We start from the raw sequence: 144,179 nt of genomic DNA, 5'->3' as shown, positions 1-144,179 counted from the left end.
TACTATCACTTCAGTCACTTGCCCTGCCTTATTACCCAAGAAAAGATCATGTTTTGTGCCTTCTCTAGTAGGAACATTTACATATTGATAAAGAAAATTTTCTTAAACACATTTAACAAATTCATTACCATCCAAACCTTTAACACTATAGTAGTCCCAGTTAATGTTTGGAAAATTACTATTACAACCTTATTATTCTTAGATATATCTGAGATCTCGCTACATATTTGTAACTCAATTTCCATCTGACTATTGGGGATCTATATTACCATCACATCAAGGTGATCATTCCTTTTTTATTTCTAATTTCAACTCCTATATTTTCACTAGATAATTTTTCAAAAATATCTTATCTAGTGTAGAAAACAGAGTGTGGTGGTGGAGGGTTGCCTTTCAGACTGGAGGTTTGTGACCAGTGCTGTGTCACAAGGATCAGTGCTGGGTTCAGTGCTTTTCGTAATTTATATAAATGATTTGGATGCAAGCATAAGGGGTATAGTTAGTAAGTTTGCAGATGACACCAAAATTGTAGGTGTAATGGTCAGCAAAGAAGGTTGCCTCAGGTGACAACAGGGTCTTGATCAGATGGGCCAATGGACTGACGAGTAGCTGATGGAGTTTAATTTAGATAAATGTGAGGTACTGTATTTTTGAAAGGCAAATCAGAGCAAGAATTATTCACTTGATGGTAAGGTCCTGGGGAGTGTTGCTGGACAAAGACACCTTGGAGTGCAGGTTCATAGTTCCTTGAAAGTGTAGTCACAGGTCGATAGGATAGTGAAGAAGGCATATGAAATACTTTCCTTTATTGGTCAGAGCATTGGGTATAGGAGTTGGGAGGTCATGTGGCTGTACAGGACATTGGTTAGGCCACTTTTGGAATATTGTGTGCAGTTCCGTTCTCCCTCCTATCGGAAGGACATTGTGAAACTTGAAAGGATTCAGAAAAGATTTACAGGGATGTTGCCAGGGTTGGAGGGTTTGAGCTATACGGAGAGACTGAATAGGCTTGGGCTGTTTTCCCTGGAGCGTCAGTGACTGATGGGTGATCTTTATAGAGGTTTATAAAATCATGAGAGGCATGGATAGGATAAATAGAAAAAAATCTTTTCCCTGGAGTGGCGGAGTCCAGAACTAGGTTTAGAATGAGAGGGGAAAAATTTAAAAGGGACCTAAGAGGCAACTTTTTCACACAGGTGGTGGTGGATGTATTGAATGAGCTGATGGGAAGTGATGGAGGCTGGTACAATTACAAAATTTAAAAAGCATGTGGTTGGGTATATGAATAGGAAGGGTTTAGAGGGATATGGGCCAAATGCTGGCAAATGGGACTAGATTGGGTTAGGATATCTGGTTGGCATGGATCAATTGAATTGAAGGGTCTGTTTCTGTACAGTACATCTCTATGATTCTAATTGAATTAAAAAATGACTGCTCTTCAAGTGGTCCAGCAGACAGCTTTCAATCTTCCTATTAAAAAAGATCTCATTCCAGAGTCATTTACATGTAGGTCTCTCCAAAAGTTCTGTAAACATAACTCCATTTAAAATAAACTCTCCTCCATGATTTAAAAAAAAGTCTTTAGCAATGTTAAAAATAATCTCTCCTTTTACACATATAATTTAGAGGAAAATAAACCGAGCCATCCATGTGTAGGCCTCCCCAAAAGGTCTGTTAACAGAACTCCGTTTGAAAAAAAAGTGTATTATTTTTGCTTTTTGACTATAAATGAATCAAAAATAAATCAAATTAAAAATCTAACACTGTTGAAATGTAATAACTGTAAGTAATCTAGAAGTAAGCCTGCAAACTCAGGAGCAGCTGCAAGATCCATGCCATTCTCAGTCCACCATTTTGGACAGGCAGCACCAAATCAGCAAACTCAGTAATCCAAAGACAAAACTTAATTCAGAAGCCATTAAGGATCACCAGGGCTAGAATGTGGGGTAGGAAAATGGTGAAAAGCTAAACCAAGAAATCACAGAGGTCCTAATGAAGGTGACTCTGTATGTAACAACAGAAGACTCCAGGAGACAGCTGGAGAACCCAATGGAAACCAGTACAAAGATAATAAAGAGAAAGAAAGGGAGTGTAAAAACAAGTTTCACCTCTAATGAACATCACTGTCATCAACATTAGGCTCTATAAGGCACAGCTGGAAGGAACAGTGAAAGAGACAGAAAATAAATTTTGACTGGAGTATGTGTTTGGGAAATCCTGAAAAGTTGTTAAATCTGAAAACGAGCACATTTAAAGAATTATGAAAGAGTCCAGTAGAAAATGGCAAGCCAAAAGAAACTAAAGATTTTAAAGGACTGGGCATTGTTAATTAAGCCACGATTTCAGTGGAAAGATTTATAAAAGCTTCATCCATGCATCCAAAGAACTTTATTTCACAAATGTGTAGAAGAAAATGTTTTACTCTGAAATGTGAAAAAAATGTCCATTTTATCCAGGAAGACGTAGCAAAACTTCATCTTGGCTAAAGGAATAACCACAGAAGAAACAGGTAGCTATCATTTCTATCTTGGAAATGTTGTGAAATCCTCTTATATGGTACAATGGTACAATAACAGCCAGTAATATAACTTAGATTTAATGAATTCAATACATAATGGTAGAAATACAGAGTTAAAAGGACTGGCAAATAGAGGAATAAACACAACATTGCTGTGATACAAGTCTAGAAAGCTCTCCAGTCATTCAATTTAAAATAGCATTGGTGAATACAAACTTAAAGAATAGATTTAAAACCACAATGAAATCAGAGGTCTAAAGTGCATTTATAGTTTTTAGATTGATCAGTTTATGGAGAACAAATGGAAGATGACACCATATTTCCTATGGATTCAAGATTGGAGTTCATGATGGCAATGGCTCTTAAAATGCAACACTAATTTGCAAACGTAGGACACAAGACAAAACAAGAGAAAGATATTATATGCAAAGAGCTTAATATGGTCGAGAATCTCTTTTAGGAAAGGTAACCAAGGCTTTCATGAGGGAAATAGGAGATCATGATGAACTGGGTTTCACAGAGACTGTTTACGTTTTTGAGTATCCTGTTACATTTAAACTTGATACCAATGCCAGGACACTATCCCATCAGACCAGTTGCCATGGCTAAAAAAACAAGCTACAACCTACAAAGGTGAGACTACATGGCACAGGTGAAATACCTATCATAAGTATAGGAATGCTACAAATCAGAATGCAACACAAGGAAAATAAGGCAGGTGAAAATGTTTACATCGTGCACAATCAATATCCTCATTTGAGTCTGCATGCATGTCGTTATTTCAGCTGTCCGAGGAGCATTGAAGGAGTTTGATTTCCTGCAGAGAATAACTGATCCAAACAAACAGTTATTGACCAGATAGTCAAGGAGAAGCGAGAAGAAGATTTCACTCGGCTTCCTAGATTCATGACAGAACTCAAAACAGAATCTATCAAGATTTCCTACCATGGGGTAAAAGGAAGAGTTGATACAGCTGATAAGAAATGGTGGCCAGCAAAAAATTAGATTACCCGTGTTTGACAAAAAGAATAAAATGACCAAGACTATGCTACCATTTGCCAGCATTGTGTTGATGGATGGCCAAACCAAAAATCCAGCAAGTTAGCTGAAAACATGTACTTCAAACACAAACAGCATTTCACAATGGCTGATGAGTTACTAGTATGTGATGAAAGACGTTCATTTGGAAAGCTATATTGAAAAGGGTATACCAATAATGTTTGGACATCGCCAAGTGTACAAACAGGACTTGTCAGTGTAGTGGGTAGAGATTTTAAGCAATCGAAGATTTCATAACTGATAGCAAAGTCTTTAGATTAGATTAGATTACTTACAGTGTGGAAACAGGCCCTTCGGCCCAACAGGTCCACACCGCCCCACCGAAGCGTAACCCACCCATACCCCCTACATTTACCCTTTACCTAACACTACGGGCAATTTAGCATGGCCAATTCACCTGACCTGCACATCTTTGGACTGTGGGAGGAAACCGGAGCACCCGGAGGAAACCCACGCAGACATGGGGAGAACGTGCAAACTCCACACAGTCAGTCGCCTGAGGCGGGAATTGAACCCAGGTCTCTGGAGCTGTGAGGCAGCAGTGCTAACCACTGTGCCACCGTGCCGCCCACTTTAATTATACAATATTGTCAAGTCTGGAAACACCCCAGTATTCTGAAGTGGAGCAGAAGGTAAAACTCAGCAAAATGTGTGAGGAAAAACAAATACAGAAAATGAGAATGAGTGTCAGAACCATTCAGAATATTTCACTGATTATCTTCAGACTACAGACCAGTCAATGCCAATGCTGAGTGAGCAACAGTATTTCACTAACACAACTAAGAAAAAGTTTACTTGGCCACAATGTGTGACTGAAGATGTCCAATTTAGTCAATAGATTGAGGGGGATATAACTTAATGGGAGCCAGAATAATGTTCATAGACTCAGAACACATTCAAAAATAAACTACCTGGTCTAAGCTTTCAAGATCCTACTAAAAGGGGAGGGGTGGGGTTCCTTTCACAGTACAAATATGATGGCCTAAGCTGGAAATTTAGGATACTGTAAGGAGGAAAGTATTTCAATAAAAAAAGCTGTCTTCCAGGAAGGAAATTCAGGAGATTGAGTCCTCCAGACAAGGTAATGGGTCAACACCAACGTCTACAAAGAATGAAATCCCTAGTGAAGGGTTTTAAAAATTCTCCTGTGGAGAAATGATTAAAGATCAGAAGCAGAGTCTACAGTGTCTAAGCAAGAGGCCTGCTATTCGTCGGAAATCTGAAGAGAGTGCATTCTGAGAAAAGGGTTAAGTGTACACACCGCTGAGTGAGTCTTGTCTGTACATTTGGCAACATCCGAGTAATACTGGCATATCCTTTTCAATAAATCTTCCTAAAGGGAGGTCTTTCATCATATACTAGCAATTCATTAGTGAATTGCTTTTTGTGCTTAAAGTATGTGTTCTCAGCAAACACATTGCCTGCATTTGTAAAGATAGAAACTTCAGAAAAATTGGGTGCTGGTGAATATATGGTTTTAATAGATACATGAGTTAACCATGAGAGAGAGGTTTGAAAGAGTTATTTCATAAGGTAATGGTTCTGAATGGTTTAATATTAATGTTACAATTGCACTACCTCATTCTACAATGTCACACACAATCTGGGTAGAGATGAAAAGTTCTGTTCTAACTTGCAAAGTCTAATAAATCTGTGCCCACATGTTTTGGAAATTGGGCTAGTATTAAATATCTCCTTTGGTCACCAGTTTATTCATTCTGTTAAGGATCTTAAGCAACTAAACAAGATCATCTATTTAACATTGTAAACACCCTCCTACATTTAAACTTGCTTTATAGCCCAGCTGTACAATTCTGTTTTTTCAACATTTGTATTCTATGTAAGCCAGGATGTTGTCGCTGTAGTAGGGTACCCAGAGTTGTATATAATGCTCAATAAGAAGGAAAATTAGTTCTTTGTACACTAATCTACATATCATGTACTGTTTTACCTCTTAAGCTATACTTTGTGTACTTCAGTTTAGTTTTTAATGAATGCACAAAGTGCTGATGGTTTAAAGCAATTTTCCATTGAAATACCAGTGCCTCCCCCACATCTCTTTCAGTGTAATGGCATGAATAGTGTCTTCACACTGTATTAATTAGAGTATTGTGTTGTTTGAAATGTTGGTTTTTTTAATGAAGTGTTAACTATGACCCTATCTGCCAATGCCAATTGGGATGTGAAATATCCCAAGAAATTCTAACAATTAATCCTAATTTAAATATCACTAAAACAGATTAGTTTGTGATTTATTTTTATGCTGTTTTGGAATTCTGCTGGTCACAAATTGTCTCCCATATTGCATAGCAACAGTAGATACATTTTAAGGTTATGCAACATATGTGATGCATTTTGAGAGCTCTGTCAGTGTGGGCGAAGTGCTACTAAATGTGAATAGAATTTATACCTCCTTAGCCAAAAAAAGGTTAAAGCTGTGTTTGCAGTATTAGTCAGTAGATATGACTGTTATATGCTGAATTACCATTTATACTTGTCTGTGGGTTAGTTAGTTCAGTTGGCTTGCTGGCTGGTTTGCAATGCTGTTAATATCAATAGTGCAGATTCGGTTCTTCTTACCAGAGATCACCATAAAAGCTCCACCTTCTCAACTTTACCCCTCATCTGAGGCATAGTGACCCTCCAATTAAATGGGGTGGCACGGTGACTCATTGGTTAGCACTGTTCCCTCACAGTGCCAAGGAACTGTTCGATTCCTGCCTCGGGTGACTGTCTGTGTGGAGTTTGCACATTCTCCCCATGTCTGCGTAGGTTTCCGGATGCTCCGGGTTCCTCCCACAATCCAAAGATATGCAGGTCAGGTGAATTGGCCATGCTAAATGGCCCATAGTGTTGGGTGCAATAGTCAGGGGTAAATATAGGGTCTGGGAGGGTTGCTCTTCAGATGGTCAGTGTGGACTTGTTGGGCCAAAGGGCCTGTTTCCGTACTGTAGGGAATCTAACCTAATCTAAACTCACCATGAGTTGTCTCTCTCTCATTGCCCACAGTGACTTTCACTTCATGCTTGTGTAAACGTCAATGTGATGGAAAAGTCTATGCCTGACTTTTAATCTAAAAAATAAATTTTCATGTGGAAATCAATCCAACGTTTTCACAGAGAAGGACTGTTAAGTGAATATGATAGTGATTGAGAAAGTAGAATCAGGGAGGTAGATACAGTTCTCTACAGTTGTAACTGGAAGCTCTGGTCATGTTATCCACTCGGTGCCAGTATTAGGGATATCTCAGAATGGAGAAGAAGTTGGGTTGAGGTGGAAGGATCTAATTGTCATGTTCCACCTGGAAACCAGCAGAAGTAGATATTCTCCTGAGTAAGTTTGAGGAGTTAGAATCCAAATTAAAACTCAGAACATCAAAGATAATCAAGTCTGGATTGTTACCTAAAACACAACTAATTGGGTCAAGCAGATTAGCGAGTGAAATTTATGGCTTAAATGTTGGCATCGGAAGATTTTGACTCATGAGACATTAACACCATTACTCAAGACAGAAGTAGTACAGATGAGCCTACTTAAACCAGGCTAGGGCTGGTATTATGGCCAATTTTATAACAAGAACTTTATTTGGGAGATTAACTTTTATTCACTGGAAGCAAAATTGTTTCCTCTTTAATTTGGCAGTTCTGTTCTTCCTAAACTGTTATGCTTTACGTTTGAAAATTTTAAAGGGTCATTTACATATTATACTTTGTTTAAATATGCCCAGTCAAGAAGCCCTGGTATAAATTTGACAGGTAAAAAGGTTAGGAGAAAGTGAGGACTGCAGATGCTGGAGATCAGAGTTGAGAGTGTGGTGCTAGAAAAGCACAGCAGGTCAGGCAGCATCCGAGGGGCAGGTGAATCGACGTCTTGGGCATAAGCCCTTAATGAGGAATGAGGCTTGTAGGCCAGGGGGCTGAGAGATAAATGGGAGGGGGTGGGGCTGGGGGCCAAGGTAGCTGAGAATGTAATAGGTAGATGAAAATGGGGGAGAAGGTAATGGGTCGGAGAGGAGGGTGGAGCAGGTAGATGGGAAAAATGATGGACAGGTCAAGAGGGCAATGCCAACTTGGAAGCTTGGGACTGGGATAGGGTGGGGAGAGGGGCAATGAGGAAACTGGTGAAATCTACATTGATCATGTGTGGTTGCAGGGTCCCAGAGTGGAAGATGAGGCGTTCTTCCTCTAGACGTCAGGTGGTTAGGGATTCACTTAACAGTCCTTCTCTGTGAAAATAATATCAAATGTTTTATTGAATATAAAAAATTCTAAAACAATTCTGCATGTTCTTTGTGGAGTGGGAGGGGGAGTTGAAGTGTTCAGCCATGGGGAAATGGGATTGGTTGGTGCAGGTGTCCCAGAGATGTTCTCTGAAACAATCTGCAAGTTGACGTCCTGTTTCCCTGCTGCACAGGAGACCACATTGGATGCAATGGATACAGTAGATGACATTTGTGGAAGTACAGGTAAATTTCTGTCGGATGTGGAAGGATCCTTTGGCACCTTGGATGGAGGTGAGGGGGGAAGTGTGGGTGAAGGTTTTGCACTTGTTGCAGTAGCGGGGGAAGGTGCTGGGAGTAGGCTAGTGGGGGGTGTAGATCTGACAAGGGAGTCGTGGATGGAATGGTCTCTCCGAAACACTGATAGGGGTGAAGAGGGAACTATATCCCCAGTGATGGGGTCTGTTTGTAGGTGGCGGAAGTGGCAGAGGACGATTTGATGTATATAGAGGTTGGTGGGGTGGAAGGTGAGGACCGGGAGGTTCTGTCCTTGTTGCATTGGGAGGGGTAGGGTTCAAGGGCAGAGCTGTGGGAAATGGAAGAGATGGGCTGGAAGGTGCAGGAAATGGAGAAGAAAAGGTTAGAAAATAATATCAAATGTTTTATTGAATATAAAAAATTCTAAAACAAAAGACTTAGCAAACTAAAAAAGTAAACAAAAGGTTATACTTATCAAAGATACAGAACTGTTGTTAAGCTGGATGGCCAATCAGACAGTCTTTTTGTCCCCAGGGTCAAAATACATGCATACTCACAGGAAACTTGAAGCTCAATGTCTGAGTTAACTGTTCTGAGATCAACCACCATGCAGAAGACCTGAGATTGAGTCTGTTCCCAAAAACTGGGTTGAACTGGCCAAGACAGGGATTCCCCACAATTGTATATAAGATCAATGAGTACTCGAGAAAATGGTTCTCTGAACATTTTCATATCTAATTTTGTAGTTAACCAGCTCCCCCATTAAAAATTATTCTAACAATCTAATTTGTTAAGAATGTGATTTAATTGATTCTGTCCACGTGCACATATTGTCTTAAACATGAAGACAATGGAGTTCTCTAGTGTGTTTACCTTCCCTTAACAGGGATAGACCTCATTTCATTAGTGCACTGATGGTGTGGATGATACGGTTCTGGAAACATTTTGTTTCTCTCGCATTCCTGCAGCCTGCTTTTTGCAGCACAAGCATGTTTAATTAGAAATGAAAATAAATAATTACATTTTAAAGAAGAAAGTATATTTGAAGAACTAATATAAGAAATCTATGTTAACCACTGATTATTAATTACTTATTCTTCAATCATAACATACTTGACTGCTCCTACAATCATCTGCTGCTGATTGGTGGCTACTTTATTATATTAGTGATGCTGAATATTAAACTCGCTTTCTAAACCAATTACCTCTTATTTCTGCCCCAGTCGGCCAGGCGTTCAAATGCAGAGCTCTTAATTTTTTTCCAATATTCCATGTTCGTCTTAATCAATGATGCACAATTACTGTTACACTTGTCATAAAGCTAGTCTTCCTTTTCCTGAAAGCTGTTTCTTTTCTCAAAGATACTATGTCCTTGGTTTTTTTTTCAGAAGGGTCGTAAACCACTCAGGCTCCGAACTGACTGTTTTGGTACAGAGATGAAAGGTCTTTTTGCTTATATGTAAACAGATGAGACTTTAGGCCAAAGCTTATGTTTTAGAAGTGACCTGTATAATGAAAGGTGAGTGGTCAGGCCTAGAAACTGGGGTCTTGGTTGAGTCAGTTCAGCAGTAGGCTGCGTGGAAATAGGCTGCTAGACTCTCTGTCCTTCTGCCCTTCTAACTTCGACCTGTAAGCCTTTGTTTCATTTTTACCCTGTTTTTAACAGGGTTTGTTTATTGGGACTTTATGTATTTTTGGAACAGCATAATTAAGTCTAGTTTGGATAGACTGAGTTCTGTGGGTATTCTATATTATGTTCTTTGTGTTTCATTCCATAATTTTGTGAATAACTTACTCTGGGTAATTTTCACGGTACACTTAGCAAAACAAATTGCAAAGTTACGGTTTGAGCTGCCTGTTTAAGGATGTTTTGAGTGGTCTAGCCTAGTCCATTACACACACACTTTCTCTCAGTTTGTCTTTACTCATATTGCTACACTTTTCTATTCCCTTTGATTTCAAAATCTCCCTTCACCCAAATTTTGAGCTAGCCTCTGTTAGTTTAAAGTCCCTTCCATAGGCACTTAAATTTAAAGTAAGTGTGTAAGCATGTAGAGAACTGACTCAGGTTGATTGGATAAATAGTTTCAATGTTATGGCAGTAAATAAACAGTGGGAAACATTTTTTAAAAACAATTACATAAGAACTGGGAGCTGGAATAGGCCATCTGGCTCTTCGATCCTGCTCTGCCTTTCAAAAAGATCATTGCTGATCTTTTCGTGGCCTCAGCTCCACCTGCCCTCTCACTATAATCCTTAATTCCTTTACTGTTCAAAAAATTATTTATCTTCGCTTTAAAAACATTTACTGAGGAAGCCTCATTCACTTCACTGGCAGGGAATTCCATAGATTCACAACCCGCTGGTTGAAGAACTTCTTTCTTAATTCAGTTCTAAATCTGATCCCCCTAATTTTGAGAGTATGCCCTCTTGCCCGAGTTTCACCAACCAGTGGAAACATCCTCTCTACTTCTATCTTATCTATTCCCTTCATAATTTTATATGTTTCTATAAGATCCCCCCATTCTATTCCATCTCTCCTCATTAGCCAACCCCCTCAATGCCGGAATCAACCTAGTGAACCTCCTCTGCTCCCGTTCTAGTGCCTGTACACCCTATCTCAAGGAATGAGATCAAAACTGCACACAGTACTCCAGGTGTGGCCTCACCAGCACCCTATACAGCTGAAACATAACCTCTTTGCTTATAAACTCAATCTGTTAGCAATGAAGGACAAATTTATATCTGCCTTCTTAATTACCTGTTGCACCTGCAGACCAACCTTCTGTGATCATGTACAAGGATACCCAGGTCCCTCTGCACAGCAGCATGCTGCAATTTCTTACCATTTAAATAATAGTCCTTTTTACTGTTATTCCTACCGAAATGGATGACTTCACATTTATTAACATTGTACTCCATCTGCCAGACCTTTGTCCGCTCACTTAAACTTTCTATGTCCCTTTGCAAAGTTTCACAGTCCTCTGCACACTTTGCTCCACCGCTCATCTTCGTGTCACCCACAAACTTTGATACACTACACATGATCCCTAACTGCAAATCATCTATGTAAATTGTGAGTAATTGCAGTCCCAACACTGATCCCTGAGGCACATCACTAGTCACTGATTGCCAACCAGAAAAGCACTCATTTATTCCCTCTCTTTTCATCCTGTTGGTTAACCGATCCTCTATCCATGCTAATACATTACACGTAATATATTGCATCTTTATCTTATCAGTCTTTTGTGTGGCACCTTGTCGAATGCCTTTTGGAAATCTAGATATACCATATCTACTGGTCCCCATTGTCCAACGTGTTCATAATGTCTTCATAGAATTCCAAAAGCTTAGTTAAGCATGACCTGCCCTTCATGAACCATGCTGCATCTGCCCGATGGACAATTTCTATCTCGGTGCCTTGCTGTTCCTTCCTTGATGATAGTCCCAAGCATTTTCCCCACTACAGAAATGAAGCTAACTAATCTATAATTCCCCATCTTTTGTCTACCTCCCTTATTAATCAATGGTATCACTTTTGCTGTTTTTCAATCTACTGGAACTGCACCAGAGTCCAGTGAAATTTGGTAAATTACCACAAGTACATTTGCTATTTCTCCCACCGATTATTTTAGTACCCTGGAATGCATTCCATCAGGACCAGGAGACTTGTCTATCCTTAATTCCATTAGCTTGCCCAACACTACCTCTTTTGTGATAATAATTGTTTCCAGGTTTTCACCTATCTTCGTCTCTGTCAAATTACTGGCATGTTATTCATATCCTCCACTGTGAATGCCTATTCAATGCCTCAGCCATTTCCTCATATCCCATTACTAAACCCCATTCTCATCCTCGAAAGGACCAATGTTTACTTCAACCACTCTGTTGCATATATTTATAGAAACTTTTGCTATCTGTCTTTAGATTCTGAGTGAGGTTTTTTCTCAATTTATCTTACTTATATTTATAGCTCTTTTTGTGGCTTTCTGTTGACCTTTGAAGTTTTCCCAAACTTTGAGTTCCCTGTTGATCTTGGCCACTTTGTATGCATTCTCTTTCAATTTGATAGCCTCCCTTATTTCCTGACATCCATGGCAGATCACTCCTTTTCCTACCGTCCTTCCTTTTCACTGGTATATGCTTCTGCTGAGCATTTTGAAAAATTGCTTTGAAAGTCTTCCACTGTTCGTCAACTGTCCCACCATAAAGTCTTTGTTTCCAGTCTACTTTCGCCAACACCTCCCTCATCCTATTGTAGTCTCCCTTGTTTAAGCACAGGGCCCTGGTATTTGATTTTATCTTCACACTTTCCATTTGTATTCTAAATTCAACCATATTGTGATTGCTCCTTCCAAGAGGATCCCTAATGATGACATCATTAATTATTCCTGTCTCATAACACAGGACCAGATCTAGGATAGCTTGTTCCCTCATTGGGTCCATTACATACCGTTCAAGAGATCTATCGCTGATACATTCAATGAGCTCCACCTTAAGGCTACCCTGACCGACCTGTTTCGACCAATCGACATGTAGATTAAAATTCCCTCATGATAATTGCTATACCATTTTTATAGGCATTAGATATTTCTTTGTTTATTGCCTGCCCCAATGTGATATTATTATTTGGTGACCAATAGACTACACATATCAGTGACTTTTTCTTCTTAGAATTTCTCATTTCCACCCAAATGGATTCAACCTTGTTCTCCATAGAACCGATATCATCTCACCACTGCCTTGATGACATCCTTAATATCAGAGTGACACCATCTCCCTTACCTCCCTGTCTGTACTTCCGAATAGTCTGATACCCCTGGATATTTAACTCCCAGTCGTGACTACCCTGCAACTATGTCTCCACAATGGCTACCAAATCATATTCAGTTGTGATGATTTGTGCTGTTAACTCATCTACCTTGTTACATATGCTATGGGCATTCTGCTAAAGTGATAAAGAGCTAGTTTTTTGTACTCGCTTTATGAATTCCAACATCTCAAATAAGAACATCTCCTTGGTTATCCTTTTTTTTTCTACTTAGAGTCATAGAGATGTACGGTACAGAAACAGATGCTTCAGTCCAACTCATCCATGCCGACCAGATATCACAACCCAATCTAGTCCCACCTGCCAGCACTTGGCCCATATCCCTCCAAACCCTTCCTATTCATATACCCATCCAAATGCCTTTTAAATGTTGCAATGGTACTAGCCTCCACCACTTCCTCTAGCAGCTCATTCCATACACAAACCACCCTCTGCGTGAAAATGTTGCCTCTTAGGTCTTTATTATACCTTTCCCCTCTCACCCACAACCTATGCCCTCTAGTCTGGACTCACCCACACCATGGAAAAAAAACTTTGTCTATTTATCCTATCCATGCCCTCATGATTTTGTAAACGTCTATAAGGTCACATCTCAGCCTCCAACGCTCCATGGAAACCAGCCCTAGCCTATTCAACCTCTCCATGGAGCTCAAATCCTCCAATCCTGGCAACATCCTTGTAAATCGTTTCTGAACCCTTTCAAGTTTCACAACATCTTTCCGATAGGAAGGAGACCAGAATTGCACGCAATATTCCAACAAGTGGCCTAATCAATGTCCTGTACAGCCGCAGCATAACCTCCTAACTCTTGTACTCAATTCTCTGAACAATAAAGGAAAGCATACCAAACGCCTTATTCACTATCATATCTACCTGCAACTCCACTTTCAAGGAACTATGCACCTGCACTCCAAGGTCTCTTTGTTCAGCTACACTCCTAAGGACCTTACCATTAAGTGGTATAAGTCCTGCTAAGATTTGCTTTTCCAAAATGCAGCACCTCACATTTATCTAAATTAAACTCCATCTGCCATTTCTCAGCCCATTGGCCCATCTGATCAAGACCCTGTTTTAATCTGAGGTAACCTTCTTCGCTGTCCACTACACCTCCAATTTTGGTGTCATCTGTAAACTTACTAACTTTCCCTCTTATGAATTAAACCCTCCAGCACACGTGCCAACCAGCTGCTTTCCCTTTTATTTACCACCACGATACTTGTCGGTTTCCCCTTCCCTTTCCCCAGACTCACCAGTTTAAAGTCCTAGTGATGACCCTATTAATCCTTTTCGCTATAACACTGGTTTCAGATCGGTTCAGGTGCAGACTGTCGAATCAGTACAGATCCCTCCTGTTCCAAAACTGATGCCAATTCCCCATGAAATGGAACCCTTCTTTCCCACACCACTCCCTTAGCTACTTGTTTACTTCCCTAATATTCTTATCCTAAAGCCAATTTGCACGTGGCTCGGGTAGTAATCCGGAGATTATAACCCTTGAGGATCTGTTCCTTAATTTCGTTCCTCATGCTTGATAATCCTCAAACAGGTCCTCCTTCCCAGCCTTTCTTATGTTGCTGGTCCCAATGTGGACTACAACTGGATCCTCACCCCCCCCCCCCCCCAATATCCTTTCAAGCCAGTCAGAGATGTCCTGCATGTTGGCATCGGGCAGTCAACATACCACGATTCAGCTTACAAAGGATACTATCTATCTCCTTAATTATAGAGTGCCCTACAACTACTACTAGTCTTTTTGCTTCCCCTCTAGAATGGCGTCCTGCACCATGGTGCCATGATCAACTGGCTCATCCTGCCTGCAACCTTTTTCCTCATCCACACAGGGAGCAAGTACCTCATACCTGTTGAACAAAGTCAAGAGCTGAGGCTCCTCTGTTCCTGAACTAAGGATCCCCCTAACTGCCTCACTTGCAGTCACACCCTGCTGTCCCTGATTAGATTAGATTTCCTACAGTGTGGAAACACGCCCTTCGGCCCAACAAGTCCACACTGACCCTCTGAAGAGGGACCCACCCCCCCGACCTAACAACTATGGACGATTTAGCATAGTCAATTCACCTGGTCTGCACATCTTTGGAAATTGGGAGGAAACCGGAGCACCCGAAGGAAACCCACGTAGACACGGGGATATTCCACAGATTCACTAGTCTCTGGCTGAAGAGACTCCACCTCATCTCAGTTCGAAAGGATCGTCCCTTCACTGTAAGGCTGGACCCTGGGATCCTAGGCTCTGCTATCAGTGGAAACACCTTGGATTATTCCAAATGCAGTCTAACCTAAGTCTTATATAGCCTCAGGAATACATCCCTGCTGTTGGATTCCAGCCATCTTGAAATTAAAGCTAACATTGCATTTCCCTTCTTAACTGCCAATTCAGCTTGCATATTAACCTAAAAGAATCTTGAACTGGAACTTCCAAATCTCTGCATGCATCGAATTTCCAAAGCTTTCCTTTGTAGAAAATAGCCTATACCTTTATTTTTCCTACCAAAGTCCATTACCTCGCACTTTCCAATATCATATTCCATGATCACTGATTGAATTTGAAGTACTTAATCTACCAAGTGTGACCGCTTCCTGAAACAAAGCTTCCAGGTACTTCTCCCCATCCCAGATATGCTGCAGTGTTTGAAGCCCAGATTCCAGATCATCAATTTTGAGCCGGAGTTCCTCCAGAAACCAATATTTGCTGCAGATGTAGTCACTGCAGCTCACAATGGGATCAGCCAGCTCCCACATCATACAGCTACAGCACTTCACCTGCTCAGCCATATTTACTTGGTTACTCCCATAATTTATATAAAATTATGAGTTAATTAATTTCCAATGCATCTCTGCGATGTACCGTTTCAAACTTAGTGCAGATTTCCTACCAGCCAATCAGGTCACAGTTTCCCTGTGACATCACTTCAGTATTTTATGCAGCTACAATTACCCTGAGTTTTACACTCACTCCATGAAGCTGTTCCACCTTCAGACCGCTCCCTGAGCTCAGTGAATTTTATACTCACTGTGCTTCTGCTGGTCCACCTTTCGAATGCTCCCCACAGACTAGGCTGTGCTCTCCGAGCTCAGTGAGTTTTATACTCAATCCGTGGTGCTGCTGTTCTGCCTTCTGACTGCTCAAAATGTTGAACAAAATGATCCATTAAAAAACAAAAACTCAGTAGGAAAGGCAAATCCTTGGCACCTCAGGAAATGAAGGACATTATTACATTAAAGGAAGAGGCTCATCATGTTGCAAAGAACAGCAGCAAGTTCAATGGTGAGATTGTTTTAGAAAGCAACAGAATGTTGGTAAAAAGAGAGAAAAAGGAGAGAAGTAGGCAGGAATGTGGCAACATTTTGTAAAAATATTTACAAATCTATAATTAGTAAGCGTTGGTCCCTTAGGAATTAAGATAATAAGAAATAGAAGGGGCAGTGGGCCATCTGGCACCTTGGGCCAGCTCCAGCATACAAAGGATCATGGTTGATCCACCATTCCTCATGTTCACTTTTCTGCCTTTTCCACGTAATACTTGATTCCCCTACTGATCAAGAATCTATCTATCTCAGTCTTAAATATAAGGACTCTGAAAGTCCTTGTCACAGAAGCTGTGGGACAAAGATTCTCAAACCCCTAAGAGAATTCCTTCTCAACTCAGACTTAAGGCCAGTTTAAAACTGAGACTATACCCTCTGATCCTAGACTCTCCCATAAGGAATATCATCCTCTCATCGTTTGCTCTGCCAAGCCCCTTAAAAATCTTATATGTTTCAATGAGATCACCTCTCATTCTCCTAAACTCCAGTGAGTAGAGTCTCAACCTGTTTAGCCTTTGCTCATGGAACAATCCTTTCATACCAGGGATCATCCTAGTGAGCCTTCTGTGAACTGCCTCCAGTGAAACAATATCTTTCCTTAAATAAGGGGACCAAAACTATTCTCAGTACTCCAGATGAGGTCTCACCGGTACCTTGAACAGTTGCAGTACGATTTTCTTTCTTCCCTGTATTCTTTAGAAAAATAGACAAGATAAATTCGGGAATAAAGAATCAACAATCATTGAACAAATACTCATGACTATCTTGTAGCAAACACAAGTTTCATGCCATCCAAGTTGCTTCATTGAAATGAAGCTAAATAACATCAGAAAATCTATTGGAGAAAGTTGAGGATCTGAAACCAAACAAATCCCAAGTACCTGACACCCAACATCATTCAAAATGCTTCAAAGCAGAATTGCAGGGGACCCAAGTTGGCAGCAATTTGAGCAGATCGGCCTTGCTGAGCTCTGCACCCCGGCCCAACAGGAGTTATATTTTTACCTCCCACCCTTACCTTTTCTTCGGAGAAAATTGATGTTAAACAGTTGTGAAACTGTTTAAATTAATTTGTGGTGGAGCCTTGATTGTCCAAAAAAATTGGGCAGGGAGTATTTTGTTTGGAGGATTGGCCATTCGGGTGGCTGGAAACAAGCGATAATCTGAGTGCCGGTTGTTCAAGCACTTCCTAATTATCCAGCAATGCACGCCATAATGCCAATTAATCAAGAGCTGCTGGTTATTGCATATCTCTCGATTATCCTACAATGCACACCATAATGCAGGTTAACTGGTAGCTGAATGCTGGATTGCCTGGTACCATTTTTGCAGGGCCTTGAGATCTTGTTCGGATGGTCTTGAATGGTTGATGTTCGGATAGTTGAGGCTCTACTGTAAATTCTTTTTGAGCGAGCAAGGATGACAAAAGGAAAGCGTACAGCCAAACTCCAACACACTGGACACTCTCCGAAGGCATCAGGCGGGATTGCAACTGCAGATGCAGCTGCAGCTGCCTTGGCAGCCAAGAAAGAAGTACCTGTGCAGCAGAACGTTGCTGAAGAACTCATGGTGATCTGAGGGATGATCAAGGAGGTGATGGAAGACAATCGTACTCGGCTGGAGCAGATTTCAGTCATGCTATAAAAACATGAGAAGGAGTTGGAAGGGCTCAGGAAGCAAGTTGAAGAGGTCGAGCAGTGGACAGTGGCATTGGAGACCGAGGTCGCATCCTCGGCAGGGCAGATGCAGACCCTCGAGAAACAGGTCCAGCCTTGACTGCATGGGTTGATGATCTGGAAAATTGAGGTAGAAAGAGAAATATCCAGGTCGTTGGGCTGCTAGAGAGAGTGGAAGGTGGGCAGCTAGCAAGAACTTTTTGAAGACTGGCTGCCACGGTTTCTTGGCTGGTGCTGAGGCGAACCAGCTGAAGGTGGGCAGATCTGGTCTGGATCAGTGCCCCTGCCCAGCTCTGATGCAATTTCAAAGCTACAGGGACAAGCAGAGAGTCCTGGAATCTTCTAGAAGAATGGGGAAAGATCCACAAGCCTTGACTTGTCAGGGAACTAAGATAATGTTTTCCAGGACTTTTCTGCGGCGGTGATCCATAAAAGGAAATCGTTTGAGGTCAAGTGAAAATTGGGGTACCTTTGTATTCAATATTCACTGAGATACCCACTGGTGCCTCGTATTATCACAAGGAGACAGTGTGGTCATTTGACTCCTTGGAATAAGTGAAAAATTTCTTGGACACTTTAAAATAATTCAGATGGATTTATAGACACGGACAATAATGCTTGTTTTTTTTTCTCTCTTGCTAGGTTTCTTGTAACGTTAACCCTTTTTGTAAAGAAGCTGCTGTTGGTGTGTGTTTTGTTTTCTCTGATTAGGATTGGTGTTGATATATAGTTGGGCGTGGGCGGAGTGCTCACTGTTTTGTCTGTTTCCTTCTTTTGCTTGGGTCTGGAGTGCAGCTCGAGCTGGATGGGGGAATGGAGATGTGTATGGGAGGTGTAAACTCCCTCTAAAGGCAGGGATAGAGACCTCCACTAAATGCCTTTTGAGTTTTGTAGTTAGTTTAGTTTTTTGATTTTTCATAAATATACTCCACGAGTCATCTTTTGTGTATGCTCAGCGTACTGTAAGTCGAATTCTTCCTTTCCGCAAGTCAAAAGTGGTTGTAAAGGATCATGGCTAGCAGTGTTCTTAAATGGTGCACCTGGAATATTAGAGGGATCCATTCACCTCGAGCCTCAAAAAGGAGAGGGTGGATGTTGCCCTGTTACAGGAGACTCCCCTTAATGACAAGGAAAACTTGAAGTTACAGCATGGTGGGTTTTATCGGGTGTTTTTCTCATCCTTTAACACTAAAAGCAGGGGTGTGACCATACTCGTCCGGAAGAATCTTCCGTTTAATTTAATAGATTGTGTTAAAGATGAATATGGCCGGTTTGTTATCCTTAAGGCCATAATACAGGGTAAGGAATATGGTATTTTGAATGTCTATTGCCCTCCGGTCCAACCCCTTAAATTTTTCACTGATGCACTATCTAAGCTGATGGCCTTTGCATTGTGACATATTATTAAAGGAGGGGGGATCCTGTGCTGGATAGAATGTCCAAAAGCTTTCTCCACAATCTAAACAGTTGCGTGATCTCTGTGTGGAACTGGAGTTGGTAGTTTGGAGATGTTTCCACCCTTTGGGCAGGGACTTTACATTCTTTTCCAATCCTCATAAGTTTGACTTTTTTTCCTTAACTCCCACGCCTCTTCTAGATTCGGTGGTATCTTGTTCAATTGGGAATATTGCCATCTGTGATCACGCAGCAGTATATTTAGTGGTCGAGATTAAGGGTAATGCAATGAGCTCACGGTACTGGCGAATGGATCCCTTCATCCTCAAGGATAGCAAGTTTGTTGCGTACTTTTCTCGGGAATTTGAGGCATTTTTGGCCACCAATTCGGGTACAGCAAGTAATTCATCCATTCTTTGGGAGACTCCTAAGGCCTATGCTAGAGGGATAATTATCTCATACTTGGCCAGTCAGAAGCGATATAAGGGAGAGCAGCAGCGTCTGCTCAAGGCACAATTGAAGGCAGCTGAGCTGACATATTACAGTAGACCATCAGTGAATAAGCTGCAGCGGATCTCAGCCCTTCGATCCGCCTTAAACTCCATGCTTACACATACAGCCAAGAAGGAGCTTTCCTTTGCAATGTAAAGGTTGTTTGAGCATGGGTGATAGGCTGGGTAAATAGTTGGCATATCTGGTTATGAAGAATGCTTCCCAATCTATTGCTTCTATTATGGAAGGGAGTGGGACTCTTACTTGTAATGCTAAAGAGATCAATGTGGCGTTTCGGAGGTTCTATTCTGAACTGTCGGTCTGAATGTTGTGAAGATAGACGGGATAAAATGGATTTTTTTTATATACGAACTTGGACCTTCCTGGGGTGTCTACTGAGCAGGAGTCTCTCCTTAGTGCTCCATTAACAGCACAAGAGATACAGGAGGCGGTGAGCCCTGATGGGCTTCCAAGTGAGTTTTATAAAGAATTTGTAAATATACTGTCAAGGCTGCTATTAAACATGTATAACTAATCTTATAGTTAGGATTGCCGCCTGCCATCCTTGAGAGAGGCCAATATCTCTCTTATCCTCAAGAAAGGGAAGACCTTGGAGGACTGTGCTTCTCATTGACCTATCTCGCTCTTAAATTCTGATTTTAAAATTTTGTCTAAGACTTTGATATTGAGATTGGAAGAGGTGTTACCCTCTATTGTTAAAGAAGATCAGACAGGCTTTATAAAGGGTAGCAGATCCTCTAATAATGTTAGGAGATTGCTTAATATGATTCAAGTGTGCCAGCAGCAATCGGTGCAAGCGTTGGTGACATCTTTGATGCAGAGAATGCATTTGATCGGGTGGAATGGTCATTTCTTTTTTATACCCTGAGCGGTTTGACCTGGGTGATATGTTTACTAGATGGGTAAGGGTCCTTTACAGTGATCTTATGGTGGCTGTTCTCACCAATGGTTAAGGTCAAATAATTTTAACATTGGTGGGGGCAGTCGCAAGGCTGCCCTTTCACCTTTTGCTTTTCGCATTGGTGATTGAGCTGTTGGTGGGGGACCCTAATATAGCTGCCCCAAAGTTGGGGTTGAAGGTACATAAGATTACACTATATGCAGATGATGTTCTTATTTTTCTCTCGAACCTGGCAGTCTTGGTGCCCTGTTTGATACGCTGTAGTAATTCATTTGGTTCTTTCTCAGGTTACAAGATCAATTTTTCAAAGTCAGACACTATGCCTATGGGGGGGTCTTAGGGGAATACCTGGCATGGAATGTTGGTTTCTCTTTAAGTGGGCACAGAGAGGTTTTCTTTACTTGGACCTCTCTGTTACCTGTAGCTTTGATCAATTATTCAAGGCTAATTTTGTTCATTTGTTTGACAAGATTAAACAAGACCTTCAAAGATGGGGGGATCCTTCCAATATCATGGTTGGGTTGAATCGCTCTTATCAAAATGAATGTTCTTCCTCGCTTATTGTACTCTTGGTGGATGCTCCCTTTGCTCTTTCCTCAGCAAACATTTCAGAAATTAAATGGCTGGTTTAGTTCTTTTATTTGGCGTTATTAGCAGCCCCTTATTAAGCTTGCGAAACTGCCATTGCTCCAAGGAATGGGGGAGTGGACCTCCCAGACATTAGACAATATCAACTGAGCTCTCTCCTATCTTTTGTAAGTAAGTGAGTGAGCTTGTGGGGACTCGGCATGGTTGGACATTGAGGCCTCCCAGATGAAATGTCCTCTTATCAACCTGTTGTTTTTAGCCAAAATGAAGATAGTTGCAGAACATTAGCAACTATCCAGGGCCCAGGGCCCTCACCATTAACTGTATAAATCCTGCCCTGATTTGCCTTGCCTGACCAAAATGCACCACCTCATATTTATCTAAATTAAACTCCATCTACTATTCTTCGTAGAACATGGATGCTAGCGATCTTGGAAAAATAAATAGTGATATTTTGAAAATAGTTCATATTACAGAAGGGAAGGTGCTGAGGTCTTAAAATGCATAAATGTAGATAACTCTTCACGACCTGCTCAGGTGTTTCCCAGAACTTTGTGGGAAGCTAGGGAAGTGATTGCTGGGCCCCTTGCTGAGATATTTGTATCATCAATAGTCACAGGTGAGGAGATTGGAGGTCAGCCATTATTTTAAAAAGGCTATAAGGAAAAGCCAGGGAAATATAGACCGGTGAGCCTTATGTCAGAGGTGGGTAAGTTATTCAAGGGGATTCTGAGGGACAGACTTTGCATACATTTGGAAAGACAAGCATTGATTAGGGATAGTCAACATGACCTTGTATATGGGAAATTGTGTCTCACTAATGTGATTGAGTTTTTATGAAGAGGTGACCAAGAAGATTTATGAAGGCAGAGTGCTAGACATTGCCTGTATGGACTTCAGCAAAACGTTCATCAAAGTTCCACATGGTAGACTGGTTAGAACGGTTAGATCACATGGGTTCCAGGGGGAGCTAGCCAATTGGATACAGAATTGAAGGTAGCAGTTAGAGGGTGGTGGTTGAGGAATGATGTTGCTAAATTTTTACTACAGTCCTTATTTTCAATATACCCAGCTGCAAATCTATCATGTTTAATCATCAAAGTGGTGTGGTGACAGTGCGTGAATAAGATCACCATACAGTGCCAGTGTCGTTGTGGCTTCCTGTTCACATTTCTCATGCTGCTGAGTTCTTGCTCACAGCTGTATTGCTGAGGAAGTCAGCTGTTTCCTTGCAGGGGAGGAAGAGTCATCACTAGGCTCTTCTTGGTTATATTCTAGCAAATGTTATAAATGGCACCAAAAACAGGACTGGGCAGTTAAAAAGGGAACATAGTGCTAAAAATAAAGTATATCTGAGCAAGTTTCCTCAAAGCATTGTTAATGGCCATTTCAATCAAAGAATTTTAATTTTTACTGCAAGTTAGAATTAAAAGTTAGTCCTTTACTATGTTGTAAATTTTATCTGATATGACCAGTTACATCTGTATGTATAATTATCTCCACGTGAGTCACCTGACCTAATCCCACTCTCCTCAGCCCTCTTAATATTCTGCTCTTCTGAGCATCTTTGGACTTTAATTCAATAATAGTTTCTGGAGGAAAGTTTCACAGACAAGCCATTCTGGGTTACTGAATTTTCAAAGACAACGTCTTTCTTATTTGAGCTATTTTGAGGCATTCTTCTGAAGTGCACTATATAATTAAAGTATTGTGTTTTTCCTAAATTTTGATTCTGTCATCATGATTCTGGGAAATTGCTACTTAAAATAAAAATGGCTGAGGTTTTGAACAGTTATTTTGTCTGTAGGGTAGAAAACTTCTCAAAGATGATTGAAAATCAAAAAGTGATAGGGAGGGAAACACTTAAAACAATTATCATCATCAGCAGGGAAAAGGTACTAGGAAAATTACTGCACCTAAAGACAGACAAGCCCACAGGACTGCATCTATTGCATTCTAATAATAAGTGTTACAATTTCTTGATCCTCTGAGACTTCTAAGGATTCTTAGAAAATTACTCCCAGTTCATCCACTATCATTGTAACTACTTTTGAAACCCTAGGGTGTAACCCATCAGAGGACTAAACAGCTTTTAGCCCCATTAGTTTCACAGTACATTTTCTCTAGTGGCAATTATTGTATTTATTTCCTCCCCACTTTGTGGTCTTTGATTGTTTAGTATTATTAAAATACTACTAATATCGTCAACCATGAAGACTAGTGCAAAGTATTTATTCAACTCCTCTGCCATTTACTGGTTCCCCATTATTATTTCCCAGTCTTGTTCTCTAAGGGACCTCTGTTCTCTTTGCCCTCTCTTTTCCTTTTGTATATATTTAAAGAAGCTTTTACTATCCATTTTTATATTCACAGAAATTAAGAATAAGAGGTAATCATATTTGAAGCATATAAGATTTTGAAGGGATTAGACGGGTGAGTAGCAGCAGGATGTTTCCTCTTGGGGACACTAAAGTAGCAGTCATAGTTTAAGAACAAGAGTTCTCTCTTTCGAGAAATAAATGATTTTTTTTTTCTGAGTGTCATTAAGAATGTGGAATTTTCTTCCCTTAAAGTTTGTGGAGGGTGCATTTCTATGTTCATTCAACACTAAATTAGATTGACTGTCAAAAATCTATGAAATTGAGGAATATGTGGTGAACACAGGAAAATTGAGCTGAGGACAGAACCCAGATCTGCAACCAGATCTTACTGATTGCTGGAATAGACATGAAGGGCCAAATGGCCTATTCCTGCTCCTAAGTCCGATGTTTATTTAGATACTTATACCCTGTTACCATCTTGCTAACCAAGAGAAACAATTATTCACATTTATTTTTTAATATATTCTTCCATAGTCATATGTGAAGAGAAAAAGATTAGTGAAGACAATCAGAAAAGTTATTATGGGGAACAAACAGATGGCAGACTAATACACATTTTAGTGCTGTCTTCACAGAGGATACAAATAACATTCCAAAAATGTTAGGGAACACAGGGTCTACTGAGGGAAATAAACTGAAGGAAATCAGTATTAGTAGGGAAACTGATGGGATTAAAGGCTGATAAATCTCCGCAGCTACATCCCAGAGTACTTAAAGAAGTGGCCCTAGAAATATTGGATGCATTGATAGTCATCTTTCAAGATTCTAGAGACTCTGGAACAATTTCTATGGGTTGGAGGGTAGCTAATGTAACCTCAGTATTTAAAACAGAGTTAGAGAGAGAAAACATGTTAAAGACCAATTAGCCTGAAATCAACAGTAGAGAAAATGCTAGTGTTCATTATGAAATATTTAATAACGGAGCACTGACAGTGACAAGATCAGACAGAGTCATCAAGGATTAATGAAAGGGAACTCATGCTTGACAGATCTACTGGATTTTTTCAAGGCTGTCACTTGTAGAGTTGGGAGCCAATAGATATAGTTTACTTTGATTTTCAGAAGGCTTTTAATGAGGTCCCACATAAGAGATTAGTATGTAAAATTAAACATATGGATTGGGAGTAGCGTACCGACATGAATACTGGTTGGTAGACAGGAAACAGAGTAGGAATAAATGAGTCTTTTTCTAATGGGCAGCCAACAACTAGTGGAGTACTGCAGGGATCAACTATTCACAATATAAATGAATAATTTACTTGAGGGAATTAAATGTAATATCCCCAAGTTTCCAGACACAACAAAGCTGGTTGTGGGTGGGGTTGGGGGCAGTAACGAACTGTGTGGAGATGCTTCAGTGTGATTTCGACAAGTTCAAATGAGTGGGCAGGTGCATAGCAGATGAAGTATAATGTGGATACATGTGGGGTTATCTGCTTTGATAGCAAAAAGCAGAAGGCAGATTATTATCTGAATGGCAAAAGATTGGGAAAGGGGGAGGTGCAGCAAGACCTAGGTATCCTTTTTTGTACGTTTGGGTGTATGATAAGTTATGTCAAATGCTGTGTTTTTGGACCCTGAGAGAGGTTCTAAGGAAGACTTGCTTATCTTGTCAGTAACCAATAAATGTTTATAAGAGCAGGATTTCCAGCTCTCCTCTATGGAAAACATGCAGGCCCCAGTAATGATATCAGTATCTGAAAACTGTTTCTTAAGGATCACCATCAACACAAAAAGATGTGAAAGATGAAAGGAACTCAGGTCAGCAGAACATATTTGATAAATGCATGCAGCACAAACAAAGCAATGCATTGTTACTGGAGTCCCTTGATTTTTGAAAATAAGTACTCAGCAATGTGGAGAAAGTTTTGCCCTTTCTTGAGTCCCTGAACCATGTGGAGGGCTTTCACTAAAGTTTACACTGGATCAACTACTATCTCATTGCCTCTGGACACAAGAGAAACTAGACAGGAATCAGGTAAAAATGGTATCATATACAATTGTCAGTAGAATGAAAGACATCTTCATGTGACAGTAGGTCATGAGGAAGCCATTATGCATGCAGAACTCTTAATCACCTCCAACATTTACTTCAACTTGAAATGCGATAATGGTACAGACTGGGAAAAGTTTACAGGGCCAGCCTAAACTCTGCAATAAGTATTAATTCCTTTATAATTAAATATTGGTTGTCAGAGGGGATATGATGACACCAGAACTTATGCCAGTGAGCAGAGCTGGAAGCAAAAGGATGAGTTGGCGCCATTGTTAGGGGTTACTGTTGTTGGCAGGAAACTGTCACATCGCTGTCTCATCTGTCCAACCATGGATGTAGAATATCTTTCCTCCTATAGGAGGGAACACTTTCAATGAGACAAAGCTCTAGGTCAAAAATTTATAGATGCAAGCGCAGCTGCTAAAATGTAAGGAAATTCTTGTGAGTATTAACCATTTCTTTATTAGCTATGGTCACAAACTACAAGGGGAACCTTTGGATTGCCAAAATAATTGTTCATTGCCACAATATGACTTTTAAGTTGGATATTTGATGAGGAGTGTCAGTTCTCTCTGATACCAGACCTGTGTTGATTCCTGGGTTACTCCAGCACCTGATTCCATGTCTCAGAGGGACCTCAATGAAAATACAAGAGACTGGATGACTACAAATTCATTAATATAAAGTAACGGAAATTACTAAAGCCCTTTATGTCGTCCACAACCAGGTATCGCTCTACAGCGCTTACAACTTATTTGCAAGATGAGCTGGTGAATCAAGATGGACCTGACAAGTTTGAGAGAAAGTTCCTTAAATTGTTGACTGAAATGGGGAAGCTACAAACAACATACTATGTCACTGTGAAGCCAGTTTCTAAGCCAGTGTGCTTATTTAACCTGAGGAAGATTTTGCATTTCTTGAAAGGCCAGGAGGGACAATGACATCATCCCCTGATGTAACATGATGTCTCTCAGCCCATTTCTTGGTGCTTGTACCTAAACATTTGTTTGCATAATTCTAGTGACTACACACAATTGAAAAATGCAGTAGAAAGAGAAGCTTACTCCAAGGTATGTATTGATGACAGTTTGGCAAAACATTTAGGGTACTCAGTAAGTTAGAAGTCAGCAATGGATTTTGGCAGTTTATAATGGTTAACTAGCTACAACACTCCCTTTTGGTAAATCACCCTCAGTTTAGAATTGCTTCAGTATTTGAAATCTTCTAACATAATATGTCGGGCATTTTTTATGGGCTAACATTCTCATCCATGGCTCCATTCCACCATGACAGAACACAAAACTAGAAGACAGGTAGTACCGCCACATCCGCAGGCTGTGTGGGGCTCACAGTATCTACAAATGAGTTTTCCAAACCTGCCATCAACCTCCTGGGCTGCATTGATAATACTTCAGCAGTCAAGATGGATTATCAAAAGACCCATGATGTCAAAATATTTTCTGCCACGCCTTAAAGTGCTCAGAACCCAATGCTTTTTGGGAATAGCTAACTAGTTGGCTAAATTGGCCTAACCTGGTATATGTTAACGTTTGTCTAGAATGGCTTTTAAAACAAGACCAGGCTTAGTATTGGAATAAATGCTAACAAAGGATCTTTGATATAAATCGAGCATATGTTCACATCTACCCAAGTCTAGTCCCATACAATTTGCAGTTGTCTGCTTTCTTGCAGACCATGCTTCCTTTATGACTTAGGAGTGGTATTAGTTCAAATATAGCATGATGATTTCTGACAACCAGTCTATTATGCTTCCAGTGCACCAATAGATATCAAACGGTTGTTCTCATCACAAAAGGGTCACATGGGTCTATGAAAAGATTATGATCTCTGATTTGAATGCACTGTATAGGCTTTAGTAACCTTTTGTACCAAGGAGCTGGTCAAGATTGCTCATAAAAAGGTGGTGGTGAGGTGCCTGCTTGAAATGCTGCATTCATGTGGTGTCATCTTAGTCATCTTAGAAGCAAGTGCCAGGTTTTTGATCTAAAAACTCAAAATGAATGGCGATTACAGTTTCAAGTCAGGATGAATAGTAGCTTAGAAGAAATCTGCAAGTGATGTTCTAATGCATCAGTTGCCCATGTATTTTTTTTTTAGGTGGTAACTGTTGCAAGTTTGGAAGGTGCTGTTGAAGGAGGCTTGATGAGTTATAAAATCAAACAGCGTAGAAACAGGCCCTTTGGCCTATGATATCTATGCCAACCAATGAACACCAAAATACACTAATCCCATTTACCTTAACTTAAACCAGAGCCTACTGTGCCCTGGCAATTAAAGTACTCATCTAGAGCTTAAATGTTGCAAGAGTGCTTGTCTCCATCACCATCTCAGGCAGCATGATCTGTATGAAAGCCTCTGCATGAAAAAGGTTTTCCTCATACCTCCTGTAAACCACTTACTAGTCACCTTAAACCTATGCCCCCTGGTCTTAGAAATGTCTGCCAATGTCTCACAAGGTACTCCGTCTATGCCTCTCATAATTTTGAAAACCACAGTCAAATCCCCCTCATCCTCCTGAGCTCCAAGGAAAACGAACCTAGCTTATTCAGTCTCTCCGCATACCTGATACTTTCCATTCCGAGCAACATTCCTCTGCACCCCCTCCAGTGCAATCACATCTTTCCAATAGTATGGCAGTCAGAACTCAGTGAGGCGCAGAGCTATATGACACGGAAACGTCAATCTAATTCATCCATGCTGATCAGATATCCTAAACTGATCTAGTCCATTTTCTGGCATTGGCCCATATCCCTCTAAACCTTCCCTATTCATGTGCCCTTTTAAATATTGTAATTGAACCCACTTCCACCACCACCTCTGGCAGCTTGTTCCATATGCGCACCACCCTCTGCATGAAAAAGTTGCTTCTTAGGTTCCTTCTAAATCTTTCCCCTCTGACTGGACTGTGGCTTAACCAATGTTTAATAAGGTTATAATAAGACATCCTTGCTCTTGTTCTATGCCCCAGTTAATGAAGGCAAGCATCCTGTATGCCGTCTTCACCATTTGTATGCCTATGTTAACCCAAGGATCTATGGGCTTGTACACCAAGGTCTCTTTGTTTCTCAGTACTCCCTATGGACCCACTTTGCAATCTTTATATATTTCCCTAATTATATCTCCCAGAATGCATCACCTCGCTCACACTTATTGGGATTAAATTCTATCTGTCATTTCTCTGCCCAATTTACTAGCTGATGAATGTCAGTCTATAGCCTGAGACCATCCTCCTCACTATAACACTACCAATTTTCATGTAATCTTCAAATTTATTAGCTATAACTTCTAAATTCACATCCAAGTCATTATCGTACAGAACAAACAATAGAACAACACACTGAACCCTGTGGTACACAACTGTTTGCAGGTGTCCAATTACAAAAACATCCCACAATTTTGCCTCCCTACTTCCAAGTCAATTTTTGGTCCAGTTTGCTAAGTTGCCTTGGATCCCATGGGCTGTTACTTTTTCGACCAGTCTTTCATGTGGAACCTTGTTGAAGGCCTTACTGCAGTCCATGTAAACCACATCAACTGCACTACTCTTATCAATATATTTATTCACTTTTCAAAACAAAACTCAATTAAATTAGTAAGGCTAAACCTAACAAACCCATGCTGACTATCCTTGATCAATCCCTGCATTTCCAATTGTTGATTAATCCTGATTTTTTTTCCAATTATTTCCCTACCATTGACGTCAGATTAACTGATCTGTAATTACCTGGCTTATCCCTGTTGCCCTTCTTGAACAAAGGAATCACATTAGCCAACTAACATTTCACCTGTGGTCCATGAAGTATTAAATATATCAGCCAGGACCCCAGCAATCTCCTCTCTTTCCTTCTATAGCAGCCTGGGATACATCTCATTAAGGTCTAGGGATTGATGCATTTATATGCCCACTAAAACATCTACTATCTCCTTTTTAATCTTATTAATGTGCTGTAGAATCTCACCATCCCAACTGAAATCCTCAGCTACAATGTCTTTCTCTTGTGTGAATACAGGTGAGTATTCATTGAAGACCTTACCCATGTCCATGGTTCCATGCATAAATTGCACCTTTGGTCTCTAATAGGTCCCACTCTTTCCATGGTAATGCTTTTACTCTTAACATACTTATAAAAAGCCTTGGGGTTTTCCTTGATCCCATCTGCCAACAATATTTCATGGCCCCTCTTTGCCCTCCTAATTTCCTTTCTAAGCAACCTCTTGTAGAAAGATACATACTGCTGGCAGAGAGTGGGGATAAAAGGGTCCTTCTCAGGATGGAAGCCAATGACTAGTGGTGTTCCACAAGGGTCAATGTTAGGACCACAACCTTTCACTTTATACTTAAATTATCAAGATGAAGGAACTGAGGGCATCTGGCTAAGTTTGCAGATGATACAAAGATAGGTAGTGGGGCAGGTAGTATTGAGGAGGCAGGGAAACTGCAGAACGATTTAGACAGGTTTGGAGAGTCAGCGAAGAAGTGGTTGATAAAATACAATGTGGGAAAGTGTGAGGTCATGCACTTTGGGAGGAAGAATAGAGGCATGGACTATTTTCTAAATGGGGAGAAAATTCAGAAATCTGAAGTGCAAAGAGACTTGGGAGTTTCTTAAGGCAAACTTACAGGTTGAGTCAGTAATTACGAAGGCAAATACAATGTTGTTATTCATCTCGAGAGGACTAGAATATAAAGGACGGATGTACCTCTGAGACTTTATAAGATTCTGTTCAGACCACATTTAGATTACTGTGAGCAATTTTGGGCTCCATATCTCAGGAAGAATGGATTGGCCCTGGAGCAGGGCCAGAGGAGATTCATGAGAATGATCCCTGGAATGAAAGGCTTAACATATGAGGAATGTTTGAAGGCTCTGGAAGTATACTTGATGGAGTTTAGAAGAATGAGGGAGGATCTGAATGAAACTTACCGAATTCTGAACAGCCTGGACAGAGTGGACATTGGATAGATGTTTCCATTGGCAGGAGAGATGAGTACCCAAGGGCACAGCCTTAGAGTAAAGGGAAGACCCTTTTGAATGGAGACAAGGAGAAACTTCTTAGCCAATGAGTGGGGAATCTGTGGAATTCATTGCCGCAGAAGGCTGTGGAGGCCAGGTCTTTGTGTATACTTAAAACAGAGGTAGATAAGTTCTTGATTCCCAAGAAGATCAAAGGTTGTAGGGTGAAAGCAAGAAATGGTTTGAAAAACCTTTCAGCAATGATCAAATGGGCTGAGTGGCCTAATTTCTGCTGTTATGGTTTTATGTTGGCATTGTGCTGTAGTGGCAGAGTAAAGAAATGTTAAGTTAATGGATGGGTGACATTGAAGGGAGCTACTTGGTCCTGGGTTAGCACTGAACTTACAGAAAGTTCTTGAAATTGCACTCATCAAGATAAGTGGATGTATTCCGCTACATGTCGGCATGCTAACATTGTGCCAATGCATTCGCTTCCAGTTTTCCAGCCACGGCTGCACACTGATTTTGGGGATCCTCACAGCAGGTGGAGAAATTAAAGGAAACATAGCTCTTACTTGTGCATTTTAAATGGTTGACAAGTATTGGAGAATTAGAAAGTGCTGCAGAATTCATAGCTTTTGATCTATGAAATGCTGACACTAAACTTGAGAAAATACCAAGTAAAAAACCTAAAGCACTAACTGCTTCTATTATCGTAAGTGAATGCAAAACATTGATTGGGTTACTGGGCATGAATCTTTGTGTACCAATGGAGCTCTGTGTTTCTGGTCTTGCAATGCTGACCTCTTCAGAATTATGGAATAGCTGTCCATCAATGAGCTCCTTATACTTGTGATAGGAGGATGACAAACCATGCCTAGCTGCCTTACTCTGGAAAGTGATCATTCACTATTGCACTGGAAAACATTGATACATTCAACAGCTTTTCAGTATGACAGTGCATGTGTGAGTGAATAGATAGGTGGATAAACATGTAAGTGAGCAGGTTGGGGAAGCAAATGGGTAAGGCAGTAGGGTGGTGTTCAGTTGTATAGTTACATGGGGGTAAATCACAGTTTGTCACTTGACATTTCCTGGGTAGCTATTATGATAAGTTGGCAAATTTCCAAACTCTCTAACTCTAGCTCAGTCAGAAACATTTTGGAAGGTCCTGAGGATCAGGGAATTGCCTCTCAGAAATGCAGTTTTCCAGGCAATTCTCATGAAGTTAGTGCATCGGGATTTTCAAGAGGACGAAATGTTTATTCCTAATCATGTATCTGGTCTCCAGATAATTTGCAACTGGAAGATCTGGGTCCATGTTTATTGTATTGGGATGTTTTGAGAGAGCTTACCACAAGAGGGCACTCACAGATCATATGAACAATATCCACTGTTTGTAGCTGTAAACCAGCAAATCCATTTCCTTTTGAACAGCTGTGTATTGGCCATATTAGCTCAGGGTCATGAGAATCCACTCATTGGCATCTGGGTTAGAAAAATCTGTATTTATGATGTAAAGCAGTAGTGATTCAAGCCTCTTATCACACCGCCTACATTAGGCTTTCACGTGTGAAATGATACAGAACAAAAATACTGAAACGTTTATATAAAAGGACATTGAGTTTTAGAATCATAGCGATGTACAGCACGGGAACAGACCCTTCGGTCCAACGTGTCCATGCTGACCAGATATCCTAAATGAATCTAGTCCCATTTGCCAGCACGTGGCCCATATCCCTCTAAACACTTGCTATTTATATCCCCATCCAGATGCAATTTAAATGTTGTAATTGTACCAGCCTCCATCAATTGCCCCTTGGATCCCTTTTAAATCCAACCCCTCTCACTCTAAACCTATGCCCTCTAGTTCTGGATTCCCCCATCCCAGGGAAAAGATCCTGTCTATTTACCCTATCTATGCCCCTCATGATTTTATAAACTTCCAATAGGTCACCCGTCAACTTTCGACTCTCTGGGTAAAACAGCCCCAGACTATTCAGCCTCTCCCTATAGTTCAAACCATCGAACCCTGGCAATATCATTGTAAACCTTTAGAACCCTTTCAAGTTTCATAATATTACTTCCTGCAGGAGGGAGACCAGAATTGCACACAATATTCCAAAAGCAGCCTAGCCAATGTCCCGTACAGCTGCAATATAGCCTCCCAACTCTTATACTCAGCGCTCTGACCAATAAAGGAAAGCATACCAAACGCCTTCTTCACTACCCTATCTATTTGTGATCCACTTTCAAGGAATTATGAACCTGCACTCCAAGGTCTCTTTGATCAGCAAAACTCCCCACAACCTTACCATTAAAGGTATAAGTCCTGCCCTGATTTGCCTTTCCAAAATACAGCACTTCACATTTATCTAAATTAAACTCCACCCGCTACTCCTTGGCCCATCAGCCCATCTGATCAAGATCATCTTTTAATATGTTCTTGGAATGTGATTACCCTTATCTCTATGTTCTCCTACAACTCAATAACCCTCCATGAAGGAGGCAACAATATAGTGATAATGTCATTGAAATGTTAATTTTCTGGGGACATTGGTTCGAATTGCAGATGGTGAAATTTGAATTCAATAAAAGTTAAACTAATGGCCAAACTGATTTGAAAAAAAAATTTCCAAGCTATGGGTTCTTCCCATAATGAAAAGAATAAAATCATTCCTTGACCTTCTAAATTGGGGTCAGATACACAACTGTTTATTTTGTTTGCTCTAAAATTGTCCTAACGCATACAAAAAATACCTGTTATCCTCCAGGATGTCCTTCTCTCACACTGTGCTTAAAATAAATCACCATGGGTATAGAAGTATTTACAAGGTCGTATTAAAGCCCCTCAGCCAGAGAAAACCCATACGCCATGATTCAAATTTTAAAAATCCTAACTCAAAAATGTGATATTGAAATATATATAAATTATACACCTTGCACACATATAGAGTCATAGCGTTGCAGAGATGCACAGCACGGAAACAGACCTGTCCATGCCGACCAGATATCGCAACCCAATCTAGTCTCACCTGCTAGCACCTGGCCCATATCCCTCCAAACCCTCCCTATTCATATACCCATCCAAATGCCTTTTAAATGTTGCAATTGTACCAGCCTCCACCACTCCCTCTGGCAGCCTATTCCATACACGTACCACCCTCTGCGTGAAAAAGTTGTCCCTTAGGTCTTTTTTACATCTTTCCCCTCTCACCCTAAACCTATGCCCTCTAGTTCTGGACTTCCCCACCCCAGGGAAAAGACTTTGTCTATTTTTCCTATCCATGCCCCTCATAATTTTGTAAACCTTTATAAGGTCACCCCTCAGCCTCCGACATCCAGGGAAAACAGCCCCAGCCTGTTCAGCCTCTCCCTATAGCTCAAATGCTCCAACCCTGGCAACATCCTTGTAGATCTTTTCTGAACCCTTTCAAGTTTCACAACCTCTTTCTGATAGGAAGGAGACCAGAATCGCACGCAATATTCCAACAGTGGCCTAATCAATGTCCTGTACAACCGCAACATGATCTCCCAACTCCTGTTCTCATAAAGGATGACCAACTTCTGTACTCATGACCAATAAAGGAAAGCATACCAAATGCCTTCTTCACCATCCTATCTACCTGCGACTCCACTTTCAAGGAGCTATGAACCTGCACTCCAAGGTCTCTTTATTCAACTACACTCTCTAGGACCTTACCATTAAGTGTATAAGTCCTGCTAAGATTTGCTTTCCCAAAATGCAGCACCTCACGTTTATCTAAATTAAACTCTATCTGCCACTTCTCAGCCCATTGGCCCATCTGATCAAGACCCTGTTGTAGTCTGAGGTAACCTTGTTCACTGTTCACTGCATCTCCAATTATGGTGTCACCTGCAAACTTACTAACTATACCTCTTAAGCTCACATCCAAATCATTTATATAAATGATGAAAAGTAGGGGACCCAGCACCGATCCTTGTGGCACTCCACTGGTCACAGGCCTCCAGTCTGAAAAACAACCCTCCACCATCACCACCCTCTGTCTTCTACTTTTGAGCCAGTTTTGTATTCAAAATGGCTAGTTCTCCCTGCATTCTGTGAGATCTAACATTGCCAATCAGTGTTGTGGTTCTGTTCGCCGAGCTGGAAATTTTTGTTGCAAACGTTTCGTCCCCTGTCTAGGTGACATCCTCAGTGCTTGGGAGCCTCCTGTGAAGCGCTTCTGTGGTGTTTCCTCCGGCATTTATAGTGGCCTGTCTCTGCCGCTTCCGTTGTCAGTTTCAGCTGTCCGCTGTAGTGGCCGGTATATTGGATCCAGGTCGATGTGTTTGTTGATGGAGTTTGTGGATGAGTGTCATGCTTCTAGGAATTCACTGGCTGTTCTTTGTTTGGCTTGCCCTATAATGGTAGTGTTGTCCCAGTCGAATTCATGTTGCTTGTCGTCTGCGTGTGTGGCTACTAAGGATACCTGAAACAAAGAACAGCCAGGGAATTCTTAGAAGCATGGCACTCATCCACAAACTCCATCAACAAACACATCGACCTGGACCCAATATACCGGTCACTACAGCGGATAGCTGAAACTGACAACCGGAAGCGGCAGGGACAGGCCACTATAAATGCCGGAGGAAACACCACAGAAGCGCTTCACAGGAGGCTCCCAAGCACTGAGGATGTCACCTAGACAGGGGACGAAACGTTTGCAACAAAAATTTCCAGCTCGGCGAACAGAACCACAACAACGAGCACCCGAGCTACAAATCTTCTCCCAAACTTTGATTGCCAATCAGTCTCCCATGGGGAATCTTGTCGAACGCCTTACTGAAGTCCATACAGATCACATCTACCGCTCTGCCCTCATCAATCCTCTGTTACTTCTTCAAAATACTCAATCAAATTTGTGAGACATGATTTCCCACGCATAAAGCATGTTGACTATCCCTAATCAGTCCTTGCCTGACCTTGTTCAGTTTATTATTAAAGATAATATCACCCAGACTGGATGCTGTACAGGTTTTGCTGCATTTAACACAGAGTACTTCCAGTACCATTTGTGACATGTCAGATACTAAATACTGTCAATCATAACAAATATCCTAACTGTGATCTTACAATAGAAGGGAAGGTTACTGATAAAGCAACTGAAAATGGGCAGTCTTGGACAATAACCTTAGATGATTAGACTTGTGCAACCACAACCATCTTTCTTTGTGCTTGGTATGGTGACAACCAGTTTCTTCTAAATTTTCATTATCGTCAATTTCATGCCATGCTTGACCAAGGCATATAACTGTCTCTTCAACTCTTGTTTCTGTTTGGTCCAAAGCTGTAATGAAGTCAGGAGCATGATTCTGGCAAGAACCGACTGAGTGTCAGTGAACTGATTATTGTTATTCAATTATCACTTGATAGTGACATCTTTCATAACTGTGCTGATGATCAAGAGTAGACTGAAGGAATGTTAATTGACAAGATTGGCTTTGTGCTGCATTTTTGTGGACAAAATATTTCTAGGTAATTTGTTACAATCAGTGTTGTAGCCTTACTAGAACAGCTTGGCTAAGGGCATGGCTAGTTCCGGAGTTCAAATATTTAGTTCTACAGCCAGGATATTGTGATAGTTTCTTTATTTCAAAAGAGTATCTGTATTCATAGTCACAAATGTAGTTTGGTTCTGTACAGTAGCATATGAAGAAAACAAGCAAACATTGGAGTTGTCTCTATCCAAAAAATACATGGCCTTTATTTACGACAGGCATCTGTATTATTGGGGAAGTCAAAGGAAGGAAGAGACAGATCATCCACTCAACATTCTGATTGAAGGTGGCTACAAATGTTTCAGCCTTGTCTTTTATGCTGGGCTCCTCCATGATTGAGGATGGTGACATTTATAGAGTTGCCTCCTCCTCCTGTTTGTTATGGCAGGATTATAAAGGTCTGATTGGTTGTGAGATTGCTTAACTCTGTCACATGCTGCTTTCATTGTGCATTTATTATTTTGTTGTAGTTTCACCAGTTTTGCACCTCATTTTTAGGTCAACTTCATGTTACTCCTGGCATGCTCTCCAGTATTCATTTGACAAAGGGTATTACCCTTGATTTGGTAGTAAAGGTGAGCCATGAGGCTAGAAATTGAGGCTGAAAAAAATATGCAGTTGATGCCCCTAGCATTTCATGGATTACAATTTCATAGATGTCTATAATATCTGCTACTACAATTCTTGCACATTTAAAATGTTTAGCATTTTGCATTCATGTCCTATTAATCTTACTTAAGTCTGTTATTCAGCATGTTATACATGGTCAAATACATTTGATACTCTGTGTGACAGTAGTAAAATTATTATCAGGGTTCCACTGGTGTCACCACTTGAGAGTTCAGAGGAAGGAATTACTCCCATGATGCCAATCTGTATTGTACATTTTACGTTGGATCCTGATAAATGTAGATTACCCTCCTGATGTCTCTGCTAAACAGAATGCTATGTTTGTAGCTGAGCATGTGATAGGACTGGTTCGTTTGAAAAGCTGAGAATTACATCGAAGGCAAAGTCTCACAGAACTTTGAAACATGTTCCATGCCATCTGTGTTTTTTTTATAAGCAAGTTCACAGTATCTCAGAATTGTTGCAACACAGGAGTCCATTCAGCCCATCATGTCTGTGCAAGCTCTCCAAACATGCATTTAGGGCAGTTCTCCTACTTATAATCCATAATGTTACACATTTCACCTTTTAAAAATGATAATCTAATTTCCTTTGGAAAGCGTCAATTGAATCTGCCTTTGCTATCCTCTCAAGGAGTGCACCTTAACCACTCACGGTATTAGTTTTTCATGTCACTTTTACTTCATCCACCAATTATTTTAAATGCATGCTTTTTGTTCATCATCCTTTCATAACCTGATGGGATGCATCCCAGGATTTAAATGAAGTAGCAACAGAGATAATGGATGCACTGGTAGTAACTTTGGGAAGAATCCTTAGTTTATGCAAAGTCCCAGAACCTGAAAAACTGTCAATGTAAGACCTTTAGTTTGAAAGGGAAGGAGACCAAAAGAAGTGTAATTGTAGGCCAGTTCACCTAAATATTTGTTATTAGGAACATCTTAGTCTATTATAAAAGGATGTAATTGCAGACCATTTAGAAATACAAAAATATGATAAAGCAGAGTCAGCACAGCTTCATGAAGGGAAATCATGCCAGACAAATGTACTAGAATTCATTGAGAAGGTAACAAGCAGGATAGATACAGGGAAAGCAGTGGATATAATGTAGTTGGGAAGATATTTGATAACATACCACACAATTGGCTACCTAATGAGACAAGATCCTTTGATGATGGAGATAGCTAATCAACCCTCTGACCATGTTAATGTACTAACAACCTAAAAATATTGGAATGTCACAGGGATCGCGCTGCAGCTACAATTATGTATAATGTATATTAATGTCTCAGATGAGGAATGTGCATTTGCTATTGCCATGTTTGCAGATGACACAAAAAATAGGTGGGAAGGCAAGTGGTGATGATGGTAGTCTGTGGAGAAACATAAACAGATTGGGCAAAAACTTGATAGATGGGATAGTGTGTGGGGAAAATGTGAATTTATGCACTTTGGTAAGAATAACAGAGGAGGAGCTGAAGACTATTTAATTGGATTATATTCCACAACCAACTGATGAAGGAGCAGTGCTCCAAAAGCTTCAAAAAACCTGTTGGACTATAATCTGGTGTTGTTTGATTTTTAACTTTGTACACTTCAGTCCAATACTGGCACCTCCAAATCACAATTGGAGAAGGACTGCAGAAAGCTACAATTCAGAGGGATTTGGAAGTCCTTCTTCATGAATCACAAAAAGGCGAGCATCCAAGTTCAGCAGGTAATAGTGAAAGCAAATGGAAACTTGGCCTTCATTTCAAAGGGAATGGAATATAAAAGTGTGGTTTTGATAAAATTAATACAAGGCATTAGTCAGCCTACAGCTGAACACAACTGTTCTGGACCCTTTTCGAAGGAAAGATATAATAGCATTGGAAGCGGTTCAGAGTAGGTTCACTCGGCTGATCCCTGGTATGGAGGGACAGTCCAATGAGGAGATGTTCACTCGGTTAGGCCTATACTCAAAGCAACCTTATTGAATCATACAAAGATTCCGGGGGGACTTCACGGGAAAGATAATTTCCCCTTGTGGCAGAGCTGATGGCCTCGTGGTATTATCGCTAGACCACTAATCCAGAAACTCAGTTAATTTTCTGTGGACCTGGGTTCATATCCCACCACAGCAGGTAGTGGAATTTGAATTCAATAAAAAAATCTGGAATTAAGAAGCTACTAATGATCATGACATCATTGTTGATTGTTAGAAAAAACATCTGGTTCACTAATGTCCTTCAGGGAAGGAAATCTGCCATCCTCACCTAGTCTTGCTTAGTCTTGTGGTTGATTCTCAACTGTTTCTGACATGACCTAGCAAACCACTCAGTTGTATCAATTGCTACGAGGTCTTGAAGAAATGAGACCGGATGGACCACCTAGGCATCAGAAAAGACACCAGCAGAAATAGTCCTGTCAAACCTGTAAAGTCGTCCTCACTAACATCTGGGGCTAGTGCCAAAATTGCAATCTCTCACACTAATCAAGCAACAGCCTGACATAATCATGTGCATGAAATCAGTGTCCCAGACACCACCATCACTCTCCCTGGGTCGGTCTTGTCCCACCAGCAGGTCAGACCCATCAGAGGTTGTGACACGGTGATATACAGTCAGTAGGGCGTTGCCCTGGGAGTCTTCAACATTCATTCCAGACCCCATGAAGTCTCATGGTGTCAGGTTAAACATGGGCAAGGAAACTGCCTGCTGGTTACTAGGTACTGTCGTTCCTCCACTGATGCATCAATACTCCTCCACATTGAACAACACTTGGAGGAAGCATAGAGTGTGGCAAGGGCACAAGTTGTATTGCGGGTTGGGGATTTCCATGTCAGCAATAGCATTACTAACTCATCTGGTCAGGTTCTAAATGATGTAGCTGCTAGTCTGGGTCGGCAGCAGGTGATGAGAGAACCAACAAGAGGGAAAAACATACATGACTTTATCTTTAATAATCTGCTATCAAACAGTACCTGTTCAGCAATAACCTGCTCAGTGTTGCCAATTTTGGGTTCCGTCAGGACCACTCAACTCCTGACCTGTTTTGAGCTGAATTCCAGAGGTGAAGTGAGAGTGACAGCCCTTGACATCAAGGCTGCATTTGACAGAGTGTGGCACAAAGGAGCCCCAGCAAAACTGGAATCAATGTGTATCGGGGGGCAAATCCTCCACTGGTTGGAGTCACACCTGGCATGGTTAGATAGTCATGGTTTTTAGAGGTAGTCATCTCAGCTCAAGGACATCTATGCTGCAGTTCTTCAGGGTGGCGTTCTAGCCCAACCATTTTCAACTGCTTCATCAATGACATTCCCTCCATCATAAATGGAGTCAGAAAGTGTGCAGTCATTGGTGAACATTCCTAATGTTCAGCACCATTCACAACTCCTCAGATATTGCAATCCATGTTTAAATGCAACAAGATCTGGACAATATCCAGGCTTGGACTGACAAGTGGCAAGTAACATTCACGCCACACAAATATCAGGCAATGACCATCTCCAATAAGAGACAATCTAACCATCACCCCTTGACATTCCATGGTGCTACCTGAATCTCCCACTATCAACCTCCATGAAGTTACCATTGACCAGAAATTCAACTGAAATCGCCACATAAACACTGTGGCTACAAGAGCAGATTAGAGGCTAGGAATGCTGCAGCAAGTAATTCACCTGACTCCCAAAGTGTGCCCACCATCGACAAGGTACAAGTCAAGAGTGTGATTGAATACTCCTCACTTGGATGGGTGCAGTTTCAGCAACACTCAGGAATGACACCATTCAGGAAAAAGCAGCTCACTCAATTGGCACTACATCCAGAAACAACTCTCTCCAACATCAATGCTCAGGAGCAGTAGTATATACAATCTACAAGATGAAGTGCAGCAATTCACCACAGATCATGAGACAGCATCTTCCAAATCCACCAACATTTCTATTTAAAAGGACAAGGGCAGCATATACATGGCAATACTACCACTTGCAAGTTCACCTCCAAGTTACTCTTCATCCTGACTTGGAAATATAACACTGTTCCTAATGGTATTGTAGGTCAATTCACAGCAAGTGGTTCAAGAAGACAGCTCATCAACACTTTCTCAATGGCAACTAGGGACTGGCAATAAACACTGGCCAGCCAGCAATGCCCACATTTCCACAGATGAATTTTTAAAAAGTCTATGACTCGAGGGCATAAGCCACACAGTTAAGACAGGTGAGGAGGAATTTCTTCTCTTAGGGTAATATATCTGTGGAATTCTTTACCACAGAGGGCTATTGAGGTGGGTCATAATGTACATTCCAGTCTATTAATAAGTTAGGGAATCAAAGAGAGGTTAAAGGAGATGAGGATTATCAGGTCAGCCATGACCTCATAGTTGCCTACTTCTTCTCCTATATCTTATCGGGTGCTGAGCTTCATCCAGATCCCTCGTGATTTTGAATGACGAAGTTTCTTGTCAACATTTTCTTTAAGGAAGGAAGTCCTAATTTCTCCACTCTACCTTCATATCTGAAGTTCCTCATTCCTGAAATCATTCCAATGAACTTTTTTATTATATATTGAATTTGTGCAAACCTGTCGAGATGCTGGAGATTAAAGTTTTACTGAAAAAATTACTGCACATTTTCTTTTAAAAAAAACAGTAAAATATTTTTTTGTAAGTGTTCCATTTATTCCAATGTATTATTGGGTACTGTTTCATATGGATAATGCAAAAACTGTTAGTGGGCTGAGATATTATTTCAATATTAACAGTTAAACCTGTAAATTAAGCTTGTCTTTGCCAGCTGTAAAGACTATATCTTTTCAGTTTTCTGGATTTTTGATTATGGAAAAATGTTTTCAAGAAGTTATTTAACCATAGGATTGCTGCACACTTTGTAGACAAATAATGAGACACTCATTGTAAGTACAGTTCACACAGCTGCTTGTTCAAGCAGTAACAGAAGCCCAGTTTGCAGATGAACTGAAACTAATGGATGGAACTTTGGCTGTCCACAAGTAGATGATGACCTGTGGACAAATATTGATGACAAAGATCTTTTGCCTGACAACAGCAACATGATGGTTCCCAGGTAATCTAACAGCTTGGGTGTATGAATAATTTGTTGAAACCATTGAATCTCATGAGGAGAAACTGTTTTTTGTTCTGCAGGAAAAGCATTTCAAGCCTGAAGAAAACTAGTTTATTTTTCCCATTCTAGCTGGTGTAAGCTGTGACTATTTCTAAGTACAAACCCGTCACTTTGTGCCTCCTGCAAACAGGTGAATGTGTCTGGAAAAGGAAAACTGCGAATTAGCATTCTGACCAGCACAAGGTTCATCTCAGCAGGGATCGCTTAGCTGCCTTCCCAGTCTGTCTTCAATAAAACCTTTTTTGATGTCCCAAGTCTGTGTATGTGCACATTGTGTGCGATTATGAAAGTATGAGTGGGGTGGTGAGCAAACAGGCTGGAATTGTAACTAATAGAGTTAAATGGATTATTTACCTGTCACTGGAATCTTTTTTTATTTGTCATTATTGCTAATTACAGAAACCTGGTCCATGTTTTCTGTCAAGCTGAAAGACAGGCAAATTAGGGAATTTTGTGATGACAATTTTAAAATAGTGATGGAAAAGGATTGACCAGATCTAAAAGTTGAAGTTCTAAACTGAAGAAAGGCCAATTTTGACGGTATTAGGCAAGAACTTTCAAAAGTTGATTAGGGGGCAAATGTTCACAGGTAAAGAGATGGCTGGAAAATGGGAAGCCTTCAAAAATGAGATAACGAGAATCCAGAGACAGTATATTCCTGTTTGGGTGAAAGGCAAGGCTGATAAATGTAGAGAATGCTGGATGACTACAGAAATTGAGGTTTTGGTTAAGAAAATGAAGGAAGCATATGTCAGGTATAGACAGCAGATCAAGTGAATCCTTAGAGATGTATAACGGCAGTTGAAGTATACTTCAGAGGGAATCAGAAGGGCAAAAGGGGACATAAGATAGCTTTGGAAAGTAGTGTTAAGGAGAATCCAAAGGAATTCTATAAATACATTAAGGACAAAAGGGTAACTAGGGACAGAAAGATCAGCAAGGCAGCCTATGTGTGGAACCTCAGGAGATGGGGGAAAGAGACTAAATGAGTATTTTGCATCAGCGTTTACTGCAGAGAACGACACAGAAGGTACAGAATGTAGGTCAAATAGAATGGTGACATCTTGAAAAATGTCCATGTTACAGAGGGGGAAGTGCTGGATATCTTAGAACTCATAAAGGTGGATAAATCCCCAAGACCCGATCAAGTGTACCCTAGAACTCTGTGGGAAGCTAGTGAAGTTATTGCTGGACCTCTTGCTGAGATATTTGCATCATCAATAACCGCAGATGAGGTGCAGGAAAACTGGAGGTTGGCTAACGTGGTGCCACTATTTAAAAAAGATGGTAAGGAAAAGCCAGGGAACCATAGACCGATTAACCTGATATCAGTGGCAGGCAGGTTTGGAGGGAATCCTGAGGGACAGGATTTACATATATTTGGAAAGGCAAGGACTGATTAGAGATAGTCAACATGACTTTGTGCATGGGAAATCAACTTGACTGAGTTTTTTGAAGAAGTAACAAAGAGGATTGATGAGGGCAGAGCAATGGATGTGAACTATGTGGACTTCAGTAAGGTGTTCGACAAAGTTCCCCATGGCAGACTGGTTAGCAAGGTGAGATCTCATGGAATACAGGGAGAACTAGTCATTTGGGTACAGAACTGGTTCAAAGGTAGAAGACAGAGGGTGGTGGTGGTGGAGGGTTTCCTTTCAGATTGGAGGCCTGTGACCAGTGGAGTGCCACAAGGATTGGTGCTGGGTCCACTGCTTTTCACCATTTATGTAAATGATTTGGATGTGAATATTGGAGGTATAGTTAGTAAGTTTGCAGATTACTCCAAAATCGGAGGTGTAATGGACAGCGAAGGTTACCTCAGAGTACAACGGGATCTTGATCAGATTGACCAATGGGCTGAGGAGTGGCAGATAAGTTTAATTTGGATAAATGTGAGGTGCTGCGTTTTGGAAAGGCAAATCCATGCAGGACTTATACACATGTCATGTTGCGGCTGTACAGGACATTGGTAAGGCCACTTTTGGAATATTGCGTGCAATTCTAGACTCCTTCCTATTGGAAGGATGTTGTGACACTTGAAAGGGTTCAGAGCTATAAGGAGAGGCTGAATAAGTTGGGGCTGTTTTCTCAGACTTTGCAATATTATGTAAATTAGTCTGATCTGCTTTTGATTTAAATCGTTGGTACGAAATCACTATTTTCTGATTTTTCATTATTTTTCAACTGTTTTATTATGGTTAAGCAAGTACACAAAATGGAACAGCAATTTTTGCAACAATATTCTTAATTATTATGCACTTATATTAAAGACTTAATAGAACTTCAATACAGACCTCATATTCAAAGATGCAAATCAAGCCAACATATGAAAACACAGAAGCAAAATACTGCAAATGTTTACATTTGAAATAAAAACAAAAAAAAACTTTGAACCTACTGAGCAGGTCAAGCTGCATCTATGGAGCCTGAGACATAATTGATGTCTCAGGCCATTGTAACAGTAACATACCTAAAACCTGAATGCTGTTTCTCCTTCTCCATAGGTACTGCCAACCTGATTATTGCCAACATTTTCTGTTTTCATAATGCATACAATTGTAATTTCCTCTTTAAGGTGGCTTATTCAATTTACTGGTCTAAAGAATGTAGTTGCATCACCCACAGAATCCAAATAAACTGATTATAATTCCTAATTTAAATTTTAAGAATTAATGTAAGAGTTGCAGTTTCTTTATTGTATCTACTGAAACATAATTGAATTAGTTCTGAGAGACAAAAAGTAGAACTTTCAGCAAAAATGCACTTTCATAGGAAGGCGGACATTTCTATTTATAAACTGACCGCAAACCCTATAAAACAAAGGTCATATGGGGGGAAGAAAAGAGAAACCCATCTGATAGCCAATCACAAATTAGCATCATCAACTTGAAAACAAAATTAGGTCATAATTGAGACTTTATAGATCTTCCTATAAAGGAGCAGTAGTAGCATTATCAGATTCTCATATTACTGAATGTATTTTTTTAAACTGAAAAGGTTTTTACTCATTTTGAACAGAAGCAGTATTTTGGAGAGTAGGTTAAAATCCTAGTTAAAAATTCAACTATATTTTTGTCAAAGCAACCTCCAGAAAATAAATTCTGTAATGTAATACACACGTTACAGTTGAACACTTGCAAAAATGTGAAAGCATCTAATATTGGATCATTTGGTTGCACAATCTGCAACTGAACAAAACAATTATACAAATGTATCTCATACAAAGCTAACAAATAGCTTTTATTATAATCTCTTTCTCCCCGATATATGACAAGTTATACACCTTCCTCATGTTCGCTCATGGATGTTTTTGAGCTAAGCACATCAGCAAGCATGTGTTTTGGAATTTCGGAGCCTCTCACAGTCAATGTGTAACAAGCATCTTCCACCTTTCCCAGACTTTGTTTCAATGTGTAAAGCTTCTTGGAAATTTCATAAGGTCCAGTATTACCAATGTAAGTAAATCCATCATAGATAGCACGTAGAAATTGGCTCACCTCAAAAGGTGTTTCAATATCCCCATTGCCTACGCTGGTGATACACATGCGCATCAATTCACCAGTCAAATCTGCGATCCCCAACAGGTAGTCTGTGGGGGTCACCTGCAGGCAAAGGGATTTTTCTTCTTGTTTCTCATCCAGTGAATCAGACAAGGCCGAGTTCTGCATAATGAAAAGCATTAACAGGATTGGAAAATACGCATTAAATTAAGTACTACCAATTGCCAAAAGCGAGAATTTTAAGTAATTAATAACCAGAAAAAAGTTGGTTATAAAATATTAAATAAAATCTTGACAGTACTTGTTCCGTTTGATTATTTGATTCTCGTACTAAAATACATTTTTGAGTATATCTAACAATAGGTAAACGTAATCCCACCATTCACTCGGTTTATAGAGGTGTCACATCCAATGTGTGGTGCCTATTGATTTGTTATTTATGAATGAAAAATGCAGTAACCATATCTGGATTCCCAGACAGGCCTGATATTTCTTGGTATTTTCATCTTGAATTGAAAATAAATGGGCCATTAGGAAATATCAGTACCAAAATTGGATATTGTTTATGTGCTTATCACCGTTGCCAAATTCTCTGCAAAACACTGACATGAGCAATTTTACAATTACATCTTACTATCACATTCTGATTTCTTGGCAACAGCATATTTTGATCTCATGGGATATATGATTAGCAAGACTACTGGCAACATCTCAATACCAAAATAATCAGAAGAAAATATATCATTGTTGTTCCTATTGGGGGAGGAAAAGTGGATTGATGACAAAAAAACCTTAGAACAATGCAAGAGATTTGAGCTGGACTTGTAAAAGGATTAATGAATATTATTCTCGAATAATACGATTTGATTTGTTGTAAAATTAAAATTCTGTAATCACTATATTGTACAGAATATCAGTGAAATAGCAAATGGCATAGAGGGGCAAAGGAACAACATTCAATGAAACAAGTTTTAAACTAAAATTTCTGTACACTCAAATTCTTATTCTAACTCCTCTGGAATCCAGCAATGACTTATCTTTGCAGCGTGTTCTATTTCCCATCATCTTTATGCCCTTGAATGACAGTGTGAAAAAATCAAAGCATTAGATTCCACATATATGCTGATGACACCCAATTCTCTTGACAACTTCAACTCTGCTTTGTCTTGTTACTTATCTAACATCATGTCCAAAAGTTCCTTGAAACTAAATATTGGGATGAACTTCTCTTTTAGTCAAATCATAATATGCATTTCCTGAGCCATGGGAAGAAGGGATTTGGATACAGAACTGGCTCAAAGGTAGAAGACAGAGGGTTGTTTTTCAGACTGGAGGTCTGTGACCAGTGGAGTGCCACAAGGATTGGTGCTGAGTCCTCTACATTTTGTCATTTACAGAAATGATTTGGATGCAAGCATAAGAGGTACAGTTAGTAGATTTGCAGATGACACCAAAATTGGAGGTGTAGTGGACAGCAAAGAGGGTTACCTCAGATTACAACAGGATCTTGACCAGATGGGCCAATGGAGACTGACAGATGGAGTTTAATTCAGCTAAATGTGAGGTGCTGCATTTTGGGAAAGCAAATCTTAGCAGGACTTATACACTTAATGGTAAGGTCCTAGGGAGTGTTGCTGAACAAAGAGACCTTGGAGTGTAGGTTCATAGCTCCTTGAAAGTGGAGTCGCTGGTAGATAGGATAGTGAAGAAGGCATTTGGTATGCTTTCCAAAATTATGAGGGGCATGGATAGGATAAATAGGCAAAGTCTTTTCCCTGGGGTCAGGGAGTCCAGAACTAGAGGGCATAGGTTTAGGGTGAGAGGGGAAAGATATAAAAGAGACCTAAGGGGCAACTTTTTCACGCGGAGGGTGATACGTATATGGAATGAGCTGCCAGAGGATGTGGTGGAAGCTGGTACAATTGCAACATTTAAGAGGCATTTGGATGGGTATATGAATAGGAAGGGTTTGGAGGGATATGGGCCAGGTGCTGGCAGGTGGGACTATATTGGGTTGGGATATCTGGTCGGCATGGACGGGTTGGACCGAAGGGTCTGTTTCCATGCTGTACATCTCTATGACTCTATGACTGTTAAGCTCTAAAGTAACAGGTCCTCCACAAACCAAGGGAAACAGAGCCTGTTGAACTTCAAAGTCAGCCACAGTAGGGCAAAGGAGGAATGGTCTGGCCAAGCTTGGGAGTGTCTAAGTTGACTAATGGACCTAGTTTTGGAAGTATTAGAGAGGACAAAAGATAGGGAAGGTGAATATTGACAGTGGACAAAGGAATGGTCGCCAACAATGGGCAAGAAAGAGATAAGGGCAGGGTTAAATTGTATGTATATAAATACACAGAGTATTGTAAATAAAACTGAAGAACCGGAAGCAGGAATTGCTCTAGGGGGATATGACACAATAGCATTGACAGAAAAGTGACACAAGCAGAACAGGATTGGATACCTGACATCCCAGGTTATGTCTTTTAATTAAAGCAGGGTGGGTAAGAAGGGAGAAGGTTTAGCAGTCTTAGTCAAAGATAGTATCATTACCCTTGAACAAGATGCAGTTCTCAAATCAATAGAATCTATATGGTTGGAGGTGTGAAACAGGAAGGGATCAGTAACTTTTTGGGATGTTTATTATAGCCCTCCAAATACAGGGGAGCAATTAGAAGTATGCAGATCAATTAGGGTTGTGATAGTTGGTGCTTTCAATGATCCCAGGTAGACTCGGGGAAAAGTAGGATGTGGGGCATGGAAGGGGAGAAATTCCTGCAAAGTGGAAAAGAATTTTCCAGAACTGTACATTTACAGTCCGACCAGGTAGGTATGTGCTGGATGTGGTCCTGGGAAATCAGGCAAGCTATGTAGAGAACATCAGAATGGAGCAGGTTGATTGGAAATGCTTTTTGTTGGTTAAAACAGTGGATGAAAAATGGGAGAATTTCAAAAGAGAGATGAGGGTGCAAGCTAGGTACTTAGCCATGAGAAATAAATATGGAGTATCCAATGCTCGAGTAGATGCGAAAAGAAAAAGGAGGCATAAGATGCATACCAGAATAATAATAGCAACAGAACTCAGGAAAAGTATCTCAAATGCAGGAGAGAGGCTAAGGCTAGAATAAGGAAGGCGAAGTGGAAGCATGAGGAAAGAATGGCAGGTTCTATTAAAACAAACAACAATATTTTATTCCAACATAGTAATAGTAAAAGATTAGTTAAGGATTGAGTAGAGACCATAAGGAACAAGCAGGAGAAACTGCACACTGAAGCAAAACGTATGGCAGAGATACTAAATAATTATTTTGCTTCTATCATAGAGATACAAATAATGGCGACAATGGCCAAATTGAAAATGTGGGTGTGGAGCAATGGGCAGTATAGCAACAAAGAGATGCTAAAATAGGCTGGCAGCACTCCAGGTAGATAGGATGCAGGGAGAAATTGCGGACTGCAGATGCTGGAGATCAGAGTCGAGAGTGCATTGCTGGAAAGCACAGCAGGTCAGGCAGCATCCGAGGAGCAGGAGAATTAATGTTTTGGGCATAAGCCCTTCATCAGGATTCCTGACCTGCTGTGCTTTTCCAGCAACACTCTCTCGACCCAGATAGGATGCAAACAAGATTACTAACAGAAGTAAGAGAATAAATTGCAGAGTTGTTGACAGAAATTTTGCAGGCCTTGCCTAACACAGAATTTGTCCCTGCGGGGTGCTGGAGGATTGCAAGTGTGACATCATTGTTTAAGATAGAAAGGATAACCCAATAAACTGTGGACTGTCAGCTTGACATCAATAGTGGGCAAACTGATGGAGGCCATAATATGGGGTAAGGTAAACATAAGTTTAGAGGAAAAACAAGTTAATACTAAACTGTCAACATTGACAGGTCATATCTGACAAATTTGATTTGAGTTCTTTGACAAGGTGACACAAGCAATGGATGAGTGTAGTGCTGTGGATGTTGCATATTTGCACTTTCAGAAAGCATTTAATATGCTGCCACATGGCAGGTTGGTTAGCAAATTAGAACTATTTAGAATTGATGGGTGCTTGTCAGCATGGATTAGAAGTTGGTTAAAAGATAGGAAACATCGGCAAGTATACATTGTTGAGTCGGATTTTAATTAGCTGGGATCTGTGAGAACAAAAGAAATCAAAAATACTCGAAAAAATCAATTTGAACTGACAATAATCAGCCTTTACTGATAATACTGCAACAATTTTGGCTAAAACTAGAGGGAGGGAAAGATACACATTGTTCTCAATTTCTGTTCCAACTTTCGTGCCTTTACAAAGGAAAGCATATCATTTATATACTTTAAAATATGCTCAGAAGTGAGAGATTATGATGAAATGTTTACCATCCATAACACTGAACTTTGCCTTATTGGTTTTTCAAAACATCAATCATTCATCTCATTCCATAACTTTGTTTCTGAGTACAGATGTTTTATTTAGGCTAAAATCTGCAGTTCAAAATATACAGGGAGCCATTAAGAAGATTACTGAAATTTTGTCAAAGTTGCAGAATTTGTTTACATTCAGCCTGTGTCATGAATGCTGTTTCTGACCTTTTGCCACAGTCTTTTTAACTTACTGATCTATAACCCAGGAGTATGGCCAATATTCCCATTAGGCATTGTTAAATGTTTCCCACAATATCGCAATATGGACATTTCTCAGATTGGAGACAAATTGAAAGTCATGGATCATTGTTGGGACCCTTGTTTTTTCTGGTTTATATAAACAACTTGGAGATGGGTGTTGAGGGCAAAATCTCTAATTTGCATACTTTGCTCATCTAGGTAGAAAAGTGAATTTGTGCAGATAATGCTGATCGACTTCAGAGGGACATTGACAGGCTGGCCATCTGGGCAGACACCTGGCAGATACATTTTAATGTAGAGAAATGTGAGGTAATGCATTTTGGGAGAAGAAACATGCAGAGATAATACAGGCTTAATCGAACAACGTTGATGGGAGTACAACAGCAGAAGGACCTCAGGGTTCACTTGCATAATTCTCTGATAGTGACCAAACTATTTGAAACAGTTTCTGGATTAGAGTGGTGCTGGAAAAGCACAGCAGTTCAGGCAGTATCTGAGGAGCAGGAAAATCGACATTTCGGGCAAAAGCCCTTCATCAGGAATACAATTTGAAACAGTTGTTAAGAAGGCTTAGAAGATCCTTGGGTTTATAAATACAGACATGGAGTATAAAAGAAAGGAAGTGATGCTACACTTCTACAAAACATTGGTCAGACCACATTTGGAGTATTGTGTTCAGTTCTGGGCATTTTATCTTTTTTAATATATTTTTATTGAAAAATAGATTTTTAAAAATATTATCACAAATACAAAACAATACAATTTGAAACAATACACAGAAAGAACACAAAAATGTTTTAAAAACCCAACCCACCCTCATGTACAAATGTATAAATATATATAGAAAAATATATAATTAAAAAACCAACTAACTAGTTAACTAAATAAATAATAACCAACAACAAATTAATAAATAGTAATAACTCAACTCAACCAAACAAAACACTCATACGTTCGCAGTTCCTCCTCCCTGGATGTTGGACTCGTAAAGCACAATCGTTATGGTTATATAAAAGCCCTTATTAGTGTAGCAGATAAATCTGTGTCCAGGTATTCCAAAAAGGGTTGCCATGTCTTATAGAAATTCTCAGTTTTTGTGGTGAATGGCAGAGCTCATACTTGTGAGAAAATCCAAGGGGATATGCTCCATAATAATCTTCCACCAACCCGACAGGCCCAGGGGATTTTCGGATGCCCAATCTAGCAAGATATTCTTTCTTGTGCAGAAAGTAGGGATGTTGAAAAGTTTTTTCTTATGTGCATCTATAGGGAACATATTGGGCAGGCCAAGAAGTGGAGAGATCGGCCCTCCTTCAGCCTTACACCCAAATTCCCCTCCATTGCACCCGCCACAGCGCTCCAGTATGTTTGAAGCCTATCACAGGATCAGAGACAATGGGTAAGAGTGTCCGTACCAACCTTGCACTTGGGTCATGTTGAAGATACTCCTGGCTTAAATTTTTACAAATGATCTGGAGCCAAGTGGACCCTGGGGAGAATCTTCAACTGGGTCCAATTGCAAATTGATATCTTTCTTGCGTTTTCCCAAATATCTTCCCATGCCTTTGAGGAGATCTCAACACCTAGCTCTCTCTCCCACACCCTGCAGAGTCTACTGAACTCAACTGAGGGGGCAACCCCAATTGTTGATATAAAGTGCTGACAGAAAGTGTACTCTTTAGCACTGAGCACCTTCCTCTCTATGTTGGATTTGTAGGGATCAGTCAAAAGTGTAGTTTTTTTTTAATAAAATCCCTAACTTAAAAAAAAATGAAAGAGGTCCCTGTTAGATAGCTCATATTTCCGTGCTAACTGATCAAAGGACATCATTGTGTCTCCTTCAAATAAATCCCCCATGCAAGACACACCTCCAGCTGCCCAATGTTTGAAGTCTGAATCTATCATCCCGGGTTGAAAATCCAGCATACCCACTATAGGTGTAAGAGAAGGTGTTTTGCCAATATTGCCTCCCCTCTGACAACTGCCCTCCATGCTTTAACAGTATTGATAATTATTGGGTTATGGCAATATTTCTTACTATCCTCATTTTGTCCAAAAACAGCAACCTAATAGGGGAACACCCTGCCTGGGTGGTATTGATATCTAACCATATTGAAAGAGGATCTGGACACCTCATTTAAGGAAGGATGTTAATGAAGGATTTTAGATACAAGGAAAGTTAGAGAAAATGGCCTTATTCTCCGTGGAAGAGAGAAGATTAAGAGGTGACCTTGCTGAGGTGTTCAAAATTATGAACAATTTTAACAGTGTAAGGGATATTCTGTTTCTATGTATATCAATAACTAGGCGTCACAATTTCAAGACTGTTAGCAAGAGAGCTAGGGGTGAAACGAGGATAAACTTCTTTACTCAGACTTGTTAGGATTTGAAATGCGCTGCTTGGAAAAGTAGTGGAGGTGGATTCCATACGAGGTTTCAAAAGGAAGCTGGATATATATAGAAAATAGGAGTAGCCATTCCACCTGTCAAGTCTGCTCTGCCATCAACATTATCATAGCTATTTCCGCTTTCTTCCAATACCCTTTGATCCCTTTAGTCCTAAAAGCTATATCTAACTCTTCTTGAAAATATTCAATATTTTGGCCTCCACCACTTTCAATGGCAGTGCGCTCTGGGTGAAGAACTTTCTCCTCATCTCAGTCTCAGCATCTGAAAATGCACTCTTTATCCCAACTGTCTTCCAGTAATGAGCCAATGTTCTTTCCATGCCAATACAATATCCTAACACCATGGGCTCACATCTTTCTAAAAAGCCTTATGTGTATTACTGAATGCCTTCTGAAAATCCAAGTATGTTACATCTACTGGTTCCCCTTTTGGATTAAAAAAATGGTTTGTTATCTCCCCAAAAAATTCTAATAAATTTGTCAAGCATAATTTCCCTTTAGTGAAGCCATATTAAATTGATTATATTATGCATTTGTAAATGATCTGCTATTATATTCTTTATAATTGACTCTTAACATTTTTACAATGACAGATGTTAAGCTTATGAGCCAATAGTTGCCTGTTTATTGTCTCGTTCCCATTTTGAATAAGGGTATAGCACATTGGCAGTTTTGGATTTTCAGAATCTAAGGATTCTTGGAAGATTGCTACCAGCATAACAACTATCACTTGTAGCTACTTCCATTAATATCCCAAGACATATCCCATCAGGTCCAGATGATTTATTGAACATTAGTCCCATTAGTTTTCCAAATACTTTTTCTAGTGATAGCTATGGTATTTATTTCATCCCTACGTTTTGCCCCTGGATTTAGTATTTTTGGAAAGTAAAGTATTTATTTAATTCCTCTGTCATTTCCTGTTTCTCTATTATTATTTCCCCAGTCTCATTCTCTACGGAGCCCATGTTCATTTTTGCATCTCTAGGGGTTATTTTGCTCCGAGATCATCTATTAAAACTGCCTCATTACATAGTGAGTTTTAAGAAGATTTGTAGCTCAGGTTGAGGTTCTGGATGTAGCTTTGCTTGCTGAGCTGGAAGGTTCTTTCCAGACGTTTCGTCACCCTACTAGGTAACATCTTCTGTGAGCCTCAGGTGAAGCACTGCTGATAAGTACCGGAAATGACTTCACCACAGGAAATGACATCATCAACCCAAACATATAAATAAAAAGCAGGACTTATCAGCAGTGCTTCGCCTGAGGCCCACTGAAGATGTTACCTAATAGCGTGATGAAACGTCTTGAAATGAACCTTCTGGCTCAGCAAGCAAACCTACATCCAGTGCCTCATTACATATTGCCAGACCTGAAATAGCCTGGTACTGCCTTGGCTGGCTCCATGACATTGTTCTAGGGAACTGTCCTGCATACATTTTATAAATTCGCCCTCATGGCAACCTCTGCCAATCTGACTTTCCCAATCTACAAGAAGAGTAAAGACTCCATCATTAATGTTCTGCCTTATTACTTGCCCTCATTATCTCCTGGTTTATCTCTGCCTACAGTACTGTGACTGTTAAAGGACCAATAGACTACTCACAAAGGTCTTCTTCCCCTTGTCTTTTCTTACTTAGGAAGATCTATACCTTCCGATCCAAGGTCATTTGTTGCTATTCTGTCCCATACTAACAAAGCTATACTGGCAACCTTTCCTTCCTACCTGTCCTTTCAAAATGTCACATAAGTGTTATGGCTATAAGGAGAAAGTGAGGTCTGCAGATGCTGGAGATCAAAGTTGAAACTTTATTGCTGGAACAGCACAGCAGGTCAGGCAGCATCCAGGGAACAGGAGATTCGACGTTTCGGGCACAGGCCCTTCTTCAGGAATGGCTATAAGACCAACATTTGTGCCTTTAATTTGTTTTCCTTTGATTTGATCCAAATACTATGTTTAATAAAGAGCCAATAATTTTGGCTTTTTGCTATTGTTTCTCCCATTTGATTTAGTTTGGCTTGATTTATTGTGGTCACCTGTACCTATGTACAGTGAAAAGCTTTGTTTGCGAGCAGTACAGGCAAATCATAGCAAGCAAGGACATATAGATCATAGGATGCTGAGACAGAGTGAGGCATACAAGGTTACACTGCACAGGAGGTGTGCAAAGCAAGATCAACCTTAACAAGACCAACATTATTTCAAGTTAGAGAGTCCAGTCATTAGTCTAATAATGGCAGGCCAGAAGCTGTTTATGAACCCATTAATGCATGTGTTCAAGCTTCTATATATTCTGCTTGACAGAAGAGGTTGGAAGTGATTATAACCGGGGTGGTGTAATGGACTAGGCCAGACCACTCAAACATTCTTGAGCAGGCAACCCAGAACATAACTTTGCAATTTGTTTTGGTAAGTGTACAGTGAGAATTACCCAGAGCAAGTTGGCTAGGTTGACTACTACGTTTTAAAACAGACAGAAATTTATTTAAAAAATAACACAATAAAACACAAAGAACAGAATAAAGAACCCCTACAGAACTTGGTCTATCCAAACTAAACTTAATTATGCTGTTCCGAATATACAATACAATCCCAATAAGCAAACTCCATTAAAACACAATAAAGAAAATGGAACAGGTGCTTACAGGTTGAAGTTAGAAGGGCAGAAGGAGAGAGAATTTCCACACAACTCACTGTTGAACTCCTAACTAGTTCTGAACTGAACTGTTAGACCTATCCACTCCCCTTGCATTCTACAGGTCACTTCTAAAACATAACTACTTTGGCCTGAAGTCTCATCTGTGTACATATAAACAAAAAGGCCTCTCAATACTCTTAAATCTCTGTACCAAATTAGTCATCTCGGAACCAGGAATGGTTTATGACCCCTCTGAAAAAAACCCAAGGACACAGTATTCTTGAGAAAAGGAACAGCTTGTAGAAAAAAGGAACCAGCTTTGTGACAGTGGGAAGGGGCTTTGATGATGTTAGCAAACTTTCCACAGCAGCGGGAAGTGTTAATGGAGTCCATGGATAGGAGGTTGTCTTCCGTGATAGTCTGGGTCATGCGCACAATCTTCTGTAGTTTCTGATGGTCCTGGGCAGTGCAGTTGCCATACCAGGCCATAATGGGATCCACAAGGGATGAACTCGGATTTCACCAGTTTCCTCATTTCCCCTCCCCCCAGCCTGTCTCAATCAAATCCATCAAATTCAGCACCGCCTTCCTAACCTGCAATCTTCTTCCCGACCTCTCCGCCCCCACCCCAGTCTGACCTATCACCCTCACCTTGACCTCTTTCCACCTATCACATTTCCGACACCCCTCCCCCAAGTCCCTCCTCCCTATCTTTTATCTTAGCCTGCTGGACCAACTTTCCTCATTCCTGAAGAAGGGCTAATGCCCGAAACGTCGATTCTCCTGTTCCCTAGATGCTGCCTGACCTGCTGCGCTTTTCCAGCAACACATTTCCATCTCTGATCTCCAGCATCTGCAGACCTCACTTTCTCCCTAGGCCATAATGCACAAGGATGGTATGCTTTCTATGGCGCACCTGTAAATGTTGGTGAGGATCCTTATGGGCATGCCGAATTTCTTAAGCTGCCTGTGGAAGAAAAGGTGTTGTGCCTTATTGACTATCGCATCCACGTGCGAAGTCCAGGACAGGTTTTTGGTTGTCGTAACTCTTAGGAACTTGACACTCTCAAACCCCACTTGTGTCGATGTAGATGGGCACATGTTCTCCTTTCTTTCTGAATTCAATGATCAATTCTTTTGTTTTGCCGACATTGAGAGAGAGTTTGTTATCATTGCACCACGACACCAAACCCTTTATCTCCTTTCTGTATTCTGACTGATCGTTGTTTGATATCCAACCTATCAAGGTGGTGTCGTCAGCAAACTTGATGGCATTCATGTGGAATTTGGCAACACAGTCGTGAGTTTACAGGGAGTACAGTAGGGGGCTGAGAACGCAGGGGGGCTCCAGTGTTGAGGGTTATCTTGGAGGAAATGCTATTATCTATCTTCACTGATTGTGATCTATGGGTCAGGAAGCTGAGGATCCAGTTGCAGAGTGCGGAGCCAAGACCTAGATCTTGGAGTTTTGAGATCAGTCTAGAGGGGAGTATGGCATTGAAGGTGAAGCTGTAGTTGATGAGTAGGCTGGGAGGCTCGAAGTGAAGTGGGTCATAACCAGGGGGGTGTAGGTTTGCTCACTGAGCTGTAACATCATCGTTTATTACTTGGTTAGGTAACATCATCAGTGGCGACCTCCAAGTGAAGCGAAGCTGTTGTCTCCTGCTTTCTATTTATATCTTTTTCCTGGATGGGGTTCCTGGGGCTTGTGGTGATGTCATTTCCTGTTCATTTTCTGAGGGGTTGATAGATGGCATCTAGATCTATGCATTTGTTTATGGCGTTGTGGCGTTGGAGTGCCAGGCATCCAGGAATTCTCTGGCATGTCTTTGCTTAGCCTGTCCCAGGATAGATGTGTTGTCCCAGTCGAAATGGTGGTTTTTTTCATCCGTGTGTAGGGCTACGAGGGAGAGAGGGTCGTGTCTTTTTGTGGCTAGCTGGTGTTCGTGTATCCTGGTGGCTAACCTTCTTCCTATTTGTCCTACGTAGTGTTTGTGGCAGTCCTTGCATGGTCATAACCAGTCTGTTGAAGCACTTCATGATTATGGAGGTCAGAGCTACTGGGCAGTAGTCATTAAGGCACATTGCATGCACATTCTTTGGTACTGGGATGATGTGGTCTTCTTGAAGCATGTGCGGACTTTGACTTATGGAAGGGAGAGATTGAAGATGTCAGTGAATATCTCTGCCAGGATCTAAGTGCAAGGCTGGGGACTCTGTCCTGGCCCGTCACTTTCCTTGAGTTGACTTTCAGAAAGAATGATCTGACATCTGTAGCAGTGATGGAGGAAACAGGTGTGTCCGGATTTGTCGGGGCAGTAGACATTGTGCTACTGGCATTCTGCTCAAACCGAGCAAAGAAAGCATTTGAGAGCATCAGGGAAGGATGTGTTTTTGTCCACTATCTTGCTCTATGTTATATTCAATTTTGTTGTTTAGACCTTGCCACAGGTGGCAGTTATCCATATAGTTGGTTTGGGCCTCTAACTTAGTCCTGTACTACCTCTTGGCATCTCTGATGGCTTTGCGGAGGTCACATCTGGATTTTCTGTATAGGTCTGGGTCGTCCGACTTGAATGTTGCATGCCTTGTCTTCAGTAGACAGTGGATTTCCCAGTTCATCCAGGTTTCTGTTTGGGGAACAGCCAGATTGACTTTATTGGCACACAGTCCTCGAGCATTTGCTAATGGCATCCGTGACAGTGGTGACGTACTCCTACGCTGAGTACATGAATATGGCCCAGTCCACCAACTACAAGCAGTCCCAGAGATGCTCTTCCACTGCCTTGAACTAGCATTGTATTACTTTCTGTGAACGATACTGTGACTGGGAGAAGGAACACAGCATTGTGATCTTGTTCTCTGAAGTGTGGATGGGGAATGGTGCAATAGTGGTTATGTAGCAGTGGTCAAGATGTTTAGTCCTACAGTGGGGCAAGAAATGTGTTGGTGATATTTAGGCAGCATCCTCTTGAATTTGGCCTGGTTGAAGTCACCAGCCATTATGAATAAGGCCTTAGGGAATTTCATTTGTGGCAGTATAACTTTTATCCAGGGCATTCTTTACATCTGCCTGAGGTAATAATGTAGACTGCTGTCATGGTGGCAGAAGTGAATATGCATGCACAGCAGATAGGAGGGGTAGCATTTTACTGCAAGGTATTCTAGACGGGGGGGTGGCATGTCTGAGCACGAAGCATACACCTTCACCCTTTGCCTTACCCAAGGATGCCATGTGGTCCATACAATGTATGGAGAATCCCTCAGCTTGCAAGGTAGAGTCAGATATGGCAGAAGTGAAAGAGAGCACACACCAGTCTCTCAGTTTTCTCCATGCTTCTTATTGGTTTGTTTCCTCAATTGTATACTGTATCTCTTCCTGGACCAATTCAGGTATCATTACCCAAGTAGTCGCCCTGTAATGCAGCCACATTACTTCACTTTGTAAACCTATGTATCCCCTCTCCAGATCCTCCTGCCAAATAAAGACGTCCTTACCAATTGTTCACATGGGCATTAACTTGCTTTTCATCCCTCTCCTCATTGTGAGGTATTACCAGCTCCAAATTCCTAAAACATATTTCTATATTCCATTACTACAGATGCACTGCAGAAATTCACCAAAAATCCTTCGACAGCACCTTCCAAACCCACTTCCATCTAAAAGGACAAGGGCAGCACATACATTGGTATACCATCACCTGCAAGTTCCCCTCCAAGCTACTCACCATCCTACTTGGAAATATATCGCCATTCCTTTTCTGTTACTAGGACAAACTTCTGGAACCCCTTCCCTAACAACATTGCGGATCAACCCACAGCACGTGGACTGTAGTGGTTCAAGAATGCAGCTCAACACCACCTTCTCAAGGGCAACTTGGGAAGGGCAGTAAATGCTGGCTTAGTCAGTGATGCCCATGTCCCACAAGTGAATAAAAGAAATTCATTTCATTGGAACTTAAACTTCTTTGAAAGTTTGGAAAACCAATGACCACAAAATTATGATGTCCTGTGTAAATCACTAGACAAAGATTAGTAAGTCAAGCCACTTACTTGCAAATGAGCCAGTTTCTACAATATAGATGAATATTCTTATGATAGTTTCAAACTTAGAAAATAAATCTCACCTCAACATTGTCTGCTTCCACTTCCGTTGGAGTAAAGACTAAATGCCTATTAATTGTTTCAAGGCTAATGAGGCTTCTGGTCCGAATGAAATGTTGGAACGAAACAGCTTCTACATATTCCTGTAATCCTGCAGTTCAAAGCAAAGAATATTGAAATCCAGACACTGAGCATCTGACATTTTTCAGAAAGGAAATGCATTATTGTAAAATACTTCATCTAAAACCAAACCAAGTCTGAAAAGTAGAATGTTATAAAATACCATTGTTTCATTGTGAATCATGCAATGAGTAAAATCTTGATTCTTGATTTCAAGAATATCAGGAAAATGCAAGGCTGAGTATAATATCAGATCAGCCATGTTCTTATTGAATGGCACCCGAACAGGCTCAAAGGGCCAAGCGTCCTACTTTTGTTCCTTGACTGTATGTTCATACTTTTAAAAAAAACTCCAATTCCTGTTCATTGGTATAAACTCTCAAGCTTCAAAATAAAATTCACAATTCAATTTTCCTTGGCTTGGAAGTGGCCTAAAATTAAGGGGGACCATCTCAGAATAAGGTCAGGCTATTCAGGACTGAATGGAGGAATTTCTTCACTCAGATAATGGTGATCATTGGAATTCTCTACTCCAGAGGCCTTTGAAGGCTCAATCACTGACTATCTGAAAGGGAGCGACAAATTTGTACATGTTAAAAACATTGAGTGATACAGGGATGGTGCAGGAAATGATTTTGAAATAGAAAGTCAACCATGATCTCATTGATTGTCAGAGCAGTCCCATACGGCTGAATGGTCTTAACTCCTGTTCTTATTTATGTTCTTAAAGAACAAATTTAAAAACAACTCTGAATGAGTGTTCACAATCAAAGCATTGCTTATAGTGCTCTGGGATTGCATTCTCAAATTTCATTTGTTTTTCTGTAAAAACAGAAGCCCAATGGCCAGATGTGTGACATGCAGGTGTAATCGAACAGGAACTGGTCACAAAATAATCTACTGCAATACCTAATATTCTAATGGTTCTATTACAATAAAAAATATCAAGTACAAAAAAACAGAAATTTAGTAACAATGCATTTACAAACACTTCAGTCTGTGTGGAAATGATTTCCAGTAAGTAGTATTAGTTCATTTGAATCAAGTTTAAAGTTTATTTCTGGATTTGGAAAAAGGGCAGTAAGATGACTCTTGATGGCCTTGCCAGCATTTTGAGGTGTTCTGTAATTTTCAGATTAAAAAACAGCATATCTATATGTGATAGGGAGGCAGGAACCAGGAAGCTACAGGCCAGTTCCATCATTCCATCCATCCATCCCTTACGTGCTCCCAGCAGTGTGTCTGGCAAGAATATGCAAATATTGGGAATTGAGCTAAATGTAGAATTTAAGCATATAAGTCTTAATCTTTTGCATTCTTAAAAATCTAAAGGTAAAGGAAAGGTAGACATTTAAGGGTTGTATTTTGTTTCTTTCCGGCCTAAGGAAAGTTTAAATAAGCTCACCTAGTGCTGTAGCTACTTAATCTAATTAAGTAAACTGGTTAGATTTGGGAGAAAGTTAGGACTGCAGATGCTGGAAATCAGAGTCAAAAAGTGTGGTGCTGAAAAAGCACAGCAGGTCAGGCAGCATCCGAACAGCAGAAGAGTTGATGATTCGGGCATAAGCCCTTCATTCCTGAATGAAGGGCTTATGCCCGAAACGTTATCTCTCCTGGTTAGATCTGGTTTTTGTAACAGGGCAGGTCCTTATACTATAAAAGCTAGGCCTAAGTACTTCCAGCACAGAATGCAACTGGCAAGAGTATGCAAACACTCAGAGTGAGGGGGGCATTGCTGTGTCTTGTTCCGGCAATCTTTGCATGGGGTTGCTTTGTCGAGGTGCTTCTGGTTAGATCAAAGATATTTGAACAGATACATGGATAGGAAAGGTTTTGAGGGATATAAGCCAAATGCTAGCAAATGGGACTTCTTCAGTTTAGGAAACCTGGTTGGCATGGAGGAGTAGTTGGACCGAAGAGTCTGTTTCCATGCTGTATAACTTTATAACGCTAAACAAAATGCCTCAGGTCTATTGCTAAGGAGGTTATAGCCAGCACATTTAGAAAATCTCAATGCAGAGTCAACAAAGTTTTATGAAGAAAGGGAAATTTATTGACAGTTCTTTGTGGAAGCAATACAAATAAAGAGGAAGCTATGGATATGATGTTCTTGGATTACATTTGAGATCCATCAAGGTTGCTTAATAAAATAACAACTCATGGTGTTGGGGTTAACATTCCCACAGACAGAGGAATGCTTAGCAAACAAGAAACAGAATAAATATAAATAATGATAATTTTAAAGTTGACAAGATCAAATGAAAGAAATGCTACTCAGATCAGTGCTGGGTTCTCAGCTATTTATAATTTATAACAATGACTTGAATAAAAGGGCTGACTGTATAGTTGCTAAATTTGCTGATGACATAGGTAGGAAAATAAATTGTGAAGAAAACACAAGGGGTTGGCAAAGGGACATAGATGAAGGGAGTGAGTAATAAGTTGCAAATGGGATTATAATATGGGAAAACAGAACTTGTTGCACTTTTGACAGGGAGCATAAAAAAGCTGCATATTATTTAAATGGAGATAGATTACAGAACTCTGAGTCAGAGAGAGTTGGATGTCTTGTTACATGCTTCATAAAAAGCTAGTAATAGCAAGTGATTAGGAAGGGAAAAGGACCATTTTATTTCAAATGAAATATAAAAGTAGAGAAGTTTTGCTACAGTTGTGTAGGGCATTTGAGACCACATTTAGATTACTGTGTACAATTTTAGTTGCCTTATTTAAGAAATGACATGATTGCATTTAAAGCTGTTCAGAGAAGATTTGCTTGACAGATTTGCAAGATGAGGAGGTTATCTTATGAGGAAAGGCCATACATGCCAGGCCTGTATCCAATGGAGATAAGAATGAGAGGGGACCTTATTAAACCATACAAAGATCCCGAGGGAACCTTACGGAATACGTGCTGAAAGCAATGTCTCTGTAATCTGTGGGTTATGCAGAGGGTCCAAGCAAGCTAATCAGCCTGTAGACACAAACAACTTCTCATTCTGAGAGTCACTGATGTGCAGAGATCTCAGAGCTCCAGCAACAATGGGAAAAATTAAAGGTAACATAGGCTGAAAGAATGTTTCCCCTTGTGGGAGAGATATGAATTGGGGCACAGAATTTAGAAAGCGTTCTCTCATTTAAGACAGAGGCAAGGGAAATTTATTTTCTGAAGGTTGTTACTGTGGAATTCTCTTCACCAGAGAATAGTGGAGGCACAGTTTCTTAATACTTTTAAGGCAGTACATAGATAAATGCCTAATAAGGGACTCAATGGGTACCAGTGATGGCAAGAAAGTGGAGTTGAAGCTACATTGAAGCCACAAACTGAAGCCAGATGAGCCACGATCGTACACAAGGTCTCTCTCAAACGCTTGCACATACACTCCCACACTCACAGACTTTACACTCACATACACACCCTCTCACAGACTTATACCCCTTTACACTCACACACAAATACAGACACCCTCTCACAGGCACTCTTAATCCCCCCTCCACATACACCCACACCCACTCACATGCACGCACACACATATAAGTTTGTGGGGTGAATTTATACTTGCAGAATTACATTTTATTTTGTTCAAAAACTGCATGAATCCATATAAGATTCTGTAAATCCGTTCTTTAGATTAGAATCAGTCTGAACATTGTGGCACAGAGAGTCTCACACAGGGCACCTCACGCCTTCAATGCATTATCTGGGCCGACATGACACCAATTGTTAAAGTTCACTTGAGAATGTAACTTTAAAAAAATTCTGCGATTTACATATGTAAGAACTGAAACCAACATGTTCATTCTAAAAGATGAGAGACTTAACAAACAATCCAGGTCTTTTTCAATATATAATTTCAATTACATCACATTGTAAACTTCTGCTATAAATTCCATGTCTTATGATCTGATACTCCACAACCACCTGATGAAGGAGCAGCGATCAAAAAGCTAGTGCTTGCAAACAAACCCGTTGGGCTATAACCTGGTGTTGTGTGATTTTTAACTCTGTACACCCCAGTCCATCACTGCCATCTCCAAATCTTGATAGTTTAGATTAAGTGGATCGGAATGGTAGAACAATGGTATGTCTGCCTGCCAGACTTGAAAGAGCAGTCAGTCTCACAGGGGTGGAGGCAGGGGACAGAGGACATGATTACAGAGAATGTAACAAGTAAAGCTAAAAGAAGACATGGAAGAATGTAACAAGTAAAGCTAGAAGGGGAAGAAATAGGAGTTAATTAACAATCTGAAGGTGTTGAACTCAATATTAAGTCCAGAAGGCTGTAAAGTGCCTCGTTTGAAGATGAGATGTTGTTCCTTCAGTTTGCGCTGTGATTCACTGAATCATTGCAGCATGCTGAGAGCAGACAAGTGGGCATGCAAACAGGACACTATATTAAAATGACCGGCTATGGGAAGGTCTGGGTTATGCTGCGTGCCGACTGGAGATATTCTGCAAAGCAGTCACCCAGTCTGCGTTTGCTTTCTCCAATGTAGAGTAGGCCATATTGCCTGCTGTGATCACCAGCATTTGTTGTTTCCAATAAAGATTCCAGCATCTACAGTAATTTGCTCCTACTTCATGTAACTGGAACTAATTACAAAACTACAAAGAACATAGATTTTTCGAACAGGCATCAAAGGAGAAATGCACTCAAAAAAATAAAATGTGCAAGGTGTTTTGAGAAAAACTGGAAAAAACTACAGTATTTTGCACAAAATTAATGTGTGTAGGACATTTTTTAAAATCAAATCATTTTTTAGTTTATGCGATGTCAAAATCTGAGGTCTATAGTCACATTTGCCAAGCCATCGTGTTTAAAATAAACTATCATTTATTTTTAGTGTTAGATTTTTTTTCAACTTTGATTTTTTTTTGTAATTGTGTATTTAATAAAATTATTTGTTTTTTGGCAAATTATTCTGTACTCCTTCAGTTATAGCCTTTAACCCTTTCACCCACCTGCTGTTCTGGACATTTGATCATTGTTTTTTTATCTTAGTCCTGTTACTGCATTGTGAACCCTGGATATTTATCCACTTCAAGTTGAACTTATCCAAAATCCATGTTACAATTCACACCAAGTCCCTTTCATCCACTAACTACATTCATTTGTCATCAGTTTTCATATTTCTAAGTGGCCTCAACTCTCCCTATCTCTAACCTTCCTAGCTCAATAACTCTAATAACTCTCTACTACTCCAATTCTTCACAGTTTCAATCCCCAATTTTAATTGTTCCACTGCCGTTGGTTCTGCCTTCATTTGCCTAGCACCTAAGCTCTAAAATTCCATTCCTAAGCTTCCCTGTCTTGTTACCTCTCCCTTCATAGAAAATGCTCCTTTAAACTGTACATACTGGGCCGAAGGGCCTGTTTCCATACTGTAAGGAATCTAATCTAATATCTGTCTTGAACTTCTGTTTTGTGTGGTTCTTCATTGCATTTTGTTTGATATGGTAATGTTAAAGGCACTATAAGATGGAAGCTGTTATACCAGCCTTGTTCTACACCATGAGCCTTGGCCTTTCACTCTATCCTATCTTGTGAGCCTTGTCCGTGTAACCCAGTCCTCACCTTAGCCTTGTGCTTTAACCTAATCCTGTAGTGCACTCTCCAGCTTGGCCTTTTATGCTGATCTTGTCCTACACCGAACACCTTGTCTTTTACCCTCTTCCTGTCCTAATCTAAAAGTCTTCACACTTACTATAACCTTGGCTTTCCCTAAGAACTTTATTCAGTTAGCCGAAGCTGTCCTGCACTGTGAGCCAGGCCCTCTGTCCTTGTCCTACTGTGAACCTGAGCCCCTGATTATAGGCTTGTCCTTCTTTCCCTTTTGCCCTAAACTGCAAACCTTAGAATGTTACCTGAGTCCTGTCCATGCAAAGAGAATGGCTGTTAATTTGTTCCAAGGTTTCTCTTTTACATGTATTATATTTTAGTCAGTTACACTTCAGGTCTTCGAAGAAAAATCTTATTTGCTCACACAAGAGATTTGCGAATAGAGTTCTCTATCCCTCCTTCACTACCAACTATATGACACATTTGGAGCAATACATTTCCATTGGGGGTGGATTTGACAGAGAGTAAAATGCTCCCCAAATTAAGAGTCTTTCAAATCTCAAGAAACAAGGCTACCAGATCTCAGAGCAACAGGACTCTCCACTAATTAAAGCAGAGAGACTCCTGTAAATGGTGTTACAGCAGACAGGGAGACGGTACCCAAGAATCTTCATGACAGCAATAAATATCAAACAACTGCCTTATTAATAAATATAACAATGAAAGGAGGAAAATTTTGAAATTAAATTAATTCCACTGAGCTTTATCTCCCATTTTAAGCATGTTTAGCAGTTTAGAATATTTTTAAACAAGCTATCCACATATAGGTAGCATTACAAGACAAACTCTGAAAAAAAAGTATCACAAACACTTTAAAAATCTATGTTAATCTTTCAACATATGGTTGGGAAATTTTCACCTGCAAGAAAAATTACAAATAGGACAAATGAAAAAGATACCAATGACTTTATAAAGAGTCAACCACACAGTGCAGGACTGGAAACACACTGGGTAAAGATGCAATGTTCCTATCCCTAAAGGACATGATTGGACCAGTTAGCTTTTACTGAAAAGCAGTTTCATGTTCTCTTTATCTGCTGCTAGCCAACAAATCACAAGATGAATTAATTTAAATTTTCCAAATTGCCATTGTGGGATTTAAATATACAACCTCCAGATACTGGTACAGTACCATAACAATTAAGCCACAATATCCTCAACTCTACAAAATAGAACATCAATTGAATTGCAAAGTTAATCTTTTTTGCTCACTCATTGATCATAACCAATGATACAATTGCAGTTTATCAATCTGAATAAAGTTTAAATTCCTATTACATTGAATTGTGCTCAGTTTCCTCACTGGAAAAGCTTTAATTATCTCCAGATCTCTTCTGGATACATAATAGGCTGTGCACTACAATGCCTACATATATTAAAGAAATGGAAACACCCATCGAAAATCACACACAAAAGTGCAATTTAGTGCATGATGCAACAGAGCCTATAAACAATAAAATCAGAATCAGAAACAGGGCAGTGAATGACTGATAAATAAAGAATGCAGGTAATTACAGGTTCAGACTAGTCTTCCAAGGGTAGGATTTCTATATACATACTTGCCAAAACTGCCAGCATCATCACCAAAAATGCTGCTATGATGGAGAAAGTCAGTCCTTGAATTTCCCTGGGAAAATTCTGCATATTATCTTGAGCCAAGAATTAAATGAAATCATAGGTGAGGGAAGCCAAGTCATAAGCAAAATAGTAGATGATTTTATAAGCAACTTGTGGCCATCCCCTCCAATAAGGATTCATTAGTAGCAGCCAATTACTTATATTTGCCACTATGGTATTTTACACTGTTGCCTTTAGGTACTTACTTGTGATAAAACTATGAGAATAATTAATGAAATCTTTTTTAAAAATCAGGATGAAGAGAAGGAAAAGTACCAGGCCTAAAATATTAACAGGCCTTGAAAAGAACATCCAACAAAAATATTGGGCAGAAGACAAAAATTAATTATTTTACTTTCATCTTCCAATAACACTAAATTCAGTTGTACTTCCTTTTGAAATGTTTGTCCACTTTGCCTTTTGTCTTTCGCATTGTGGTAGTTTTTCTCCTTAATTTTAAATGTTTGAAAATTGGATACACCCTCATAATTCAACCTCCTATCCATCAAGAAAATGGTTGCAAATCTGCTGCATTTATATCACAGCACTTCTCAAAGCAGTCACCGTTTTCATCGAAGGACTATGAATAGATCCTATGTCAAAACAGTTAAGGTGAGCTTTGAAAATGGTGATTCTTGATCCCTGCATCCTGAGCTGAGAGTCCTTCCTAATGGCTGCACAAAGTTTGTATAGGTCAGTAAGCAAATTCCAAGAATGATAGAGTCCCATAAATATAAGTACTGTTTATATTTCAGAATCTATAATTCCAATACTCAAACTGCACTTTTTTAACTCCAAAAATTTTAATGAAGCTTTTCAAAAACAAAAAATTTCATTCAAACTAAGGCATACTTTGAATCTTATATTTTCTTTTAGGTGTGTCACGAATAGAGGCAATGCTGCTATCTTCATCTTTCAGCAGTTGCTCAAAGTCGTTGCGATGTTGGGTGTGGTACAATCAGGTAAAGGCAGTAGTTTATAGCCAGATAAACAAATGAGAAAATTATACTGTTTAAATTTAATTGCTATCCATGGGAAAATCAAAGTATTGGATACTCATGTCATATTTTAGTACCAAGATTTGTTAAGTATATAATTTTCTCGAAGTATTCAGTAAGTAAATGATAGCCAAATCACAAACTCCCTCAATTATTTTAAATATCAACAAATCTAAATCTGATAGAAATGATAACAAATTACAGTACATCTGATGATTCAGTTCAATGCACATTAACTTCTCAATCCTGCAAGTACAGGATTTACTAAGTTGCTTGCGGCAAAATTTCATTTTTCATTGTAAGACTCAAATGCATTACCAGTGAAAATTTGAAATATTTCATCTTACACACCCTTTTAAACCAATTATTGACTCTGTGTTCTTTTATCGGCCATTTTTAGATATTGTGTCATTGGTGAGAATCATTTTTGGTGAATGCTACTGAAAATTGATGTTAAAAATTATAAATTCAAAACTTTGAAACAAAGTGGTACAAAATAGAAATTATAATAAATTGGAGCATAAAAGTAAATAAAAAAAACAAAAAACTAGAAGAAAGAACTGGGCTAAAACATGATCCTCTCACCTTGGCTTTCAGGCTTATATCCAGCCAGGTAGGTGGGAATGTTAAATTAGTACAATGTGGGTGCTGTCCTGAGTGTATACCTGCATGTTGTCAGGTCAGAAATTGCACATTATTTCTTGGTCCAAGTTGGCAACTGGGGCTACGTATCTTGACCAGAGGTAAATAAAATAGAAATATATACTTTTTTTCACCATTAACAAGCTCTTTGCCTATATCGGGGATGACAGTGGTTAAAAGACAAAAAGATCAAAAAGTTAACTGCCAAAAACAAAAATGTCTGCAAAATTCTGAACAAGAAATTGTGTGATTATTACACTTTCTGATTTGTAGCGAAATACAGATGTTGATGGCATTTCAAATGAGTCAAGTTATTAGACTTCAAGTGGGTATAAATATTAGTTTTCCCTTTGTTTACCTTCCATTACTATGAAGAACCAATGCAATTACATAAAATTCTAGTGACCTCAGAATTTCAACATTCAATGCAGACAGTGCATGTAGGACAGGATCAAGTCCATAATAACAAAAAACATGACCATATTGTGTTATGTACATGTAAAGCAAAGGATTATGGCAGTGCGTTGCTAATTATTTTCCAATTAGATCACATTTTAACTCACTGTCACATAGTCAATGGCAGTTAGTGATGTACAACAAATACTTGCCATGCCAGTGATGTCCACATCCCGTAAATGAAAGTATAGATTTTAAAATTTCAAATTAACATTAGTCCAGACACTAGCAAACAGAATACAGCAATAAATCAACCTAGTAACATTTATAACATGTTATATCTGTCTATATATCAACATATATTAATACAAGTATGAAAATCTGTTTCTGGAGTACTTTGTAAAATGTTACGTACATGCAAAGGTTTCAGCTAAACTTTCCATATTCCATGTTAATAGAAAATATTGAGGCTTGCCCGCTCACCAATACAAGCATTGTAATAAGATCCTCTCCTTTCAGCCCAATTGTCTCAGCTCCATTTCTCTCCAACTATGCCTTCCAAGGGCACCAAGAGGATGGTCCAAAAGAGGAATGTATTCTGCAGGTTTCACATGGAAAGTTCAACCTCTGCATCTCCCAATCTCCCAAAGCATGTCAGATTGACAGCAGATTAAAGAAAGAGGTGCTGAGTGATGGCTCACCAGGCCAGGCAGAGTTAAAAAAACAAAAAAAAGTAGAATTCCTCAAATTTCCACAGAAATTTTCATCTCCACTCATACTCTTGTTAATATTTGTTGATGTGGTGTCTGCCTAGCTGACAAAGCCACCACTTATTATCTATTCATAATTGTCATTGGGAAAAATGAGAGTCACTTACTTGACAATTGCAATTCGTTTGGTGCTACTGTAATATTGTTAGTGAGGGAGTTCCATTACTTTGACTGGACAATGCTAAAGATTTGATAATATATTTCTGTGTCAGGATAATGAGAGAGGTTCAGCAGGAACTTGGAGGCAGTGGTGATTTGAATCTTTGAGTTAGGTTTCTCTCACTGCTATAGTAGTGAAATGGTTTTTATCAAAGTCAAAATGAGGTCATGTAGGACTCTGATCCTTTTGAATTTAATCACTGCTGTATTCGACCCGATCACAGATCTTTCCCTTTTGTTCATTTTCCCACACTTTCACTTCTTCAATTACATGTCCAACCTTTTCCAGTTCTGTTGAAAAGCCATGAGCCTGAAACCTTACCTGTTTCTCTCTCTGTTACTGCCTGATCTAACTTTCAAACTTGCAATCCCACATCCACAGTATTTTGTTTAACTCTCTAGTTAAAGTTTTCAACTTGAAAGAAACTCAGGTCAATCACAGTTGTATCATTTGGGAGCTTCACAATTTATTAAGCATTCATCCACTTTAGCTGAGGTCAGAAGAATTCACATTAAGCAACTGATCATTCTGCTTCTTTAAAACAAAGATAATTACTCAATTGTATTCGTGACTTATTCACTACTTTACAATCAAATCAAATTTTCATTGTGCTACCTACAATTGGTCACAGGATGTATTTTCATTTAAGAAGACCCCCAGGAACATTAAATGCAGGTGTATATCCTTTCAGGGGACAGACATGGTTGAATTTGAACTTCAGCAGTATGTATGTACTTGGTCATGTTTTGCTTTTCCAGTCTTGTGCAAAGTTAGATAGTGGGCTAATTCAGTTCCTGAGTAGAGATAACATTTCCATTTTAAAGAGAATCTATATGAAAACTATAATCTTTGGTTTAGATGAACTCTTGTTTGTAAAAAAGGTAGTGTTCTCTATTAGGTAATGCATCTGAAAAAGGTTATTTAAAGGTTAGTCAGAGATCAAGCCTCTTCCAACATGAGGATTTCTTATGGGAACAACTAAATAATTCTTTCTGTGATGTTAAAAATATACTGGTAAACATAATCATGAAGTTAACTTCAAGGCTCCTAGATAACCAGTATAAAATAGTTTGGGCATTAGCATTTCCTTTAAAAGTTGGCAATCATCAAATCTGATTGAAAAATATTCAAGATTGAGAGAGAGACAACTGTTCAAAGGTCACAAAAGCAAATTAACTTAAATTGTTAATCTTTGTACTATTAACTACATTTTACAAAATGGAGGCAAGTTTAGTATATATTCATTAACCCATTCTTAAATATCAATCTTCCCCACGCAACATTTCAAAGGAAAGCTGTGGAACCATTAAACAACTGAACGGACAGCTGGCAAAAGGTTTAGGTCCACTTCACACATTAGAATTTTTAAGTTTACTGCTTTTGTATGCTTACTATTCGACAAACATTCCATGCTCTAGCCCTTCTGTTCACAAATATCTGTATTGAAGATTCTAGCACAGAAGTAAGGGACTCAATCTTATCAATGTAAATTCATGAAGCCAACACTCTCCAATGTCTGTAAGATTTAAATGAGGGAAACTAAAACAAAAACCTCTGCAACGAGGAAACGAAGCATAGACTGGATGACCGCTTTGCAGAACACCTACATTCTGTCCGCAAAAAAGACCATGAGCTTCCAGTTGGCTGCCACTCAAACACACCACCATGTTCCCCAGCCAACATCTCTGTCTCAGGCTTGCTGCAATGCTCCAGCGAAGCTCAGCGCAAACTGAAAGAACAGCACCTTGTTTTCCACTTGGAACTCTACAACCTTCTAGACTCAATACTGAATTCAACAATTTTCGGGCCTGGGTTCTTCTATGTCCTTATCCCAACACCAACCCCAACACACAAGGCCTGGTTATCACATGGTCTATTTACACACAACCCATTATTAGCCACTAACAGTCCCCATTAGTAGCTATTCACCCTCCCAGCCTGATCACTATCCATTCCTTTGTCAGGCCAATTGTTGTTCTCTCTCTTTGGGCTCTATCTCTACCTTATCGTTTACTCTTTACCCCACCTTATCTACTGCATAAAAATCAACATTTCCCAAGTTGCCATCAGTTCCGAGGAAGGGTCCTCATCCAAAACATTAACTCTGATTTCTCCTCACAGATGCTGTCAGATGAAATGAGGTTTTCTGGGAATTTCTGTTTTTGTTCAAATTTTGGATTAAGTTTAAAAATACCTAAAATCACCTCACAAACTAACAAAAATGTACAGTCTACATATGCATGCAGACAACAAGACCCGCCCCGGGAAGTAGTTTGTAGAACTATTGTACAAAGAAGAACAGCATAGTATAGACTAGTTACATTCTTCTCACTGATATAAATAAATTAAAATAATAGGTTAGGGAAAGGCTAGCTGGTCTGCCAATGCTGTTCCACACAGCTAAAATGCCCTAAGCATCGTGATTCATCATGCCATAAACAGCCACCATGTAATTTATCAGATGATTAAAGAGTGAATTCAGGACAAAACAAAAAAAAATCTATGGGGCTCAGAAATTTTCCAAACAAACCTATTAGAGGAGACTTATATTGTTGATTTATTAAATGTGTATTTTTTTATTTCTGCTATTTGTGCTGCAGGCAGAAATTGATTCAGCTCTCTTTTTGAAATTGTGCAAAAACCATTGGTCCAACATCCTCGAGGAAATACAGAATCACCAGGCATCAACCACAGTTGGCCTAATTTGAACACATGATCCCTGAACCTTCCTAACTGGTTTATTGGAAATAATCTGTCAGCAAGCATGCAATCAAGTTCTTCTATTAATGTATTGCTCTGGATCTATTGATAAACATAACAGTCCAGCATTAATTCATGATCCAAAACCAGAAAAAGCTGTAAGTGCTCCCTTAATACAAGTAACTTTTCATACTGCTTTTTAGATATCTATTTCCTTCAACTATCAAAATAGAAACATCTTATATCGTTTTTTTCTCCTTTTCACACATGTAAAAAGAAAGCAATCTCCTTGTCTCGGCAACAATTTGCTTTTAAAAAATACAAATTCCTTTGCTGCAGTAGGGAGGGAAAAAGTAAAAATTGACAATGTTAAAATGAAAGCAACTTGATTTATTTATTTAAAACTCTTCTTTGATTTAAACAAATGGATAGAAAAGCAAAAAAAAATTTTAAACAGACCTATCAAAAGTCCAAATGTATGAAATATGTTAAAGAAAAGTCACAACACTTCATAAAAGCATAAGGGAAAAAAAATAAACAAACACCAAGCTAAGGGACAAGCTATTAGGACATGGAACTAAAATTCTGACCTAAAAGATGAGCTTAAACACAAAAATCAGAGTTTTAAACTGGAGACATTTGTGGTTTTAGAGCCAATGTAGGTCAACAGACAGATGCACAAACTGTGCGTGGTGCCGGATAGAATGCATACAGCAGGGAACAGAGTTTTGCATGAATGGAAGCCTGGCAAAGACAGCACTGGTCAGCACCAAGCAATCTCAGCTCTGGGTTGAACGGATCACAAAGGTTGCAAACAGCCTGGTTCAGCCCAAGATTGCGACCGGTGTGTGGGTGGAATCTGTGAATAGCAGTAAGGAGTTTATGACTGACCGAGAAGATGACAGCAACAGTATTCCCAATGTTAACTGAGGAAAACTGTAGCTCATTCAAGCTCGGATGTTGAACAGTCTCACAATATCAGTGGGGAACAGTAAAAACAAAAAAAAGTTATCACATTCCACACACATCATAAGGGGTTCAGACACTGCCATCTTATATTTAGCTTTTGACAAGCGATAGGTAGAAAATAAAATTAGAGAACCAAGGACAACACTAAAGTTTCAGAGGGAAGGTGAAAAGCAAATAAGAGAAGTAAAGAGCAATTAAAAGAAATGACTGACAGCCAACATAAAGAGGTGATCCAAAGTCTTCCATGGCCATATAAATAGTAAAAAAAAGTGGTAAAAGGAGTACGGCTGATTATGGACCAAAAAGAGGACTTACACATGGAAGCAGGGATCATGGATGAGTTGTTACAATGTCATTATCAAACAGAGATGCTACCCATGCTATGATGACAAAGGAAGAAATTCAAATCGCTAGAAGGGTTCAAATCGCTAGAAGGATTCCTGAAGAAGGGCTTATGCCCGAAACGTCGATTCTCCTGTTCCCTGGATGCTGCCTGACCTGCTGCGCTTTTCCAGCAACACATTTTCAGCTTCAAATTTAATAGGGCAGAACTGTTAAATAGACTGTTGGTACTCAAAGTTGACAAGACACCGGGACCAAATGAGATATAGCCAAAGATTTTAAGGAAGTGAGTGGAAAGTGCAAGGGCACTGACCACAAATTTTCAGTCTTCTCTAGACTTAGGGGAGTTGCCAGAAGATGAGAAAATTGCAATTATTACCGTCCTGTTCAAGAAAAATTGTAAGGATAAGCCCAGCAACTATAAACCAGTCAGTTTAATTTCAGTGGTGGGAAAGCTTCTACAGACAATTATTCAGGATAAAAATAGTAGTTATGTTGAAAAAAGTGGGTTGAGTTAAAAAAGAATCAACATGATTTCTAAATGGGAAATTATGTTTTGGTTAACTTGCTGAAGTTTCTTTGAAGAGGTAACAGCAAAGTTCAATGAGGACAATACTGTTGATGTAGTGTACATGGATTTTCAGAAGGCATTTGATACAGTGCCAGACAATAGATTTGAGAGGAAAGTTATAGGTCATGGAACAAAAGGGTCAGTAGCAACTTGAATACAAAATTGGCTGAGGGATAGGAAATAGAGTAGTAGTCAGTGGATATTTTTCGGCTGGAAGATGGTTTGTAGTGGAATTCCCTAGAGGTTGGTACTGCAGCCTTAGCTTATCCTGATACTATGTTAATGATCTGGATTTTATATTCAGGGGATAATTTCAAAGTTTACCGATGACACAAAACTTGGAAGAATTGTGAACTGTTGAACAGAAGTGTAGAACTCCAGAAGGACATATTGGTCAGGATAGATGTCATGAGTTCAGTGAGAGAAGTGAGGTGATGTATTTTGGAAGGAAAAACTTTGAAAGACAATATAAGAGAAGAGTACAGGAGCAATGGGACCTGAGTGCATATGTGCACAGATCATTGAAAATTACAAGAAAGTTAGAGGAAGCAGTAATTAAAGCATACAATGTCCTTGTCTTTAATAAAGACATACAGAATAAGAGCAAGAAGTTATTGTTGAATTTGTACAAGACATAATATTTGTTAAACCTCAGCTAGTGTACTGTGTACAGGTCTGGGTGCCACTTTACAGGAAGGATGTGAATGGCATTGGAGTTTACAAGAATAGTTTCAGCGCTAAGGAACTTCAGTTATGAAAATAGATTGAATAATTTGGTACTTTTCTCCTTGGAGAGAAGGAGGCTAACAGATTTGATAGAGTTTTTCAAATTCACGAGCAGGTTGTATAGCTTAGACAGGGAGAAGCAGTTCCCAATCAGAAAAGGAATAAGAACATGTGGGCAAAAATTTAAAGTATTGTTCAAAAGATGCAAGGGTGAAGTGAGGAAAAACTTATTCAGTCAAAGTAATTAGGGTATAGAATGCACTGCCTGAAAGCAGGTTCAATTGAGGCAATAAAGAGGTATTGGATTATTATTTAGATAAAAATAATGTGCAAGGGTATGGGGAAAAAGCAAGACTGGCTTTAGATAATAATACTTATTTAACAAGCTGGTGCAGGCATGATGGGTCAAATGGCCACATCCTGCACAGAAAAACTTGTAATATTTTCAGCAATGAAATTCCTTTTGATCACTTCACACAGATATTAAACTAAATATCAAAAACTCCCATTTAGCTGGATCAGATGACAGAACTCCCCACAAATCTGGCCTCTTACATCTGAAGATTCAAATTGTCAGGAGTTCTCCGCAGATTAGACACAAGAATGAAAGCAGTTTCTGACATCCAATGGCTTCAGATTGGAGTTTATTTAATAGTGAATAGTGAATGCCGTATTTAGTATGCTTGCCTTTACTGATCAGTGCATTGAGTATACAAGTTAGGACATCATGTTGTGGCTGTACAGGATATAGGTTAGGCCTCTTTTGGAATACTGTGTGCAATTTTAGTCTTCCTACTATGGGAAGGATGTTGCAAAACTTGAAAGAGTTCACAAAGGACTTATAAGGATGTTGCCAGGGTTGGAAGGTTTGAGCTATAGGGAGAGGCTGAATAGGCTGGGGCTGTTTTCTCTGGAGCGCCAGAAGCTGAGAGATGACCTTATAGAGGTTTAAAAAATCATGAGGGGCACGGATTGTGTGAATAGACAAGGACTTTTCCCAGAAGTGGGGGAGTCCAAAGCTACAGGGCATAGGTTTAGGGTGAGAGGGGAAAGATTTAAAAGGGACCTGAGGACAACATTTTTATGCAGAGGATGATGCATGTCTGAAATGAGCTGCCAGAGGAAGTGGTGGAGGCTAGTACAATTACAACATTTAAAATGCATCTGGATGAGTATATGAATAGAACAGGTTTAGAGGGAAATGGGCCATATGCTGGCAAATGGGACTAGATTAATTTAGGATATCTGGTCGGCATGGACGGGTTGGATGGTGGGGTCTGTTTCCATGCTATTCAGCTCCAGGATTATAAATCCACAAGGAAACAAAGCAGAGATTAACTCAATGCTTTTATTACCTCTTTTTCAGTATGAATTCATGAATCACAACTTGAATTGTTAAATTTGAAAAATAGGTTAAGGTAAGTATTGAGACCATCACTTTGACAGGTTTGATGAGGCTCTTTGCATTGAATTCTTCAGAATTCAAGGTTTACAAAATCATGAGGGGCATGGATAGAGTAAACAGACAAAGTCTTTTCCCTGGGGTGGGGAGTCCAGAACTAGAGGGCATAGGTTTAGGGTGAGAGAGGAAAGATATAAAAGAGACCTAAGGAGCAACTTTTTCACGCAGATGGTGGTATGTGTATGGAATGAGTTGCCAGAGGAAGTGGTGGAAGCTGGTACAATTGCAACATTTAAAAGGGTATATGAATAGGAAGGGTTCGGAGGGATATGGGCCGGGTGCTGGCAGGTGGGACTGGATTGGTCAGCATGGACGGGTTGCACCGAAGGGTCTGTTTCCATGCTGTACATCTCTATGACTCTATGATTTTAAGATATACAGTCCTGTGTGCCCATAATACAACCTGTCATCCCAGCATTTCATGAAGGAACTTGGAAATAAGAAAATTGGAGACAGAATTTCACAGAACTATATTCATTGTTGAAATTGTTACCATACTGGTAAATTACACTTTTCTTAAAAATAAATTATCCCTTAACAGTGTGTGTACCTGTCTGTCAGAATTATGATTGAAGAAGATTGTGCTTAGATATTAAGTAGATTATTTTGTTGTTTCCGTGTTCTGCTCAAATTACATTATTCATAGTAAATGGTTAATTTGTTTGTTATGAACATGGTGCCCAAGATCTGTTATTTGTAAAGTCTGGTTATGAACAATTGAGCAAATTTCAGGATCACTGAATGTTTTAATCACACTGTGTTGTGAATTCAGTAATAGTGAGCTGAATTGGTTTGACTTGCTATTCCTGTGTAGTAACATAGTTTGGCTTGACTTACAATCCGTGTGTCATAACATATTTGGGGGCTCAAGGCCAGGACCTTGGAATGTCGACAACTTAGGTCTGGAATTGGATTCTGGCACGCCTTAGAAGAGGTAACCTGACAACAAGTTTGTATCCTTAATATGGCACTAGAAATTGTTAAACATTTTTTGCAAGTGCCAGAGTTTCCCTTGTACTATTGCAGGTCACAACTAAAGCTACACTCTAGAGTTAGCCAGCAGACTGAAAATAAACTGACCAGTGATCTGAGAAGGCTGACATTATAAATTTAATGGAAATGCCAAAAAGGATAAGTTGTCCGGGCTGTACTACTTATTGAGTTACAGTTCAGGAAATTGGAAATAAGAAAATTGGAGATAGAATTTCAAAGAAATTTAGAACTTGAACTGGAATTCTAAAGGGCAGTAAAAGATAAATAATTTCAAAGAGAATTCCAACCTGAAATATTGGAACTAGGCAAAAGAAAGGGAATTTAAATAAATGATGCTACTTAAGCAAGCTAAACAAGAAGTCTGGGAGAGCTTGGAAGAGGAAAGACCTCATCGTAATTTGTTCAGCCAGGTGTTCAGTTTGTGCAGGCTTTGACAAAAGTTAAGAGGAGGATGTGGAAGCATTTTTTGAGTAGGTAGCAAGCCAAATGGGGGCACCAAAAGCAGACTGGAGATTGCCCATACAAAATAAATTAACTGGTAAAGCACAAGATATTTATGCATCCTCGTTGGAAGATTTTAGAGATTATGAAGAAGTAAAAAGGGCTATTCTAAGTGCATAAAATTTGTCCTGGAAGCATACAGGCAGACCTTTCAAAATTTAAGGAGACAACCTGGACAAACTTATATTCAGTTTGAGAGAGTTAAACAAAACTATTTTAATAGGTGGAAAAGAGCATTAAAGGCTGAAAGTATTTATGATGCTCATAGAAATTATTCTTTTAGAAGAATTTAAAAGTTCTCTATCTTCTGTAATAAGAACTCATGCAGGAGACCAAAGAGTAGCAACAGTCAGGCAACCAACTGGGTGACAATTATGAACTGATTCATAAACCTTTATTCTGACACTCTCTATCAAGAAATCATTTCTCATTGTTCAAATCTCCAGTAAGTAGAGTTCCAACAGTTTAGCCTTTGCTCATGAGATAATCCCCCCCATGCCAGGGAGGACCCTAGTGAACCTTCTCTTAACTGCCTCCAGACATTTTTCCTTAAATAAGGGGACCAAAAGTGCTCACAGTACTCCAGATGTGGTCTCACCAAAATCTTGCATAATTGGAGATAGACTTCTCTATTTTTATACTCCAACTTCCTTGAAATAAGGAGCAATATTCCATTAGCTTACCTGATTACCTGCTGCACCTGTGAGCTAGCTTTCTGTGTTTTATGCATAAGTACCCCCAAGTCCTTGGTGTTGCAGCTTTCCTCCATTTAAACAATATTCTGTTCTTTAGTTCTCCCTTCCAAAATGAACAATTTTACATTTTCCCACATTATATTCCATTTGATAATTTTTTGCCCATTTGAGTTATTGTAGTCATATGTACCTAAATAAAGTGAAAAGCTTTGTTTGCAAACAGTGATTACTTATCTTATCAATATCTCTCTATAAACTGTTTGTATCCCCCTCACAATCTGCCTTACCACTCTCCTGCTTTGCTTTATTGTTTTCCACTGTTGGCCAACGGATCCTTGGGAGAACCACAAGAAAGTAGCCTTCTTTTCCATTCCTGCACTGGCCACCCTTTAGATGCTTAGATTGCCTAACTAAATTAAGAAAATTGTTATCTCAAATTTAAATCTGAAATTTTAATCAAACTTCCTGTAATCAAGAAGAAAGTACAGTCAACGATCCTGATTTCCCTACTCCATAATAAGCAAAGAGAAGGTAGGGAGAAGCGAAACAGCTTATTGATTTAGAGCTGAAAATGTGTTGCTGGAAAAGCGCAGCAGGTCAGGCAGCATCCAGGGAACAGGAGAATCGACGTTTCGGGCATAAGCCCTTCTTCAGGGCTTATGGGGATTTAGAGCCCCAATTCAAAAGGAAAATACAGTGGCTCAATTTTTGTCATCACAACAATGCAGGTAGATTTTCAGAGGCTAATGGTAAAATTCAGCTCATAAGGCATTTAGACAAACTGCCAGTGCCAAGAGGCCAGAGGGTTTAAAGTTATTTATTATCTTCACAGATTAAGAACAGAGGAAACTGGAGCAGTATTTCCTGAATCTTTATCCACTAATCAGTGTCCTTGTACTGTTCCTTTAAAGAGGTGGAAAACATCCTCTCATGGTTTATCTTAAAGGATACGACTTTCATTTGTGGTTAAGTCAAAGGTGTTTTTGTTGTCTCTTTCCTCCTCATAACAGGCAACAAATTTTCCAAAGGCTTTGTAAAGCCATTAATCGATTTCTGTAATGTCATCTGGCAGCTTCTTGCCACCTAGTATCAGCATGGTTTGTCTCAGTAAATGGAAGCTTATGGTTTACACGGGATCACTTAACTTCAATTAAAGTTTAAATCCATGTTTGAAGAGTGAAAGATGCTGTTTTTCACAGTGGAGCTTCACAGAGCTGAAGGATGCAATATTAAGACTGAAAGTCAATGGTTATGTACAAAACAGATGAGGAAGCTTTGTCCCTGTGGGCTGTTAAGCGTATTTGCAGAGCAAAAAAGTGTCCATAACAGGAATTGTAGGGAGTGGCCTTGCTGTTTTTCATGAAAAATATATGACTTTTCAAGGTTGCATGCTGCTCTATTTTTCTGATTCAGCTGGATATTTATCTCCAAGATTCATTTTTGAAAACTTTATGATTTCAAATATCATTTTTTACCTATATGACGGTTCTTTTATGCAACACCATGTGTATATTTTCCAATCTCATAATAGCATTTTGTTCACAGTTTATACTCAAGAATATGCTGGCACAATGCATGGTTGTGCACTAAATGCACAAAAGACCATGCTGCGAAAAATGACCAAGACAATTTAATACAAGCTCCTAAGGTTCAGTTAAGTTGTGTTCTAAATATAGCATGAAAAGTCTTTCATATTGAATCTTCCGCTAAAGATGGGATGGTCATTGCTTGGGATATCTTCTAGTTCTAGCTGTACAAAGTGTATCTATCTTACTGAACTGAAGATAATACACCATTATGTAGAGCAGAAGCTTTAACTATAGCCAGTTACAACATTTCAGGAAATTAAAGTCTTCCTTTGTGAGGTTGAAGCAGAGGCTACAGCAATGGATGAATGGACACCGCACAACAAGCACCAGCCAGAGTGTTCCCACCCAGTCGGAGAACACTTCAGTGGTCCAAGACATTCGGCCTCGGACCTTCGGATGACCATCCTCCGAGGCGGACTTTGGGACAGGAAACAATGCAAAATGGCCGAGCAGAGGCAGAGAGCCAAGTTTGGTACCCATGGGGATGGCCTCAACTGGGACCTTGGGTTCATGTCACACTACAGATGACCCCACTGTAATATACAATCTCTCTGTCTATCTCTCTCTCTCACACACACACACTCTCTCACAGACCCTCTCTCATACGCCCACAAATACATCTCCCACACTCACACCTTCTCACTGACTTATACCCCATTACACTCACACACATACACTCACTCTCACAGACACTCACACCTCCCCCACACCAACTCACCCCAACCCCCACATGCTCACACTCACTCTGTCTCCCCTGCACGCACACACATATAGTTTGTGGGGTGAATTTCTACTTGCAATTTGTACTGCATAAATCCATGTGAGATTCTGTCAATCCCACTTTAGAAATAGAATCAGTCTGAACATTGGGACACAGACAGACTTTAACCTCACACCTTCAGTGCATTATCTGATCTGAGATGGCAGCTATTGTTAAAGCTAACTTGAGAATATAACTTTTAAAAAGTTCTGGGATTTACATATGAAAGAACTGAAACTACCATGGTCATTCTAAAAGATAAAAGAATTAACAAACAATCTAGATCTTTTTCAATATATTATTTAGGTTGCATCACACTGTAATCTTTTGCTATAAATTCTGTGTCGCACGGTCTTATAATCCACAACCAAGGAGCAGCGCTCGGAAAGTGCTTCTGAATGAACCTGTTGGACTATAACCTGGTGTAATGTGATTTTTAACTTTGTCCACCCCAGTCCAACACCGGCACCTCCAAGTCCTTAAAAGAAGTTGTCCACAGCAAGAACATCAGCATTTTTAAAAAAAACACTGCTTCCTATCAATCACATGGCTGGTGGTAACTGTTTGCTTGCTTAGACCTCTACTGAAGCTGTTTGAACAGTCACAGACTTGGAGAGTCTCTTGTTTATCTGGTCTTCAGTTAGGGGTCAAGAAACCCAAGAAAGAGTTGCTCAGGTGATTGCTCCCATTTCTTATGTTCAGAGTGAAACCAATTTGTTTTTCCAAGAGACTGAACATTTTAATATTGTATTTCCTGAACAAGTTAAGAGACTCCGCATGTTTGGTGACCTGACCATATGTGCCAAAACATCTGAGCGACAGATTTTGGATCATTCTATGGTTTATCCTTTTGCCTTCAAGAATACTGCATCGGTCAAAATGGGTTTTTTTTTTCAGAAATCCAATTTCTGCCAAGAATTTTCTTTTTTTCTTTCCCTGAGGTGTATGTTTTGGGGATATTTAAAGGACATTTGTACTTCTGCACTACTGACTGTGTCTGTTAACGAATTACTGCATCTTCAAAACTAAGTTTTGTTTTGATAATAAACCAATAACTGCATTTATTAAGAAACATCACATATATATTTTTACTTGATAATATGGGTAAGGTATATAAGGTTCGGTAACTGAAAAGAAGTACTTTTTACATTGACCTGCGGAGTAGTGAAATTGGAGTGACAATACACTCCTCCAGTCTCAATCGTAACAATACATAACAACCCCAAGGTTTTATCACCAGTCATGTTTACTAAATGCCCACTCCATCTATGCTGAGCTGAGAATATGCCCCTTTATCCATTCAGCTAACTTTTGGCGTAATAGCTTACTCTGGATTTAGTTAATTTATCAACATTTAGGAGTTGCCACTGTCTAGAAATTGAAGTGGACCAGTCACATAAATACTGTGACTACAACAGCAGATCAAAATCTGGGGATTCTGTAGCAAGTAACGTAACTCCTGATTTGCTAAAGCCTATCCACCATCTACAAGGAATAATGCAGGAATGCGATGGAATTGCCTGGATGAATGATTCTCCAATTACATTCAGGAAGCACAATAACATCCAGGTCAAAGCAGCCAGCTTGACTGACATCTTATGCAACACTTGAAACATTCACTCCTTTCACCATGACACACAGAGACAGTATCTACCATCCACAGGATGTGCTGCACTAATTCAACAAGGTACCTTCCAAACAACTTCAAACGACAAAGACAGCAGCTGTATGGAAGCATCACCACTTGCATATTCTCCTACTACCCACACTTCAATCTGACTAGCAACTGTACTGATGTTTCTTCACAGTTGAATCAAAATCATTGAACTCACTTCCTACAAGATCTATGAGTGTATCTACATTCACAAGGACTGCAGAAGTTCAAGAAGGCAGGTCATCTACACAATCAAGGGCAATTAGAAATTGGAAACAAATTCTACCCGAGGCAGTGACACATACATCTATGAACAAATATAAAATGATAAAAATTTATAAACCAGTGTCACAACTCACTTGGGAAAGAGTGCTGACACTCAAGCCCCATTACTCCCAGGATCATCACACAGAAGTTGATTTATTCAAATTACTCAAAATCCCCAGTTTTCCTGTTGATAATCTCAAGTTAACAAAAAACACTGACTGAGTACCTACACTGTACCCAGGTACATATGACAATAATAAATCAAATCAATTAACAAGAAACTAACACTTATTATAAACAAATCAGTTCAGGTCATAGACAAACAAAATATATAAATAGCAACTTATAACTCCCTAACTTAAACCACTACAGACACACACTACACACACAAAAAAGTTATGGGTGAAGAAAAAAAATGATTATGGAAACAGAGTTCAACTGCATCATTCCATTTGATTCAACTGCAGCAAGGGACAACACACAGACTTGGGCTGTTAAGTAACAAGTTACATAAGCACCACTCAATGACTATATTCAACAAGACAGAATCCAACCATTTTGCTTCTTGATTTTCTATAGCAATAACAATGATAAATCACCCATTATAAATATCTTGAGGCACTACTGACCACCGTCCAAAGAAATGAACTGGACTAGCCATAAAAATACTGTGGCGACAAGAACAGACTAGAAGCCTACAGTGTGTAACCCAACTCCTGTCTCCCCAGTGCTGGCCCACAACCTACAAGACAACACCATAAACAACAGCACCTCCTTCATAATAATCCTCAACACCAGCACCCCGCAAGATTGCATACTTGGCCCTCTACTAAACTGCCTGTACACTCACAAATGTGTGGCCAAATTTCATACGAATGCAATTTACATGTTCGCTGATGACACCACTGTTGCCAGATATCAAACAAATGAGTCAGAAAATAGGAAGGAGGCACAGGCTTGCTGTTGTGGTGCAATGATAGCAATTCCTTTCTCAATGTCAGCAAAACAAAAGAACTGATCAAAAACTTCAGGAAGAAAGGAGGAGGACAAGCCCCTACCTACATCAATGGAGTGAGGTGGAAAGTCAAGTTCCTAAGAATGACAATAACTAACAATCTGTCCTGGTCTCTCACAAGAAGGCACAACAGCGCTGATTCGTCCTCAGAAGGCTGAGAAATTTCAGTAGGTCCATAAGAACCCTCACCAACTTTTACAGGTGCAACACAGAAAGCTTTCTATCTGGGTGCACAATGGGTTTGGTACAGCAACTGCTCTGCCCAGGATCAGAAGAAACTATATAAAGTTGTGTACACAGCCCAGACCATCACAAAAATCAACCTTCCATCCACAGACTCCATCTACATTTCCCGTTGTTGCAGAAAAGCTGCCAACATCATCAAGATCCCTCCCACCCCAGTAATACTTTCTTCCAACCTCTTCAGTCAGGCAGAAGATACAGAAATGTGAACGTACATACAAATAGGTTCAAGAACAGCTTCTTCCCTGCTGTTATTAGACTGATGAATGGATCTTTCTAATTTCAATTGTAATCTTGATCTTGGTTTTGTGCACTTTCTATGCAGCTGTAACCTTACTCTGTCTAATTACCCTATGACCTGTATGTCCTTGTATTTTATGATCTGCCTATACTACTTGCAAAATAAACCTTTTCACTGTACTCAGTTACATGTAACAATAATAAATTAAATAAAAGTTAGGAAGATAATGGAATACTCTCCAGTTTCTTGGATGAGTGCAGCTCTAACAACACAAGAATCAATTTTTAACTTCTTTCATTAATCATTGATTTAGCTTTCCCTTTGGGCATCTCTGCCTTAGAGGAATGTATCTGTTGTAGAACATGTTGGACACCTTTAAATACAAGCTATTGTCTGTCTGCCATAAAATATTTTTTGTGTATTTTCTCAAACTAGAAATCTTTAAAGAGAGATCCTCTATGCTGAAGCCTGTTGCTCAATTCAAGCTGCAAGGTATTTGATTGGCTCCTAATTGATGAAGAGCCTACCCTTGACCATTTACCAATTGCTCCTCGTAAAATTGCATTTAGTGCAAAGTTCTGTCCATAATTTGAATCTCACAACAGAGTTCAGAACCCCACAGTAAAAAGATGTCCAGTAGGTATAAATTCTGCAGTTCTCTTGACGATATTGGAATGGTCAGGTAAGACTTAACAGCACATTCTGATACCAAGAAACATAGCAACTGGTGAATTCCACATTACTGGAGGAAGACTGAATGCCAGTATGTTCTTGATTTGTGAGGTAGTATACTTGGTTTAACTGGCAGAGTGTTGCAAATGAAACTACATGACTTTACCCTATAATGCTTGAACTTGTAAAGTTGAGGTGTTCCATTGAGACAAATAATTAAGGCATTTTTAAAGGATGGAGGAATAGATTTCTTTTTTGCTGTTACTAATAACTCAAGATAATTATATCTGTTGAATATCCTGAGGCAGGTAAATTATATATAAGCAGCATCAGCCAAGGGGGAGTGGAGGGTGGTAGTAAGCAGGAGATTTCCTTGACCATGTTTGACATGATACCATGAAACTGATATGGAGTCTGCAAGCAAAAGTTAAGACTCCCACGGTAATTCCCTCATTACGGTATACCACAAGGTTGCCGCTTCAAGTAGATCTCTCTTTCCAGTGAAACAGTTTATACGAAGGAATGGTGATGGTGGTACCTGAGACATTGCCTGTAAGTGGCAATTCCATGAGTATGACTATGTCAGGCTGCTGTTGACCAGGCTGAGGGACAGCTCTTTCAATTTTGGCACAAGCACCCATAATAGCAAAGAGGACTTTAAAGTGCTTTAAAGAAAGTGACAATAATTAATGTCAAATACATATGATCAATTTTTAGGTTTCTGCCACATTACGTGTTTAATCAATTGCCTGCAGACCAATATGTTAGAAGATGCAAATGAGAATTAATAAACATGGATGGCCAACATGAGAATTTCAGAACATTGTAACTACAATTAGGATAACTCCATATTTCAAGCAGAACAAAACAGAACATAGAACAATACAGAACAAGAACAAACCATTTGGCCCACGATGCCATTCTAAATAAATTCCATCACCTGCACATCGTCCATATCCCTCTAATCCTTGTACATGTGTCTGTATAAATGCCTCTTTAATGTTGCTGTCATATCTGCTTCTACCACCTCCCCTGGGCAGCTTGTTCCAGACACCCATCACTTTGTGTAAAAAACATTTTCCCTGTACATCTCCTTTAAACTTCTCCCCTCTCACTTTAAATCTAAGCTCCCTCGTATATGACATTTCCACGCTGGAATAAAGACTCTGACTATCAACCCTACCTAGGGTTCTCATTATTTTATATACTTAAAAAATGCATTTGCAAATTGTTAAATGTGTTAGAAATCTGTAGCAGTCCATTGGCGTAATAGTAGCTTTCTTGATGAAGCCAGAAGTTAGTAGATAAGAGCCTCATTTCATGGACTTCAGCACAAAATTTATTTTGGCATGCCAGTGCAGTCCTCAGGAAGGTATTACTGTCATACGTGCAATATTTAAAATACAACATTAAATTAAGATCTTGTCTGACCTCCCATGTGGATTTAGAAGAGTCCATGACGACATTCAAAGAAAAGCAGGACAATTCAAATTGGTGTTCTGGACAATAGTTATGTTTAAATATTACTGAAATAGATAGGATTATTGCTATTTATGGGTGCTGGCTGTGCACAAATTGCTGCCACATTTCCTATATTCTTGCTATTATTACACATCAAAAGTAATTAACTAACTCTGAACAACCTGATATTTTGAAAAGTACTGTATAAATGAAAGTATTTTAGTCTTTTACTTCTATAAAAAAAGGATTTAACTGCTAAACAACTCAAAAAACCTCAGTGTTCTGTTGCTAGAGTGTGATCATTGCACTTATTGTCTCAATGCATCTCAACGTATGTCTGAGTTAGATGTTTGATCTGCAGAATTCACCATAACAAGAGTGTCTGGGTTTGAAAATAACATAAGATGTGATCTGACGCAAAAGTTACTATCAATCAATATGTCAGAATGCACTTTAAAATCAGGATTCATCAATTATACAAAACTTGGAAGTTCCACCATTTCTTTAAGTTTTTTACATCATGCAAAGCATCACTACCTATACAAATTTTCATAAATGAAGCGTAAATTTGATAATGCAATCAAGGGTGTATTATCTAAATTGTTTTATTCAAAATGGACATCAAATCATAATTCAATCAGCAGTGAAGCAACCGCAAAGCATCTATCTATTAACATGAAACACATTCACTCTAAGTGCGATCTATATGCAACTTACTCCAAAGAAATTTATTCAGGCAAATTATGGAACTAAGTAAATGGAATGTATGCCTAATTCACTCATGGATACCTTCAGATGAATTTTAATGATCATAAATATAAAAGGAAGCATACTGATAAAGGAAAAATTAATTTTCCAGAAAAAGGAATGTGAAAACTCTTGCAATTGAACTGTATTCAACTTAAGTTTCATCAATTTAAAGAGGGCAATAACTCAACACTTGTTTATTGAGGGTCCAGGTAAAACATAATGGTGCAACTCTATTCTGGAGTTTGAGACAAGCACAATCCCGCCAAACTGTACTACAGACTTCCCATTATAGGGTCATGACAAGCAGGGAGAGGTGGCCCATCCAGATTTTAAACAAATTAATTACTGAAATAAAAATAGAACTTAGAACTCAAAATCAAATCAGACAAATTCTCCACCATAATTTTACAGATCCTGAGCCAAGAACAGTAATGAAACAATTCCTTTGGCCTACTTTCTGACATTAGAAATGCGGCAGAATAGGAATGCCAAATTACCCATCCTCTATTCATGATCTTGTTGGCAAATGTAGGAACAGGTTCGATAACAGTCCCCTTGCCAAGATTTCAAACCTCCAAGAATGTACAAGCTAGCAAGGGTAGGAATAGAGCAGATGATTGTGTGGCTGAGGAGCTGGTGCTGGGGACAAGGGTTCACATTTTTGGATCATTTGAATCTCTTCTGAGATAGAAGTGACCTTTACAGGAAGGATGGATTGCACCTGAATTGGAAGGGGACTAATTTACTGGCAGGGAGATTTGCTGGAGTTGCTCAGCAGGATTTAATAAGCCAGGGGGTGGGACTCAGGGAGATGGTGAGGAAAGAGATCAGTCTGAGACTGGTACAGTTGGGAAAAGGAGCAAGACAAACAGTCAGGGCAGGCAGGTCCAAAGCAGAGAAGGAGGTAGGACTGATGAATTAAACTGCACTCTGTATACAAATTACTCCAAAGAAATTTATTCAGGCAAATTGTGGAACTAAGTAAATGGAATGTATGACTAATTTCAATGCAAGTGGAAGACAGATTAGCCCCAGGCATAATTAGGAACATGGGACTGGGATATCATAGCAATTACAGAAACGTGGCTCAGAGATGGACAGGACTGGCGGCTTAATGTTCGAGGATATAAATGCAACAGGAAGAATAGAAAGATGGGCAAGAGAGAAGGGGGAGTGGCATTTTTGAAAAGGGATAACTTTACAATTGTACTTGGAGAAGATATTCTTGGGAATACATCCAGGGATGTTATTTGGGTGGAATCGAGAAATAAGAAAGGGATGATCACCTTATTGGGATTGTACTGCAGACCACCTGAGTAGACTGCCACAGTGCTAAGGGTATAGATGGAGAGGAATTTGTTAAGTGCGTACAAGAAAATTTTCTGATTATGTATCTGGATGTATCTACTAGAGATGGTGCTAAAACTTGACCTATTCTTGGGAAATAAGGCAGGGCAAGTGACTGAGGTGTCAGCGCAGAAGCACTTTGGGAAAAGCAACCATAATTCTATTAGTTTTAAAGCAGTGATGGAAAAGGATAGACCGGTTCTAAAAGTTGAAGTTCTAAATCGGAGAAAGGCCAATTTTGACAGTATTAGACAAGAACTTTCAAAAATTAATTGGGGGCAGATGTTCGCAGGTAAAGGAACAGCTGGAAAATAGGAAGACTTCAAAAATGACATAGTGAGAATCCAGAGACATTGTGTTCCTGTTAGTATGAAAGGCAAGGCTGGTAAATGTAGGGAATGTTGAATGACTAGAGAAATTGAGGTTTTGGTCAAGAAAAAGAAAGAAGCATATGTCAGGTAGACAGCAGAGATAAGGTGAATCCTTATAAGTTGTTAAGACAGTCAGAGCATATTTAAGAGGGAAATCAGGCGGGCAAAAAGGGGACATGAGATAGCTTTCGCAAATAGGGTTAAGGAATATCCAAAGGGATTCTATAAATACATTAAGGACAAAAGGTAACTCGGGAGAGAATAGTTCCCCTCAAAGATCAGCAAGGCAGTATATGTGTGGAACCACAGGAGATAGGGAAGATACTAAATGAGCATTTTGCATCAGTGTTTACTGTGGAGAAGGCCATGGAAGATATAGAATGTGGGGAAATAGATGGTGACACCTTGAAAAATGTCCATATTGCAGAGGGGAAAGTGCTGGATGTCTCAAAATGCATAAGGGTGGATAAATCCCAGGGACCTAATCAGGTGTACCCTAGAACTCTGTGGGAAGCTAGGGATGAGATTGCTGGGCCCCTTGCTGAGATATTTGGATCATCGTTAGTCACAGGTGAGGTGCCGGAAAATTGGAGATTGGCAAACGTGGTGCCACTGTTTAAGAAAGATGGTAAAGAAAAGTCAGGGAACTCTGGACCGGTGAGCCTGACATCGATGGTGGACAAGTTGTTGAAGGGAATCCAGAGGGACAGGATTTACATGTATTTGGCAAGGCAAGGGCTGATTATGGATAATCGACGTGGCTTTGTATGTGGGAAATATGTGGAGTTGCCAGTGTTGGACTGGGGTGGACAAAGTTAAATATCATACAAAATCAGGTTATAGTCTAACAGATTTATTTGCAAGTACAAGCTTTCAGAGCGCTGCTCCTTCGTCAGGTAGCTAGTGGGGCAGGATCACAGGACCCAGAATTTATTGTAAAAGATCAAAGTGTAATTAAACTGAGGCGATGTATTGACAAACCCAGATTGATGTTAAGACTTTAATCACTTAGAATAGGGATGCAGGTTTTGTTTCATTAATACCATATATACTCATGTAAAAGTCAATCTCATGTAAAATTCGATCCCTTATTTTTGGCCAAAATATCTTGTATTTCCCATATATCTCATGTAAAAGTCGACCCTATTATATCGCATTATAAGCCTCTTACAAAGGAAACTGCATGTTCCCTTTAACCCACTTAAACAAAATCGCATTCATTCATACTGGTAACTACTTATTGCTCTTTGTTTATTATATTGTGTCTCTTTTAATTTATTCATTCATTCATTCATAACTCTACTTAGCACACTTGCTTTTCTAAAGCAAGTTTTGATTCATTTATTCATTCAGTCCAGTACTTATCGCATTTTGTTCATTATACATCCAAAAGTTAATATCGTTAAAAAGTTAATCATTTTAATTGTGGTATTATATCTGAATAAAAGAGAAATATATTAGCTACATCTATCTTTAATTCTTTGACAAATTTGTTAATGTTGCTGAAGTTCATTACATACGAGAATAAATGGGAGAGAAATGGAAGAATTTGGTGGGAAGGTTCAAGACACTTACACATTTAGAATTTAATAAATGTTTAATTTTAAGTGTGTTTTATTACCAGGCCAAGACAATGTTGAACAGTGTGACTTTGCAGGATTTCAATGAATCTTTAACATGTTAAATTTTTGTACCGGTATGTAGAAATAAAATTTCCTACCAGTAATTCATTCTTGTTTCTCTTGCTTTTATCCGGTAATTACCTTTACCATAATTCATTGTGTTTTTCTTATTTACTTGGGATTAGTTGAGCAATCAAATTGATTTCTGCTAATAATACAGTATTTCAAACTGCAGCATGAATTTCAGCCCCGCAAACTAGTGCACATGGAATAGTCAAGCCTATAAATTGAACCTTTAAAAATAGTTTTAAAAATTCGACTTTTATATGACTATGTATGTTACGTAAATCCCAGAACTTCTTTCAAGTCACAGTCCCGGGATAACTTAAGGTTTTATTAAAAAAAGGGTGACATCTCAGCTCAGACAATGCATTAAAGGTATGAGGTTAGAGTCTGTCTGTATCCCAACTTTGAGTCAGACTGGTTCTATTTCCAAAATAGGAATTTATAAAATGTCACATGGACTGACTGCCTTCAGACTGTGTGCTTTTTGAACAAATAAACCTGTTGGACTATAAACTGGTGTTGTGTGATTTTAACTTAATTGAGTTTTTTGAAGCAGTAATGAAGAGGATTGATGACAGCAGAGCGGTGGACGTGATTTGTATGGGCTTCAGTAAGGCGTATGACAAGATTCCTCTTGGTAGACTGTTTAGCAAGCTTAGATCACATGGAAAACAAGGAGAACTGGCCATTTGAATACAGAACTGACTCCAAGGTAGAAGACAGAGGGGGATGGTGGAAGGTTACATTTCAAACTGGAGGCCTGTGACCAGTGTGCCACAAGGATCGGTGCTGGGTCCACTGCTTTTCATCATTTACATAAATTATTTGGATGTGAACATAAAGGTTCAGTTAGTAAGTTTGCACATGACACCAAAATTGGAGGTGTAGTGGACAGCGAAGAAAGGTACCTCAGAGTGCAACAGGGTCTTGATCAGATGGGCCAATGGGCCAAGAAGTGGCAGATTAATTTAAATAAAAATGAGGTGCTTCATTTTGGAAAGGCAAATCAGGGCAGGACTTAATACTAAGACCCTTGGGAGTGTTGCTGAACAATGAACCCTTGGTTCATAGTCCCTTGAAAATGGAGTTGCAGGTAGATAGGATAGTGAAGAAGGCATTTGGTATGCTTATCTTTATGGTCAGAGCATTGAGTATTGGAGTTGGGAGGTCATGTTGCAGCTGTACAGGACATTGGTCAGGCCACTTTTGGAATATTGTGTGCAAATCTGGTCTCCCCATTATAATAAGGATGTTGTGAATCTTTAAAGGGTTCAGAGAAGATTTACAAGGATGTTGCCAGGGCTGGAGGGTTTGAGCTATAGGGAGAGGTTAAATAGGCTGGGGCTGTATTGCTTGGAGCATCAGAGGTTGAGGGGTGACCTTAGAGGTTTATAAAATTATGAGGGGCATGGATACGATAAATAGACAAGTTCTTTTCCCTGGGTTGGGAGAATCCAGAACTAGACAGCATAGATTTAGATTGAGAGGGGAAAGATATAAAAGGGACCTAAGGGGCAATTTTTCATGCAGAGGATGGTGTGTGTATGGAATAAGTGCCAGAGGAAGTGGAGACTGGGACAATTACAATATTTAAAAGGCATCTGGATGAGTTTTGAAAAGAAGGGTTTAGAGGGACACGGGCCAAATGCTGGCAAGTAGGACTAGATTAAGTTAGGATATTTGGTCGGCATGGACTAGCTGGACTGATGGGTCTGTTTCCTTGCTATACATCTCTATAACTCTATATTATGTCCAATCCAAGCTGGCAAACTTCTTTCAGCCACATTTTTCTTAACAGCATAAAGACCAACAAGCTTCAGATTATTTAAAGTTGTTTTATCATCAGCTATTATATTTGTTCATACAAATAGAATTTGGTATAATCTCAACTGCTCAAGGGTTTTGTTTTCCTATAAGTGGCTTGTGGATATGTGATGTAGCTAGTAATAATAGAATGCTAATTTTTTTGTTATCACCAGATGCTTTGACAACATTTGTCAAGAATACAAGTTAGCTGACACTGCAGTTTATCTTTGCTGATATGCAGCAGTTGGGTTGCAAGATGAGTAATTGATGTCTGTTGACTGATTTTTGTTGATATGTTGGGATACAAGACAACCAAGTTGATCTTGAAATACAAGTGAGTTACTAGGCCTGAACAGTAAATTGTTAGCATGTGCTAATTTAGAGGAACTCTCTCATTTCTGGGGACCTCGTTTACAACAATTGTTGTTATGCGACAATTAATCCTGTGACCTACAAAAATTTTGAGCTTTCCTAAACAACTTGATGGTAGAATTAAAATTCAATGGATCAATTAAACTTATATTTATGCAATGACTTAATTGTCTTCATGTTTGACCAAATAAAAATAATATATTGCAATTATGTTTATTTGTTAATTCAAAGTTTTCAATATTCCAGTACACGAATTAGCTCAGATAATAAACTAAACAATCAGTAAATCATTTAATATAACGAGTTTTCCAGAGAATATTTTGGAACATGCAAATTAAGTTTATATTCTGGGTTTAAGCATTATTAATGGCTAATCAAAAGTTAAAAATATAACTAAATTAACCTCTTACCTGGAGAAAATGCTCGGTGAAATTGGCACATGTCTTCACCAATCAATTCCTGGGAAATTTGCTGGATCTTTGATCTAACATCACGAAATCTGGCCTCAGACTCATTCAGTAATTCTTCAATGTCATCAATACTGAATAGAAGTGATTATTAGATGTAATATTTAACTGTCACTTGTAAACATTCATTTCATCTATGGAAATTCTACTTGAATTTAAAACAAAATCAAATCTGATATTTCACCATTCCAAACTATTTGGCTTTTATTCATTTCAGTCTGATATTTCACCTTTATTAATTTCAGTCTATTGGGTTGTGGGAAATTCAGTTTTTATTATTTGTCAAAAAAAGGGGATGTTTATTTCTCCCCTAGCCTTTCACTCAGTAATGAATACATTTCTCAATTCAAAACAATGAGTGAGTTGGAGTGTGCAAATGGTTGGCTAGTCCTTTCAAAGATTCAGAACAACAATTTGAATGGCGCTCCTCGCTGCTATGTGATTCTACAATCAACTCCAATAGTTAAGAGTTTATTTTTCTTGGAATGTAGGAACAGGGCAAGCATTGACCAGCAGTGGCATTATTGGAAGTGCAAGAACACTGCACTCCAAATTCTTAAAGTAATCTTCAGAAGTCTCCCTTTATGGTTTGCTGCTTCAACTAGTAAAGAGCCTGAAAATTAGCAAATTGAGAACAAAGCTTGAAATGCATATGATATAGTCATTTCAATATGGAACAAACGGGCCTGCACTCTAAAAAGAAAGCCCCGATATTAGAAGCAGCCCAGTTCATGGGACTGATGTACTGCAAATTCGTATTCATTCAGTCCACAATAAGTCTGTAAAACAGGTCCAAATGACATTTGAATTTCTTATGAACCAAAATGGATATTTCAGTCATTAACATAAGCAAATACTATGCCCTAAAATCTTCACTTGGATCACATATGAGATTACTGCAGTTGTCATTACTGCAGTTTCTTTAGTAACATCAAGAAAACAAAGTAAATAAAGAATTTATTTCCTGTTCTCAATCTAAAAGTTGTAAATTCAGTTTAAAAATCTCTTAGCCATTGTTGAGATTCAACAGTCAACTGCTAGGGTTTCAAAAAATTAAAACCAAGTATGAACTGGAAGTTTGTTATTAAAGTTCATATGAATCATCAAACTCACCGATAGTATATGACATACTTTAAAGCAGGAATGTATCGAGAAAGTGGTGGAGAATGCCTGATTCCATAAGGAGGGGCATCAGATGAGATAAAGAGGATTTTTGTCAGGAAACCTAACAGACAAGGGCAATCAAACTCCCATCCTTCTAGGCTATTAACTTGTATACAGTACAAGAACTTAACTCCCCATTCAATGCTGCTTTTGTCATGCTGAGGCCAAGATCAACTACAGATTTTAAGATGCACCCTCAAATTGCATTCATGATCAATTCTCCCTGATCAGAGAAGTGCATCAGGAATCCTAAAACCAGGTATCACTTCTAGGTATCCTACATTCCAGATCTACTAACTTCAACGTATGCTCAAAGTGCCAAAAATCCATATATTGAGCCATACTATCAGCATCCTCATAATTCATCTTCCCACAAATGTAGCCAGGATTCTAATCTGCAGCCTGATCCATGACTGAGCATTTATTCTAACACAGAGTAATTACAGTAAAGCATTAAAAAAAAGGACACAGCAATACTTCTGCAGCTGAATAACTCATAATGTTTTACGTGTCCATAATGTTCCTGTTCCCATAAAATACTGCATTCTTTGACCTACTGTTGGATCTATAAGTAATATTATAAATGACACATGTACACATGCAGATCCTGCATTTTGTTATGATCATAAAATAACCCGAAGATTGGAGGACTAAACTGATAGTACAGGTGCATAATTCTTTATCCAAAATGCTTGGGACCAGCTGGTTTTCAGAATTCAGAATTTTTCGAATTACAGAATAAGTGACAGTTTGATGGTGAAATTTTTAAAAAATCTTACCGGAGGACCACACTCACTGAGTAAAACAGGCCTTGAGACAGAATTGAGGCCTACCACTGCCTGGCCACGCGCCACATTCCCCCCGCCACCCCAACCACGTTGCATCTGAATGACATGCATCGAGTGGATGTCGACTTGGGTTAACTGTTTGCTTGCCAAACAAACTTGTTAATGAGAAAAAAACTTCACAAAAAAACCTTCCGACTTTGGAGCTTTTCGGATTTCAGATAATGGGTGTCTACCTGTATAAACTGCATAGCAAAGTTCTAATAGACCTTAAACTATAAATGATTGCGTCCCGTTTACTTAACATTTATACTTGTGACTTTAGAAGGGATCCAGGATGACACTATCAGCAGTAATGTGTATCACATGGAATATCACTTCTGTCCTTATCAAACAAGACTCATTCAAAATCATAATAGCAACATTTTGAAAGACCTGCTTTATACATAAAAAGTACTCTTCATATGTTGAATTGCAAAGTTAAATATATTTAAATGAAGATGTTATTTCTCACCTGGTTACTCTGTGCAGAAGAAAAATAATCCGTTTGCTTTCAATAGTAATATCACGACCAAGTTTTACTAGCCTCTCATATTTATCGTGCTTAGCATCTAGCTCCTTTTGGAAAGCTGATCAAAACAAAATGAGGAAACAATTAGTTGGTCTACATTCATGATTTTTATTCATCTGTTGAAGTATCATTTTCAATGAAGGGTGAAACGTCATTATTACAGAACAGAAACTACAACTTGATTCATTTTGGCTAATATTGAAAAGCACTTCCTGAGAGACCCCAGAGGCTTAGAATGAAACCAGAGGTAACCTCCACAGCACTAGTTATTTAAATCGTAAGAAACCAAGGCTTCTTCCCTCCAAACCACAAATTAAAAGAACCTTCCCACATCTGCAAAATAGTAGTTTAAAAACAAGACACTTTGGGACAACACTAAAACATCTTGCGGATGCTGGAAATCTGACTAAAAGCAGAAAGTACTCGAGAAAATCAATGAGTTTGCCAGAATCTGTGGGAGTTACTTTGGGAGTTACTTTACCCAAGGTTGAAATCAATCACTAAAGGAATGCTGCACTAATAAGAAAACATGTTTGAAAATTCAAATATAATACACAGATTTTGGGATAATTGATGATTATTATAATATAATTGGACCTACAATGACTTATCAGAAATCTACACGTTTAGTATTCAAGCACTGATTAGATGTATTTTCATGCAGTAGTATAAATGGGGTCCTTGCATTCACTTCTACCGAAAGTATGGATTACAGGACATTGCAGGATGTCTCAGCAACAGACGGCGGAGGGGGTACATAGATTATCAAATACAGCACTGAAGGTCCAGAAAAGGAAGAACACATTGCATTTGCAGAGAAATCAAATCCCACCTTTCCCTCCTGTTGCAGTTGTCAGACTCAACCTAGCTTCATGTCCTCCTCCAATTCCTTGTCCAGACCAAAGGAGACATCTAGCAAATGCTGACGAAAAACCATCCTGTCTCCTTGTGAACAAATCATGACACAGCACCATGGCACTTAATCTTCTTAGATGAATTCAGAATCTTGGTGAAGTATTGATAAAGTGTCTGGAAGTCTCAATTTGTATTTCAGATGTTCTTTTCACAGCTCCAGCAGCAATAACTATGAAATGGTGAGTATGTGTTAAGTAACACTTTACTTAACATCAGCCCATGTTTACTCATTAACTCACTGTGAGGAGAGCCAATTACCTGAACTGCTTGTCACCAAAATGCAGTGCCAACTCTTTGATGAGCAGACATCTTTACAATGCAATAAGCTGTTTTACTATCCTTTAAGCAGCTGTTCCTAGCAGTAGCTTTTACTCCTGTACCAAGTCTTACACTAAACACAGCACTCCAGTTTAAGACCAGATCTTGACCACTTCTTTAGCACCTCAGTTATTTGGCAAAACCCAGCTACTTTCAGTTTCTTCAAAGCTTCAATTAGTTCTTCTAATGTTTTTAAACTTTGATGGTCACACATAAATATAAATGCTGATCAAACAAATATAAAAATTAGAGAAATATATAAATATAGAAATTAAAGAAGTATATAAATATAGCTATAAACTATTAGAGAAACATACATTATGACAAAATGCCTATGGTATAATTGGTCAAACACGCTAAGTGATCATACCGACATAAATCAACAAATGAGAAAAGAAAATAAAGTGCATCAGAAAATATGGTGAAATACTGTAATATATTGTAGATACTTCGTGTTTGATCACTTCTTCAATCAAGTAGTCCTGAACCAGTTCACTACTTGTGAAATACAAATCACTATTATTGGGCAAATGCAGCAATCTATTTACACACAGAAAGAACTCCCAAGCAGTGAATGAAAACATGGAATTTACAATTGATGCATTTTACACATTTTGTGTGGATGACCAGTTTCATCATGATACCAGAACTCCATTTTTCTATGAATAGTACAAAGGAATCTTCACATATCCAAAGAATGGCACCTCTGACAACACACCTCAGAATGAAAGGCAATCAAGACAACCTATTCAGGTCCTGTGGCATTTCAACACACAGACTTCAGAATCAGAGACAAGGATGTCATCAGTTCAATATAAAGAAAGGAGGACAAACACAAATGGGCAAATGGATAAAGATGTAACAAAAACAAAAAAGAATATACAGCTCCTTTCATGGTATCTGGATGATACAAAGTACTTTGTAAACAATGAAGTACCTTGAAGTTATGTAAGAAATGCAACAACCAGCAAGAAAGAGCAGAAAGAAGGAACTAGAGAGAAAAAGTTACAATGGAGGAGCTGAAGAAATTAGGCAAAAAATTGAGAAAAAAGAAAGAGGGACAGAAAAATGGAAGGCAAGAAAAAAATGAGTGTCAAATACAAATGATATTGGCTCTAGTGAGGGAAGAAAGGCCGTGCACATAGCAGGAAGACAGTACTTATTTAAGTGGAGTATCTTTAGCCCTGCTTGAGTAGGAGGGAAGTTGCTGTCAGCACACCCACATGATAAAATGCTGATCCTCTGACTCATTTTCAGTAATGTCACAGAGAATTCACTATTTTGAAAATAATCAAAGCATGTTCTCGAGCAAATTAATCATGAGTTTCACAACCATGGTGCTAGGAATTGACCCGGCAATTACTTAAAACTGATATTTTGACATTCCAAAAATAATACAGCCTTCAACAGTTAAACCAAAGGCAAAGACCTGTAGGAAAGAATATAAAAGATGTTTTGTATTTCTATCGCGGTCCTTCATTCCATTTGAGCAAATACAATTCTTTTGAAGTTCAGTACAATCATTGTTGTTGAAAACACATTGGCCAATTTGCATACAGCAAGTTCCAGTAAACATATGATAATAACCAGAAAATGTATTTTTGTGATTCTGAGTGACAGAGAAATATTGGCCAGTTCACTATGGGTTACTTAGCCTGCTCTTTTTAAAAAAAAATTGCACAGCATCTTTCACATCCAACTAAGGAGATAAATGGGGTCTCAGTTAAAAGTTTACTCTGAAAGATTGTACCTCTGACAATACAGCACACCAGCAGTACTGCATTGGTATATTAACCTAGATTTTTCACGATTATCACTTGGAATGGGATTGGAATCCAACATTCAGATTTGGAGGTGAGTGTTATCTACCAAAGCTAGTATTTAACCATGAAATATTCCAAATAAGTTACTCCAATCGCATAGTAACAGATTTAACTCTCTTCTAGAAACAGCTAGGATTACTCATATTCTGTGAGATTATTAATTAGATGAAAGGCTTATGCCCGAAACGTTGATTCTCCTGCTTCTCACTTGCTGCCTGATCGGCTGTGCTTTCCCAGCACCACACTCTTCGACTCTGATCTCCAGCATCTGCTGTCCTCACTTTCTCCTAATCTCTGTAAGTGTTTGTTTTAACACCGATGATAAAAAATCTCTAATGACACAGTTGCAGCAGGTTGCCCTCGCCCCACAACAGAAAAAAAACTCAATTATCACAAACTAAATCAATCCACTGGCATTCCCATCATGTGTTACTTTCTCCTTTGGAGTATCCATAAGATCTCCGGGCGGCATTTTGGGCGGCACGGTGGCACAGTGGTTAGCACTGCTGCCTCGCAGCGCCAGAGACCCGGGTTCAATTCCCGCCTCAGGCGACTGATGTGTGGAGTTTGCACGTTCTCCCCGTGTCTGCGTGGGTTTCCTCCGGGTGCTCCGGTTTCCTCCCACAGTCCAAAGATGTGCAGGTCAGGTGAATTGGCCATGCTAAATTGCCTATAGTGTTAGGTAAGGGGTAAATGTAGGGGTATGGGTGGGTTACGCCTCGGCGGGTCGGTGTGGACTTGTTGGGCCGAAGGGCCTGTTTCCACACTGTAAAGTAATCTAATCTGGTTAGTGTTAGATTATGACACCATAAAGTGACTGCACTGGTTTAGTTTTATCAGAAACCAGAAGAATGCAACATAATATAGATCACCTCCCACTTCATGTCAAATTTTGAGAGACATATTTTGCTTTAATTTCACATTAACACAAGTTGCGTATACATTCAATGAAACAGGCCCTACTCCTCTACTCAAAAAATAAAAGCAGCATTTCAATTTAGCTGGTCTCAATCATTACACAAATTAATATTTCTACTCCTGCAAGACATCAAGGAATTTTTGTACAAATTAGGACATTTGGTAAGGAGACGATTGGGCTGAATTATGATTATAGAGTTTTCTGACACTATCAAGACTTCCAATTTGGTGCAATGCAACAGAATGGTTGGGCCTGCACAAACGTCTGAAAAAAGGTTGAAATCTTCAAGAGAGCAACAGAACCGCAAGAGCAAACAGTGATGTGTTAGGTTTATGATAAATTTGTAATATTTTTGTTTAGATTTCATTCTTCAACCATTGAATTAGTTTATGTTTCATACTTCTTGTCACTCCATCTCTGAATTCATATCTAAGTCAATTTTCAATTTAATTTTTATTTTGGCTTCCTTTTGCTATTTCTAATCTATTCCTGGGTATGTTCTCATTATGTTAGTCACTTCAGTACAGCTATACTCAGAATAGCTTTAGGATGCCTTAGACTGGCACAATGACCTAAAAATGGGATGAAGATAATAATAACATTGGTAAACAAGTAAATTACTTACATTTAAAGGATAACAACACTGGAGAGGCTGGATTTACTTTGCTTTCCCTTTCCTCCTTTCGGTTACGAGGCTGCATGTTATCATGTTTTCGTTTTCGGAATCCACCTGAACTCAAAGAAACCATCGCCTTTCAGAACACAAATTGTTCTAGTTCAACACATCATAAACACTAAACAAATCAAGAATTGATGTGGTTTAATCATGAAGGAAAGCAAGCTTAGACATCAGATAATAATGCCAAAAGTATTGATTAACCTAATGGCTGGTTGCAACTCAATTATTTTAATTTGCATTATCATTTATAACAATAAAACTTAGTATAGAATACCCAACTATTACAAGAATAGCTTTGCAATCCCCTTGATAACTGTAATGTGTTTAGACTGGTGGTGTATTAATAGTTTTATCATACTCTACTTGTATAAGAATACTATTAGTACACTCTTAATTGGTGCAGGAATAGATAACAAACATTGATGGAATAAAAATACTTTTAGTGTGCCTTTGATGTTGGGGATATTCATGGAGCTGTCTCTTTTAGTGAGTAGTTCGATTGTCCACCACCATTCAAGACTCGAGCAACACAGCAAAGGATCTATTTGTATGGTTTATTATTCTAGGCTCCACCACAATCTCTATCTAAGAATGAAGGTCAGCTAGCCTCCCTTCAAACATGGACTGTTGGAAACTCCATTTATTACAATATTTATCCTGCTTTTGTCAGCCTCTCTCAACCTCTACCTGTAATAATGGCATATTGAGGTATGACAGGAAAATGTCATAAAAAGTTTCTCAGAGAGATTTTCACTACTTTCTTGTCTCAAAGACTGCACCAAATGACTTCTCCTCCTCCGTGAAGTCAATCTCTACCTTAATTCATGCTTTCACTTGCTCTCCCAACCACCATTCCCCTTAAATCTAAACAAAACAAACATGTCAAGGAATTGAAAAGGATAGGGATAGTGCATGTGAATAATATACAGCAAAGAATTGTATTAGAAATAAAATTGAAGGCTTTTTATCTGAAAGCATAAAGTACTTGTAAAAGGTTGGATGAATTAGCAGCACAAATACAAATAAACGGTTTTGATCTAATCACCACTACAGAAATAAGGCTTTATGACCACTAAGGATGAGAAATAAATATCACTGTATATACATCATTACGAAAAGGTAGACTGATGGAAAAGGATGACACAGAATATTACTGAAAAAGGATCCTGACTCATGATCTGGGAGTAGGATCAGGATAGATGGAGATTAGCAATAACAAGGGACAGAATAAAGTTTGGGAATAGTTTACATATACTGTTGGACACAGTATTCATATTAAGAAATGATTAGAACTTTTTGCAACAAAGGCAATCTATAGTGGTTTGTCATAATTACTGGTTTCCTGGCCGTTTCAGAGACCAGTTAAGTCAACCATAATCTGTTGCCATGTATAAACCAGACCAGGTAAGGGCAGTCATTTTTATTCCGGGGGGGGGGAGGGGGGGGGGAGGGGAAGAAGAAACCTTATAGAGGTTTATAAAATTATAAGGGGCATGGATTGGGTGGGAAATTCCAGAACTAGAGGGCATAGGTTTAGGGTGAGAGGGGAAAGATTTAAAAGGGACCTAAGGAGCAATATCTTCATGCAGAAGATGGTCTGTGTATGGAATGAGACGCCAGAAGTGGCGGAGGTTGGTACATTACAACATTTAAAAGACATCTGGACAGGTATATGAATAGGAAGGGTTCAAAGTTTGTGCGAAGATTTGTAGCTCGGGTGCTCGTTGTTGTGGTTCTGTTCGCTGAGCTAGAAGTTTTTGTTGCAAACGTTTCGTCCCCTGGCTAGGCGACATCATCAGTGCTTGGGAGCCTCCTGCGAAGCGCTTCTTTGATGTTTCCTCCAGTGTTTATAGTGGTCTGTCCCTGCCGCTTCTGGTTGTCAGTTTCAGCTGTCCGCTGTAGTGGTTGGTATATTGGGTCCAGGTCGATGTGTTTGTTGATGGAGTTTGTGGATGAATGCCATGCCTCTAGGAATTCCCTGGCTGTTCTCTGTCTGGCTTGCCCTATGATAGTAGTGTTGTCCCAGTCGAATTCATGTTGCTTGTTGTCTGCGTGTGTGGCTACTAAGGATAGCTGGTCGTGTCGTTTCCTGGCTAGTTGATGTTCATGTATGCGGATTGTTAGCTGTCTTCCTGTTTGTCCTATATAGTGTTTTGTGCAGGAGCGCTTCGCAGGAGGCTCCCAAGAACTGATGATGTTGCCTAGCCAGGGTACGAAACGTTTGCAACAAAAACTTCTAGCTCGGCGAACAGAACCACAACATAGGAAGGGTTTAGAGGGATATGGACGAAGTGCTGACAAATGGGACTAGATTAAGTTAGGATATCTGGTCGGCATTGACAAGTTGGACTGAGGGGTCTGTTTCCATGCTGTATATCTCCATGACTTTAGTGAGTCAGATGGAATTTTATAATAATCTGATCCAAGAATTTCATCCAGATTTATTAATTAACTGAAGGTAAATTCTACCAGTTCCCATGAGCATCTAGGTTTGCTATCTCTTTAGCATTACAATCATGGTAATGTCCCTTACAGTCCTGTTAAGATGAAGTCTTAACGTTGAGAATACCCTCCGTGTCATGTGGCACTATCACTATGCTAAATGAGACAGATTTTGAACAGATCTAGCAAATCAAGATTGGACGTCCAAGAGGTGCTTTAGGCCATCAACAGCAGAATTGTACTCCAACACAATCTCAGACATATCCCTAACTCAACCAATACCTCCAAGTCAGAGATCAACCCTGGTTCAATGGAGATTGCAAGAAGGTATGCTAGGAACAGCATCAGGCATTCCTAAATATTCACTGTCAATCTGATTAAGCTACCAAACAGGAATGCTTGCGTGCCAAACAGCATAAGCATCAAGCTATAGACAGAGTTAAGCAATCCCACAACCAATGGCTCAGATCTAAGCTCTGCAGTCCAGCCACATCTAGTCTTGAATGATGGTGGACAATTAAACAACTCACTAGAAGAGGCAGCTCCACAAATATCCCCAACCCCAATGATGGAAGCACCCAGAACACCAGTGCAAAAGATAAGGCCAAAGTCTTCAGCCAGAATTGCGCAGTGGATGATCCATCTCAGCCTCCTCCAACAAACCCCAGCATAAGATACCAGCCTTCAGACAATTCAATTCACTCCACGTGATATCAAGAAATGGCTGGAGGCATGGATACTAACAACATTCCAAAAATAGTATTGAAGACTTTTGCTCCAGACCTTGCTGCACAGTTAGTCAAGCTGTTTCAGTACAGCTACAAGAATAACATCTACCCGACAGTGTGGAAAATTGCCCTTGCATGTCCTGTGCACAAAAAGCAGGACAAATCCAACCCAACCAATTACCGCCCTATCAGTCTACTCTCAATCATCAGTAGAGTGATAGAAAGTGTCATCAACAGTACCATCAAGCAGCACCTGCTTGGCAATAACCTATTCAGTGACGCCCAGTTTGGCTTCACCAGGGCCACTCAGCACCTGATCTCATTACAGCCTTGGCTCAAAAATGGATGAAAGAGCTGAATTCCAGAGGTGAGGTGAGAGGTACAGCCCTTGATATCAAGGCCTCATTCGATTTAGTGTGGAATCAAGGAGCCCTAGAATTAATGGAGATCGAGGGGCAAAGTCTCCACTGGTTGCAGTCATATCTGACACGTAGGAAGATGGTTTTACTTACTCGAGGCCATTCATCTCAGCACCAGACCATCTGTGCAGGAGATCCTAAGGGTAGTGCCTAAGCCCAACTGTCTTCAGCTGCTTCATCAATGACCTTCCCTCTATCATTAGGTCAGAAGTGGGGATGTTTGCTGATGGTTGCACAAATTGCAGCACCATTTGTAAATTCTCAAATATAGAAACATGTTCAAATGTAATAAGATCAGGACAATATCTAGCTTGGGCTGACAAGTGGAATGTAACATTCATGACACACAAATGCCAAGCAATAACCATCATCAATAAGAGAATCTAACCACCACCCCTTGACATTCACCACCCCTCTGTCAACATCCTTGCGGTTATTGTTTAACAGGTTACTCACCATACAAATACATTGGCTACAACAGCATGTCAGAGGTTAGGAACACTGCAGTGTGTAACTTATCTCCTGACACCCCAGAGCCTGCCCACCATCTTCAAGGCATTAGTCTGGAATGTGATGAAATACTCCCTACTTGCTTGGATGAGTGCAGCTCCAACACTCAAGTAGCTTGACACCATCCAGGACAAAGCAGCCCACTTGATTGGCATCAAATCCACTCCCTCCACCACTTAAACTTAGTAGCAGCAGTGTGTACCATTTACAAGACACATTGCAGAAATTCATCAAAGATCCTTAATTAGTATCTTCCAAACCCATGATCACTTCCACCTATAAGGACAAAGGCAGCAGATATATGGGAACGCTATCATCTGCAAGTTCTCCTCCAAGCCATTCACCATCCTAACTTGGAAATATTGTGCCATTCCTTCACTGTCGCTGGGCCAAAATCATGGAATTCCCTTCCTAAGGGCATTGTAGGTCAACCTACAGCACATGGATTGCTGCGATTCAAGAAGGTGGCTTACCGCCACATTCTCAAGGACAACTCGGGACAGGCAATAAATGCTGGCCAGACAGCAACAGCCACATCCACTAGAGAACAAAGACAAAAGTTACTCCTTAACTGCACCTTCCAAACACGGAATTGCAACCACCTAAGGAAGCAGAAGCATGAGAACATTATCGCCTAATGGTACCCCTCCAAGTCATTCACCATTCTGACTTGAAACCAGATCATCACTCCTTCATCTTCACAGTTCAAGAAAGTAGCAAATCATCATCTTCCAATTAGGAATGTGCAATAAGTGCCATGATGCTTAAATCAACAAAACAAATCAACTATTACATTGTTTATTTTGTTATTTTTCAGGAAACATATATTCATGTAGACAGGGGAAATCAAACTGGCAAAGGTAATTTGAAAGATGAATTTGTAGAATGCTATCACGATATTTAGTGCTACATGAGAGATGCTGTATGAATTGGACTATTTTATCCACTTATTGTGGTTTCAACAATGTGGATGAGACATGGATATAAGTTTGTATCTTGTTATTTGATTAACTTGCAATTTGAAGACTGGAAGTTCCAATTATTCTTAATTAACCTGCCTTGGATGTGTTATGACACATATCCAGGGCAGGTGAAACTGGAACCTGGACCTCCTTGCCCAGAGGTAGGAATGCTGCTCATGTGCCACAGTAGCCCTGAAACATGAATTATATCCTTTTCCTCTGCATCTGTCTTGTGATTGTTCGTAATTGCCCCGAGTTTTGTGACCATTATATTCTTCTGTAGTAGTTATTCTGTAGCTCCTTCAGTTGAATATCTTCCATTCAAGTGTATTCATTTTAAACATAACTTTTCAATGACTTTCATTCCAACAAACTAAAGTTGTTGAATGGCAGACACCGAGGTCAAGATCGTACCCATCTTCAGTCATGAAGGATTGGCAGTAAGTTACATGTCTTGTCGCTGACCATCCAGGGCTCCCTGAACTGACCATGCAAGGGCACAAGATACAGTACTTCTCAGCTGCATTTGAATGTTATTTGCCATTGTAAGAAAGGGCCCAAATAGAGACTACAATTCAGCTTTGTAAAATATTTTAGTCTCATTGGATGCACCAAGAATCTTGACTTCAGAACAATCTGTATTTGCAACAGGTGTGAATCTGAAAAAGTTTTCTTCATTTAACTACTTTTTGAGACATGTTAGCTCAGGGTCTTGAACAGTCTGCAGCACCACCAAACAATACACAGGATCACAGCGAGGGAGCAGACTTTTTACTCCCTTCAATCCTGTTCTCTCATTAGCCTTGTGGCTAATCTGTGACCCAATTCCATAAAGGCAAATGGGACGGGTTTAGTGTGGGAAACATGGTCGACATGAATGAGTTGGACTGAAGGGTCTGTTTCCATGCTGTGTGGCTCTATAATAGTTTACTGCAACAATATTTAGTGGAACCAGCTAAGGATAAAGCTATCAATGATCTGGTACTTTGCAATGAGTTAGGTTTAATTAGTAATCTGGGAAAAATGATAATACTCTGGATGTAAAACTTACATCCAGAACCGCAACCTGAGCTACAAATCTTCTCAAAACTCAATGATGACAATATTAAATTCCATATTACTTTCGTAAACTTCTGTACTCCAAATCAAAACAAAAATCTTAAAAGTAAACAAAGCTAATTTTTTACATAGATGTGGGAGCAGAGTTGGCCAAGGTTGATGACATACAATTGAGTAAAAAGTATAATGTTAAATAAAGAATGGGAAACAAATGTTCAATTAAAATACAGTCCATTAAAAATACAAAAACTCAACAAGAAAGATCCATTTGTGGTTTACTAGGAAAGTTAAGGATAATATTGGATTAAAAGAAGAGTCTTATAGTCTTATGGTGTGCTTGTAATGTTGAAAAGAACTGAAGGGAGGAAACCAGAACACCTGGTGGAAACCCACCCAGAACACAGGGAGAACGTACAAACTCCAGAAAGTAGCTGAAGTAAATGTTAGTCCTTTACAGACAGTGAAAGGAGAAATTAACATGAGGAATGAGGAAATGACAGAGAATTTGAACAAATATAGTGTCTACCTTCAGAGGTGAAGCCACGACTGACATTCCAGAAAGAAAACCGGGGTAACTGTGGAGGAAATAAGTGTGTGGATCCTAAGCTAGTTAACATCAACAGAGAAAAATAATTGGAAAATTTTCATTGGACTGAAAGCCAAAAAATCTCGGACCCTAATGGTCTACATTCAAGTGTTCCAAAATAGCAGCAGAGATAAAGGAGGTGGTGAGAAAGGTTTTCCAAAACTTCTCAGATTCTTGAATGGGCAGTGAATTGTATTACTGTTATTCAAGAAAGGAGGAAGAGAAAATGAAAGATTACAAGCTACTCAGCAGATCATAGTAATTAGGAAATCACTAGTATCATACCAATTACTACGGATGTTAACTATGATTTTCTGAGAACAATCAGCTAAAATGAATGTGGTTTTATAAAGGGAAATAAATTTTGACAAGTTATTACAGAATTGCCGACGTAGTTAGTAAAGAAGAAAAAAGGAACCAGTTGATGTAATGTACTTGGATTTCCAAAAGGCTTTCCAGACATCACCACACAAAAGTTAGAGACTTAATATGTGTTTTTAATCAACCTGTTTGGACATGACATTTCTGAGGCAGGTAGAACTGGAATCTGTTGCATAGCTGGAAGATTCCTTCTTGTTTGTTGACCAGTCAATAGGAATCAACAGGGCATTTTCAAGTTGGCAGACTGTAGCTATTGGGACATCACAAGGATCACTAGGTAACATCATCAGTGAAAATCTCTGGTGAAGCGCTGATGATGTCACCTAGAATGGTGACGAAACAGCTGAAAACAAACCTTCAAGCTCAGTGAGCTAACTTACAGACTTATCATCAACCTGAGCTACAAATCTTCTCAAAAATCAGTAAGAAAAGGAGAATATTTTTCAAAGGCATTAAATGACATTGGAGAAAGTGAGGACTGCAGATGCTGGAGATCAGAGCTGAAAAAGTGTTGCTGGAAAAGCGCAGCAGGTCAGGCAGCATCCAAGGAGCAGGAGAATCGATGTTTCGGGCATGAGCCCTTCTTCAGGAATCATTCCTGAAGAGCTCATGCCCAAAACGTCGATTCTCCTGCTCCTTGGATGCTGCCTGACCTGCTGCGCTTTTCCAGCAACACCTTTTCAGCATTAAATGACATTGACAGACTAACTATAAGCGGTGAAGCTGCAATGAAGAGGCTGTAAAGAATATTTTTCAAAGGCATGAAATGACGTTGAGAAACTTAGCATGCAGATACTGCAAGCAATTCAGAAGGTAAATGGCATGTTGGCCTTTAATGCAAAGATTTGGGAGTACAAGAACAAAAATGTTTTGTTACAATTGTACAGGCCTTTCGTAAGAACACACCAGGGAGAAATTTTAGTTTCCATGTTCTGAAGAAAAAATATACATCCCTTCAATATGGTATAATGAAGGTACATTAGATTTGTTCCTGAGAGGGTTGTTCTACATTGAGGAGCTGAGTGAATTAGGCCTGCACTCTCTGGAATGCAGAAGAATGAGGGGGGACTTCACTGATATGGTCAAAGTTCTGAACAGTCTTGGTCTCTTCATCTAACTGGGAAGTCAAGAATGGAGCCACATAGCTTCAGAGTAAGCAGTCAAATTACTTCAGAGAGTGAGAGGAGCAAAGGTTCTTCACTCTGAGGATTGAGTGTTTGGAATTGTCTATCCCAGAAAGTTGTGATATTTATCATTGAACATATTCAAGACAGATGCAGATTTTTGATAGTGAATGAAAGGATATGGACAGCAGGCAAGAGAGTGAAGTTGAGCCATGGACCAAACGGTCCACTCCAATTATTAATTAATATGTTCAGTCTTATTCACAGACACTTTCTTGACCTTTCCATCTCATGTGGTGTTATAACAGGTAAGACCATCTCTGACCACACTTTGATATCACTCTCCATCCTTGCCCTACTTTTTCTTGGACATCTTAATCATTAAGTTTTCAGATATCTCTGTCATATCCCTTCAATCCTATAGACCCCAGGCCAAACTTCCTTCAAAGTCCTGCTCTGCTCCACCCCAGTTCTTAGCTTGCATCTTTTTCTGATGCCAGTTTCTCTGTTAACATTTTCCCTCATTCCTTCCATAAGACCCACCACCTATTTCCTTGATCTTATAACCAACAAACAACTGAGCATCCAACTTTCTTTTCTGGCTCACATGTTAATTGATATTTCCAAAAGGCATTTATTTCAATAAGGCTACTGTACAAGATAAAAGCTCCAACAGTATTGAGAATTAAGTGATATGGATTAAGGATTGGTTAACAAACAGAAGCAGAGTAAGGATTAATGGGGCTTTTACAGGTTGGAAAAACAAAGATAGTAGAGTGCCATAAGGATCCTAGGCCCCAAATTATTTACTCAAACAAGGAGACATATTAATGACTTGGGAGGAGGGGGCAGAACATAATGTATCTGACAACATAAACATAGGTGAAAGAGCATTCCTTGGAGACATAGGAATCTGCAATGGGTTGTTGATAGGTTGTGTGAGTGAACAAAAACTTGAAGCTGGTATTTGATAGAACACACTTTGGTAGGAAGAGAGACTCCAGAAAAGCGCAGCACAGAGGGTTTGCTGGTGCTAGTAGACAGCAAGCATGGAAGAGAAGCAAGTTCTGATTAAAGACGCAGTTTTTGTCCAGTCTCCTTGTGATTTTTCTCTCTTCATTCATTCCGTGATTGAATCTTTCCCAGGAATTTACCGACCATCACTACTGATCCTTATTTTGTTTCAAGACAGCCTCCCGTAATCTACCTTCCATAAACTTGAAGTCATAAACCTCTGTTGCCAGAGTCCCAATTTCTATACTGCCATTTATCCTTCATGTTTAGATTCTTTGTCCCAGCCGAACAACACATTCATTTTTAAAATTTCATCCTTGTTTTCAAATCTTATCACCTCTCTCGATATACAATCTCCTTCAGCATTACAACCCTTCGAAATCACCGGAAGAAGCAGCACTTTGAAAGCTGGTGATTGCAAATAAACCTGTTGGACTACAACTTGGCGTTGTGTGACTTTTAACTTTGTCCACTCCAGTCCAACACCGGCCCCTCCAAATCATGACTTTGAAATCTCTGCATTCTTTTATAATTCGAGCATCTCTCAGTTTAATCATCTCAACATTAGAACCGTGCCTTCTACTGCCTTGGTCCTTAACTCAGATTCCATAACTCCCTAAACTGCTCTATCTTTCTATCGCTGTTTCTTCTTGTCCAACACAATCCTTATGTCCTGATAGGTCCCTCCGTTATTTCTTTTTCTGTGGAAGCACCTTGTGTGTTTTACCATATGATCTATGATTAAACTAAAGTCGCTATATAAACGACAATGGTTATTAAGATATCTGTGCGTAACAGTGCCCGACCTCGAAATGAAACTACCTTCTTTATTCATCTCGGCTGCACCAAGGAATCAAGATGCTTTGCTGATCCAACTTCACTCCGGCCTGGCCTCCCCACACACACAGTCCGCGCCGGGATCCTCAAACCATCTCGGGACCCTGCAGCACAAAGCTCAGCCTGTAGGTATCTATCCACTATCCTGAACCACCTTCAATTCCACAGTGCAGTCAGAATAATTTTCATGTGCAGGATTTCGGTGTGAAATCGGGAACAATAAAATAAGTGGCTGCATGGAAGCAAATCTTAACTGGATTGTTTCACTTCACCACTCGTCACCAGCATTCAGATCAGGAGACTAAGAGAACAGCAGCAATACTGCAGCAGCACTGCCCGCTGGGAAATGTAGTGTCACAGTGCCAATGGAGGTGGACAGCCCGGAAACAGACCCTTCGGTCCAACTTGTCCATGCTGACCAAATATCCTAAATTGATCTAGTCTAATTTGCCAGCGCTTGGCCCATATCCCTCTAAACCCTTCCTATTCATATACCTATCCAGATGTCTTTTAAATGTAATTGTACCAACCTCCACTTCCTCTGGTAGCTCATTGCATATATGCAACACACTCCGCATAAAAAAGTTGCCCCTTAGGTCCCTTTTAAATCTTTCCCCTCTCACCTTAAACCTATGCCGTCTAGTTTTGGACTCCCCCACTCCAAGGAAAAGACCGTGTCTATTCACCCAATCCATGTCCCTAATGACTTTATAAGCCTTTATAAGGTCATCCCTCCGATACTCCAGGGAAAAGCGCCCGAGCCTATTCAGCCTCTCCCTATAGCTCAAACCCTCCAACCCTGGCAACATCCTTGTAAATCTTCTTTGAAGCCTTTAAAGTTTCAGAACGTCATTTTTACAGTAGAGAGACCAGACTTGCACATAGTATTCCAAAAATGGCCAAACCAATGTCCTGTACAGCTGCAATATGACCTTGCAACATCTGTACTCAATGTACTAACCTAATGTAGTGACTCTAACAAGTTCTAACTCTTTTCACGTGAATTTAGCAAATTTTATTTAATCTCTGATGAAAGCCATGGACATACGACAAAGAAAACGGTTTGACTTTACAGAACCTAACTGGCTACACAAGCCATCTTCCACCCTACTTCATTAAACCCTAAATAACATTCTATTCCTTCTAGACTGCTATACTATTGTGAGGTTTGGCACAGATACAAAGCTAGGAACCTTGTCATGGTTGTCAGTAGTCCTCAGGCATGCCAAGGGAGATAGCCTTCGGTCAGGAGAGTTCTGGCACAGTAAATCAAGGAAAAGTTCCGATAACAATCTAAGGGTTTGGAGACAGTCAGCTGCTTGGGATGATCAGAAATAGGATGTTGTCCACAAAACGGGTGAGGAGTTGAGTGTCAGACAGCCTCCTGTCTTGATTCTTTCTGCTCTATTGTGTACAGTTTTACTCCTGCAATGAGAGATGCAGGTACTAAAGAGATGAAAGTGGGTGGCTCAGCTGTAACTTCTGGTGCAGGTGGAGAGATATGCTGAGCAAGTGAAAAGGTAGTGTCAAGGGCACACAGAGTGAATGTTGTTTGGAGTTGGGATGGGTGAGAGTGAGTGAGAAAATATGTTGCAGGTAACAGTGAATGTGATAGACTATGCGTTTGCTGGGAGGTGGATTCAGTAGCAGAGAAAGAGTGAGTGTGAGGTGTCAGAGAGAAGATGATGCCATTTACATAGGCAGGGTGGAGACGATCATTGACTGTCTTTCGACATTGCTGTGCATTCCTCCGGTGGCTGAGGCTGCACTGACCTCAGACCAGACTGACTTGATCTGCTGGCATCCTGCCTGTGCACCACCCATTCAGCAGGACCTCTATATCCCTGCCCACAAAGTGGGGTAACAAATTTCCCTTGTCTGCCAGGCTCAAGGCAAATATCAGGAACCATGCAGTGCAGCTTCAAACTGTCAGTGCCTGTTCAGGTGCATAATCCCTGCAATAGGATACTGTTCAATTCCGAGATATCCCAGCAGTGGCTAGTTCTTCTGGGCGTGTAGCAAAATGGGGCTAGAATCAGACAACAGGATGAGGTAGACAGTTAAGGGAACACTCATGGTGAAAACCTACCTAAAAACCTGATGCAACTCACACTTAGCCAAAAAGACTTAAGATTCAACATGTGGCGTTTGCTAGACCATTAGAATTTCTTTGCCATACATGTTTTGGAATGTAAAGCTGCAAACACAATATTTAGTCAGGTGTAATTCGATACGACAAGTTTGCATTGGCTGCTTTCATTGTGGCTGCATATATTGGAATTTATAATTGAAAAATTCAGATACAATAGTCTGACAAAAAATGTGACAACTGAAAGTATGCTTTTGTAAACAGGAGTTTTTAATATATATCTAGTTAATCTAATCTATTTAATATATTTTTCAGAATGACATATATTTTGCATGTGATTTCAAGGTCCTCTACATGTTACATTCTGTTAAGCAAAATAATTTTAAAATAAGGGTGAAACCTACAACAAACTCATGTTTTGGGCAACCAACATTGAGTCAGAACATGTTGGTCTGTCAATGACCTCTGCAGTGGATCACTAGCCAAAGCATAAGCATTCCCACGGCCAGATGTCTGACTAATTGATGAGGGTTGGTAAGGTTACACACAGATACCATCAAAAGAAGGATTTCTTGTTAAAGCTCTCCATCACAGTTAAATTTACTGAACTGCATTTGGAGTCCTGTCGCTTCAACACCTCAGGAATGAATAGGATAACTGGGAAAGCTGTCCTTTGGTTCTTCAATTCTTACGCGGAGATCCTTCAGTGGATAAAGTAAGTTGAAATTTGCTGAGGATGGAAGAGGTCAGCCTCTCAAAGCCAAACAGGCATAGATGGAAGGAACTGAGGTGTTAAGCAGTAAAAGTGTGATTTCTCAAACTTTGAGGTGGTGCCAAAGAAGTTTAAAGACCTCAGGAGAGCAAAAGAGATGAGTGGCATAACACAATAGGTACCAACCATCACTGTCTAATTTTCCTAGCATTTCCTGCACAATATTCCTTAAGCTAACACACCCGCAGTTCCATTCATTCCTCATCTAAACAGTAATATATGCACTCACATTCTTATCTCTGTGCCATCTCACAGCTAGTTCTTCCTTACTCTGCACGCAATCCATTTTTCACACTCACAATCTCTCCTTTCTTTCCTTGCAGAAGAGAGTTCAGAATTCCATGGAGAGTGGAGAACTGGGGTGGATGGGGAGGGAAAATGGCTTGTCCATTGTTTTCCTCCTTAATGGATTCTGACAATGCATTCCCAAGTGCTATAATGGGAAAGAGTTCTCAATCCAAGAGGCTGTAGATGTCAGCGACGATATAGGCATTGGTGCTCACAAGTGTTAAAACAACTAATCCATTTGCTAGTTTTGCTGGTGTTGCTCCTCCTGTCGTTATAGCTAGCACTGCTCCTCATTCCTCATCAGGAATACAAGATAGAGCTGCATAAGCTTCTCCATGTCATAGTGAAGATGACATCATCAGAATGCAAATAAAGGCAAGTAATTTCTGAGACTAGTGAACTTACTTCCAAGAAGTCACCTGTCAAACAGTAAGAGCACATGCTTAGAAAAATCACTGTGACAACTAGCTACTCACTCAGGTAGGACTGCACCTATTCGGTCTCATTGTTTGAAGTCATTTTAGCTTGTCTGTTTCATTGAAGGAGAACTTTTCTCTGTATTCTTACCTGTTGAACCTGCAGGTCAAGAAACATGCATGGTGACTGTTAAAGTCAGTATGCTGGATTAAAGTTTATCTCTTTGAATATTTTTAAAATGTTCCTGGCAGCTCAACAAGTGTTCCCCCACTTACAAACCTGCTCCAGTTAAAACCAGAAATGGGTAAGATTTTCCAATCTGACGCCACTTCTTGTTCTTTAGCCTTCCTTACAGTTAAAATTCTATTCAAATAACTTAAATGGGGTAGAGAAACAAATAGATTTGGGACTACAAAAACACAAATCACTAATAGTCATGACACAAATTAATAAAGCTATAAAATGTCAAACTAAACACAAGTACTTATTTCTAGCTCCTTGGATGCTGCCTGACCTGCTGCGCTTTTCCAGCAACACATTTTCAGCTCTGATCTCCAGCATCTGCAGTCCTTACTTTCTCCTACTTATTTCGAGCAGGATGGAATTGAAAAAGAAGATATGCTAAACTTGATTTTGAATCTTGCTTCGACCACACTTGCACACAGTTCTGGATGCCTTATTTTTAAAATATACAAAAGACTGGAGATCATACAAAAAGGATGTACAGGGATGATACCAGAATCAGAAGTCACATGAAGTCACCTGAAGATAGAGCAGGTCTCCAAAAGTTTGTGATTTTAAATAAACCTGTTGGTCTATAATGTGGTGTAATGTGACTTCTGACTTTGTCCACCCCAGTCCAACACCAGCATCTCCACATCACAGAATCAGAAAGTCATATTTATCAGATAACGGTAAACAAGTTGCATCTGTCTTTACTTTTTATTCACTCATCTTGAGAAAGGACTTATGAGTGGTGAGTCATAATAGAGGCTTTTAAAATCACAAAAGATTTTGATAGTGAAAACACTGAAAAAGAGTTTTTTTCCATTTATGAGGAAGAGCAAAACTAAGGAAACAAACAGTGAATTGAGGAGAAAGACACAGTTCATCCAGAGAGTGGTGGGAATACTGACCTTACTCTTATAAGAAGGGTTTGAGGCAAACAGTACAGGTGCATTTAAGAAGTGATTAGATAAACATTCAAAGGACAGAGATGGGATGGTTAGGTTTAGATAAAGGAAGATGCAAGGAGGTTTGAGTGGAGCATAAACTCTGGCATAGATATTGCAGATAGAGACAAATTGTCTGTTTCTGTTGTATATACTCCTTATTATTTTATGCTAAGAATACAGTTTCTCTAAAATATCTTCAAGCTTTCGCAAGGTTTGTGAAGGTTTATAGCTCAGGTTGAGGTTTAGGGTGTAGGTTTGCTCGCTGAGCTGTAGGTTTGATACCCAGACATTTCATTACCTGGCTCGGTAACATCATCGGTGGCGACCTCCAAGTGAAGCCTCACTTGGAGGTCACCACTGTTGATGTTACCTAGCCAGGTAATGAAATGTCTGGATATCAAACCTACAGCTCAGTGAGCAAACCTACACCCGATCTTCAAGCTCTTGTTTTTCTTTCTCTTATTCTTCTGCCTTTGTACATTCCCTTCTAATCATCACTTTTGAATACTTTTGTTTTTCTCTTTCTGTTATTCTTATTTCTATATTTTACTTATCTTTGCAACTGGATTGAAAGTGGTAGTGAGTGGCATAGGAAAGGAGTCAAGTGGCTGCAGGCTGCATTTTCTTAATCTTGCATGGGTACACTTTTTCTACACCCATTCAACTTGATAGACTTTTTTTGAAAGGATATAAAACAAAAATTGTAGGGTTGATTTCTTATTGATTTTGTTTTCAATACAACATACTGCACCGCAATTAAACTATTTGAAGGTTGTAAATTTGAAATCCCCTGATCGAACAGATAGGGAGTGTTTAGATTGGTCTCACGGTGTTTCCTCACTTTTTAAAATTTTTTTCTGGGAATGGTTAGATGAAAAGTTATCTAAGACCCATCTAATCAGCCTTCTACCATGTTAGTAGTTGCATGATATAATGGAGTTGTTGTAACAATCAGTCTCTGTCAACTATACTACAACAATCACTGCAGTCACTGTTGTTCTTGTACGTCACATCATTGCATTATTCATATCTTGGGGCACTGTAACAACTATCAAAGCCATGCCCTGGTGAGAACTGTGGGTAACGACTCTGCCCTATTGCCCTTGTGTGGTGAAGATTTTACTCATAACTCAGAATATAACTTTTGGTTACAAGAATATTCTTTTAGGTTGCAGGTTAAAGGTGTTAATTTTAAGATAAGTAAACACGTAATGGAGAAACTGGTAATAAATTCATCTCAAACAACCATAGGTTAATTATATTTAAAAGGTATCCTATGCCTATTTTAAAAGATCGGTGTCAACAATGAACAACTTGAACAATGAATGATCTATCTCTAAGTTTGTAATACAGCCAGAAAATCTGGGGAAAGGATCATAGAACTCCATTCATAATATAAATTATTCATATGGGTTACAGAAACAAATGTGGCTTTGTAAATTTACACTTTTGTTTCAGAACATCCCAAAGTATGCTATTTTGTTGTCAAGGTGGGCTGTGGGTTGAAAGGTTCCTTTTGTTAATATATTTAGGTGTGTTTGCTGACAGACTCAAGCAATTCAGTTTGGAAAAGGTAGCAGTTGCTGTTTTGCTGTGGTGTTGATTGAATCTTCATATACTGAATGTGCCTAAGCTTCAAACAGAGAAAATACTCACTTTATCTTTCACCACGTAGAATGCAGATGGGACTCAATTTCAGTTTGAATTTTGAGGGATAAAACATGTGGAAGGTTTGCACTATTTTGCAGTTAGTTGAAAAAAACCTACAGTGGTTCTCATGAGTCCTTATGGAAGAAACAGTCAATATAACTAATAGTTCTGAAAGAGTTAATAATGAGCAATACTGAGCTCTGCCCAGTCTGACAATGTCACACAGCCTCAGAGTGCTGCATCAGCTGGAGACTGGCATGGTTTCCTGAAGACCTACTTCTCTATCTCATGTAGTTATAGTTAATGTGCCTAGGAGTTAATGTAACCTGTAATTGATGTAGTTTGTTACCCAAAATTAATCTTTTCATCTTAGGGCCTCTTCTGTTGAGTTTATTTATGGTCCATCCTACAATGAATATGAATATGAATAGTTACTCAGAAAAGGAAGTAGGATAGGTGGCAGCACACTATCCAACCAGAAGCAACCAGTGATTGTGAATCAGACATCAGAGTACAATATGGTGCCAGTGCTGGGTATTAGATTATATTATAACATGCTTGCTGTGGCAAAACTGTTAAGAGACCAACAGTGAAAAGAATCCAGAAAAATCTGAAGGAAAATAAGTGATTGGTGCAGTGATAATGTCTGTACCTCTGGACCAGGAGACCTGGGATCAAGACCTAGCTGCTCCAGAGATAAGTTGTAACATCTCTGAATGGCGAAGTAAGTTGAGGTAAGAGCAAGGCCAAATTCTTTGGGAACTGGGCAAAATGATCTTTTATCACCTTCACTGTCAGGCCAGATTACCTGAAGATGCAGGAGCTATAGTTCAGAGGGATTGGTCCCTACATTAAAACTTGGAAGGAGCATACCACCAAGGTAAAGCAGAAATTGACCAGATGGGAGTACTGTTCTCTCTCTGTTGAATTTACAATGCGGTCATCAGATATGTTTAGTGTTGCTGTATATGGCAAATGTCTAGCCTATTCCCCAAGCCTTCACCACTGCAGTCATCCAAGCCATCTTCCATTACATCTAGAGGTCAAAGATGGACTGTGTTCATGGAACATGATGTACAAAGCTTTGGATGAGAGAAGAAGAATGTACCCAACACTGCCTCATTCTGATGGCCACCTTTGTGGCTGCATCAAGCTGTGCATTGACCCTCTGTGTGCAAACACAAATATTACTATGTACTGAGGTTCTACCTGTCCCTGATGGTATGAAGGTTGAGTCTGACCTCAATGCTGCAGAACGCTCCATATCATCTGTCCCTTGTGAAAACATTTGCAAAGGAAAATACCTTTGACCACAAGTCCATCAGGTAGTGGTCAACACATAGTATCCTCAAGACTCTGTGGGAAAAGAAGCGTATGGATCCTGTCAGGTGGTTCACTGAGAAGACCGTCAAAGTAATTTGGCAAAATATCTCTTTGCCATAAATTTCCAATAAGCATCAAGACATAGTTCGGCTGGTGGGCCCTCTCTGCAAGATCCTTCATGCATGCCTGGACTCTGTGCACCATCTCATGCTGCCCTCAAAGCAACTGCTCTAGTAACTATTACAGATCTCCTTCTGGAAAGTGCCTTGGCAAAGAAGGTCTGGAGAGAGATGCAATGGTTTTTGTCAAGGTTCTTCCCAAGCAGCTCTATAATATAGGACTCAGTGCTCTACTGTCTGGTCCCCAGGACAGACACCTACACAAACACCAACTGCACTTGGAAGATCATCAACATGATGAAAATGCTCTTTGGTCTGCTCAAAACTTGTTAGTATTCCAGTGTAAATTTTGACCTTGACTGAATGTTGCAGACTGGCATATTCCAAAGACCAGGATTTCATGTTGGATGTAAAATATCTCCATTTTGTTCAAAAGGTGAAAAACTTCCCAGAAAGAATAAAAAATGCAGGGATCCTCCATTTTCATCTATAATACCATAAAGATTATACTGAAACATTCTCTACTGCATTTTAGAGACATTACAAGATTTGAAATGTTTTCTTAGAAGAATATTACTACAATACAGAATGGGATTTTGTTGACAGTATCTGTGGAGAGGAATCAGAATTAACAATGTTGGGTCCATTGACCCTCTATTGGCAAGCAAACGCCCAGAGGATTAGCCATGAAGACTTATTTTGAACATTGACAATATTTCACACATCCAACCTTTGTGATGGAGGGCTTGTCACTAATGATGCAGCTGAAGATGATTTGGCTTAAAACCACCACATCATCTTCCTTTTTGCCAGGTACAGTTCCAAGCAGTGGAGAGTTTTCCCTCAGTTCCCAATAAGTTCAATTTAACATTGATGCCACAACTCTAACAAATTCTGCTTTGATGTTGAGGGCAATCACATTCCATTCATCTCTGATATCCAGCTCTTTCGCCCATATTTTGTCTTGGTCCAAATGGAGTTTGAAAAGAGCATTTATGAGCAGGTCATTGGTGGGTTTGTTGCTTGCTAGCATTGTTGATGACACCTCCAACACTATTTTTGGTTTTAAATAGACTAATAAAACAATAATTGGCTGAATCAGATTTGTCCGGCACTGTGTAGAAAAATATCTGTGCAATTTTGCACACTGTTAGATCAGTGTCAGGGTTGTAGCCGCCATAAAATGGATTTGTCAGGAGTTAATTGTGCACCTAGCATTAGACTTTAGTGTCACAGTTAAAATATTGTTCCATCCCATGTTGTGCCTAATTCACCTAGTCATTTCCTTATTAAATGGATTGAATCTCATTGGTTTATGACTGGCTTTTATGATGCTGGGGACCTCAGAGACAGGCAGTCAGCACTTCAGGAGATTGGATGCTTTAGCTGGTTGGTAGAAAATGAGGACTGCAGATGCTGGAGATCAGAGTCGGGAGTGTGATGCTGGAGGAGGGCGGTGAGTCGGGCAGCATCTGAGGAGCAGCAGAATTGACGTTTCAGGCATAAGCTCTTCATCAGGGTCGTTCTTCCACCAGGTGTTGGTCTCCACAAGGATCCTTCCACATCTGACAGAAATTTACTTCTTCCTCCATCAATGTCATCTACTGTATCCATTGCATCCGATTTGGTCTCCTGTACATCAGGGAGAAAGGATGCCTCCTTGCGGATTGTTTCAGAGAACATCTCTGGGACACCCGCACCATCCAACCCCATCACTCCGTGGCTGAACAGATCAACTTTGACAGTATTAGGCAAGAACTTTCGAAAGCTGATTGGGGGCAGATATTTGCAGGTAAAGGGACGGATGGAAAATGGGAAGCCTTCAGAAATGAGATAACGAGAATCCAGAGAAAGTATATTCCTGTTACGGGGAAAGGAAAGGCTGATAGGTGATAGGGAATGCTGGATGACTAAAGAAATTGAGGGTTTGGTTAAGAAAAAGAAGGAAACATATGTAATCCTTGTATCATCCGCAAACTTACTAATTAAATCAGCTATGTTTTTCTCCAAATCATTTATGTAGATTATGACAGCAGAGGTCCCAGCATAGATGGTGACATCTTGCAAAATGTCCAGATTACAGAGGAGGAAGTGCTGGATGTCTTGAAACGGTTAAAGGTGGATAAATCCCCAGGACCTGATCAGGTGTACCCAAGAACTCTGTGGGAAGCTAGAGAAGTGATTGCTGGGCCACTTGCTGAGATATTTATATCATCGATAGTCACAGGTGAGGTGCCAGGAGACTGGAGGTTGGCTAACGTGGTGTTACTGTTTAAGAAGGGTGGTAAGGACAAGCCAGGGAACTACAGACCAGTGAGCCTAATGTCGGTGGTGGGCAAGTTGTTGGAGGGAATCCTGAGGGTCAGGATGTACATGTATTTGGAAAGGCAAGGACTGATTAGGGATAGTCAACATGGTTTTGTGCATGGGAAATCATGTCTCACAAATTTGATTGAGTTTTTTGAGGAGGTAACAAAGAAGATTGATGAGAGCAGAGTGGTAGATGTGATCTGTATGAACTTCAGTAAGGCGTTCGACAAGTTTCCTCATGGGAGACTGATTAGCAAAGTTAGATTTCACAGAATACAGAGAGAACTAGCCATTTGGATACAGAACTGGCTCGAAGGTAGAAGACAGAGGATGGTGGTGGTGGAGGGTTGCTTTTCAGATTGGAGGCCTGTGACCAGTGGAATGCCACAAGGATCGGTGCTGCGTCCTCTACCTTTTGATATTTACATAATTTGGATGCGAGCATAAGAGGTACAGTTAGTAATTTTGCAGAAGACACCAAAATTGGAGGTGTAGTGGACAGCGAAGAGGGTTACATCAGATTACAACAGGATTTTGACCAGACAGGCCAATGGGCAGAGAAGTGGCAGATGGAGTTTAATTCAGATAAATGCGAGGTGCTGCATTTTGGGAAAGCAAATCTTAGCAGGACTTATACACTTAATGGTAAGGTCCTAGGGAGTGTTGCTGAACAAAGAGACCTTGGAGTGCAGGTTCATAGCTCCTTGAAAGTGGAATCGCAGGTAGATAGGATAGTGAAGGCGGCATTTGGTATGCTTTCTTTTATTGGTCAGAGTATTGAGTATAGGAGTTGGGAGGCCATGTGGCAACTGTACAGGACATTGGTGAGGCCACTGTTGGAATATTGCGTGCAATTCTGGTCACCTTCCTATCGGAAAAATGTTGTGAAACTTGAAAGGGTTAAGAAAAGATTTACAAGGATGTTGCCAGGGTTGGAGGATCTGAGCTACAGGGAGAGGCTGAACAGGCTGGGGCTGTTTTCCCTGAAGCGTCGGAGGCTGAGGGGTGACCTTATAGAGGTTTACAAAATTATGAGGGGCATGGATAGGGTAAATAGGGTCAGGTAGTCCATAACTAGAGGGCATAGGTTTAGCATGAGAGGGGAAAGATACAAAAGAGACCTACGGGGCAACTGTTTCACACAGAGAGTGGTAGGTGTTTAGAATGAGCTGCCAGAGGAAGTGGTGGGGGTTGTACAATTGCAACATTTCAGAGGCATATGGATGGGTATATGAATATGAAGAGTTTGGAGGGATATGGGCCGGCTACTGGCAGGTAGGACTAGATTGGGTTGGGATATCTGGGCGGCATGGACGGGTTGGATCGTAGGGTCTGTTTCCCACAGGGTCTAGGGTACACCTGATCAGGTCCTGGGGATTTATCCATCTTTATGCATTTCAAGACATCCAGCACTTCCTCCTCTGTAATTTGGACATCTTGCAAGGTGTCACCATCTATTTCCCTACAGTCTATATCTTTCATATCCTTTTCCACAGTGAATACTGATGCAAAATACTCATTTCGTATCTTCCCCATTTTCTGCAGCTTCACATAAAGGCCACCTTGCTGATTTTTGAGGGGCCCTACTTTCTCCCTCGTTACCCTTTTGTCCTGAATGTACTTGCAAAAACCCTTTGAATTCTCCTTAATTCTATTTGCCAAAGCTATCTCATGTCCCCTTTTTGCCTGTGACCAATGGTTTTACATTTGAACATCGCCTTTTTCTCAAGGTGATTTGAAGATTTAAGAAAAGAGATATAACACTATCAGCTGTCAGGGTCTTAGATGAAATGTTTGCTTATACATTGGATTCCTGATGTGGTCATGGCTGACAATGGGCCATAGTTTGCCACAGGTCTTTTGGTCAGGTTGCAGTCACTTCCAGATTTCAACATGTACCCAACTCTCTAAGATATCCAGTCAAATGGAGAACTGAACGTGGCACTCAGAGAATGAAATCACTTTTGAAACAAAAATGATATGAATACAGCTTTATTAAATTATTTGTCCACCCCATCCAATATGGCTGATTGCCATCAAAATTACTAATGGGGAGAAAACTAAAGACTCAATTTCCTATCCTAATGAAGATGTTTATTCCAAAGTTGAGTCCAAAGGAATCATGGAGTCATAAATGTTTACAGCATAGAAAAAGACCTTTCAGCCAGTTTGCATCAGTCAAAAATAAGCAACTAATTATTCCAATCTCATTTTCCAGAACTTGACTCATAGCTTTATCTGCCTTGACATCATAAATGCACATATAAATACTTCTTAAATGCTATGAGGATTTCTGCCTCAATCACCTTTACAGGCAATGAGTTCCAGAATCCCAGCAACTTCTGGGTGAAAAAAATATTTTTTTTTCGACTCTCCTATGACTCTGCTGCTGCTTGACCCGCTGTGCTTTTTCCAGCTCCACATTGTATCAACTCTGACTTTGCAGCATCTGCAGTCCTCACTATCACTTAAGACAGCAACAGATTCAGTGCTAAAATAACATTCTTGTGCATGATGATTGCCACACCAAGGGCAATGGGTTTGAATGAAATACCTCAACAGGATTGGTCCAGTTATCCAAGAGTTGGCCATACATGGAGGAAGATGAACAGAGGGACTGCAGGAACCTTGTCTCATTGTACAACTTTCATCCATTTAATGTTTCATGGGGACAAACGTAATGAAGAATGTAGAGCAGTTATGGTTCACAGACTACTCACATGCCAGAATCAAGGTCAACAATCCTCAAAAAAGAGACCAACCAATCTTTCAAGTCCAAAACAAATGTGTTTTGAAAGAATTATTAAACCTCCAGACTACTTGAATTTGTGAAGTCAGTCACTTGGAAGGTGAAGGAATGTAATGAATATGATATCATTTTATTGTTTGATGAGTTAACAAATGGGGAGAAAATAGCTTTGTTATATAAGGTCATGGTTTTGGAGATACACATGTATTCTCTATGTTCAGTTCATGAGAATTAATGTAACCTAAACCTATTTAATTTAATAAACTACATTTTTTTTATCTAAATGTCTGTTCTGCTGAAACTATTTGTGGTCTATCCTCCACTGCAGATTACTGAACATCCCCTTAGGTTAGATTTGGAGGGAGGATTGGTGGCAGCACTCTGCCTCCAACCATAAGCCACCTATGTTGGTACCCATGATTAGGACCTGGAATGCATTCTGAGAGTGTGGCAGATTCAGTGGAAGCATTCAAGAGGGGGTTTGAATGTTAACTGAAATGGAAAAATGTACAGGGTTACAGAGAGAACACACCGGCAGTGACATTACATGAACTCAGAGAGCCAATACGGACAGGATAAGCTGAATGACCTCCATGTTGAAGCCAATTTGTGGTTGTGTGATTTCCCAGGCTGCTAGGTTTGTATAGTATAATAATGACTTAATTATAAAATTATTTGTCAGGAGAATGTTTTGCTTCATGTTTCCCACATTCCATTTTTAACCATGCAGGATATGAATTATGAAACTTGCAAAATTGGCTCAGAACCTCTCTAATAATGCTAATAAAGAAGTTTAAAAATATTCTAATTATGCATTTGTCATTCAGTAAATAAATCAGATATTGTTTCCTTTTGTTGTGTTAAAAAAATTGGAAGTTAGTGGAAAATATAAAATCTAATTTCAATGATCCCAAAAGTGCAATCTTTACTGATATATTCTTGCTAAATTTTTCTGTTTACCAAGTACTTAACAACAGAATTTTTGCTCAAACATGCCTTTGTGTCATGGAATTTTTAAAATATAATTTGCTACAAAAATGTTACATGCAATAGTTTCAATTTTAAGCAATTGAGAAACCTAGTTGAAGGGCAAATAACCACAAATAACAAAAGAGAAGCAGTATATCATGAAATTACAGCTGATGTTAAGTTGGAATTTAAGGCTTGCAATTGTAAGAAAAAACTCACACTGAGAACATAAAGATAAAATATAGAAGACTCCTTCAGATGCCTCAATCTGCATGGAGGGATTGAAAGGACACTTCCTATTAATAGTTGCATCCAGCATTTTTACATTCAACAAATAATTGTCTCAGAATCCTCTCCTGTCTCTATGATAATATTAGATTCTGTACAGCATGGAAACAGACCCTTCGGCCCAACAAGTCCACGCTGACCCTCTGAAGAGTAACCCACCCAGACTCATTCCCCTACCCTTTATTTACCACTAACTAATGCACCTAAAACTATGGGCAATTTAGTGTGGCCAATTCACCTGACCTGCACATCTTTGGATTGTGGGAGAAAACCAGAGCGCCCGGAGGAAACCCATGCAGACATGGGGAGAATGTGCAAACTCCACACAGATAGTCACCCAAGGTGGGAATCAAACCCAGGTCCCTGGCGCTGTGAGGCAGCAGTGCTAACCACTGAGCCACCGTGCCGCCCGTGCCCCCTATGAAATGTGTCCTAAAAACATATTTGGCAACAGAAAGCACCTGTTCCTGGACAAGTACCAATCATTCTGGAAGAAGAGGTCACAACAATATCCAACCACTGCTGAGTGTTTATGCTAAAGGAGATGCTGACTCCAGGCATCAGCACCGCTTTGGTCAAAAACAGATCTGCAAAACCTGAACAACAAGGAAACAATGAGAAAGCTGCCACATCAACATCACGGAAAGTACCACTAACCAGAAGAACAACCAGGTGAGTCTAATCAACACTGAGAATGGTTGACATCTACATGAAGGTAGTACTCAATCAAGACTGATAAAAGGGGATCTACGTTGAAAAGGAAAAGCCGTATGTCAGTGTAAGAGCTGTTATTAAGAGCTATGCATTGAAAGTGGTAAAGGTTAGGTTAACTTGATGGGAACAGAATACATTAATTGAATTGTAAATTGTATAGCATAGAGGGAGGACATTGAGTCTGCACCTGTTATTTTTAATAGAATTAGTTCTGTTCCTTTCTGTTTCTTGATAACCTTGCATATTCTTCTCCTGTGTACAAATTCCTTGAAGTGTTGCTAAAGTCAGAGATAATGAAAAAGAACAAGAATGAGCTTTCTCAGACCATGTTTGAAAGCATGCTAGAGATAAGGGAACCATCTGTACAGATAAAATTAGAATGAATGAGACAATGACAGCAACTGAAAGGGAGTTAAACACAACTCAGTTCAACTGGTTTCTAAATCTGTATGAATGTGAATGATTTGTAACACAGGTTTTGCCTCACTACTGAAAACCGAAAAGATCACTTGTCGAAACTCTACTACTTGATTATAGATGTATCTTGCAATCTCATTGTGCTGTCAACAATTATCTCAATAAGTATCACATGGGTCTTAGAATGTAATTTGTCACACGTCACATAAGATTTTCATAGTTGTCAGAGACCAGTTTTTATTGGGAACAATTCAATAACAATTCAATTCTGTTCATTTGCATATCTTTGTATAATAAAGTGTTATGATTTCTAGCTGATATTAATACTGGACAATTCAGATTCCAGAATGAAATCTAGCTTGCTGGATCCTGATTTTATTCTTTTTAAACTGTGGAGATTGTTGTGGTAGTCAGAACATATTCACAAGAGGCTGCCAGTGCACTTTAAACAAATAGTTTAAACTCTATTACTCTATTACATTTGTCAAAAGTTGAATGGATTTTATTCTACATATAAGGATTCAAGTTCATGCTATCCTTTTTATCCCAGCAATATCCTGAAGAACATCGAACCTCATATGAAGAGTTATTACTCTCACCACACTAAGGGTCCTTGACCAGACTTAGGTTGGTACAGTTGGTACCATTTTCCTTTAAACAAATTTCTCTGCAGTCACTGGATGTGTTTTCTCTTTAGCTCTCCCGAGACACTTAAAACAAACTACAAACTAAATTTGTTATGAATTTAATTTCAGAATAACAATATTAGTTTCCTAAACCTATTGCACAACTGTCTTTCACTCTCTGGCATACATTACAATGAATCACTAACCTTTTGGATTATTCAGTTTCTCCATGACATTGGAATCCTGCCTCTGGAAATTGTGCAGTTCTTAAACAAAATGCACCAAACTGTTAATCACTCAGCTTCTCAAGTCAAGGTTGTAAACCTCATTCAAATTCTTATATACAAAACAGAATTCTTGGTAGCACAGCTCAAATTCTCAAATGAAATCTAAAAACAAATAACCATTGTTTCTGTCTTTAAAACACAAAGTACAAAATATAAAGTGCACTTAAAGCTATACATTGAGCTTAACAAAAACAGTATATTCCAGCTTCAGTAGGAAAAGAATAAAATTCAACATTGCGCTGACAAGTGTGATGCAACTGCAGAAATAAAGATGAAATGCCGCCATCTGGAAAATTTCAACTGTTATATTGTTAGTCTCTGATTCTCCCACTATTGACATCTTGAGGAGCACCATTGGCCATAAATTTAACCAAACCAGCCACATCAGGACTCGAGCCACAATTGTAGACCAGCAACTGGATATTATTTAATTAATGGGTCACCACAAGGCTAATGGCAGCCAATTGATCATCATTAGTTTCAAATCAGAGATTTGGTGAAATTTGTTCCAGTGGTCTGGATAGATGCAGTTGCAACAATGCTCAAGAGCCGTGATATTATCTAGTATTGGATAAGGCTGAAAATACTAGAAATGATAAGAGACTTTACAATTAATTGCTATGTAAACTAAGTAATTCAGCTGTACTGAGAGCTGAGGAGTATGAGATTGCAGAAAATCACTAATCAAATAAGGACAAAACATTCAGGATTGGGCAAGACTTGGGGTGGATTCTGCTAGTGCATGAACAATTCCAAATAGGCAAAATGAATGAGGTTACACACTTGGCACAGAGAGACATATTTATAAGCAGACTGGGAAGTCCCCGATCTCAGCGGTGACTCCGGAGACTAACCATTGCAAAGAAGTGAGGGACCTCACATCAAAAGGGATGGTGAAGATACCAAGAAGAGCACAAGCTGGCTAGCTAACGATCCTCCTGGATAATAACATTTGAGTGTGTTGTGGATTCAGGGAATCCAGAGAGAAGCGGTTGAGACAACTCAACATTACATTTTAGTAATAGTGTTGGAATTTGTTGTGGGAAGCAGTAGAGATATCTCACTATTACAACTATAGAAGTGCACACACCAGTATTTGTTAATAAAGCTTTTTTTTTAATGAAGAACTCTGAGTGATTCTGTTGTTCTCTAATCACCAACTGTTGTCTTTTCAGAGATGGGCAACTCCAGAATGAAATGGTTCAGTAGGTTGCTAGGCCAGGTTCAAATCTATGTCCTCCATCACTGGCATTCTTTGTCTACAGAAACATTTGTAAGGATGTAACTTATACAGCTAAGGAACATACTGATAGAATTAGTGTTCTCACAATATTTTAAGTTTTCTTTCAAGTCATAAACCACCATAAATTGGATGGAGTTCTCTTTGGTGGGTCATTGTGGATTTGATGGGCTAAATGGCCTGCTTTCACACTGCATGGATTCTATGATAAATGACAAAACTATTGAGGATTACAAAGGATCTTGAGAAATTCATCATGTCAGGTTAGTTCTGGGGGCTTGGATATAACAGAAGTACAAAGTGGATACTTTGCATCTGCTTTGCTACGTTATTTTAGCGGTAGCGTTGAATATGATTCTATAGAAGCATATATAAAAATGGCATTATCTTAGATCAAAATGTTCCAAGGCTGTTGGGAAGCTGAACTTGCTGGCATTTATTCAAGAGTGTTGAATAAAGCAGGGGATATATTATGTGATCCACTGGTTCAGCACTTTTAATGTAATAACATGTCACAAGACACAGCAGCATTATAAAACAAAATATGATATCATGGCGCATATGGATATATTAGAAAGATGACTAAAAGCTTGGTTAGAAGGACTCAAGGAAACTTTCTCTAAATCTATTCTGTAAACTCCTAATACTCCCTGTAGCTCCAGTATAAAAATCTTAGCTATATATTTGTCAACAATTTGCTGTTTTAAATTTACAAAAATATTATGCCAATGGATTGAAACAACACAGGATTGAAGAAATAAAGGCAGCTTTACTTGGTTTAACAGTAATTAAGTGCAGAAAGAAAATGCTGTGTGACAACAGGAACAAAAAATGGTAAGGAGAAAATATTGGGTATGGCATTGGTTAGTGTGGGTTAACCATAAATCAATTTATTTAAAGATAAATAAAATCTTATGTCGAGTTAAGCAATTACGTTAGAAAAAAGTGGGGAATTTAGTTAGCTTAATAAGTAAAATTTATATATTTAATTTACTTTCCTATTCAAGAAAGGTTGTTGGGTTGTATGTAACTAAATTAAAACAAGCTGGCAAGACCGAAATGCTCAAATCAGACACACAATCCCACAAAGGAGCAATGTGCTGAAGCAGAAATAATCTTCAAGTTTCTCTGAAGTCAAAATGTTGATGACCTGCACCACACTGAGTAAAGTACAATTAGACAAAGCTATGGGGATCTTGAAACTGTAAGAGTAGAACAGGCACTAGAAAGATGATAGGGCAGCTTCTGGGAAGATAGAGCAGTAAATAAGATGCACCCCTGCCATTTTGGAATGTGTGAAAAACAAAGTATTTGTCTAACACAAACTTACAGAATTTGATTAATGTACTGTCTAAATGACTTACAATTTATAAATATCTGAGATTTCTTGCTGAGAGCACAGCTCTGTTTTAGACTTTTTCTGGGTGGTGCCCTCTCAATACATCAGCAAAATAAAGAATTGTTAACCTGTACTGACTCTTCTATTTTGGTACAAGAATGTATCCTTAAACAAATGCAATTAATCTTTTTAACTGAACTGTAGATAAATGTACATTTCCTCATTATGCCACCTTAAATGGAATTCTCTTCATTTTGTTGGAATCATGTAATTGTCAAATGTGACAATGGTCACATAAACCTGGGACCTTACAGCCTAGATACGCAGGTTTTATACAGTTCCAGTTAATATTCCCCAGGTAAAAAATAATGAAATTGAATTGCTTCAGAGGAGAAAACTAATGATTCCTTGCAGATCTATATTATTTCATAACCTGTTTATGTCTATCAACTTATTTACAAGACTTTACTCTATGGTCTGCTTTACTATTAAATCCATAACAAATCAGTAAAATCTACTCAAAATGCTGATACTATGACTTCATTGAGAGTTCTAAATCAAAATATAAGTAGTTACTTTTGTATGATTATTGTTCCCTAAATGTTCTCCAACTGATTCTTGATCCAGTTGTCGAAAACAAAGATAATAGGAGCAAGAGTAAGTCATGTTCCCCCATTCATTGTGATTTTGGCTATTCTTTTCTTTTGTAAATATATTTATTAGCAATTTTTTTAACTTTACAAACATATAAAATTATTGAAAAAACAATCAATCACAAATATCAGTATAACTCCTTCAAAAAGTATTCCACAAATTTGGAATCCTTAAGGAAAAAAGGGTCCAAACGCCAGTGCCGCAAACCTAGCCCTTCATTCTTGGCCTTAACCTCCAAATATACAGCCACGTGATCAGAGATAGCTATATTCCCAATTTTACAACTCATAATCGAATACAGAAGGGCCGAGGGAGCCATAAAGAGGTCAATCCTCATGTGACATTCCCTACCGGTAGGGTGAAGACATCTCCAAATATCCACCAGCCCCAACTCCTCGCATAAGTCAACCACCTGCTTGGCGAAGAAATAGTTGGGGGCCCACAAGGCATCCTGTCCACTGTCGGATCCAAAAGACAATTAAAATCCCCCCCCTATAATAATGTGCCATGTTCCAAAAGCACTCAACTTAGAGAAAGCACTCATCAAAAATTTGAGGGGATGCGCCGGAAGACAGTAGACATTTAAAATACCATATTCCTCCCCATGTATCAGGGCTTTAAGTATCACAAACCATCCCTGCTCATCTTTCACCTGCTCTAATAATGTGAACGGAAGATTTTTCTGGATAAGTACCGCCACTCCCCTACTTTTAGCAGTAAAGGATGAAAAGAATACCCGGTAATAACCCCCCTGTTGTAATTTCAGGTGTTCCCCATCATCAAGATGGGTTACCTGCAATAAAGCGATAGCCTCTTAAGGCTAGAAAGCACTTTTTTCCTTTTAACAGGCGAATGACTTCCCTTAATGTTCCAGGTACACCATTTAATAAGACACTTAGCCATATCCCCTTTCAGACACCCTTGAACACCTCGGAGGGAGAACCCTGCTTACAAAGCGCCGAGCATAAGTAAATAAAGACTCATAGAATCGAAAAACTATATATACAAAAACTGCTCTATCATAACTATAAACAATTATTACTACCAAAAAACTACAAAGAAAACCAACTATAAAACCTTGAATGGAAGACTCTTCCTTCTGCCCATAGGGGGCACTCACCCCTACCTATCCCCTCCTTCACAGCTCCTTCAAACCTAGACTGTGCCCCAGCCTTAGGTCAGAAAAAAAAACAAGGAGATGATCCTTAGATCAAAAGACAAAGTCAGGATGAGCACTCCACCCATCCCTGGCTTCATGACACCCCTACTTGTGACTAAAAGAGAAGCAGAACAAACAAAAAAAGGGAAAGAGACAACAAAGAACATCCACAAAATTTCCCATCAGAAAATCCAGTTATTAAAAAAAAGGAACAATTTATTCCAAAGTCTTTTGCCCCCTTTCCAAAAAGGAAATTATTAAGGAGAAAGAAATGAATTAAAAAAAGGAAGGGAAAACATGGAAAAAAATAGAAAAGAGAACAAACATCAACCATATTCTTCAGGCCAATCTGTCTATTTTATAGTGTCCACAAAGTGTTTAGCCTTATCCGCCAAGTCAAATGTGGCTGAAACAAAGTACTGCGGGGTATCTCATGGAGTACTGGATGCCCAAGTTCCTCAGCCTCTTTTTAACTTCATCGAAGGACTTCCTCTTTCGGATATACAGCTGCTGAAAAATCCTGGAAAAACATGATTTTTGACCTGTTGTACAGCAGGGCCTGCTGATCTTTTCCCAGAGATCTGGAAGCTTCTATGGCTTTTTGCTTGTCCTTATATGAGTGGAAGTGCATGAGGACTGGGCAGGGATGCTGCACCGGGCCTGACCTGTGCACTGTAACCCAATACACCCTTTCAATCTGAAGCCTGCTGGACTCCATGTAAAGGCCCAAAAACCTCGGCAGCCAGCTTTCAAAGAAACTGACAGGCTGCTCACCTTCCTCACCTTCAGGGAGCCCGACAATTCGGAGATTTATCTTCCGACCTCGATTTTCGAGGTCATCAATATGGTTTCACAAGGTCCGCACCTCTCACTCCAGCAGCTGGATCCGATTGGATGAGGACTCCATCGCAGCTTTCGAGGCCTTAGTTCGACCCTCCACCTCCTCCAGTCTCTCCCTGAGGCCCTGGATCTCTTGCTTGTGCTTCTGCAGCATGGATGCAACAGGTTGGACCTGAGCATGAATGTCTCCACGGATTTCCTCAATCGCAGCCGCAACTTTCAAGGTAAGTCTCTCCATTGCCGCAACCAATTCCTGTGAGTCTGTTAGGTCCCCGTGGGGTTCAGGAGAGGCTGCTTCTGCTGCAGTCTCTGGTGTGGTAGGTGCTGCAGGGAGTGTCCTCCCTGCTGCTGTTTGCTTGCTCCTTTTCCCTTTGATATCTTTCCCACTCCTGAATATTAACAAATATGTGTTCTGTAAGGTTTTAAACTAATATTTCCACCACATAAGTTGGCCATGTATGGCAAAAAACACTGGTATGCCTTGGCTGTTAGGCAGAGCTGTCCACAGCAGTTCTACAGAATCGCCGCCATCTTGCCGAGTCGATTTTGGCTATTCTTCACTATCAAACCCATAGACCCAGTCTTTCCATGTACCCCTTAATGCCTTTAACCTCTCGGTATCTATTTCCTTTTTAAATATATTTAGTGAGTGGATCACTACAGCCTTCTGTGGTGGAGAATTCCACAGATTCACCCCTGAATGAAGGAAATTCTCTTCATTATAGTCTGAAATGGACTACTGCATATCCTGAGACCACAGCTTATTGTTCTAAATCTCCGAACCAGGGGAGAAAATAACCTCTGCATCTATTCTGTCCAGTCTTGTCAGAATTTTAAACATTTCAATGAGTTCTCTTCTCATTCTTCTAAATTCCTTAAAGGCTCAGTTGACCCAATCTCTTCTCATACAAGAAACTGTCATCCCAGCAATCAGTCCGGTGATTTTGCTGTTTTCCTCCATAGCAAGAACAGTAAACTCCCCGTTATCTGATGTACAAGTGGTACCTGGAATTCTCACACAAAAATTTTTCAAAGAAAATTTACCATTTTTATAAACTTTCTTCAAAAATGTCTATTTCAACCCAGTGCACCAATTTCCAAAATACATATGTTCACCTACCATCCTCATGTAAACACCATTGCAATAGTGGTTAGGTGAATTTGTAACTGCATTATATCTGAAACCATCAAAGTGCTTTGTCACCTAAGAAGACTCCCATGTTAGGCCTAAAACAAAAAGTTTTGTTTTGACTTTGAAATGCAAAATGGAAATATGTGAAATGTGGAAAAGGTGTAAATCTCAATGTGTTTATGCACGAACTAATGTTGATTCATCAATGATCTGTGGCATTAAAGCATGAAGTGAAAAGCCTAAAGAGATACTTGTGAGATCGAGGACTGATAAAAGCATTGTACAGGGCATTAGTGAGGCCACACCTGGAATATTGGGTGCAGTCTCTTTATTTGAGGACAGATGCTCTGCTTTAGAGAGAGTTCTGCAAAAGTTTATCAAGTTGATTCCCAGGATCACAGATCTCAAATGAGGGGAGATTAAGTCGGTTAAAGTTCTATTTAAAAGAGTGAGGAGGCATCTCATAGAAACCTATAAACTTCTAACAGGACTTGATAGGTTAGATGCAAGAAGGATATGGTGGAGAAGTCTAGACCAGGGGCAATAGTTTAAGGAAAATGGATAACCTTTAAGGACTAAGATGGGGAGAAGTTTCTTCACCCAGAGAGCAGTAAGCCTGTGGAATTCACTCGCACTGAAAGTAGCTGAGGCCAAACATGATGTGTTTTTAAGAATGAGGTAGATATATCTCTTGATATGGGGGGAGGGCAAGATTAGGATATTTAGCTCAATGTTCAGCCATAATCAGTTTGAATGGTGGAGCAAACTTGAGAGGTTGAATGGCCAACTCCTGCTCCTACTTCTAAGTTTCTATGTGTGCATGGAACCAGATGAAAAGTGAAAATCTGCAAAGATGCTGGTGAAACATATGGCCTCTTGTCATGTTTGAAGAATTAATTTTGACATAAGGATTTTATGTGCAAAAAAGCAAGCAAATAAAAACTGCAGGAGGAAACCATGGAATTGGTTGGCTGCGCTAGTACTGTAAACCTAATGAAAATCATTTCTAACTATAAACTTGATGAATGGCTCGAAGTTGACAAGGGTGCTACTGTTGCAATAACATTAAATACAGAAGAAATTATTTTTTTTGAATCATGACATCCTCAAGGTCAAGAAGAGGAAAGTGATGATGAGAGGGAGCAGGTTAAAAGAGTGCCATAGAGGACAGCTGCTGGGGATTTCAAAATGTCCTGAAACATGTTGAGCAGTGAAACTGCTTTGCTGTACAAACTATAATACAGTTTCATCTCCAGCATTCCCAATTTTTGCATGAGAAAAGGAGAGGATTCAAAGCAAAGGATTCTGGGTATTTCAAGATGAAGGACTGAAAATATTTGTGGCTGTAAAAGCTGCTCCTTTTTTGAGGTATTTTCAGTGTTGGAGCAGATTTCCTCAAATTTTTGCAGTTGTAATGACTGATTTGTAAGCTGTTGCATTGTTTTGGAATTTTGGAAAGAAGATATCAAAACAACACACTTTTTAAAAAAAGGAAGAGAGAGAGCAGATACCACTTTGAGGTGAAAGAGCAGAAAACCAATCAAGCAGTGAATCTGCACAGCTGACTACCACTGCTATTTAGTAACAAGTATTTCTGGATATTGGAGTTGGTTCTAAGACAAATAAACAAACATTGAAATTCCACAGCTGATCTTGGAGAAACCTGCAGGGAGCTCACAGCAGAGGGATAACTAAGTGGCTTATTTTTTAAAATGTACATTGGTTAGGCCACCTTTGGAATACTGCATTCAATTCTAGTGTCCCAGCTATAGGAAGGATGTTGTGAAAATTGAAAGTGTTCAGAAACGATTTACAATGATGTTGCCAGGTTTGGAACGTTTGAGCTGTAGGGAGAGGCTGAATAGGTTGTGGCGATTTTCCCTGCAGCATCAGAGGCTGAGGGGTAACCTTACGGAGGTTTATAAAATCATGAGGGGCACGGTGTAGGTGAATAGCCAATGTCTTTTCCTTAGGGTAGCAGAGTCCAAAACTAGAGGGCATAGGTTTAAGGTAAGAGGGGAAAGATTTAAAAGGGACTTAAGGGACAGCCTTTTCAAGCAGAGAGTGGTGCGTGTATGGAATGAGTTGCCAAAGGAAGTGATGGAGATTGGTACAATTACAACATTTAAAAGGCATCTGGATAGGTATACGAACAGGAAGGGTTTAGAAGGATATGGACCAAATGTTGGCAAATGGGACTAGATTAATTTTGGATATCTGATTGGCATGGATGAGTTGGACTGAAGGATTTGTTTTCATGCTGTACAGCTCTATGACTCTAAGCAGATAGATATAAGAAATTTATTCAGGAGGGCGACTAGGGCTATCTTTAGCCTTTTCCACTGGCCACATTTCACATTTGTTTCACTTGCTCCTCCTCCCTCAATCCAACAGCATAAAAGGCTCCACTCTTCCAGCTCCCTTTAGTTCCAAAGAGGATTCAAATAGTAATTTTGTTTCTATTTTCACAGATGCTGGCAGACCTCTGAGCTTCTCCAACTTTTTTTAAATCTCAGAGTAGACAGTTTGCTTGTATCATGTATGAGGATGATGTGGTCCATAACACAGCTCATTGTCTGTAACCAGAACTTCAATACTAGGACATTGACCTAAAAAGATACTGACATTGGAGTGCCTGTCCTGCCAGTGGATTTGTAGGATTTTATGGAGCCATTGTTTGTGATAGTCTTCATGGAATTCATGCTATACATGGTCTATGTCTCCAAAACTTACAGGAGGATTGATCATAATACTGCCCTGTAGATTATGAGACTGGTATTGGGTTTAACACTTTTGCTATTAAATGTACTTTTCCTCAGCTGACCAAAGGCTATACTGACTCAATGAAGGCAATGCTGAATTTTGTTGTCAATTTCTGCCCTCACTAAACAGGCTCCAAAGACTGGTGTTAACCCACATTCTCAATGATTTAAGAGTTTGTCAGCGGAGTGGGGGAGAGCACAAAAAACAACTACAGAATGACCAGAGTATTTGTGATTTTCAAAAACAGTTTTTTGAGGGGTAATTATTAACTAGGGCCTCTTCTTTTTCCAATACTATTTTGGAATCCTTTATGTCTTCTGAAAGGATCTCAGTTTACTACCTCATGCAAAATGTGGGACCGCTCATAAAGCAGCATTACTGCACTGCACTAGCATTCTAGGTTGTGCTCTCTTCACTGGAGCAGAAGGAAATCTACAACATTTGGATCAGACAGGAAAGTGTTACCACTAAAACAAAAACAGAAATTGCTGGTGAAACTCAGCAGATCTGACAGCATCTCTGGAGAGAAATCTGGGTTAACATTTTGAGTCTGGTGACCTTCCTTCAACGGTTCTGAAACTGTAGCCAAATTTGCAGATGACATGAAAATAGGCGCAAAGGCAAATCGTGAAGGGGATACAAACAGTTTACAGAGAGATACTGATAATTTAAGTAAGTGGGCAAACATTGGAAAATGGAGTACAATGTGGGAAAATGTGAAGTTGTTCATTCTGGAATGAAGAACAAAAGATCAGAATATTGTTTAAATGGAGAAAAACTGCAACACAAACAGATTTGGGGTACTTGTGCACGAAACACAGAAAGCTAGCACACAGGTGTGGGGGATAATCAGAAAGGTTAATGGAATGTTGGCCCTTATTTCAAGGAATAGGATTTTGGAAGACTTACTGAAAATGTACAATATGCTCGTGAGACCACATTTGGAGCATGATAAGAAGTTTTGGTTGCCTTATTTATAGAAAAATATCATTTCATTGTAGGCAGTTCAGAGAAGGTTCACTAGGATGCTTCCTGGTATGGAAGAATTGTTTTATGAGCAAAGGTTAAACTGTTGGACCTCTACTCACTGGAGTTTAGAAGAAGGAGCAGCGATTTCATTGAAATATGTAGGATTCTTAACAGGCTTGACAAGTGGCACACAAGGTATTGGTTCCTATCACCTGAAAGTGGCAGTGCTCAGACCCGACATCATGTAGTAGTTAAATCCAACCGCCCCGTGGTTGAACACTTTAACTTCCCCCTCCCATTCAGCACCGCCCTCTTGACCTGCAATCTTCTTCCCGACCTCTCTGCCCCCACCCCCTCTCCGGCCTATCACCCTCACCTCCTTCCACCTATTGTATTCCCAGCGCCCCTCCCCCAAATTCCCTCCCCCCTACCCTTTATCTCAGCCCGCTTGGCACACCAGCCTCATTCCTGAAGAAGGGCTTGTGCCCGAAATGTCGATCCTCCTGCTCCTCGGATGCTGCCTGTCCTGCTGTGTTTTTCCAGCACCACATTTTTCAACTCTGGTCTCCATCAACTGCAGTCCTCACTTTCTCGTAGTTAGAGAATGCTCAGGTATATGGTGAAATCCTGTCTATGTGTACCTCAGCTCAGTCAGAATTTCACATTGGCCCTAAGGTCATGAAATCTCCTTTAGGAGCCTGTATTCCACCACCTGAGCTGACTTTTGGGAATGTCCTCCATGTCCTTCCCCCTCAGAAAGTGTGCTTTTTGTACACCCTGCTGTGGCACACCATTCACTTTGACTTATTTATTCTCTGTGTGGACATGCCTTGGCACTGTCCTCTCTTGTTCCATTGGGGTCCTGGAGTGGAGGATGTTGCACACAGCAGTCCCATGAAACCACAGATTGCAGTGATTCATGGACTCAGCTTAATTGTTTACTTTAAAGAGCTGTGGAGTCCATGGATCATGTATATATTGGTTGTGATGAAGAGCTGATGTTCGAACTGTCGATTCTCCTGGTCCTCAGATGCTGCCTGACCGGCTGTGCTTTTCCAGCATGACTATAAGAATAGGCTGAATGGTCTGGAGCTGTTTTCCCTGGCGTATCAGAGGCTGAGGATTGCCCTTATTGAGGTTTATAAAATCATGAGGGGCATGGATAGGATAAACAGATAAAGTTTTTTCCCTGGGATGGAGGAGTCCAGAACTAGAGGGCATAGGTTTAGGATGAGAGGGGAATGATATAAAAGGGACCAAAGGGGTAACTTTTTCACGCAGAGGGTGGTGTGTGTATGGAATGAGCTGCCAGAGGAAGTGGTGGAGGTTGGTACAATTGTAACATTTAAAAGGCCATCTGGATGGGTATATGAATAGGAAGGGTTTAGAGGGATATGAGCCAAGTGCTGGCAAGTGGGATAGATTAAGTTGGGATATCTGGTCGGCATGGATGGGTTGTTTCCGTGCTGTACATCTCTATGTACAGGTTTGGTGGATTGACCCATGCTAAATTGCCAATAGTGTTCAGGGATATGTTGGTTAGGTGCATTCATCAGGGGTAAATGTAGGATGATAGGGTAGGGAATGGATCTGGGTGGGGGGGTGGGTTACTCTTCGGAGAGTTGGTATGGACTTGTTGGGCCAAAGGGCCTGTTTCCACACTGTAGGGTTCTATGATTCTACAATCTCCAGTGTCTGTAGTTCTCACTTTCTCCTATATATATTGGTTGTGAGTAATTGCATTCCTTTCACTTATTTGAAAAATCTTTTGTTGTGCGTTTGGTTGCATATCAACTCCATGCTCCTGATCTTTAAGTATCTGGTATAGAGAAATGTGAGACCCCATCATGGACCTGCTCCTGGACCTGGCAAAGTTGGTTATTAACAGGTCCAGACAATGGGCCGTGGAGGGAGTTTTCTGCTGACTGCCTGCTCCCCTTCCATAGCTACATTTGTGCCCATGTGTCCTTAGAGAGGGAGCATGTGGTGTCCACCAATACTCGTAATGCTTTTAGAGAGGTGGGCACCACGAGGTGTAGAGTAATTTATTTCTACCTCCAACCTTTCCCACTCTCACTAACCTTCTGATAGTTTGCATTGTCTGTAAATATTTAATTGGCCACATGTGTGATTTACTGGTGGTGGCAGTTAAAGGTTAAAGACAAAGTCGTGGTGATTGGTGATAGGTTAAAAAAAAGTTTGGTTGTGTGTGAGAACATTTTCAGAAATGAAAAAGAAAGAAAGGCTTGACAGGGTAAAGCTAGGAGGATGTTTCCTATCATGGAGAGTCTAACACCAGAGGGTTTGGTTTCAGATTAAAGATTAGATTTACATTAGATTTAGATTTATTGTCGCGTATATAAAAAATGAAAAGAATTTTTTCACATTATGTACAAAGTGTCAGCACACTCCAGCGCCATTTGAAACAGTGAATGTAAGACTTTACTGCAAAAGAGTTCATCTTCCTCTCTTCTTTGCTGCTCCTCCAGTTACTGCTTGACATCCACCAGGGTCTTTGAAATGGGCTCTGGAATCACTGCAATGGGCTCTGGGGTCTCAATGTTGACAGTGTGTTGCTGGAAAAGCACAGCAGGTCAGGCAGCATCTGAGGAGCAGGAAAATTGACGTTTCGGAAAGGAGCCCTTCATCAGGAATGACGCTGGGAACCTGGGGGGTGGAGAGATAAATGGGAGGGGTGTGGGGCTGGGGAGAAGGTAGCTGAGAGTGCATGGAGGTTTGGGTAAAGGTGAACCTATCACCTTTAGACTTGATATTTGACAATGGTATTTCTTGCTTCAGGGTCATATTTGACTGGCTGGATCAAAAGCGGCACGGTGGCACAGTGCTTAGCACTGCTGCCTCACAGTGCCAGAGACCCAGATTCAATTCCTGCCTCGGGCATCTGTCTGTGTGAAGTTTGCACATTGTCTGCGTGGGTTTCCTCCGGGTGCTCCGGTTTCCTCCCACAGTCCAAAAATGTGCAGGTTATGTGAATTGGCCATGCTAAATTGCCTGTGTGTTAGGGGCAAATGAAGGCGAATGGGTCTGGATGGGTTGCTGTTCGGAGGGTCGGTGTGGACTTGTTGGGCCGAAGGGCCCGTTTCCACACTGTAAGTAATCTAATCTAATCTAATCAAAATTTTGTGTTATTTCCTTTTTTCACCCTTGTTCATTTCTGACATACGACTTCTGTTGTTCGTTTAGAAACCTACAGTCCAAAGCAGTTTTTAAAAAGGCAAACAAGGCTCTATGCTAGAGTGGAGGGCGGGATATTTTCAGGATAGTAACGTTTCATCGGTGGCCTTTGGTCAGGGTTTTAATGAATGTCTATGGTTTGAGACTGTTTTGCTCTTCCACAAAAAGTTGCCTGGCCGGTGAACTCTTTCCAGCTTTTTTTTTAAAAAACCAACAGCAGCACTGATTTTAATGGGTGACAACTGAACAAGAATCAGAAATCACACTATTAGATATGGTTCCGGACGAATTGAACCTTTAAGCACAGAGGTGTTAGGAGAGCTAGATGCACGGCAGGAAATTGGATTTCAAAAACATGGAGGGACCAGGCGAGATCAGGAAAAGAAAACGAAATCACTGAATAAACAAGCAGCCAGTGGCGTGGCTGTGATTTCTGAATTTAGCTGGCCTTTCCAACTTCCTCGCCCGCTACCGCGATGGCCCATGCCGAAGTGGAATGCGCGGTTTCGATTTGGGATATTTAAAGAAGTGACGAAAGCCTACAGCTCCACCCGTCGGATGTCTGAGGCGAACCGAGTAAGGTACCATAAAGAGAGAGGAACTGAAAGTGAGGACGCGATATCGAACAAACGTGAAGCCCGCAAAGAGTTTTTGGTGCAAACATTAGACAGTAAACCGGGGAAGAGAGGAATAAAATCCAAGAGCCTCACGCGCCACCCTGAATTAAACCACCAAGCACACGCCCACCTGCTGGAAGTCTCGTTGACGCTGAGAATGCGCGAGACCCGAGCGACTCGAGTTTGAATCCCGCTCGCGGGCGGGGATGAGTGACCAGATTCGCGAGCCCGGCTGGCCGTCCGTGCACGCGCAAGCGTAGGCAAGAAACTCAGTTTCATTACTGTCGGAGGAGGTTTGCTCTTCTTTCTACCATCTCTTTCCGATCTCCGTCTTAATCCTTTTTCCCCTTCCCACCCCTCCCCACCTTCCCTCCCTCCACCGGTACTGAATTTGTCTAGGTTACCCTCACTCCCTCCTTCTTTTCCCCCACCCTCTTGTTCCCCTCCCGGACATGGCTAGCGAGAGTAGTCCGACGCCTGAATCTCCGCCACCGCCGCCGACCGTTGAACAAGATCAGAGCTGTGGCCTATGCGGCAAAATGGAGAAATTGCTGCTCTGCGGGGGTTGCAAAAGATCGTTCTACTGCAGTAAAGAGCACCAGAAGATGGACTGGAAGAAACACAAGCAAGTCTGTAAAGAGGCGGCGAGACGACAGGGCGACGACACACGAAACGCTTCGGCGATCAGCAACCACCGTCCGGCGCGGCCACTGCCGAAGCCAGCTTCGGTCAATGGACAGCCGGCGGAGAAGAATGAAGAGGCGACAACTGCATCCCATCTGGTACCCGGGGCCGGCATCGGCTGCCGGAGTCACCGGGGCCAGCACGGATTGAGCGGCGGCAGCTCCCAGAAACTGGTTCAGGAGTACATCGTGCCGTGTATGAGCAAGCACGGAATCTGCGTGGTGGACAACTTCCTGGGAGAGGAGATGGGTGACAGTGTGCTGAGGGAGGTAAAGGAACTGCATCGGAGCGGCCAGTTCACCGATGGCCAGGTGGTCAACCAGAAAGGGGACTCCTCGAAGGACATCCGGGGCGACCAGATCACCTGGATGGACGGGAAGGAGCCTGGCTGCATGCAGATCGGGCTCTTAATGAACAGCATGGACGATCTGATCAGGCACTGCAACGGGAAACTCGGCAATTATAATATTAACGGCAGGACGAAAGTGAGTATGCCGAAGTCGACCGGATTTAAGGTCTTATATTATCCTTTTTGTTCAATGAAACTTGAAGCTTAACTCTATCCTTTGCAGTAATGTGCTTATCGCGATTTCCTTTTTTTGTTCTTCATTTTTACTTTTAAAAATAACTTATTAACTAATTACGAATACACTTACGTCATTACTGCAGTTTAGCGAAATTGAAGCTTCTACCATGGGGCTACCTATTCTTGATAGTTTGTGACATGCAAGGTATTAGTTTTCTTAAATGCTAACTACCTTCGTAAACTTTAGATTTGTACAACTCAAACTCCCAGTGTAAATTATATTTAAACTTAGAGGTTCCCGACCACAAACTTCAGAAGTTGGTTGTAAAACAGAAATTGTAATCCACTATCCTAATCGCAATCGGACATTCAATTGCTGACATCTATGCTATCCGACGTGACCCTGAGGTGAATTTCTGACCTAATATCCTCTCCATTGCATTGAATGCCAGCTTGCACCACTTTCATATTGCTTAGTTCAATTCTGCCTCATTCTTCTACTGCTGATACACAGACACAAGTTGTCCCTTCAAATTTATTTAACTGATTATTTATATATTTGATTATCTCACAACACCAGGTTATAGTCCAATAAGTTTATTTGGAATTTACCTGGTACCCATTCTCGTGATTAAATCTTTAAACAGCAATCTAAGTTTGTTCAATATGTTGCAACAGTTGTATGACACTTTGATCTTTTACCATGATTTGGAAGTACCAGTGTTGGACTGGAGTGTACAAACTTAAAAATCACAACACCAGATTATAGTCCAACAGGTTTATTTAGAAGCACTAGCTTTCGGCTGCTCCTTCATCAGGTGGTTGTGGAGTACAAGATTGTAAGACACAGACTTTATAGCAAAAGTTTACAGTGTGATGTAAGTGAAATTATATATCGAAATAGAATCAGTCTGAACATTGGGGCACAGACTGCCTCACACAGGGCACCTCACTGACATGTCATCTATTGTTAAGAGAAAATGTAACTTTAAAAAAAGTTCTGGGATTTACGCATGGAAGGACTGAAACCATCATGGTCATTCTAAATGATGAGAGATTTATCAAATAATCCAGATATTTTTCAATATATAATTTCAGTTACATCACATTGTAAACTTTTGGTATAAAGTCTGTGTCTTACGATCTTATACTCCACAACCACCTGATGAATGAACAACACTCTGAAAGCTAGTGCTACCAAATAAACCTGCTGGACTATAACCAGGTGTTGTGATTTTTAATCTTTTACTATAAATTCTGTGTCCTATGATCCTGCCTCACTAGCTACCTGACTAAGGAGCAGCATTCTAAAAGCTTGTACTTCCAAATAAACCTGTTGGACTATAACCTAGTACTGTGTAATTTTTAACTTTGTCCACCTAGTCCAACACCAGCACCTCCGCATTATGTATTTGATGTTTTGGAGCCAGTCTAAAATTAAAGTACTATGGTATATTCCAAGCAAGGTGTTTGTTTTTATGTGTTAGCCTCTTTAATTTTTACAACTAACCCTATAGTATGGAGTACATTTAAATTCAGGAATCGCTGTGCAAATACTTTAGAAATTGGTTGAAGAGCAGAGCTTCTAATCTTATTTTAATGGATTTCATCACTATTAGATATTATTTTTTACAATTCAAGTTTGGGGAGACAATGGCCCAGTAGAGTTAATGCTTGACTATTAATCCAGGGAGACAGGGAATTTTATGTGGACCCAGGTTTGAAACCTGCTGTGGCAGGTGAAGGAATTTGAATTAAACTAAAATGGAAATTGAGTCTGATGATGATCATGAAACTGTTATAAGTTATTGGAAAACCCATCTGGTTCACTGTCCTTTTGAGAAAGAAACTGCGTTCCTTACCTGGTCCGACCCCTATGTAAATTCAGACCCACTACAGCGTAATTGATTTACAACTGCCCTCTGGGCAATTAGGGATGGCCAATAATTGCTGTTTTAGCCAGTGATGCCCACGTTGTTAGATGACTTAAAAATAATTACCCATTTGGAAGACTTCACATTCTTCTTCTTCCATAAGCTTCTACTCATTTAAAACTGTTTGAGTGCGCAAAATCTGTGCAGTATAACATTCTTTGAATGCCTCAATTTTGTAACAGCCATGCATTTTGATCCCTTCATTCCCTTGTTCCTCCAATGTAAACATTCCTCTCCAACTCTGATTTTAGCTTAGTTCATTGGTTGTTGCCATTTTCCTAGGCCTCTGCCTATTGGGTGAAGACGTCTTGTGATATTAGATAGGAAAAAATACTTTGAACTTAATTCTTTTAAATGACCTTGGGCAGGAGTCTATTGTGGATATACCCATTTTCCATCTGTCCCTTTACCTGCAAACATCTGCCTCCAATCAGCTTTTTTGGAAAATGTAGGGGGTGATGGATTCTCAGGGGAACGTAGCACGAACAGCCAAGTTTGTGGTATTTAGATAGGCTGTAATGCAACGAGGGGTACGTCGGCTTC

General features: G+C 39.8%; 2 protein-coding genes across 6 annotated transcripts in view; one reads left to right on the top strand and one right to left on the bottom strand.

Moving 5' to 3' along the window:
- Window positions 1-44,086: 44,086 nt before the first annotated feature.
- tsnax (translin-associated factor X) lies at window positions 44,087-110,694 on the bottom strand. 2 transcript variants are annotated; one of them, XM_043680115.1, is made up of 6 exons: window positions 110,377-110,694; window positions 100,276-100,380; window positions 95,619-95,733; window positions 93,099-93,229; window positions 59,193-59,320; window positions 44,087-45,575 (listed from the first exon to the last, which is right to left on the bottom strand). In XM_043680115.1, the coding sequence occupies exons 1-6, from the start codon at window positions 110,387-110,389 to the stop codon at window positions 45,189-45,191; spliced, it is 879 nt and encodes a 292-aa protein (XP_043536050.1). In that variant the 5' UTR covers window positions 110,390-110,694; the 3' UTR covers window positions 44,087-45,188. The 2 variants fall into 2 exon arrangements, with proteins under 2 accessions (XP_043536050.1, XP_043536043.1); XM_043680108.1 differs by lacking the exon at window positions 110,377-110,694 and having other exon boundaries at window positions 100,276-100,399.
- Window positions 110,695-140,223: 29,529 nt separating this feature from the next.
- egln1a (egl-9 family hypoxia-inducible factor 1a) overlaps window positions 140,224-144,179 on the top strand; it is a 100,636-nt gene continuing 96,680 nt past the window's right edge. Inside the window, exon 1 of one of the 4 annotated variants that reach the window (XM_043680101.1) lies at window positions 140,224-141,661. In XM_043680101.1, the coding sequence (XP_043536036.1) occupies window positions 140,945-141,661 (717 nt within the window). In that variant the 5' untranslated portion in view covers window positions 140,224-140,944. The remainder of the gene's footprint in view (window positions 141,662-144,179) is intronic. The other 3 variants (XM_043680098.1, XM_043680103.1, XM_043680102.1) reach the window with 3 other exon arrangements.

Source organism: Chiloscyllium plagiosum, chromosome 3 (assembly GCF_004010195.1).
Source record: "Chiloscyllium plagiosum isolate BGI_BamShark_2017 chromosome 3, ASM401019v2, whole genome shotgun sequence".
In the NCBI taxonomy this organism is placed as follows: domain Eukaryota; kingdom Metazoa; phylum Chordata; class Chondrichthyes; order Orectolobiformes; family Hemiscylliidae; genus Chiloscyllium; species Chiloscyllium plagiosum.
Note: the sequence above shows the minus strand (reverse complement) of the source record. Positions and strands in the feature narration are given on the sequence as shown.

Bases quoted from the DNA above. Each gene is read 5' to 3' on its own strand.
- tsnax (XM_043680108.1), bottom strand. From the start codon at position 100,399: ATGGTTTCTTTGAGTTCAGGTGGATTCCGAAAACGAAAACATGATAAC. The intron at 95,734-100,275 runs GTAAGTAATTTA...TGTTTTGATCAG, and splicing joins AGTGTTGTTATCCTTTAAAT to CTTTCCAAAAGGAGCTAGAT. The intron at 59,321-93,098 runs GTAAGAGGTTAA...TTTGAACTGCAG, and splicing joins TCACCGAGCATTTTCTCCAG to GATTACAGGAATATGTAGAA.